This window comes from Salmo trutta, chromosome 2 (assembly GCF_901001165.1).
Source record: "Salmo trutta chromosome 2, fSalTru1.1, whole genome shotgun sequence".
NCBI lineage: Eukaryota > Metazoa > Chordata > Actinopteri > Salmoniformes > Salmonidae > Salmo > Salmo trutta.
The window spans coordinates 6,426,134-6,540,886 of NC_042958.1; the positions used below are offsets into that span (position 1 = coordinate 6,426,134).

The 114,753-nt window shown below is 43.5% G+C and overlaps 1 protein-coding gene across 1 annotated transcript; it reads right to left on the reverse strand.

Annotated features, from left to right (window-relative positions):
* Positions 1-611: 611 nt before the first annotated feature.
* On the reverse strand, positions 612-114,531 carry LOC115149450 (collagen alpha-1(XVIII) chain-like). Its single transcript, XM_029692321.1, has 42 exons — positions 114,034-114,531; positions 113,856-113,932; positions 72,833-73,380; positions 67,497-67,571; positions 66,291-66,383; positions 54,171-54,285; positions 53,953-53,993; positions 53,118-53,306; positions 50,079-50,105; positions 32,511-32,573; positions 31,699-31,776; positions 31,513-31,569; positions 31,208-31,336; positions 27,927-27,980; positions 27,773-27,808; positions 27,270-27,395; positions 23,732-23,791; positions 23,567-23,602; positions 20,818-20,859; positions 20,273-20,335; positions 20,052-20,087; positions 19,840-19,923; positions 19,640-19,705; positions 16,865-16,927; positions 15,389-15,478; positions 15,276-15,311; positions 12,666-12,719; positions 12,407-12,463; positions 10,904-10,963; positions 10,054-10,095; positions 9,007-9,034; positions 8,675-8,752; positions 8,487-8,512; positions 8,024-8,122; positions 6,856-6,991; positions 6,682-6,746; positions 6,224-6,355; positions 5,124-5,171; positions 4,904-4,933; positions 3,487-3,687; positions 3,292-3,407; positions 612-1,623 (listed from the first exon to the last, which is right to left on the reverse strand). Exons 1-42 carry the CDS (start codon positions 114,042-114,044, stop codon positions 1,422-1,424), a joined length of 3,669 nt encoding a protein of 1,222 aa, XP_029548181.1. The 5' UTR covers positions 114,045-114,531; the 3' UTR covers positions 612-1,421.
* Positions 114,532-114,753: the final 222 nt, after the last annotated feature.

Genomic DNA, 114,753 nt, shown 5'->3' on the forward strand with positions numbered 1-114,753 from the left:
ACTTCAACCCCATGAAACACCTTTAGGATGAATTAGAACACCGACTGCAAGCCAGGCTTAATCACCCAACATCAGTGCCTTACCTCACTAACGTTCTTGTGGCTGAATGGAAGCAAGTCCCCGCAGCAATGTTCCAACATCTAGTGGAAAGCTTTCCCAGAAGAGAAGAGGCTGTTTTCGTAACAAAGGGGAGACCAACTCCATATCAATGCCTATGATTTTGGAATAAGATGTTCGAAGAACAGGTGTCCACATACTTTTGCAATTGTTATAGATTACAATTGGATAACTGTTACAGTGCCATTTTGGTTGTTAATTGGCTTCGTTACGACAATTTCTTGCTTTCTGTTTTATATATATATATATATATATATATATGAAAAAGTGTACTTGTTTGACATTTAACTGCATTATTAGGAGCTAGTAACATAAGCATTTCGCTGAACCCGTTATAACATCTGCTAAACTGTGTACGCGACCAATAAAGTTTGATTTGATCTACTACACACGGCTGATTGGTTGATGATCCGTATTGGTCTGTCTTGTCCTTTAACGACAGTACAGCCTCAACGTAACTGGACCAGGCTTTCAAAACAGATATCAGACTCAGATTATTAAGAAAAGGAAAAACATTTTTAATCAATAAGCACCAATGATTGTATAAAATATACTCACTTATACTGATCAAATCTTTTATGAATTTCATAAGTTCTAACTTTTTTTTGTGGTGAATTTCTATGTGATTGGTGGAATTTATGCTGAATGAAGTCACATCTAACTAGCTATTTATCAAATCCAAATTCTAGCACCATAAAACGAATGCTGTACAACAAAATTACAAAAAACTAAAACAGTCCCTGACAAACAAACTATAAATTACATACTTAACCTTAATCATTTGATTCATTCACGTTATGTGCAGTTACGGTATAAATAAAACGTTGAATTGAAATGAAATACTGAGAGAAATTGTTGCTCAAATGAGAAATCACTAGACGTAGAAACACAGCTAATATAGTGCATCAGCATTTCTTTACTGATTGTTCCCTTTGTAGAATATGGGTGTTATGCATATGAAATGTGCTATTGGTCGAACAAACATCTCTTAAAGAATGACCTAATAGGACAAACAATAAACATGGCCAATCACTGGAAGACGAAAGGTGACATCTTGACTAGGAGAAACATCTGTAGTGAGAAATAATCTTGAACGTTGACTTGAAAAACTCTGCAAAGCCATGATTTGGAGCTGGTATCGACAGACAGTATCCGCTGTCTCATCTCAGGCAATCAACCAACCAATCAGAGGATGGGAGAGGAGGAATATGTTGATGACAATGATGAAATGTTCACAAAGGAATGTACATATATTTACACCTTTCCAGAGTGATAAGATGAGAGCAGATGGACGGAGCGGTCTGTTAAACATGCTTTCTGGTCTCGATGCAAAGGACAATGAACTGGTTGTTACAGCTTTGTGCTTGCTGTCCCAGGAGGAAGCCTGAAGCTAGATTGGACGACTGGCCCATGATGGACATGTTGTCAGACTGCCATGAATTGCAGGACCGGTCTACCAACAGGTTACCAAATGTATTGGAGCCATGCCAGATGCTCTTCTTAGGCCTGCGGGAGAGAGAGATATATATATAATGGGAGAGTGTATGGATACAGCATATACAGAGGCACATGTACACATCTACACACACCCCAACACATTAAAGTCATACTGGCATACATAACAGATATTCACGCAAACACCAATAAATAGTTGAAATACCCTACCATGAAAAAATCTGTAAAAAACATAATGGGACTTGAACTAATGTAGCCCCAAACTGAACAGAGATCCCCACCAATGTATGGACCGTTTTAACTCAATCTGTTCTCTTCTACCTTTCCTTCTCTGGAAAAGTACCAGGATGTTCACGTTTTATTTTTCACATGCACAAGTACAATGCCTTAGAGTGTTGGGCCAGTAATGAAAGGTCGCTGGGTTGAATATCCAAGCCGACAATGTGTGCAAGGCACTTAACCCTAATTTGCGCCAGGGTATCGCCGGATGGCTGACCCTGTAAAACAAGACATTTCAGTGCACCTATCCGGTGTGTGACAACAAACATTATTTTTGCAAGCGCTACCCAACAGTACAGTAATCAATATCAAAATAGTATAACTGATTTAAACATATATATATAAAAACAAAACAGGAAGCTATATACAGGGTCAGTGTAGTACCAAATCTACAATGCACAGGATCTGAATTTAGAAAACTGAACTAGAAAAATGAATTTGAATGGATGTTATAAATTGAATATATCAAACTTTGGTAAACTTGAAATTATAATTTGTAAACTTGATACACAGACAATGAATGCAATGCCTACTATATTGAAACTTAATATATAAATGTTGAATTTAAAATATTAAATTACATTTAAATGGTATTTGAAAACTGAATGCAATATGAATTAATTCAAATCATGAAATTCAAGTTCTATTTATGAATTCAATGATTCAATTTGTGCAAACTCAATGATATTGAATTAAAATGCAGTGTCTTAATACAAATGTAAAAATATTGAATTAAAATACAGTTTCCGTTGGCACTGAAATCTCTTCATACAGATGCGACCTCAACATAACAGATGACATCAATAGCCATATCCCTTTTTTGTGCCCAGGCTATATCTATTCATACACGTTCTCAAAGAGACCTCGCCACAAAGTAGGAAAGCGTCTGTTTGAAAAACATCTATAAAAAAGCCACTTTGGAGCCACAATTGCCAGCCTCTAGTCTCTGGTTTGTTGGGGCTGATAAATTCAACGCGGCGGTATATAAATAGAAGCAATAGAACGAGGGTGGACACAGCTGGCTCGCATGGGCCCGGGCTGAAACACACATCGGTACAACCCTCTGTGTCTGGATTGCGGGTTGTGCTATCCTGCACTTTGTGGAAACAGCCATGTGTGTTCCCTCCATCCCTCATGCCCACGTTCTTACAAACCCATTTGTCATTTGGTGAAGCAGCTTTTGGGTCAGGAGGGAAGATGAGTTGTGGAGGAGAATGTTTATGTAGTCTTTACTATTCAGACAGAGATATAGGATGTTTACCTAGTCTTTACTATTCAGACAGAGATATAGGACATTTATAGTATGAGGTCAGCCCCCACCACTCAGACCCCCTACAGACAGACACACACACACACACACACACACACACACACACACACACACACACACACACACACACACACACACACACACACACACACACACACACACACACAGACCAGAAGGGGTCTGCCATTACGTCCCGTCCGTCGAAGGAGTAGATTGGGATGTTTGATGGGAATTTGCCTCCACCCCCAGTGAAGATGGACTTGTAGTTACTGAACAAAATGTCCCCCTGTGGATACAGAACGAGCTGAGTTGACCGACACTTCATTTTGTTTAACACTGATCTTAGATGAGAGAGGTTGGCTTACCCTGAGGTTGGTTATGGGGTAGCTCTGTCTGAACCTCTGGGGGACCAGGTCTTTATTAATCGTCTGGATTTTTGAGGATACGAAGCCTCGGTAGTTGGCAGGCAGACCCATGGCCACGGCTTGTTCATGGCACCGCTTGTCTGTCATGTCGTCGCCACCAAAGTTCCCTGTGTAGGGTTGGTTCAGGGCCACCAGGTTGAGCTGAGGAAGAGACCGAGGATTAGAGATCCTCATGTGGTGTGTATTCTAAACCGCCACCTCATTCAGAGTGATCCTTCCACTACTCCAGGTGGTCAACGTAACCAAACAAAACGTCATAACTGACATGTGGCAGCAGGTAGCCTAGCGATTAAAGTACATTTTTTATGCTTGATCTGAAAATGTGGTCGGAGTATGGATGGTGTGACGCAAATGCGGAGCCTTTTGGAGGCATGCAGAGGCCAAATTGAGACCACTTAGCTGTGCGCCTCTCAAATTTTGTAACAATGCTGAGGGCTCCGCATTGACATGATTGGTTGACGGTAGGTGAGAGCGGGAGGTCCTGTATTAACACGAACTCACTTCCTTGATAACTTCCTTCACAATAGCTCTGCTCCACGAAGCACAAGAAGTATGAATGTCCTGCACGGCCAATGCCGACATCGGATTGACCTTGCAGCGCCCTTTAAGAGCGTTGAGCCAGTAACCCGAACGGACGCTGGTTCGAATTCCTGAGCAGACTAGGTGAAAAACCTCCTGACGTGCCCTTGAGCAAGGCACTTCTCCCTAATTGCTCTGAATAACAACGTCTGCCAAATGACTAAAATGTTTAAAAAAATAAACAAATATGTCCACATTCACTAACACACACTGTAGTAAAGAAATGTTAAGTCATCAACAGTATCATTCTCATCTCGCTTAGGTGATGGTCTTGGTACAGAATGGACTGTCTGCTACTGTGAAATGGGAATCTAAATCTCTAAAACTTGAACCTGGGCTGTCCTTCAACGACAGCACACAGACAGTAATTTCATCTAAAAGTAGAATACTCAAACCACTGCTAAATCACATTTTGACACCAGTTCATTTTGTGGCCAGACTTGAGCCAAACCAATGACTTGTTTTCACGAACAATAACAAAGGTTCAACTTTTTCCGCTCTGTTTTTCTCCTTTTTGTATCTAGAAGTTTTCTAACTACTAACTAGGAAGCAGAAAGTTTAAATAATGTATGTTGATTGACTGTTTCTTGGCTCCAGTGCAAAGTTTCATAAAACAACCGGGTGAAACAAAAGTTAAAGTAAAGATGTGAGTAAGAATACAGAAGTGTAAATAAAGACTGTTTTAAAAAACTTTATCGATCCTCTATGAAATAACAACAGCTAACTTTGCACAGGTGCAAACGCTTAGCCAATCTTGTCTCTTTGTCAACAAACTTACCCCATATCTTCTGGCGGTGCCTGGCTGAGCCTACGGGGGCAAACGTGTATTACTAACTGGATTATAAACAGAAAAAGCAGCAATCACACATCATATTCTGCTACAAGCATCCCTTATATGGAGGTCTACAATGCACTTTCACGTAAACAATCCATTGATGACAATGAGCAGAAAATTCATGCAGTTGAACATGTCCCATCCTCATCTCTACTGTCCTTACCGTGTCAGGTAGAGGGATATTGACTGGGCGGTAGATCAAGTTACCAAGCTGTGGAGACAGAGACACAGGGAAACACCAAACATATCAGATATATTCACGGCTTACAGAGCCACTATTGACACATGGAGGACAGGGACCAGAGACACACGGAGGACAGGGACCTGAGACACATGGAGGACAGGGACCAGAAACACACGGAGGACAGGGACCAGAGACACATGGAGGACAGGGACCAGAGACACAAGGAGGACAGGGACCAGAGACACATGGAGGACAGGGACCAGAGACACACGGAGGACAGGGACCAGAGACACACGGAGGACAGGGACCAGAGACACACGGAGGACAGGGACCAGAGACACACGGAGGACAGGGACTAGAGACACACGGAGGACAGGGACCAGAGACACACGGAGGACAGGGACCAGAGACACACGGAGGACAGGGACCAGAGACACATGGAGGAGAGGGACCAGAGACACATGGAGGACAGGGACCAGAGACACAAGGAGGACAGGGACCAGAGACACATGGAGGACAGGGACCAGAGACACATGGAGGACAGGGACCAGAGACACAAGGAGGACAGGGACCAGAGACACATGGAGGACAGGGACCAGAGACACAAGGAGGACAGGGACCAGAGACACAAGGAGGACAGGGACCAGAGACACACGGAGGACAGGGACCTGAGACACACGGAGACAGGGACCAGAGACACATGGAGGACAGGCACCAGAGACACATGGAGGACAGGGACCAGAGACACAAGGAGGACAGGGACTAGAGACACATGGAGGACAGGGACCAGAGACACATGGAGGACAGGGACATGAGACACATGGAGGACAGGGACCAGAGACACAAGGAGGACAGGGACCAGAGACACATGGAGGACAGGGACCAGAGACACAAGGAGGACAGGGACCAGAGACACATGGAGGACAGGGACCAGAGAGATATGGAGGACAGGGACCAGAGACACAAGGAGGACAGGGACCAGAGACACAAGGAGGACAGGGACCAGAGACACATGGAGGACAGGGACCTGAGACACAGGGAGGACACGTGGAGGACATGAACCAGAGATGCTACTGTACCAGGACCTCCTTCCATCCCTCTTGAACCCGGATGTAGAGTTTGCCTGTCCCCGTGGTGATGAAGCTCAGGGTCCCCTCTCTGCTGTTCATCGTCCTTTGCATCATAACCTCGCTGGAAGGAAACGTCTCCATCTAAAGGAAAAACACAGGAGAGAAGCACCTTTTGAGACTGGAAGGAAATATCTGACTGTTTATAACACTGTAATTGTTGGGGAGACAGTGGCCAGAGTGATCGAGGAGACGACAGTCATTTTATCTCTAGACACTGGTCAGGGCAATTGAAGAGGACAGACATTTCATCTGTAGTGTGTCTGGGGTTATTTGATGATGGACGTGTGATTATGTAACAAGGATTACATGATGTTACAGGATTGACAATTGATGGTATGACGGGATGACATTATGATGTGATGGGGACGGATAAGTGATGGAATAACGTAGGGGACAGACTGACTCACCACGGCAGAGGCCCCAGGAGGTCCAGCCGGGCCAGCGGGGCCTTGAGGTCCAGGGATGGTCACAGCTGGAATTACAAAAATGGGAGACAAACAACGGTAACGTTTTATTATGCGAAGCTAATCAGCATATTACACAATACAGCAAATTTCACAAAGGGTGACCACACATCTTACCTGGAGAGGGTGCTCCGGGGTGCCCGGGATTCCCTTGGGGGCCTTGAGGGCCAGGTCTCCCATACCCTGGAGTACCTGGAGACCCCGGAACGCCTGGATGGCCAGGGGGCCCCATAACAGTTTCTCCTTGAGGACCCTGAAACAGACCCAGTGCTTTAGCAGATATCTCCAGTCATTTTACCTTGAATGAATGTTCATAGAACATGATGACTCTCTGAGGTTATTTAAACCCCGTGACTCTCTGAGGTTATTTAAACCCCGTGACTCTGCGAGGTTATTTAAGCCCCGTGACTCTGTGAGGTTATTTAAACCCCGTGACTCTGTGAGGTTATTTAAACCCCGTGACTCTGTGAGGTTATTTAAACCCCGTGACTCTGTGAGGTTATTTAAACCCCGTGACTCTGTGAGGTTATTTAAACCCCGTGACTCTGTGAGGTTATTTAAGCCCCGTGACTCTGTGAGGTTATTTAAACCTTGTGACTCTGTGAGGTTATTTAAGCCCCGTGACTCTGTGAGGTTATTTAAACCTTGTGACTCTGTGAGGTTATTTAAGCCCCGTGACTCTGTGAGGTTATTTAAGCCCCGTGACTCTGTGAGGTTATTTAAACCTTGTGACTCTGTGAGGTTATTTAAGCCCCATGACTCTGTGAGGTTATTTAAGCCCCGTGACTCTGTGAGGTTATTTAAACCTTGTGACTCTGTGAGGTTATTTAAACCCCATGACTGTGAGGTTATTTAAATCTCATAACTCTGTACGTTTTTTTAAATGCAGCCAGTAGGACAAATCCTCTTTTGTTGCATGCAGCATCTGAATTTGAAAGAATTTGAAAATATTTGTATTCCCTTTAATGTAAATCCAGCATTTTGCCACTGCGGCCAAATTCAAAACCCTCACAACAAAAACAACTAAAACGGCTCATTTCAGACAGAAATCATCTCGTGCAGCAATTAAGCTCAACTGAAACTCACCAAACATTCTTTAGCTATCTAGCACACCATCAAAAGAGGTCATAGACTGTAATAACGCCCTCAAATGAAGATGACACCGATGATGTACAATCTCATGTGTCTGTCGCATGCTGCTCTTCTCAGTAAGTGTAATTGGTCAAAGCTGTGGTGGGTGGGCGTGGCTTTCGGAGTGTGTGGTCTCCTTGGAAACGAGACTCACCACCATTCCAGATGTCCCACGCGTACCAGGTGGGCCCGGTAACCCGGCCTCCCCCTTCTCCCCCTTCTCCCCCGTGAAGCCCTTGTCCCCTTTATTCCCCTGTGGACAGACAGACACACAAACTGAGAAGTAAGCACACACGCACACACACACGCACACACACACACACACACACACGTGCACACACACACGCGCGCACACACACACACGCACACACACACACGCACACACACACACGCGCACACACACACACGTGCACACACACACACGTGCACACACACACGTGCACACACACACGTACACACACGTACACACACACGTGCACACACACACGTGCACACACACACATACACACACGTACACACGTGCACACGCACACGTGCACACGCACACACACGTGCACACGCACACACACGTGCACACGCACACGCGCACACGCTCACACGCACACAACTCAACTTACCATAGTTACTTTGGGAAGCATTGTGACTGTAGAAAAAAAACAACATCCATTGGTTATTAAAGATAATAACATGTCTACATGAATAATGACAGAGGCATTATGACACATTAGAATATGTGTTGTTTATATCAAAAGTAGAACTGAAATAATCCTGTTAGGTAAACAGTGATCCATCCAATGTGACTCACGTGGTGGAGCAGGCATCCCAGGGAAACCCCTCTCCCCCTTGTCCCCTTTGGTCCCAGATGAAAGACAGTCCGACCCCCCTACAGGTCAGATGAGGAACAACAGCATTAGGCTGTCGCATAAAAGAGAAGAGAACAACAAAGTAATGACAGACAATGTTGGAACGTATGCCGTGTTTTTTTTGTTGCTATTTAATATGTTGTATTGGATGCAGCAGGTCGCAGAAGTCTCGTGTTGTATGTGTAATAATAGTACATATCATAAGTTACCTTTGATGCTTTCCATATCAACAAACAAATAACAGGTCCTGTGATGTCATGTTCTTCTTACTCACCATTTGTTGAATTCTCAGAACCATTTATCTGCAAAAGTGAAACAAATATGTTTAAAAGACATGAGTAATATTGGACTTTCCTGAACAGAAACGAGAACAGGGCATATGAAAGGAACAGTGAAGTGACAGTATGGAAACTTCCCATCATGCATTTCAGACAAACTAAAACAAGATGGCTATTATATGTGTATAATATTTGATATTATATATTGTGATGATACATCCACAGATTCAGAGGTCACATCAGGATGTATCTTTAAATCTATCTGTAACAAAATGGAGGGTTAGAAGGATGAAACAATGTGGTAACCACCACCACCACCGTGGAAGAAAGGTGATTTTTTCCAAGATGGCCCCCATGAAAGACAGGAAACACCAATCACATTTGGCTCATCTCACTTCTGAAAGACCTTACATAGTAAGTACATTCTTTAGGTTATGTTGTATTTGAGAACACAATTAACCTGGTATTTACAAAACAATGACATGGTTATCCAATCTGAATGGAATTATTGGAAATTACAATGTCTTAAACAGACTTCATATAGAAACTGTTAACATGAATTGCTTTTGACACTAGTAAATCTGCTCTCAGGAAGTCAGAATAAAATAGTATATAATTTGAATTAATGTTTAATATTCAATCTTGGGGACCATCCTGAATTGTGTTAGTGTCTTCCCCATGGAAGACTAACCAACCAATGGAAGAACAACCCCCTACCACATGACCACCGTGCCCATATGACATGCAGCATGCTGGGAGAGATCCTCTATTCACACCCGGAGTAGGTTAGGGACCATGGATGCAACATGCACATTCCCCTTTTATGATGAAAATGTGAGGAATACATCACAGAGTGAATGAGTGACTACGAGAGAGAATACGACAGACAGACAGACAGACACACACAGACACACACAGACACACACAGACACACACACACACACACACACACACACACACACACACACACACACACACACACACACACACGCGCGCGCCTGAGATCAGCCTGCCCAGCTCTGTGCTGTCTGCCAGTCACTTACGGCCTTTTTGCAGTGCGGTCTGGGAGGGATGGGAAAAACTGTCTTCAAAAAACAAAAGAAGGGGACAGTGAGCAGAACAGCTACAGTACTTTTTTTTATTTTTTATGTATTTCACCTTTATTTAACCAGGTAGGCAAGTTGAGAACAAGTTCTCATTTACAATTGCGACCTGGCCAAGATAAAGCAAAGCAGTTTGACACATATAACAACACAGAGTTACACATGGAGTAAAACAAACATACAGTCAATAATACAGTAGAAAAATAAGTCTATATACAATGTGAGCAAATGAGGTGAGATAAGGGAAGTAAAACTAATAAATAGGCCATGGTGGCGAAGTAAATACAATATAGCAATTAAAACAATGGAATGGTAGATTTGACAGTAGATGAGTGTGCAAAGTAGAAATACTGGGGTGCAAAGGAGCAAAATAAATAAATAAATACAGTAGGGGAAGAGGTAGTAGTTTGGGCTAAATTATAGATGGGCTATGTACAGGTGCAGTGATCTGTGAGCTGCTCTGATAGCTGGTGCTTAAAGCTAGTGAGGGAGATAAGTGTTTCCAGTTTCAGAGATTTTTGTAGTTCGTTCCAGTCATTGGCAGCAGAGAACTGGAAGGAGAGGTGGCCAAAGGAGGAATTGGCTTTGGGGGTGATAATGATACCTGATAATGACATGAACAGCTACAGTACCTGATAATGACATGGACAAACATGGATATAGGAAGGGTCCCCGACTGGCGGGTCGTTGGCCCATTTTGGCCAGCAGGTGATTTTATTTGGCCTCCCAAGACACAATCATGTCACAAGACCTGGATTTGAACCTTTATAAGAGGTTACTTTAAACTTACTCCTTTGGGGCAGTTGAACATTCCGGGACGTCCCGGGGGTCCGGGGGGGCCAGGGGATCCCTGAGAACAGAGAGGGAGAAGAAGAAAGTGACAGAGGAAGAGGAAAATATTAAAATCACCATTAGAGTTGAATGGGCAACATACTGGTTCAGAATCACCATTAGAGTTGAATGGGCAACATACTGGTTCAGAATCACCATTAGAGTTGAATGGGCAACATACTGGTTCAGAATCACCATTAGAGTTGAATGGGCAACATACCGGTTCAGAATCACCATTAGAGTTGAATGGGCAACATACCGGTTCAGAATCACCATTAGAGTTGAATGGGCAACATACTGGTTCAGAATCACCATTAGAGTTGAATGGGCAACATACGGGTTCAGAAGTCCATTTCACATCATTCATCCACAAACCTTCATAGGGAAACAACCCTTGATCTGCACAAGTGGACTTCAGATATGACCACAAGTATACTAAGTCTGGTTAAAAAAGTGATGTCACAGACAGACCTTAAACTAGCAAAATATTGCTGCTTCACTGAAAGTAATCGTCACACTGAGGTAGGGCCAGGGCAGTTATCATCACACTGAGGTAGGGCCAGGGCAGTAATCATCACACTGAGGTAGGGCCAGGGCAGTAATCATCCCACTGAGGTAGGGCCAGGGCAGTAATCATCATGGAACACTGAGGTAGGGCCAGGGCAGTAATCATCACACTGAGGTAGGGCCAGGGCAGTAATCATCATGGAACACTGAGGTAGGGCCAGGGCAGTAATCATCACACTGAGGTAGGGCCAGGGCAGTAATCATCATGGAACACTGAGGTAGGGCCAGGGAAGTAATCATCATGGAACACTGAGGTAGGGCCAGGGAAGTAATCATCATGGCACAGTGAGGAAGGGCCAGGGAAGTAATCGTCATGGAACACTGAGGTAGGGCCAGGGAAGTAATCGTCATGGAACACTGAGGTACTGTAGGACCAGGGAAGTAATCATCATGGAACACTGAGGTAGGGCCAGGGAAGTAATAATCATGGAACACTGAGGTAGGGCCAGGGAAGTAATAATCATGGAACACTGAGGTAGGGCCAGGGAAGCAATAATCATGGAACACAGGTAGGGCCAGGGAAGTAATCGTCATGGAACACTGAGGTAGGGCCAGGGAAGTAATAATCATGGAACACAGGTAGGGCCAGGGAAGTAATCATCATGGAACACTGAGGTAGGGCCAGGGAAGTAATAAGCATGGAACACAGGTAGGGCCGGGGAAGTAATCATCATGGAACACTGAGGTAGGGCCAAGTACCTCTGACACGTGTTGAGGAAAGCTGTCGTATTGAACGCAGTGCCGTTCTTCTCTGGCTAGGGGGCGCCACCTTCAGATAACTGCAGTACCGTTCGGCTCTGGCTAAGGGGCCCTAGTGAAGTGGTTGGCCCGAGTGCTGTGGTTCTCAAACCTTTGTGACCATGACCAATCTAAAGAGGGAGGGAGTTCAACTCACCGACACACCCACAGCGTCTCCCCTGTCTCCTTTATGCCCCATTATTCCAGGACGACCCTGTAGCGAGAGGCAAACCACATCATTAATGGAATGATGGCAATATGATCACATTCTGTAGTGTTCTGCATTTGTGTAACCCAAAAGAGTGCTCTTGGGTTTAGGCACTATATGTCAATAAAACATATTCGCACTGCCATTGTTATCATTTGTAGACTATAATGTTAAAAGAACGTCTCAAATCATAATGTGTGGTACTTACCGGACGACCAGGATAGCCATATTCTCCTTTGAGTCCTTCCGGCCCAATTGGACCCTGTAAAAAACAACAAAGCAGCAGTGTTTCCCTTTGTACTTCAACCCTCAGCAGGTGCACATGCTGACGAAGATACAGTTGAAGGCAGAAGTTTACATACACTTAGGTTGGAGTCATTAAAACTCGTTTTTCAACCACTCCACAAATTTCTTGTAAACAAACTATAGTTTTGGCAAGTCAGTTAGGACATCTACTTTGTGCATGACACGCAATTTTTTCAACAACTATTTACAGACAGATTATTTCACTTATAATTCACTGTATCACAATTCCAGGGGGTCAGAAGTTTACATACACTAAGTTGACTGTGCCTTTAAACAGCCTGGAAAATTCCAGAAAATTATGTCATGGTTTTAGAAGCTTCTGATAGGTTAATCGACATCATTTGAGTCAAGTGGAGGTGTACCTGTGGATGTATTTCAGGGCCTACCTTCAAACTCAGTGCCTCTTTGCTTGACATCATAAGAAAATCTAAAGAAATCAGCCAAGACCTCAGAAAGAAAATTGTAGACCTCCACAAATCTGGCTCACCCTTGGGAGCAATTTCCAAATGCCTGAAGGTACCACGTTTATCTGTACAAAAAATAGTACGCAAGTATAAACACCATGGGACCACGCAGCTGTTATACCGCTCAGGAAGGAGACGTGTTCTTTCTCCTAGAGATGAACGTATTTTGGCGCGAAAAGTGCAAATCAATCTCAGAACAACGCAAAGGACCTTGTGAAGATGCTGGAGGAAACAGGTAGAAAAGCATCTATATCCACAGTAAAACGAGTCCTATATCGACATAACCTAAAAGGCCGCTCAGCAAGGACGAAGCCACTGCTCCAAAACCGCCATAAAAAAAGTCAAACTACGGTTTGCAACTGCACATGGGGACAAAGACTTTTTGGAGAAATGTCCTCTGGTCTGATGAAACAAAAATAGAACTGTTTGGCCATAATGACCATCGTTATGTTTGGAGGAAAAAGGGGGAGGCTTGCAAGCCAAATAACACCATCCCAACCATGAAGCATGGGGGCGGCAGCATCATGTTGTGGGGGTGCTTTGCTGCACGAGGGGCTGGTGGACTTCACAAAATAGATGGCATCATGAGGGAGGAAAATTATGTGGATATATTGAAGCAACATCTCAAGACATCAGTCAGGAAGTTAAAGCTTGGTCGCAAATGGGTCTTCCAAATGGACAATGACCCAAAGCATACTTCCAAAGTTGTGGCAAAACGGCTTAAGGACAACAAAGTCAAGGTATTGGAGTGGCCATCACAAAGCCCTGACCTCAATCCTGTAGAAAATTTGTGGGCAGAAATGAAAAAGCGTGTTCGAGCAAGGAGGCCTACAAACCTGACTCAGTTACACCTGCTCTGTCAGGAGGAATGGGCCAAAATTCACCGAACTTATTGTGGGAAGCTTGTGGAAGGCTACCCAAAACGTTTGACCCAAGTTAAACAATTTAAAGGCAATGCTACCAAATACTAATTGAGTGTATGTAAACTTCTGGCCCACTGGGAATGTGATGAAATAAAAATAATTCTCTCTACTCTTATTCTGACATTTCACATTCTAAAAATAAAGTGGTGATCCTAACTGACCTAAGATATGGAATTTTTTGTAGAATTAAATGTCAGGAATTGTGAAAAACTGAGTTTAAGTCGCTCTGGATAAGAGCGTCTGCTAAATGACTAAAATATAAAAATATATATTATATAAATATTTGGCTAAGATGTATGTAAACTTCCGATTTCAACTGTACATCCTGATAAAGATACATCCTGATAAAGATACATCCTGATAAAGATACATCCTGATAAAGATACATCCTGATAAAGATACATCCCGATAAAGATACATCCCGATAAAGATACATCCCGATAAAGATACATCCCGATAAAGATACATCCCGATAAAGATACACCCTGCTAAAGATACACCCTGCTAAAGATACACCCTGATAAAGATACACCCTGATGCAGATACACCCTGATGCAGATACACCCTGATGCAGATACACCCTGATGCAGATACATCCTGATGCAGATACATCCTGATGCAGATACATCCTGATGCAGATACACCCTGATAAAGATACACCCTGATAAAGATACACCCTGATAAAGATACACCCTGATGAAGATACACCCTGATGAAGATACATCCTGATGAAGATACATCCTGATAAAGATACATCCTGATAAAGATACACCCTGATAAAGATACACCCTGATAAAGATACACCCTGATAAAGATACATCCTGATAAAGATACATCCTGATAAAGATACACCCTGATAAAGATACACCCTGATAAAGATTCACCCTGATAAAGATACATCCTGATAAAGATACATCCTGATGAAGATACATCGCAGGTCCGTAATATTCCCGAAAAAATGCATTGTCTGGATAGGGGGCCTAGAGGCAGGCCTGTATGTGCATATGCAAAAAAAGTTCCAAAACACATTGAATGAAAGCAGCTGCTGCAACACGACAAGAGAAGATGTAGTGGGGAAGTTACTACAAAGGGTAGTGTCAGATTAAGAAGCCAATAAAGTCTTACCATAACTCCAGCTGGCCCAGGAACACCACAATCGCCCTGCAAAAGAGTGAAGAAACAAAGTGGATCGTCTGACACAAGTATCGAACTTTGACCAAGGAAATAGTAAGACTAACCTTGATCCCTTTGGGCCCCTGTGGCCCTGTGAGTTCAGACATCATAGACCTGTCTGCTGCAACCATGACCCCTGGTTCACCCTTCTTGCCCTGCAAACACACGTGACCAATAACACGATATGCATACAGACACACGCTTGCAGTCAAATTACAATAAGATGATATACATACAATCAAATGACAATCATACATACTGTAGACACATGAGCACAACCCCCCCCTCCATACACACACCCAGGGGTAATGTGCAGCACATGCATGTTGAAGCACCAGGAGCACCTCTCAGAGAAAGGAAAACATTGGATAATAATCTCATTCATGTTGTTCCACAGACCTTGGGACTGAAGCATATTGTCTATGGTTGCTCAGTCTGGAAGCCATTATCAGGCTTTTGCACATCAATGCCCTGAGTGCAGCAACCGGGGTCCTAGCTTTAATCATAAGCACTGGTGTTCAGTTTCACACTTTTAATTGATTGAAACCCAAAGGGCTTTGAGCCTGTATATTAGATGTTCATTCAGTCCAGTGCAGAAAAGGTCACAAAGTGGTTATTTAGCAGAAGCTCTTATCCAGAGGGACTTACACTAGTGAGTGCATACATTTTCGTGCTAGTCCCCCATGGCCTGGAGGCCCATGGGAATCGAGCCCACAACCATGGCGTTGCAAGTGCCATGTGCTACCAACTGAGCCACACGGGACACAATAGGAAATCCTGGGCTCTTCAGTGGTTTCCTTTTCAAATGGTGACCCTAGCGGAATTCTGGCCTTAGTGGAATTCTGACCCTAGCGGAATTCTGACCCTAGCGGAATTCTGACCCTAGCGCAATTCTGACCCTAGCGGAATTCTGGCCTTAGCGGAATTCTGACCCTAGCGGAATTCTGGCCCTAGCGGAATTCTGGCCTTAGCAAAATTCTGACTCTAGCGGAATTCTGGCGGAATTCTGACTCTAGCGGAATTCTGACTCTAGCGGAATTCTGACCCTAGCAAAATTCTGACCCTAGCAAAATTCTGACTCTAGCGGAATTCTGCCCCAAGTGGAATTCTGACCCTAGTGGAATTCTTACCCTAGTGGAATTCTGACCCTAACGGAATTCTGACCCTAACAGAATTCTGACACTAGTGGAATTTTGACCAGAATTCTGATCATAGCGGAATTCTTAAAGGGATAGTGCGCAATTATTTCAACTTCCCCAGAGTCAGATGAACTCATGGATACCATTTGTATGTCTCTGCATGCAATTTGAAGGAAGTTGAAGGTAGTTTCACGAGCCATTGCTAACTAGCGTTAGAGCTGTTCCTCTAGAATTTGTCATTGCGCTAACGCTACTGTTCATAGCAACTTCTTTCAAACTGCATGCAGAGACATAAAACATGTATCCATTAGTTCATCTGATTCTGGTAAGTAGAAAAAGTTCTTAGTTGCCAAAATGTGGAACTATCCTGTTAAAATGAAAACACATAAGACACACACTTACCTTTAAGCCTGGAGGCCCTATGGTCCCTGGAATCCCCAAGTCCCCCTTTGGACCCCGTGGCCCCTGGGAATTATCATAGTAAATGTAGGTAAATAACCAAATTAAATCCATCAACTAGAACAGAGACATCTACAACAGCCATACTCATAGGCAGACAGCGGACCGGATCCGGACCCAGAACAGGGTCAATACAAACCGATCAATATTTTTAATTTTTAGGAATTCGGTCGGGATTCGACTCCTGGTGTCATATGAACACACATAAGACACGGAACATTTGTAGAATTGCAAGAAATTAGCTTTAAAACTGCTACAGTTTCCCTTCGCTCGATGGCATAATGGGGCGAATATCCATACCGACCTTTGCCACCTAGGAAATTTGTGTGACCGGACTTTCTCCAATAGTATGAGAACCCTGATCAACTACAACAGTATCTCTCTCCTATCAGTAAGTATCTGTCCAATTGCACAGTATAAAGTCTGCACTGTCAAGTTCATCCCAAAAGTGTGTGCCGCATACTGTATATTTTGCAATAGAGAAATGACAGACACAATACCATGGTAATCCTACCAACAGATCCTCTGAGCAGTAAAAGATTTGTTTTACTGTCGTATGAATTATGGACCCATACAAAAATAAAGTTGTCTGTTTCAAGGCAATGTCAAGCGGTCATGTTCCAATGAATCCAACAAAATGACCTACACACTGTTGAATCAACCTCCAGTCACAGATAAATACTTTAAACATGCATCTCTTATGGCCTGGACCTAATTGTTGTTAGGGACACAAAAACCGCTTGCACCAATTTTATGACCATACATTACAGATATCATTATAGCTATTTGAAACAAATCTTTGATATGATTGCAGCCATTTCTCAACATAATTGCTCTCGGGGAGCGAGTACGTCAAACCCAAAACAGTGTTCTGTCATGTAATCTTGTTAAGGCAAATAAAAGAGAGATCACAGAGGCCATTTAAAGAGTACCAAGAGGGTAACCTGAAAATATACTGCTCAAAAAAATAAAGGGAACACTTAAACAACACATCCTAGATCTGAATGAAAGAAATAATCTTATTAAATACTTTTTTCTTTACATAGTTGAATGTGCTGACAACAAAATCACACAAAAAGAATCAATGGAAATCCAATTTATCAACCCATGGAGGTCTGGATTTGGAGTCACACTCAAAATTAAAGTGGAAAACCACACTACAGGCTGATCCAACTTTGATGTAATGTCCTTAAAACAAGTCAAAATGAGGCTCAGTAGTGTGTGTGGCCTCCACGTGCCTGTATGACCTCCCTACAACGCCTGGGCATGCTCCTGATGAGGTGGCTGATGGTCTCCTGAGGGATCTCCTCCCAGACCTGGACTAAAGCATCCGCCAACTCCTGGACAGTCTGTGGTGCAACGTGGCGTTGGTGGATGGAGCGAGACATGATGTCCCAGATGTGCTCAATTGGATTCAGGTCTGGGGAATGGCCTTCCATCAATGCCTTCCTCTTGCAGGAACTGCTGACACACTCCAGCCACATGAGGTCTAGCATTGTCTTGCATTAGGAGGAACCCAGGGCCAACCGCACCAGCATATGGTCTCACAAGGGGTCTGAGGATCTCATCCTGGTACCTAATGGCAGTCAGGCTACCTCTGGCGAGCACATGGAGGGCTGTGCAGCCCCCCAAAGAAATGCCACCCCACACCATGACTGACCCACCGCCAAACCGGTCATGCTGGAGGATGTTGCAGGCAGCAGAACGTTCTCCACGGCGTCTCCAGACTCTGTCACGTCTGTCACGTGCTCAGTGTGAACCTGCTTTCATCTGTGAAGAGCACAGGGCGCCAGTGGTAAATTTGCCAATCTTGATGTTCTCTGGCAAATGCCAAACGTCCTGCACGGTGTTGGGCTGTAAGCACAACCCCCATCTGTGGACGTCGGGCCCTCATACCACCCTCATGGAGTCTGTTTCTGACCGTTTGAGCAGACACATGCACATTTGTGGCCTGCTGGAGGTCATTTTGCAGGGCTCTGGCAGTGCTTCTCCTGCTCCTCCTTGCACAAAGGCGGAGGTAGCAGTCCTGCTGCTGGGTTGTTGCCCTCCAACGGCCTCCTCCACATCTCCTGATGTACTGGCCTGTCTCCTGGTAGCGCCTCCATGCTCTGGACACTACGCTGACAGACACAGCAAACCTTCTTGCCACAGCTCGCATTGATGTGCCATCCTGGATGAGCTGCACTACCTGAGCCACTTGTGTGGGTTGTAGACTCCGTCTCATGCTACCACTAGAGTGAAAGCACCGCCAGCATTCAAAAGTGACCAAAACATCAGCCAGGAAGCATAGGAACGGAGAAGTGGTCTGTGGTCCCCATCTGCAGAACCACTCCTTTATTGGGGGTGTCTTGCTAATTGCCTATAATTTCCCCCTTTTGTCTATTCCATTTGCACAACAGCATGTGAAATTTATTGTCAATCAGTGTTGCTTCCTAAGTGGACAGTTTGATTTCACAGAAGTGTGATTGACTTGGAGTTACATTGTGTTGTTTAAGTGTTCCCTTTATTTTTTTGAGCAGTGTATATTAACATTTACATTTTACATTTTTACATTTTAGTCATTTAGCAGACGCTCTTATCCAGAGCGACTTACAGTAGTGAATGCATACATTTCATTTCATACTTTTTTTTCCTGTGCTATTAACACAAACACGAATGCACTGACACACACACACACACACATGGACACACACACACCTCAAGAATAAGTCTACTCACCCTGATCCCCTGAGATTTCAGCAGCCCTGAGAAGTTAAACACACCCTCTGAATCATTGAGCAGGACCTGAGGTAGGACAGAGAGGAGAGGCAGTGAGATTACTATCAACATCCATATTAGAACTATCCTATCAGAGAGCATTAGTAGGGGTGATAACAATGACTTTAATAACACCTAATTACTTTCTAACATCCTCTTACTTCCTGGAGGTTGATAACCGGTCCCGAAGACCCAGGAGGTCCTGGAGGGCCGGGGAAACTGAAGCCGTCCCGACCTCTCTCTCCCTGACAACAGAACACAGGGTTAGATAAACCAAGAACAGGGCCGGCCTGGTTGGCTCCAGAAGGCCAGTAAAAATAGACAGTCTCATAAAAGATGAACATGAATGGAGTCAGGAGGAGTGATAGTGTACCTTTGGTCCCATGTCACCTTGGTCCCCCTTCGCTCCCTGCATGGAAGAAATGGCAAACACTATCATGACAAAAGAGAACTGAGACCTGAGACCGTTTTATGATGAACCTACAAGTACAACTGTAAAGAGGATAAAGACAGATTGGAATACTATAAAAATCAGGAAAGGAAACAAAGGAGAGAGATTGAATTGGACAGTAAAAAGCAGGTTGATGTACTGACCGTATGCCCTGGCAGTCCATCTAGCCCAGAGGCCCCGGCTGCTCCTGGAGCACCAGGCTCCCCCTAGAGGAACACAGAGGAAATGGTTGAGGGGAAGGTTTTAGACCTTTAGATGCCTGTAAGTGACCCACCCACATAACATAGCCCTAAATTGGCCCAAAATCTACCTCGTCTGAGTAATCAATGAGTGAGACTTCTGAAAACCTCTTTATCTCAATGAGGAGATTGTAGATGAATTACTCTTTCCTTTATGAATCACATCTACAGTTGGGAATTGTACTAGGGCATAGATGCTTAGTGCTTTGGGAATTGTACTAGGGCATAGATGCTTAGTGCTTTGGGAATTGCTGGTGGTGGGTATGCAGATGATGTACAGTCCCTGAGAGGGTTAAAAAGCAAGATGGCCATCTCTGGCCCTGCCTGTGCACATATGTGTCAGAGAGGAATTCATTGGAAATTAGAAGAATAATAGGAACCACATGGTGGGGAAGTCGGCACTTCCTCTCTGAGGATAAATGGGAACCAGTTGAGTAGGGAGGACGCACCTTTACCGCTACACCAGGAAGCCCGTCCTGCCCGTCTTTGCCCTATGAAGGAGAAACAAAATGGCCGTCAGTATGGGAACCTTTTACAGGTATGTGGAACCACATATTCTAACACACAGAGAGAGGAATACAGAGATAGAGACAGAGAGAGAGAGAGAGAGAGAGAGAGAGTGAGAGAGAGAGATACAGTACAGTGCATTCAGAAAGTATTCAGACCTCTTCACTTTTTCCACAATTTGTTATGTTACAGTCTTATTCTAAAATGAATGCAAAAAAAATATTTTTATTCTCATTCCACACTCTCGATTCAATACCCTATAATGACAAAGCAAACACAAGGTTTTTAAAAATACTTTCCGAATGCACTGTATGCCACAGATTATTTAATTATTAGCGAAGTCCACTTGAAGCCCATCATAAGTATTGTAAGATTTCGATCCTATGATCTTATACACCCTCAGAAATGCCACCAGGGGTCTTTTCATAGTCCCCAAATCCAGAACAAATTCAAGAAAGTGTACAGTATTATATAGAGCCCTTATTGCATGGAACTTCCTTCCATCTCATTTTGCTCAAATAAACAGCAAACCTGGTTTCAAAAAAGAGATAAAGCAACACTTCGCGGCACAACGCCTTTTCCGTATTTGACCTAGATAGTTTGTGTGTATGCACTGATATGTAGGCTACGTGTGCCTTTTTAAAAATGTATGTAGTTCTGTCCTTGAGCTGTTCTTGTCTAATGATGTGCTGTATTATGTTTCATGTTTTGTGTGGACCCCAGGAAGAGGAGCTGCTGCTTTTGCAACAGCTAATGGGGATCCTAATAAAATACCAAATATTGGCGTGCAGTAGGATATGAACAAGGGGCCTTCTAGATAACGAGTGGCGTGCAGTAGGATATGAACAAGGGGCCTTCTAGATAAGCGGTGATGTGCAGTAGGACTGAACAAGGGCCTTCTAGATAACGAGTGGCGTGCAGTAGGATATGAACAAGGGGCCTTCTAGATAAGCGGTGATGTGCAGTAGGACTGAACAAGGGCCTTCTAGATAACGAGTGGCGTGCAGTAGGATATGAACAAGGGGCCTTCTAGATAAGCGGTGATGTGCAGTAGGACTGAACAAGGGCCTTCTAGATAACGAGTGGCGTGCAGTAGGACTGAACAAGGGCCTTCTAGATAACGAGTGGCGTGCAAGTGACTCACACTTCACACCAACGATCTAATACACGTTCACATTTTAACACAAACTAATGTTTGTATATACTAATGTCTAGTATATACAGACTACTGTGTCTAGTATATACAGACTACTGTGTCTAGTATATACAGACTACTGTGTCTAGTATATACAGACTACTGTGTCTAGTATATACAGACTACTGTGTCTAGTATATACAGACTACTGTGTCTAGTATATACAGACTACTGTGTCTAGTATACATGAGAACATCCAAGAGTCACGAAAATACTGCCGATGGCAAGTATATGTTGACCCCCCGATGGCAAGTATACGTTGACCCCCCCGATGGCAAGTATATGTTGACCCCCCGATGGCAAGTATACGATGACCCCCCCGATGGCAAGTATACGATGACCCCCCCCCGATGGCAAGTATACGTTAACCCCCCCTGATGGCAAGTATACGTTGACCCCCCCCGATGGCAAGTATACGTTGACCCCCCCCGATGGCAAGTATACGTTGACCCCCCCGATGGCAAGTATACGTTGACCCCCCCGATGGCAAGTATACGTTGACCCCCGATGGCAAGTATACATTGACCCCCCAATGGCAAGTATACGATGACCCCCGATGGCAAGTATACGTTGACCCCCCGATGGCAAGTATATGTTGACCCCCCGATGGCAAGTATACGTTGACCCCCGATGGCTAGTATACGTTGACCCCCGATGGCAAGTATACGTTGACCCCCCCCCGATGGCAAGTATACGTTGACCCCCCCCCCGATGGCTAGTATACGTTGACCCCCCCCCGATGGCAAGTATACGTTGACCCCCGATGGCAAGTATACGTTGACCCCCGATGGCAAGTATACGTTGACCCCCCCGATGGCAAGTATACGTTGACCCCCCCCCCCCCCGATGGCAAGTATACGTTGACCCCCGATGGCTAGTATACGTTGACCCCCCCCCCGATGGCAAGTATACGTTGACCCCCGATGGCAAGTATACGTTGACCCCCGATGGCAAGTATACGTTGACCCCCCCCCCCCGATGGCAAGTATACGTTGACCCCCGATGGCAAGTATACGTTGACCCCCGCTGGCAAGTATACGTTGACCCCCCCCCCCCGATGGCAAGTATACGTTGCCCCCCGATGGCAAGTATACGTTGACCCCCGATGGCAAGTATACGTTGACCCCCCCCCCGATGGCAAGTATACGTTGACCCCCGATGGCTAGTATACGTTGACCCCCCCGATGTCAAGTATACGTTGACCCCCCGATGGCAAGTATACGTTGACCCCCCGATGGCAAGTACACGTTGACCCCCCCGATGGCAAGTATACGTTGACCCCCGATGGCAAGTATACGTTGACCACCCCGATGGCAAGTATACGTTGACTTTGATGTCAGGTTGAAGTGTGTTTTTTGAGAGTAGCTCCCTTCCATAGTTAGCTTTTACCACAGTCGATGGATATCAATGATGGGACAGGATATTGTATTGAAACATGCCTGATAGGTACATTGAGTAAAGCCACTACGTCAGTGGTAGAAGACGTGAGGGACTACCTTAGGTCCTGGACGGCCAGGTTTGTCAATAGGACCCTGTGGAAAGCACCAGAAAAAAATGATTGTCAGTATTAATCATACTTATTTTCATATTAATATCATACTTATGAGCGAAAGGTTTGAAGTCCCAGCAGCACCATAAGAAACCACTCTTTGTGTTCGAACCTGAATACTTCTGGCCATCACTGCCCCAAAGCCACCCAGTTTCCTAGATCCTTTCATGTCCTGCAAACAACATACAGTCAATGACAACTGATCTGTGCTAATGAACCATCTGGCACAAAATGGCTGCCGGGCATCACTAAGGTGGGTGCTACACATTGGCAGAGAAGTAGAGGTGAAACGAGATGATTTACTATGCCCCAAAATCTGTCCGCATGAGATAAGAATGCAACATACGTCAAATCAAATAAAATGTTATTAGTCACATGCACTGAATACAGTAAATTGCTTACTTACAAACCCCTAACAAACAATGCAGTTAAAAAAAATACGGATAAAAATAAGAAATAAAAGTAACAAGTAATTAAAGAGCAGCAGTAAAATAACAATAGCGAGACTGTATACAGGGGGGTACCGGTACAGAGTCAATGTGTGGGGAACCGGTTAGGTGAGGTAATATGTACATCTAGGTAGAGTTATTAAAGTGACTATGCATAGATGGTAACAATAGAGAGTATCAGCAGTGCAAAAGGGGGGGGGGCAATGCAAATAGTCTGGGAAGCCATTTGATTAGATGTTCAGGAGTCTTATGGCTTGGGGGTAGAAACTGTTTAGAAGCCTCTTGGACCTAGACTTGGCACTCCAGTACCACTTGCCATGCGGTAGCAGAGATAACAGTCTATGACTAGGGTGGCTGGAGTCTGACAATTTTTAGGGCCTTCCTCTGACACCGCCTGGTATAGAGGTCCTGGATTGATGTACTGGGCTGTGCGCACTACCCTCTGTAGTGCCTTGCGGTCGAAGGCCGAGCAGTTGCCATACCAGGCAGTGATGCAACCAGTCAGGATGCTCTTGATGTGGCAGCTGTAGAACCTTTTGAGGATCTGAAGAGCCGTGCCAAATCTTTTCAGTCTCCTGAGGGAGGATAGGTTTGTCGTGCCCTCTTCACGACTGTCTTAGTGTGCTTGGACCACGTTAGTTTGTTGGTGATGTGGACACCAAGGAACTTGAAGCTGTCAACCTGCTCCACTGCAGCCCCGTGGATGAGAATGGGGGTGTGCTTTTCCTGAAGTCCACGATCATCTCCTTTGTCTTGATCACGTTGAGGGAGAGGTTGTTGTCCTGGCACCATATGGCCAGGTCTCTGACCTCTTCCCTATAGGCTGTCTCGTCGTTGTCGGTGATCAGGCCTACCACTGTTGTGTCATCAGCAAACTTAATAACGGTGTTGGAGTCGTGCCTGGCCATGCAGTCATGAGTAAACAGGGAGTACAAGAGGGGACTAGGCACGCACCCATGAGGGGCCCCTGTGTTGAGGATCAGCGTGGCGGATGTGTTGTTACCTACCCTTACCCCCTGGGGGCAGCCTGTCAGGAAGTCCAGGATCCAGTTGCAGAGGGAGGTGTTTAGTCCCAGGGTCCTTAGTTTATTGATGAGCTTTGAGGGCGCTATGGTGTTGAACGCTGAGCTGTAGTCAATGAATAGCATTCTCACATAGGTGTTTCTTTTATCCAGGTTTGAAAGGGCAGTGTGGAGTGCAATAGAGATGGCATCATCTGTGGATCTGTTGGGGCGGTATGCAAATTTGGAGTGGGTCTAGGGTTTCTGGGATAACGGTGTTGATGTGAGCCATGACCAGCCTTTCAAAGCACCTCATGGCTACAGATGTGAGTGCTACGGGTCGGTCGTCATTTAGGCAGGTTACCTTAGTGTTCTTGGGCACAGGCACTATGGTGGTCTGCTTAAAACATGTTGGTATTACAGACTCAGACAGGGAGAGGTTGAAAATGTCAGTGAAGACACTTGCCAGTTGGTCAGCGCATGCTTGCAGTACATGTCCTGGTAATCCGTCTGGCCCCGCGGCCTTGTGAATGTTGACCTGTTTAAAGGTTTTACTCACATCGGCTGCAGAGAGCTTGATCACACAGTCTTCCGGAACAGCTGGTGCTCTCATGCATGTTTTAGTGTTATTTGCCTCGAAGCGAGCATAGAAGTAGTTTAGCTTGTATGGTAGGCTCGTGTCACTGGGCAGCTCTCGGCTGTGTTTCCCTTTATAGTCTGTAATGGTTTGCAAGCCCTGCTACATGCGACGAGCGTCAGAGCCGGTGTATTACGATTCGATCTTAGTCCTGTATTGATGCTTTGCCTGTTAGATGGTTTGTCGGAGGGCATAGCGGGATTTCTTATAAGCTTCCGGGTCAGAGTCCCGCTCCTTGAAAGCGACAGCTCTAGCCTTTAGCTCAGTGCAGATGTTGCCTGTAATCCATGGCTTCTGGTTGGGGTATGTACGCACGGTCCCTGTGGGAACGACGTCATCGATGCACTTATTGATGAAGCCAATGACTGATGTGGTGTACTCCTCAATGCCATCGGAGGAATCCCGGAACATATTCCAGTCTGTGTTAGCAAAACAGTCCTGTAGCTTAGCATCTGCTTCATCTGACCACTTTTTTATTGATCTAGTCACTAGTGCTTCCTGCTTTAATTTTTGCTTGTAAGCAGGAATCAGGAGGATAGAATTATGGTCAGATTTGCCAAATGGAAGGCGAGGGAGAGCTTTGTATGCGTCTCTGTGTGTGGAGTATAGGTGGTTCAGAGTTCTTTTCCCTCTGGTTGCACAATTAACATGCTGATAGAAATTTGGTAAAACTGATTTAAGTTTCCCTGCATTAAAGTCCCCGGCTACTAGGAGCGCCACCTCTAGAGGAGCGTTTTCTTGTTTGCTTATGGTGGAATACAGCTCATTCAATGCTGTCTTAGTTCCAGCCTCAGTCTGTGGTGGTATGTAAACAGCTACGAAATATACAGATGAAAACTCTCTAGGTGGATAGTGTGGTCTATAGCTTATCATGAGATACTCGACCTCAGGCGAGCAATAGCTCGAGACTTGCTTAGAAATCATACACCAGCTGTTATTTACAAAAATACAGTCTGCCGCACCTTGTCATACCAGACGCCGGTGCAGCGTATAACCAGCCAGCTGTATGTGAATAGTGTCGTTGTTCAGCCACGATTCCGTGAAGCATAAGATATTACAGTTTTGAATGTCCTGATGGTAGTTTAATCTTCCACGTAGTTCATCAATTTTATTCTCCAAAGATTGCACGTTTGCTAGCAGAATGGAAGGAAGTGGAGGTTTATTTGATCGCCTACGAATTCTCAGAAAGCAGCCCCGCCCTCCGGCCCCTTTTTCTCTGCCTCCTCTTCATGCAAATCACAGAGATCGGGGCCTGTTCCCGAGAAAGCAGTATATCGTTCGCATCAGACTCGTTAAAGGAAAAAAAAGATTCTGCCAGTCCGTGGTGAGTAATCACAGTTCTGATGTCCAGAAGTTATTTTCGGTCATAAGAGACGGTAGCTGCAATATTATGTACAAAATAAGTAAAAAATAATAAGTTACAAACAACGCAAATAAACAAACAAACAAAAACACAATCGGTTGGGGAAACGTCAGCCTTCTTCTCTGGTGCCATTGTTACATCATGTACAGTATGTTGTTGACCCTCTGACAGACAGGAGAGCTGAGTGAGTGAAATCATACCTCCAGGTCCAAGCTGAAGCCCCGTCCTGGGGGTCCCGGTAGCCCAGGGGGCCCCCTCAGACCCGGCTTCCCCTCTGGTCCCTCTGAGCCGGGCAGACCTGGGAACCCTGCAGCACCTGGCTCCCCCTAGGAGAGAAACACAATGGTTCAGTCCAATAACCTCCTCAAGCAACATTTTTTTGCATATGTGAAGGAACAGGATGGGTCTAAGTATTATGAAGGAGACTCCCACTAAGCCCATTGGAAGGCTAGGTGAAGGCATCACAGTAGCTTAGACCAATCTTTTCCTTCAGATCTGCATCCACTGATTGAGAAGGGACTAGAGGTTGATTTTGGAGCATACAGTCTTCTATTTATTTGGTTCTGGTTATTAGCAGTAATTATCCCTGGCTTCATATGTGGGGACCAGCTGTGTTTGGGATGATTAGTGGTTAAAAGCAGTTGTGGTTTTTAGGGTCACTTCTAGGTTGGGGAGTAATAGATTTCCATGACTCAAACTGTACCTTTGGTCCATGTGTTCCGCTCAGACCCGGCTCACCCTGTCAAAGAAAATCTTTCAATCAAATGAAATCCAATGTTCTTCAAGAAGCCCTATTTCTTTTCTTTATTTAACAATCACTACACAGGATATCAGAGGTCTACATCCATCGGTCGTACCTTCTCTCCTCTCTCGCCAGCTGGACCAGGGTACCCATCATTCCCATCAACCCCCTGGGAAATAGAACAATCACTTAGATCAGATGTGTTTGGGCGTAATGAATTTCTGTCTAGTACGGGATCACAAAGAGGTTCTATTTGGCTGAGAAGTGTCTGATTGGACAGCACAGCAAGACTGTAGATTTATTACACCTGCTAATTTACAAATAATTATCTATTCAGAAGAGCCAGAACTCAATTCATAGTTTCAACGATGACAACTAAGATTAGATCAATGTCCTGTATGTAATCCTTTCACACAGTTAGTGAAAGCCTCATGCATTCCCATGTCAAAAGGCAAGATTTTCCCCAACGATGCAGCTATGGGAGAGACCACGTGAGGATTTTTGTCCAGCTGCAGTCAGAAAGCCATTAGCTCACTGAGTGAAGATTACATTGCTGATTCATGGCTTCTTAACCTTTCCATATGAGACTCTAAAGATCTTTGTCTCCATTGGTCCATTGTTAATGGTCTTATTGTACTTTGTGAATCGTATCGTGAAACAAACTTAAAATGGTTTCTCAACAGATTAGGCGAGAGATCATTGACCTCAGCAATAACATTCTGTAATCTGTCATTCAGGCTGTTAAGCAATACCTCACCCCTGGGAAAGTAGGCATGAACACTGTCAAATCCCATGAAATAGATTGTGACGTGTTGTGAAATCCCTGTCGTTCACGAAAGAGGAGGTTGATTGGAGTACATGTTGGGGTGGATTTGACACACAACAGCCGTATAGTTTGATGAAACAGTCAAACAATCTGTAGCTACAGTATGACAGGCTGTCTGGAGCCAAGCCAAGTAATTAAGTCTCTGTGGGAAGTTAGGAACTGGGAATGCATTATAACAGGGGCAACTGTCAACACTGTCTCGGTACACAAATCCCCTTTAACCACAGATCTAGGATCAGATTAACCAATCAGCTACCTCCGATCCGGGGCTGAAAAAAAGACCTGACTCTGTATCATTGGATAACACCGACTTTGACCTGATCTGTCAAACACGGAGGGTTGGAATTCCCATAGTGCTCTGTGAATCAAGGTCCCTGGCTTTGAGCAGGTGAGATGTCAGAGCTGTGCACATGTTCTAAGGAGGGGAAGGCTAGGCAGCTTCTATTGTGTGGTGCAGGCTCGACCACAGAGAGAGAGAGGGACGAGGGACGCTGGCTGGGATTCTGGTTACCGTTGCAAAGGGGAGCAGACTTGCTTATAAACACAGAGCTCCTTTTACAGCTTGGTTAAAAGGCTGGGTGACACACAGCGCTCCAAAAGAGAACTTCAAAGAGCTGGTATCTAAGTGATGTCACTCCTGTGTTCCTTCTAGATTGAGTAACAAATATGCAACACTAATAAAACGTCCCTTCTTTTTCACATTTACAAACGTGCTTAAGACAGGGTTTTAACCTTCAGTATAGGGGTTATATAATGGTTATATAACCACATCGGTCGTTAACAAAAATTTCAATGCACTTTTTGAAACAGTTAAAAATAAAGCTGTAATATTTAGGCACACGTCATGCCTCCATGCCTCTGTCTACAGCCCTCCTCCCCCAAATCACCACAGGGCATCATCAAAAGCAATACACGTTGTCAAGGCAGCCAGATCGATGTCACCAGGGTCCAGCTCCGTGGTGACCTCACCATGGTGACAGCTACTCTGGGTGCCTCAGTCGTCCGTTCAATCACTCACAAAACATTGGGCCTTCAGAACCTTCTGGGTTTAAGCAAGCAGAAGAAATTGCTGGGTTGTGGGGGAAATATGGGATATTCAAATGGTTTCCAGGAATTTCTTGGTAGAGCTGTGCTAAAAGGTTGCATGAAGGTTGCTACTGGGCTTGACAAACCTTTGGCAGACACCTGGGGGTTTAATTATTTTGATTATCTGGCAGACACCTGGGGGTTTAATTATTTTGATTATCTGGCAGACACCTGGGGGTTTAATTAATTTGATTATCTGGCAGACACCTGGGGGTTTAATTATTTTGATTATCTGGCAGACACCTGGGGGTTTAATTATTTTGATTATCTGGCAGACACCTGGGGGTTTAATTAATTTGATTATCTGGCAGACACCTGGGGGTTTAATTAATTTCATTATCCGGCAGACACCTGGGGGTTTAATTAATTTCATTATCCGGCAGACACCTGGGGGTTTAATTAATTTGATTATTCGGCAGACACCTGGGGGTTTAATTAATTTGATTATCCGGCAGACACCTGGGGGTTTAATTAATTTGATTATCAGGCAGACACCTGGGGGTTTAATTAATTTGATTAACTGGCAGACACCTGGGGTTTAATTAATTTGATTATCAGGCAGACACCTGGGGGTTTAATTAATTTGATTATCCGGCAGACACCTGGGGGTTTATATAATTTGATTATCAGGCAGACACCTGGGGGTTTATATAATTTGATTATCAGGCAGACACCTGGGGGTTTAATTAATTTGATTATCAGGCAGACACCTGGGGGTTTAATTAATTTGATTATCAGGCAGACACCTGGGGGTTTAATTAATTTGATTAACTGGCAGACACCTGGGGTTTAATTCATTTGATTAACTGGCAGACACCTGGGGGTTTAATTAATTTCATTATCAGGCAGACACCTGGGGGTTTAATTAATTTGATTATCTGGCAGACACCTGGGGGTTGAATTAATTTGATTAACTGGCAGACACCTGGGGGTTGAATTAATTTGATTATCTGGCAGACACCTGGGGGTTGAATTAATTTGATTATCTGGCAGACACCTGGGGGTTTAATTAATTTGATTACCTGGCAGACACCTGGGGGTTGAATTAATTTGATTATCAGGCAGACACCTGGGGGTTGAATTAATTTGATTATCTGGCAGACACCTGGGGGTTTAATTAATTTGATTACCTGGCAGACACCTGGGGGTTTAATTAATTTGATTATCTGGCAGACACCTGGGGGTTTAATTATTTTGATTATCTGGACAACGCTTTGTTCTAAGAAATGAATTTGCAAAGCTCACGCACGCACGCACGCACGCACGCACGCACGCACGCACGCAGACACACACACACACATCACAAGACCCAGAACCATCTGCCTTATAGGCCTCTGACAGGACCAGAATATAATACCTATAATACCTAATACCTTGTAAGTAAGCATTTCACTGTAACGTCTACACCTGTTGTATTCGGCCCTTGTGACTAATAAAATTGGATTTGATTTGATGGAGTTTCAGTGATGTGTTTGGTGACTCACAGGCAGTCCAGGTTTACCCATCTCTCCATCCTTCCCATTTTTCCCGGGAGCCCCAGGGGATGCAGAGAGGCCCTCAGATGAACCTGGGGCCCCAGGAAGCCCTGGAGGACCAGGTGGACCAGGAGGACCCTGGATGAAGAAAATAAATCAATAACATTCACGCTAACAAAATAACACGATACATCTGTCATAATGCATAAATGCTAATGCTAACTTATGTGTACCCAAATGGTGTTTGTGGCTATAGTCAGAGAGCAGAACAACAGCAGGTGGATTCTAGAGTTTTGAAAAGGATGACCACTCACTGTCATAATCTCTGTGTCTCCGTCAAAGTACTCAAAGCCTGAGCCGTCCACACCATCCTGCAAACCACAAACGCTTACAATGAATGAATGAACTGATGAATCAACGAAAACAACCAAATCAATCGTCCAACTAATTCTACCATCCATCTATTCACATCCACGTGTGGTTCATTCCACACTACATACCGGGGATCTGGATGAATTGGGTCGACCCGGTGGCCCAGCAGGTCCGGGAGGACCAGGTTTGCCCACTCCAGGATCACCCTTCAGGGGTCAACAACACACACACACAATCCAGGGTCAAGGGTCAAACACAACAACCAAGTACAACAGTGTTTCTCAATCCAATCCTGGGGGACCCTTGTTGGATAATGCACATTTTAGTTCTGGCCCAGCACTAACACACCGGATGTAATTCATCGCCAGCCCTTGATGTAATTCATCGCCAGCCCTTGATGTAATTCATCGCCAGCCCTTGATGTAATTAATCGCCAGTCCTTGATGTAATTAATCGCCAGTCCTTGATGTAATTAATCGCCAGCCCTTGATGTAATTCATCGCCAGTCCTTGATGTAATTAATCGCCAGCCCTTGATGTAATTAATCGTCAGCCCTTGATGTAATTCATCGCCAGCCCTTGATGTAATTCATCGCCAGCCCTTGATGTAATTAATCGCCAGTCCTTGATGTAATTAATCGTCAGCCCTTGATGTAATTAATCGTCAGCCCTTGATGTAATTCATCACCAGTCCTTGATGTAATTCATCACCAGCCCTTGATGTAATTCATCACCAGCCCTTGATGTAATTCATCGCCAGCCCTTGATGTAATTCATCGCCAGCCCTTGATGTTGGTGTTTGGGCCAGAGCAAAACATTTGCAATAAAGTAGAGTACCGCTGAACTATTCATCGATAGTGGAGCTAAAACCTGTAGGCCACTAGAACGTCATATACCGTCTGCAGCAGTGAAAGGAGGTTAGACAGTATGTGATGTTGCACCTTGTCTCCTTTGGGACCAGGATCTCCTGGCAAGCCTGGGAATCCCTGAACTCCAGTTTCTCCCTGTGGTAGGAAACACAGCAAGTGAGGATTATCAACATGAGAAATGGCTGACGGGTTAAAACATATGAAGATATCCACATGGGTCGTGTACAGTTACAGTAGACTGTCTAACAATGATTGGTGGACTGACAGGAGTTGAAGACTGGATTGATGTGTGGCCCTTCCTTCCAGAGTTATATCACTCCATAAAACACAATGTTCAAAAAGATCATCCACCCGGTTCTCACTATAACAGTTATCTAATCCCTCTCTGAAGCACCTTTATGACACACACACACACACACACACGCACACACAGGCACGCGCGCACGCACACACACACGCACAGACACAGGCACGCGCGCACGCACACGCACACGCACACACACAGACACACACACAAAGACACACACACGCACACGCACACACACACACAGACAGACACAGACACGTACACGCACACACACAGAACCCCATACAGATGTATCCCACATGTGTGAGCAGCACCACATATCTCTTCACACAGAGGTCAGGACCTGGGCTTCAGAGTTGATCAAGCCCACAGGTGGGCAGGTGCTCTCGTTTCACCAATCGAAACGCACAGAAGCAGATCAAAGACCCCTAGAGGGACCACCGTAGAAGATCCCCTCTCCATCGCTCATCTCTGACGTCCAGGGACGTGAGTTGTAAATAAACAATGACTCAACTTTCCTCATTTTTGTAAAACATTTCCAAATGACTGCATCCCACTTTCCTCCATAGCTAGCTTAGGGACTGGGTCTGGTGTACACATGTGAGGTATCGGTTGTGTGCGCCTAAAAAGCTGTGGTGTGTTTACAGTGGAATGAGCATATTTGTGTTCTTGAGATAGAGAGAGAGTGTGGGAGTTATTGTATATAGCAGAACAACAGAGTCAAGTCTCTGTTATGTAGTGTGTACTGTAGGGCCTATTGGTTGGAGATTCAGAATAAAACACAATACTGGAACTACTCTGTACATTATTGTATAGAAAAATTGTTTACAGTTTTTTTCAATTGCTAACATGCATTGGTCAAAACTGAAGTCACATTGTCAAAACTCTTCAAAGAGTCAGCGAAACAGAAGTGTATGTGAACCAAACTGTGAATCATTTTAATTCCTTTCACACAAAATGCATTCAATGACCACATTCTCTGAAATCCACAAACAATTTTTTCATTCATACTCCACCACCTGCAAAACTCTGTATTTGCAGCACATGTTTTCAAACGCTAACACAATGTTTCCAAAACTGTTAAAAACACATTCAAAACAGAACGATGGCAAATGTCGTGCATTTCTGCAGTAACCAGATTGAAACATATAGAAAATCTCAGCAGAATGTTTAATCATTCCAAACACAGCTGATTGCCTACCCAAGCGTCCTGTTTTTAGTCTCTTTACCAAACAGACAAAAGAGGACGGCTTCGGAATGATTTAGTTTGGAAACATGGATCAAGGAAGACAGGTTGGTGGGGAAAGAGTGGCAGGGAGAGGGAGAAAGCGTGGAGGACATAGGAGAGGAAGACCAAGAGCGGTGGTCTCTGATGATGATGATGATGTAAACCAGGGTCTCTCTTTGAGAGAGGCCGGTTTAAGGGTGCAACCAAACCTGCAACAGTTGCATCAATAGTACAAATCTTCCGGCAAAACAGCAGGTGAAATAATTGAACTACATATTACAGTACAATACAGTATGTTCACATTTTTACATGTACTGACACTTTGAAATATATTGGTTGTTTAGTTTTTTTCAGTAGGATCCAAAAGGTTGCCTCCCACAGGAGGGAGAGGCAGAATATTATCAGATCTGCAGGAAATTGACATTGTTGACATGGTAATTGGCAAAAATGCTATAAAACTGTGGTAAATTCTGGACAGAGTGCTGGCAGACAATATCACTTTTGGGAATGTGAATACGGTCAGCACAACAACAATTGCCAGAGTCTTAGAGAAACATAAAATAAGGATGAAGCAGTTGTACCCTTTGAGAGAAACAGTGAACGTGTGAAAGAACTCCGGTATCAGTATGTCCAGGTAAGATGTCTGTTCAATAACCAAACAGGATACATACACAGCTATGCATAATGTAAGGTACTGTAAAACTGTGGATTTACTGTATTTTAGAGAGTAATGGAGATGGAAGCCATGCAAACTGTACATACATTCATCTTTGTGGATGAAGCTGGATTCAACCTGGCAAAAACACGCCACAGGAGAAGAAATGTGATTGGACAGAGAGCAACCGTGGATGTCCCAGGCCAGAGAGGAGCTAACATCAATGTGTGCATCACTGTCCAATGATGGTTTGCTGTTACACAAAACACTCATTGGCCCCTACAATACAGAGAGGCTCATTTATTTTCTGGATGACCTGCATAATGGACTTGTGCCAGCGGAGGAGAGCGGGGCAAGAAACTCCCCTACCTTCGTTGTTGTGTGGGATAATGTGGCATTCCACCACTCTGCTGCAGTCACAGACTGGTTTACTGCACATCCCAGGATGTCAGTACTATTCCTGCCTCCATACTCCCCCTTCCTAAACCCCATAGAGGAGTTTTTCTCTGCGTGGAGGTGGAAGGTTTATGACCACCATCCACATGACCAGATGACCTTACTGGATGCCATGAATGTGGGGTGTGGAGACACTTCTCCTGAAGACTGCCAGGGTGTGGAGACACTTCTCCTGAAGACTGCCAGGGTGTGGAGACACTTCTCCTGAAGACTGTCAGGGTGTGTAGACACTTCTCCTGAAGACTGTCAGGGTGTGGAGACACTTCTCCTGAAGACTGCCAGGGTGTGGAGACACTTCTCCTGAAGACTGCCAGGGTGTGGAGACACTTCTCCTGAAGACTGTCAGGGTGTGGAGACACTTCTCCTGGAGACTGCCAGGGTGTGGAGACACTTCTCCTGAAGACTGCCAGGGTGTGGAGACACTTCTCCTGAAGACTGCCAGGGTGTGGAGACACTTCTCCTGAAGACTGCCAGGGTGTGGAGACACTTCTCCTGAAGACTGCCAGGGTTGGATTAGACATTCCACAAGATACTTTACAAGATGCATCGCCAGAGAAGACATAAGATATGATGTTGATGAGAACTTGTGGCCAAATGCAGGAGAGAGGGAGAACTAGAACCCTCACAGTGCTGTTCAGTATGAGTGATTTTACTAGACATGTTGATGAGATCTAGAACCCTCACAGTACTGTACAGTATGAGTGATTATACTATACATGTTGATGAGAACCCTCACAGTACTGTACAGTATGAGTGATTATACTAGACATGTTGATGAGAACCCTCACAGTACTGTACAGTATGAGTGATTATACTAGACATGTTGTTGAGAACTAGAACCCTCACAGTACTGTACAGTATGAGTGATTATACTATACATGTTGATGAGAACTAGAACCCTCACAGTACTGTACAGTATGAGTGATTATACTAGACATGTTGTTGAGAACTAGAACCCTCACAGTACTGTACAGTATGAGTGGTTATACTATACATGTTGATGAGAACCAGAACCCTCACAGTACTGTACAGTATGAGTGATTATACTATACATGTTGATGAGAACCCTCACAGTACTGTACAGTATGAGTGATTATACTATACATGTTGATGAGATCTAGAACCTTCACAGTACTGTACAGTATGAGTGATTATACTATACATGTTGATGAGAACTAGAACCCTCACAGTACTGTACAGTATGAGTGATTATACTATACATGTTGATGAGATCTAGAACCCTCACAGTACTGTACAGTATGAGTGATTATACTATACATGTTGATGAGATCTAGAACCCTCACAGTACTGTACAGTATGAGTGATTATACTATACATGTTGATGAGAACCAGAACCCTCACAGTACTGTACAGTATGAGTGATTATACTAGACATGTTGATGAGAACCAGAACCCTCACAGTACTGTACAGTATGAGTGATTATACTATACATGTTGATGAGAACCCTGACAGTACTGTACAGTATGAGTGATTATACTATACATGTTGATGAGAACTAGAACCCTCACAGTACTGTACAGTATGAGTGATTATACTATACATGTTGATGAGAACCCTGACAGTACTGTACAGTATGAGTGATTATACTATACATGTTGATGAGAACTAGAACCCTCACAGTACTGTACAGTATGAGTGATTATACTATACATGTTGATGAGAGCTAGAACCCTCACAGTACTCTACAGTATGAGTGATTATACTATACATGTTGATGAGAACTAGAACCCTCACAGTACTGTACAGTATGAGTGATTATACTATACATGTTGATGAGAACTAGAACACTCACAGTACTGTACAGTATGAGTGATTATACTGTACATGTTGATTAGTACTAGAACCCTCACAGTACTGTACAGTATGAGTGATTATACTATACATGTTGATGAGAACTAGAACCCTCACAGTACTGTACAGTATGAGTGATTATACTATACATGTTGATGAGAACCCTCACAGTACTGTACAGTATGAGTGATTATACTAGACATGTTGATGAGAACCCTCACAGTACTGTACAGTATGAGTGATTATACTATACATGTTGATGAGAACCCTCACAGTACTGTACAGTATGAGTGATTATACTAGACATGTTGATGAGAACTAGAACCCTCACAGTACTGTACAGTATGAGTGATTATACTATACATGTTGATGAGAACCCTCACAGTACTGTACAGTATGAGTGATTATACTAGACATGTTGATGAGAACCCTCACAGTACTGTACAGTATGAGTGATTATACTATACATGTTGATGAGAACCCTCACAGTACTGTACAGTATGAGTGATTATACTAGACATGTTGATGAGAACTAGAACCCTCACAGTACTGTACAGTATGAGTGATTATACTATACATGTTGATGAGAACCCTCACAGTACTGTACAGTATGAGTGATTATACTATACATGTTGATGAGAACCCTCACAGTACTGTACAGTATGAGTGATTATACTATACATGTTGATGAGAACCCTCACAGTACTGTACAGTATGAGTGATTATACTATACATGTTGATGAGAACCCTCACAGTACTGTACAGTATGAGTGATTATACTATACATGTTGATGAGAACCCTCACAGTACTGTACAGTATGAGTGATTATACTATACATGTTGATGAGAACTAGAACCCTCACAGTACTGTACAGTATGAGTGATTATACTATACATGTTGATGAGAACTAGAACCCTCACAGTACTGTACAGTATGAGTGATTATACTATACATGTTGATGAGATCTAGAACCCTCACAGTACTGTACAGTATGAGTGATTATACTATACATGTTGATGAGAACTAGAACCTTCACAGTACTGTACAGTATGAGTGATTATACTATACATGTTGATGAGATCTAGAACCTTCACAGTACTGTACAGTATGAGTGATTATACTATACATGTTGATGAGAACTAGAACCCTCACAGTACTGTACAGTATGAGTGATTATATTATACATGTTGATGAGAACCAGAACCCTCACAGTACTGTACAGTATGAGTGATTATACTATACATGTTGATGAGAACCAGAACCCTCACAGTACTGTACAGTATGAGTGATTATACTAGACATATTGATGAGAACCAGAACCCTCACAGTACTGTACAGTATGAGTGATTATACTATACATGTTGATGAGAACCCTGACAGTACTGTACAGTATGAGTGAATATACTAGACATGTTGATGAGAACTAGAACCCTCACAGTACTGTACAGTATGAGTGATTATACTAGACATGTTGATGAGAACTAGAACCCTCACAGTACTGTACAGTATGAGTGATTATACTATACATGTTGATGAGAACCCTGACAGTACTGTACAGTATGAGTGATTATACTATACATGTTGATGAGAACCCTCACAGTACTGTACAGTATGAGTGATTATACTAGACATGTTGATGAGAACTAGAACCCTCACAGTACTGTACAGTATGAGTGATTATACTATACATGTTGATGAGAACCCTGACAGTACTGTACAGTATGAGTGATTATACTATACATGTTGATGAGAACTAGAACCCTCACAGTACTCTACAGTATGAGTGATTATACTATACATGTTGATGAGAACTAGAACCCTCACAGTACTGTACAGTATGAGTGATTATACTATACATGTTGATGAGAACTAGAACACTCACAGTACTGTACAGTATGAGTGATTATACTGTACATGTTGATTAGAACTAGAACCCTCACAGTACTGTACAGTATGAGTGATTATACTATACATGTTGATGAGAACTAGAACCCTCACAGTACTGTACAGTATGAGTGATTATACTATACATGTTGATGAGAACCCTCACAGTACTGTACAGTATGAGTGATTATACTAGACATGTTGATGAGAACCCTCACAGTACTGTACAGTATGAGTGATTATACTATACATGTTGATGAGAACCCTCACAGTACTGTACAGTATGAGTGATTATACTAGACATGTTGATGAGAACTAGAACCCTCACAGTACTGTACAGTATGAGTGATTATACTATACATGTTGATGAGAACCAGAACCCTCACAGTACTGTAGAGTATGAGTGATTATACTATACATGTTGATGAGAACCCTCACAGTACTGTACAGTATGAGTGATTATACTACACATGTTGATGAGAACTAGAACCCTCACAGTACTGTACAGTATGAGTGATTATACTAGACATGTTGATGAGGACTAGAACCCTCACAGCACTGTACAGTATGAGTGATTATACTATACATGTTGATGAGAACTAGAACCCTCACAGTACTGTACAGTATGAGTGATTATACTATACATGTTGATGAGAACCCTCACAGTACTGTACAGTATGAGTGATTATACTATACATGATGAGAACTAGAACCTTCACAGTACTGTACAGTATGAGTGATTATACTATACATGTTGATGAGAACCCTCACAGTACTGTACAGTATGAGTGATTATATTATACATGTTGATGAGAACCAGAACCCTCACAGTACTGTACAGTATGAGTGATTATACTATACATGTTGATGAGAACCAGAACCCTCACAGTACTGTACAGTATGAGTGATTATACTAGACATATTGATGAGAACCAGAACCCTCACAGTACTGTACAGTATGAGTGATTATACTATACATGTTGATGAGAACCCTGACAGTACTGTACAGTATGAGTGATTATACTAGACATGTTGATGAGAACTAGAACCCTCACAGTACTGTACAGTATGAGTGATTATACTAGACATGTTGATGAGAACTAGAACCCTCACAGTACTGTACAGTATGAGTGATTATACTATACATGTTGATGAGAACCCTGACAGTACTGTACAGTATGAGTGATTATACTATACATGTTGATGAGAACCCTCACAGTACTGTACAGTATGAGTGATTATACTAGACATGTTGATGAGAACTAGAACCCTCACAGTACTGTACAGTATGAGTGATTATACTATACATGTTGATGAGAACCCTGACAGTACTGTACAGTATGAGTGATTATACTATACATGTTGATGAGAACTAGAACCCTCACAGTACTCTACAGTATGAGTGATTATACTATACATGTTGATGAGAACTAGAACCCTCACAGTACTGTACAGTATGAGTGATTATACTATACATGTTGATGAGAACTAGAACACTCACAGTACTGTACAGTATGAGTGATTATACTGTACATGTTGATTAGAACTAGAACCCTCACAGTACTGTACAGTATGAGTGATTATACTATACATGTTGATGAGAACTAGAACCCTCACAGTACTGTACAGTATGAGTGATTATACTATACATGTTGATGAGAACCAGAACCCTCACAGTACTGTAGAGTATGAGTGATTATACTATACATGTTGATGAGAACCCTCACAGTACTGTACAGTATGAGTGATTATACTACACATGTTGATGAGAACTAGAACCCTCACAGTACTGTACAGTATGAGTGATTATACTAGACATGTTGATGAGGACTAGAACCCTCACAGCACTGTACAGTATGAGTGATTATACTATACATGTTGATGAGAACTAGAACCCTCACAGTACTGTACAGTATGAGTGATTATACTATACATGTTGATGAGAACCCTCACAGTACTGTACAGTATGAGTGATTATACTATACATGATGAGAACTAGAACCTTCACAGTACTGTACAGTATGAGTGATTATACTATACATGTTGATGAGAACCCTCACAGTACTGTACAGTATGAGTGATTATATTATACATGTTGATGAGAACCAGAACCCTCACAGTACTGTACAGTATGAGTGATTATACTATACATGTTGATGAGAACCAGAACCCTCACAGTACTGTACAGTATGAGTGATTATACTAGACATATTGATGAGAACCAGAACCCTCACAGTACTGTACAGTATGAGTGATTATACTATACATGTTGATGAGAACCCTGACAGTACTGTACAGTATGAGTGATTATACTAGACATGTTGATGAGAACTAGAACCCTCACAGTACTGTACAGTATGAGTGATTATACTAGACATGTTGATGAGAACTAGAACCCTCACAGTACTGTACAGTATGAGTGATTATACTATACATGTTGATGAGAACCCTGACAGTACTGTACAGTATGAGTGATTATACTATACATGTTGATGAGAACCCTCACAGTACTGTACAGTATGAGTGATTATACTAGACATGTTGATGAGAACTAGAACCCTCACAGTACTGTACAGTATGAGTGATTATACTATACATGTTGATGAGAACCCTGACAGTACTGTACAGTATGAGTGATTATACTATACATGTTGATGAGAACTAGAACCCTCACAGTACTCTACAGTATGAGTGATTATACTATACATGTTGATGAGAACTAGAACCCTCACAGTACTGTACAGTATGAGTGATTATACTAGACATGTTGTTGAGAACTAGAACCCTCACAGTACTGTACAGTATGAGTGATTATACTATACATGTTGATGAGAACTAGAACCCTCACAGTACTGTACAGTATGAGTGATTATACTAGACATGTTGTTGAGAACTAGAACCCTCACAGTACTGTACAGTATGAGTGGTTATACTATACATGTTGATGAGAACCAGAACCCTCACAGTACTGTACAGTATGAGTGATTATACTATACATGTTGATGAGAACCCTCACAGTACTGTACAGTATGAGTGATTATACTATACATGTTGATGAGATCTAGAACCTTCACAGTACTGTACAGTATGAGTGATTATACTATACATGTTGATGAGAACTAGAACCCTCACAGTACTGTACAGTATGAGTGATTATACTATACATGTTGATGAGATCTAGAACCCTCACAGTACTGTACAGTATGAGTGATTATACTATACATGTTGATGAGATCTAGAACCCTCACAGTACTGTACAGTATGAGTGATTATACTATACATGTTGATGAGAACCAGAACCCTCACAGTACTGTACAGTATGAGTGATTATACTAGACATGTTGATGAGAACCAGAACCCTCACAGTACTGTACAGTATGAGTGATTATACTATACATGTTGATGAGAACCCTGACAGTACTGTACAGTATGAGTGATTATACTATACATGTTGATGAGAACTAGAACCCTCACAGTACTGTACAGTATGAGTGATTATACTATACATGTTGATGAGAACCCTGACAGTACTGTACAGTATGAGTGATTATACTATACATGTTGATGAGAACTAGAACCCTCACAGTACTGTACAGTATGAGTGATTATACTATACATGTTGATGAGAGCTAGAACCCTCACAGTACTCTACAGTATGAGTGATTATACTATACATGTTGATGAGAACTAGAACCCTCACAGTACTGTACAGTATGAGTGATTATACTATACATGTTGATGAGAACTAGAACACTCACAGTACTGTACAGTATGAGTGATTATACTGTACATGTTGATTAGAACTAGAACCCTCACAGTACTGTACAGTATGAGTGATTATACTATACATGTTGATGAGAACTAGAACCCTCACAGTACTGTACAGTATGAGTGATTATACTATACATGTTGATGAGAACCCTCACAGTACTGTACAGTATGAGTGATTATACTAGACATGTTGATGAGAACCCTCACAGTACTGTACAGTATGAGTGATTATACTATACATGTTGATGAGAACCCTCACAGTACTGTACAGTATGAGTGATTATACTAGACATGTTGATGAGAACTAGAACCCTCACAGTACTGTACAGTATGAGTGATTATACTATACATGTTGATGAGAACCCTCACAGTACTGTACAGTATGAGTGATTATACTATACATGTTGATGAGAACCCTCACAGTACTGTACAGTATGAGTGATTATACTATACATGTTGATGAGAACCCTCACAGTACTGTACAGTATGAGTGATTATACTATACATGTTGATGAGAACCCTCACAGTACTGTACAGTATGAGTGATTATACTATACATGTTGATGAGAACCCTCACAGTACTGTACAGTATGAGTGATTATACTATACATGTTGATGAGAACTAGAACCCTCACAGTACTGTACAGTATGAGTGATTATACTATACATGTTGATGAGAACTAGAACCCTCACAGTACTGTACAGTATGAGTGATTATACTATACATGTTGATGAGATCTAGAACCCTCACAGTACTGTACAGTATGAGTGATTATACTATACATGTTGATGAGAACTAGAACCTTCACAGTACTGTACAGTATGAGTGATTATACTATACATGTTGATGAGATCTAGAACCTTCACAGTACTGTACAGTATGAGTGATTATACTATACATGTTGATGAGAACTAGAACCCTCACAGTACTGTACAGTATGAGTGATTATATTATACATGTTGATGAGAACCAGAACCCTCACAGTACTGTACAGTATGAGTGATTATACTATACATGTTGATGAGAACCAGAACCCTCACAGTACTGTACAGTATGAGTGATTATACTAGACATATTGATGAGAACCAGAACCCTCACAGTACTGTACAGTATGAGTGATTATACTATACATGTTGATGAGAACCCTGACAGTACTGTACAGTATGAGTGAATATACTAGACATGTTGATGAGAACTAGAACCCTCACAGTACTGTACAGTATGAGTGATTATACTAGACATGTTGATGAGAACTAGAACCCTCACAGTACTGTACAGTATGAGTGATTATACTATACATGTTGATGAGAACCCTGACAGTACTGTACAGTATGAGTGATTATACTATACATGTTGATGAGAACCCTCACAGTACTGTACAGTATGAGTGATTATACTAGACATGTTGATGAGAACTAGAACCCTCACAGTACTGTACAGTATGAGTGATTATACTATACATGTTGATGAGAACCCTGACAGTACTGTACAGTATGAGTGATTATACTATACATGTTGATGAGAACTAGAACCCTCACAGTACTCTACAGTATGAGTGATTATACTATACATGTTGATGAGAACTAGAACCCTCACAGTACTGTACAGTATGAGTGATTATACTATACATGTTGATGAGAACTAGAACACTCACAGTACTGTACAGTATGAGTGATTATACTGTACATGTTGATTAGAACTAGAACCCTCACAGTACTGTACAGTATGAGTGATTATACTATACATGTTGATGAGAACTAGAACCCTCACAGTACTGTACAGTATGAGTGATTATACTATACATGTTGATGAGAACCCTCACAGTACTGTACAGTATGAGTGATTATACTAGACATGTTGATGAGAACCCTCACAGTACTGTACAGTATGAGTGATTATACTATACATGTTGATGAGAACCCTCACAGTACTGTACAGTATGAGTGATTATACTAGACATGTTGATGAGAACTAGAACCCTCACAGTACTGTACAGTATGAGTGATTATACTATACATGTTGATGAGAACCCTCACAGTACTGTACAGTATGAGTGATTATACTATACATGTTGATGAGAACCAGAACCCTCACAGTACTGTAGAGTATGAGTGATTATACTATACATGTTGATGAGAACCCTCACAGTACTGTACAGTATGAGTGATTATACTACACATGTTGATGAGAACTAGAACCCTCACAGTACTGTACAGTATGAGTGATTATACTAGACATGTTGATGAGGACTAGAACCCTCACAGCACTGTACAGTATGAGTGATTATACTATACATGTTGATGAGAACTAGAACCCTCACAGTACTGTACAGTATGAGTGATTATACTATACATGTTGATGAGAACCCTCACAGTACTGTACAGTATGAGTGATTATACTATACATGATGAGAACTAGAACCTTCACAGTACTGTACAGTATGAGTGATTATACTATACATGTTGATGAGAACCCTCACAGTACTGTACAGTATGAGTGATTATATTATACATGTTGATGAGAACCAGAACCCTCACAGTACTGTACAGTATGAGTGATTATACTATACATGTTGATGAGAACCAGAACCCTCACAGTACTGTACAGTATGAGTGATTATACTAGACATATTGATGAGAACCAGAACCCTCACAGTACTGTACAGTATGAGTGATTATACTATACATGTTGATGAGAACCCTGACAGTACTGTACAGTATGAGTGATTATACTAGACATGTTGATGAGAACTAGAACCCTCACAGTACTGTACAGTATGAGTGATTATACTAGACATGTTGATGAGAACTAGAACCCTCACAGTACTGTACAGTATGAGTGATTATACTATACATGTTGATGAGAACCCTGACAGTACTGTACAGTATGAGTGATTATACTATACATGTTGATGAGAACCCTCACAGTACTGTACAGTATGAGTGATTATACTAGACATGTTGATGAGAACTAGAACCCTCACAGTACTGTACAGTATGAGTGATTATACTATACATGTTGATGAGAACCCTGACAGTACTGTACAGTATGAGTGATTATACTATACATGTTGATGAGAACTAGAACCCTCACAGTACTCTACAGTATGAGTGATTATACTATACATGTTGATGAGAACTAGAACCCTCACAGTACTGTACAGTATGAGTGATTATACTATACATGTTGATGAGAACTAGAACACTCACAGTACTGTACAGTATGAGTGATTATACTGTACATGTTGATTAGAACTAGAACCCTCACAGTACTGTACAGTATGAGTGATTATACTATACATGTTGATGAGAACTAGAACCCTCACAGTACTGTACAGTATGAGTGATTATACTATACATGTTGATGAGAACCCTCACAGTACTGTACAGTATGAGTGATTATACTAGACATGTTGATGAGAACCCTCACAGTACTGTACAGTATGAGTGATTATACTATACATGTTGATGAGAACCCTCACAGTACTGTACAGTATGAGTGATTATACTAGACATGTTGATGAGAACTAGAACCCTCACAGTACTGTACAGTATGAGTGATTATACTATACATGTTGATGAGAACCCTCACAGTACTGTACAGTATGAGTGATTATACTATACATGTTGATGAGAACCAGAACCCTCACAGTACTGTAGAGTATGAGTGATTATACTATACATGTTGATGAGAACCCTCACAGTACTGTACAGTATGAGTGATTATACTACACATGTTGATGAGAACTAGAACCCTCACAGTACTGTACAGTATGAGTGATTATACTAGACATGTTGATGAGGACTAGAACCCTCACAGCACTGTACAGTATGAGTGATTATACTATACATGTTGATGAGAACTAGAACCCTCACAGTACTGTACAGTATGAGTGATTATACTATACATGTTGATGAGAACCCTCACAGTACTGTACAGTATGAGTGATTATACTATACATGATGAGAACTAGAACCTTCACAGTACTGTACAGTATGAGTGATTATACTATACATGTTGATGAGAACCCTCACAGTACTGTACAGTATGAGTGATTATATTATACATGTTGATGAGAACCAGAACCCTCACAGTACTGTACAGTATGAGTGATTATACTATACATGTTGATGAGAACCAGAACCCTCACAGTACTGTACAGTATGAGTGATTATACTAGACATATTGATGAGAACCAGAACCCTCACAGTACTGTACAGTATGAGTGATTATACTATACATGTTGATGAGAACCCTGACAGTACTGTACAGTATGAGTGATTATACTAGACATGTTGATGAGAACTAGAACCCTCACAGTACTGTACAGTATGAGTGATTATACTAGACATGTTGATGAGAACTAGAACCCTCACAGTACTGTACAGTATGAGTGATTATACTATACATGTTGATGAGAACCCTGACAGTACTGTACAGTATGAGTGATTATACTATACATGTTGATGAGAACCCTCACAGTACTGTACAGTATGAGTGATTATACTAGACATGTTGATGAGAACTAGAACCCTCACAGTACTGTACAGTATGAGTGATTATACTATACATGTTGATGAGAACCCTGACAGTACTGTACAGTATGAGTGATTATACTATACATGTTGATGAGAACTAGAACCCTCACAGTACTCTACAGTATGAGTGATTATACTATACATGTTGATGAGAACTAGAACCCTCACAGTACTGTACAGTATGAGTGATTATACTATACATGTTGATGAGAACTCGAACACTCACAGTACTGTACAGTATGAGTGATTATACTGTACATGTTGATTAGAACTAGAACCCTCACAGTACTGTACAGTATGAGTGATTATACTATACATGTTGATGAGAACTAGAACCCTCACAGTACTGTACAGTATGAGTGATTATACTATACATGTTGATGAGAACCCTCACAGTACTGTACAGTATGAGTGATTATACTAGACATGTTGATGAGAACCCTCACAGTACTGTACAGTATGAGTGATTATACTATACATGTTGATGAGAACCCTCACAGTACTGTACAGTATGAGTGATTATACTAGACATGTTGATGAGAACTAGAACCCTCACAGTACTGTACAGTATGAGTGATTATACTATACATGTTGATGAGAACCCTCACAGTACTGTACAGTATGAGTGATTATACTATACATGTTGATGAGAACCAGAACCCTCACAGTACTGTAGAGTATGAGTGATTATACTATACATGTTGATGAGAACCCTCACAGTACTGTACAGTATGAGTGATTATACTACACATGTTGATGAGAACTAGAACCCTCACAGTACTGTACAGTATGAGTGATTATACTAGACATGTTGATGAGGACTAGAACCCTCACAGCACTGTACAGTATGAGTGATTATACTATACATGTTGATGAGAACTAGAACCCTCACAGTACTGTACAGTATGAGTGATTATACTATACATGTTGATGAGAACCCTCACAGTACTGTACAGTATGAGTGATTATACTATACATGATGAGAACTAGAACCTTCACAGTACTGTACAGTATGAGTGATTATACTATACATGTTGATGAGAACCCTCACAGTACTGTACAGTATGAGTGATTATACTATACATGTTGATGAGAACCCTCACAGTACTGTACAGTATGAGTGATTATACTAGACATGATGAGAACTAGAACCCTGACAGTACTGTACAGTATGAGTGATTATACTATACATGTTGATGAGAACTAGAACCATCACAGTACTGTACAGTATGAGTGATTATACTATACATGTTGATGTTTGTTTTTCATTATTATTATTGGAATTTCAGGAATTATTTTTTTTGTTTCAACTTTACAATTTTCACAAGTAAAATAAAGGCTTTAGCTGCATTTCTGATTCATTCTGATACATATACTTTAGTACAGTCAATAAAGTGAAAAGGTATTATTCTTAGTCCACAGTTATCTTCTGGGTGACTCTCAAAAAACTTGGCTTGGCCACAAACCCAAGGGCTCTTTTAAATGTAACCAGTGCAACCATTGCAGAAATACTGCACAGAAAAAATATTTTGTTGATACAGCTTCCAAAATGGAGTATTACGTCAAGCATTTCATTAACTGCAAAACCACTCATGTCATCTATAGATTGGAATGTCCACAGTGCAAGGTGTTCTACATTGGACGGACAAAGAGACGCCTTCAAGATCGCCTAGCGGAACACAAGTACGCCATACAGGTAGACAATGACGACTACCCCATGGCAAGGCACTACACGTCCTTACACCATGGCAACCCTGCCTCCCTACAACCTATGGGTATTGATCATATTCCGGCCTCTATTAGAAAAGGGGACCGTCTTAAACAGTTATAACCAAAGGCACAGTTTTTGGATTTACGAACTACAGGCCACTAAATACCCGGGTTTAAATGAAGATATGGATTTCTCACCCTTCCTGTGGGGTTGTGATGGGTCCATTTGCTGTCATCTAGTGGATTTTTGCTCAATTGCCATCAGCTATGTTTAGACTCTTGTTGTTCATGTTTTGCTGTGTTCTAGTGTACTATGGAATATATTGCTTTCTTATTCTTGACACTTCTCCCAGCCATATTTAAGGTTAGAACTACCTTTCGAAGTGTTCTGATACTTCTAGCTTGGAGTTGTATTTGTATGATAACATAGCTACAGCATTTCACTTTAAAGTGTGTATAGTATTGCTTACTAGGTGTGTCCAATCAATCTTGTAACCACTCCCTCTTCAAATTAGGGCTAATTGGAAAAGCTGTTAAAAAGAGAACATTGTATTATTTCTTTGAACTCCCTGACGAAGGCCATGCAGCCGAAACGCGTCGGATTTTTAAAAACATTGTTTCTATTGAACATGCCATACTAATAAAGACATTTTAAGTAATTATATGAAGAGTGCCTTGGTCCTCCTCTCTTTTTGATGACCAACTCACCCCTTTTACCAAAGAGCACCTTCTTGTCTACCAACATTTACTATTGTGTACCTTAGTAGCGCTTCCCTTCCTCCTCTTTCTACTAGGTATAATTCTTATTCTATAATGAAATACGGATTTATGTGAAAAAATCATTCAAACTTCAAAGAGAAAAGTTAATAATGTATGTAATGCTCAGTGTTAGTGTTTTTTAGGTCAGTGCGTTATGAGTGACAATGTATGCTTTCTGAGTGAGAATTGTTGCCAGTGTTATGGTCGAACGAGCTTACTTTGAGATATGTAGGAAGTGTTTTGGTTGTTTGAGTGAGTTTTGGAGGTGAGATGAACTGTTTGGCCAAGATGCATGTTGGTAATGCAGACTATGTGACGAGTAAAAAAAAGAAAGAAAGTGGCTTCAATACTGACCGATGCTTGTTAGCAATTGAATAAAACTATAATTCCCACAATGCAGTAGTCCTATAGTGATCTCAGCTCAGAGATGTTTAAGTCTAGTAATGATGAATATTTGAAGTCCTAAGGAATGAAAGATAAGTCACAATGAACAATGACACGTATGAAGAATACTCACAGGGTTTCCGTCTATCCCTCCACTGCCCTAGAGAACACAAAACCACATGTGTACAGTATTTTCATTTGTTTAACCAGGTAGGCTAGATGAGAACAACTTCTCATTTACAACTGCGACCTGGCCAAGATAAAGCAAAGCAGTTCGACACATACAACAACACGGAGTTACACATGGAGTAAAACAAACATACAGTCAATAATACAGTAGAAAAAAGTCTATATACAGTGTGTGCAAATGAGGTAGGATAAGGGAGGTAAGACAATAAATAGGCCATGGTGACGAAATAATTACAATATAGCAGTTAAACACTGTACAGTACCGGTCAAAGGTTTGGACACACCTACTCATTCAAGGGTTTTTCTTTATTTTTACTATTTTCTACATTATAGAATAATAGTGAAGACATCAAAACTATGAAATAACTCATATAGTATCCAAAAAAGTTTTTTAGATTTGAGATTCTTTAAAGTAGCCACCCTTTGCCTTGATGACAGCTTTTCATACTCTTGGCATTCTCTCAACCAGCTTCATGAGGTAGTCACCTGGAATGCATTTCAAATAACAGGTGTGCCTTGTTAAAAGTACATTTCCTTAATTTGTTTGAGCCAATCAGTTGTGTTGTGACAAGGTAGGGGTGGTATACAGAAGATAGCCCGATTTGGTAAAAGACCAAGTCCGTATTATGGCAAGAACGGCTCAAACAAGCAAAAACATGAAGGTCAGTCAATCCGGAACATTTCAAGAACTTTGAAAGTTTCTTCAAGTGCAGTTGCAAAAACCATCAAGCACTATGATGAAACTGGCTCTCATGAGGACCACCACAGGAAAGGAAGACCCAGAGTTACCTCTGATGCAGAGGATAAGTTCATTAGAGTTAACTGCACCTCAGATTCCAGCCCAATTAAATGCTTCACAGAGTTCAAGTAGCAGACACATCTCAACATCAACTGTTCAGAGGGGACTATGTGAATCAGGTCTTCATGGTCGAATTGCTGCAAAGAAACCACTACTAAAGGATACCAATAAGAAGAAGAGACTTGCTTGGGCCAAGACCCTGCCTCACACAGGAAGCGGCGCAGGTCCTAATCCAGGCACTTGTCATCTCCCGTCTGGATTACTGCAACTCGCTGTTGGCGGGGCTCCCTGCCTGTGCCATTAAACCCCTACAACTCATCCAGAACGCCGCAGCCCGTCTGGTGTTCAACCTTCCCAAGTTCTCTCACGTCACCCCGCTCCTCCGCACACTCCACTGGCTTCCAGTTGAAGCTCGCATCTGCTACAAGACCATGGTGCTTGCCTACGGAGCTGTGAGGGGAACGGCACCTCCGTACCTTCAGGCTCTGATCAGTCCCTACACCCAAAGAAGAGCACTGCGTTCATCCACCTCTGGCCTGCTCGCCTCCCTACCTCTGCGGAAGCACAGTTCCCGCTCAGCCCAGTCAAAACTGTTCGCTGCTCTGCCACCCCAATGGTGGAACAAGCTCCCTCACGACGCCAGGACAGCGGAGTCAATCACCACCTTCCGGAGACACCTGAAACCCCACCTCTTTAAGGAATACCTGGGATAGGATTAAGTAATCCTTCCATCCCATCAGGTTTGCGCTTAGTGGGACAATCATTTGTTTTTCAACACCTTCAGGCTGTGTAAGGGCTATTTGACTAAGAAGAAGAGTGATGGAGTGCTGCATCAGATGACCTTGCCTCCGCAATCACCCAACTTCAATCCAATTGAGATGGTTTGGGATGAGTTGGACCGCAGAGTGAAGGAAAAGCAGCCAACAAGTGCTCAGCATATGTGGTACTCCTTCAAGACTGTTGGAAAAGCATTCCAAGTGAAGCTGGTTGAGAGAATGCCAAGAGTGTGCAGAGCTGTCATCAAGGCCAAGGGTCGCTACTTTGAAGAATCTCAAATATATTTTGATTTGTTTAGCACTTTTTTGGTTACTACATGACTCTATATGTGTTATTTCATAGTTTTGACGTCTTCACTATTGTTCTACAATGTAGAAAATAATAAAAAATAAAGAAAAACCCTTGAATAAGTAGGTGTATCCAAACTTTTGACTGGTACTCTACGCTTTTTCTACAACAGGTTACTGTCAATAATATCAAAGGCTGCACAGAAATCTAACAGTACAGCTCCCACAATCTACTTATTATCCATTTTTGCAACAGTCATTTGTGTCAGTGCAGTACATGTTGAGTGCCCTTCACTATAATCATGCTGAAAGTCTTGTTCATTTGTTTTCAGAGAAATAGAATTGTATCTGGTCAAACAATTTTTTTTGCAAAACTTTGCTATGCGTCGCCACAAGCTGATTGGTTGGCTGTTAGATCCAGTAAAGGGCGCTTTACCATTCTTGGGTAGCGGAATGACTTTGGCTTCACTCCAGGTCAGAAGAAAAACATTTTTCTCCAGACTCTGATTAAAATTATGACAAATAGGAGTGGCAATATATTCTGCTACCATCCTCATTAGCTTTCCATTTAAGTTGTCAATACCAGGTGGTTTATCTTCATTGAACATTTTCATTTGTTTAACTCTTTTTTGGTTTCTACATGATTCCATATGTGTTATTTCATAGTTTTAATGTCTTCACTATTATTATACAATGTAGAAAATAGTAAAAAATAAAGAAAAACCCTTGAATGAGTAAGCGTGTCCAAACTTTTGACTGGTATTGTATAAAAACTATTTCTGACCTCAAAAAACATACATAAAAAACTGTTATTCTAAACCACTGAATGGCCACTGCCTGTGGGCATGCAACCACCTAAATGGGCCATTAAATGGGCCATTAAAAGGAGTCAATAGCAGAATTAAAGAGAGAAAACACCAATGGAACTGAACTATTGGTGAAAAATACGCCTGCCGGGCCAAACCACACAAATGTCTAGGAGTGAGAGAGAACGAATGAATCGTCCGTAACCAGATACAACTGTGATTTGCAATTACGCCCAATTACAATACAGTGCTGATCAACATGACCAATAGGGGGTGAAGGGGAGGGGATGTTGTGGTAACAAACAAGTTCTTACTGGCTGGCCGTCGTTACCGGGTGTTCCGGGTGTTCCTGCTGGTCCTGGGGGCCCCTGGGGGCCCCTGGGTCCTGGCACTCCCCCAGAAAAGCCATTGCTTGACGGACTGTGTAGGCCTGGGGGCCCGGGGGAGCCAGGGGGGCCGGCTGGCCCTGGATCTCCTTGCTCTCCTTTCTGACTGGAAGTCCCCTGGAGAGAGAGAGAGAGAGACACACCATGAGAACATTAAGTGTGTTAGTGTGGTATATATTGGCAACCAATGATTTGTTTGATGGCTGTTCAGGTATTATCAATGATATGTATTAACCCTAGATGACTGACAGAGGCCTCTGTTTGGAAGCCACCACACAGCCATCTTGTTACTCCTTCTCCAGTGTAAAACAGATGTTGGAAGCTATAGAAATGCATTTATTAATGTCTACATTCGTTTTTGACAAGTATATTCTATTACAGACACCTTAATGCATACTTTAAAATTATATTTTGTGAACTGAACATAAAACAAATAATGTAAAAACATATTGCTTGAATATATATATTTTTTTTTTAGAGAGGACTAATGTTACTGTCCCCACTACAACAAATCAATACATGTAATTTTGTCCTTGAAACATTTTATTGAAATACTGTAAAAATTCCATTCATTCCTATGGAGCACTGCTTCTTCTGGGCAGTACCAATATGGAGGCTGGTGGCTTCTAAGCCTCTCATTGGTCATTGCATACTGTAGTAGCATCATCAATCCAGGGTTTATACACATCATTACTATAGAGCAGGTAACACATTACAGGTCTTCAGTTGCATTCTCTTAAATCTGTCAACAACTCATACTTACACTGCTTGGTCTATAGTCTGCATCCGCAGTCCGACTTGGTCCTGTGGCCAAAGATACAACATTCTCAATACACATGTATACGGCTCTGTGTCTTACCATGTTTTATCGCCCCCTGGTGGTTCTTCATTTCAACACCACAAGGGATTATAATAATAATAATAATAATAATAATATATTCGTGCAGTGTTATGTCTCTCGCTCTCCCTCACATCTCTCACCTCTCTCTGCAGTCAGGTCCACATCCTGACCCGAGATCTCATCAGCATCCTCATCGTCACTGGGCGATGCCTCTGTGGGAGGGGCGCGCACAGGGGTGCTCCATGGTACCTCTGGCTGAGAGGGTAGGCGGAGGTAGGGGGAGGTAGCAGAAAGAGAGGAAGAGGGGGGGATGGGGGTCAGATTTAAAAGTATGCATCCTTTGAACATAGAGCTATAGCCAGGTTTGCCAAGTTCTGCAAGATGGGCTTTGTTGCCGCCCTGTGGTTATATGCAGCTGAGCGTGAGTCAAGAAAGCTCAACTAGGTCATCCAATGGAATTCAATTAAATGTGCACTACGCAGAAATCGCTCTTTCATTTCCTGGTTGCTAAAATTCTAATAGTTTGCCTAATTTCAAATAATGTGACAAAACGCACAAGTACAGTGTGAAGAATCATTGTACCATCTAAACCACTGTGAAATATATTTTCCATAACCAGAAATATTGTATTTTCAGCTTTTTGAATCTGGTGTACAAAACCGAAAGTAAAAGATGCAAAAATGTAACTTAAGAATGAGAAGCATAGAAACAGAGATAATCGAACAGCTCATTGAACTTGCATTCAATGAGAATGACAGATCTATAACACACATTTCTATGTGAAGTTGGTCGGGTCGCCCCAAAAAAGTGACATATTGCAATTTTAAATTCAAAATGCATATTATTTTCCTGAGAGGGAACCTTGTGAGGTGACGGATTGTCACAAAAAAACATAGAAGTCAGAACATGTATAGTATAAAAGTTAAAATTCTAACTGTACAATCATAGATTAAAAAAACGACTTCTATAAGTTACTACATAGTATGGTTGCTAAGGCTTTTACATGTTTTTCCTTGAAAAGCCTTATTATGGAATAGCGTGAATTTTTAATATAATTTATAAAGCACTGTTGCTAAGGATTTGCATTTCGTATCTAAGCAACCCTAGAATTTGTAATGTTTGGTTAATTTGTTGCCATGATTACTTCTCGCCATATTCTGAATGTACTTTCAGTCCTCACTGGGTAAGCTTCAGATGGTTCAGATGTCTTTTCGCTCTCTCTGGCGGATTGTTACAGAATGTATTTTGAACAACCTTCATCAACTCTTGAGATTCTGAACCAAAGGCTTGATAATGTTTGCCATTGACACAATTGGAAAGTTTGAGCATGTGATTCTTCACCATTAGCGGAGATAAGAGCGAAAGTGAATATGGTTTTGATGTAGTTATCTCTCCCATGTCTCTGCAGGAGTTTTACAGATCTGTTGCGGATTCATTCCCATTAAGATTAACGTCACTTTATTGGTCAATTGCACAAGGTCCAACGAAAAGTTTACTTCCACTTTTTAACCCAACCCCTCCGAAAGACACACATACAGGACATACATATAGAGGTTTTGGAGAGGTGCCCCGGGAGATGTTGTTTTGCGGGATTAAGTGCCATGCTCAAGAGCACAACGGCAGGCAATGGCATCTAGGCTTTGATTCCAGCAACCCTCCGGTTGCTAGCTTCCCACCAGATTTTTCCCATTGGACCCGGGATTCGAAGTGGCTCGCCTCTCTAACTGCTAGGCTACCTGATATCATGAGAGAGAATTACAGGAGTATGGCTGGAAAGAGGGAAGCTCTGAATGTGGATATTTGTGAAAAGAAGTGCAATCGTAATGAGTTTCAGGACAGAAAGAAGCACTGGGAAAACATGAGACAAGCTGGTGCAAATGTTCAGGTGTGTGGATAGAAAGGTGGTCCATGAATACAATGCCACTTTGAAAAGGATGGAAGTCCTCAAGAAGAAACTGGCTCACAAGAATATCCTGAAGCACATGCAGATGGATATCCTGAAGCACATGCAGATGGATATCCTGAAGCACATGCAGATGGATATCCTGAAGCTCATGCAGATGGATATCCTGAAGCACATGCAGATGGATATCCTGAAGCACATGCAGATGGATATCCTGAAGCTCATGCAGATGGATATCCTGAAGCACATGCAGATGGATATCCTGAATTACATGCAGATGGATATCCTGAATTACATGCAGATGGATATCCTGAAGAACATGCAGATGGATATCCTGAAGCACATGCAGATGGATATCCTGAATCACATGCAGATGGATATCCTGAATCACATGCAGATGGATATCCTGAAGAACATGCAGATGGATAACCTGAAGCACATGCAGATGGATATCCTGAATCACATGCAGATGCAGACCCAGAGGATGGAAGCTGAGGAGCAGTTGGCCAGCAAACTGGAGGTAATTTACACTATTTAGCTAAGTATATTATGTATGTCATGTATGTACAAGTATATACTCAGGTATGTCAAGGTAAGTATTCAGGGAAATACTGTATGTTCAGATAAGTATGTCCAGATAAGTACGTTCAGATAAGTATGTCCAGGTAAGCGTGTCCAGGTAAGTGTGTTCAGGTAATTATGTTCAGGTAAGTATTCAAATACGTATTCAGGAAGGTTTTCAGATAAGTATGTCCAGGTAAGTATTCAGGTGAGTTGGTCAATGTACTGTAAGTATTCACGTTAGTATTCAGGTATGTTCAGGTACGTATGTCCAGGTAACTATGTTCAGGTAAGTATGTCAAGGTAAGTAATCAGGTACAGTAAGTATTCAGGTAATTATGTTCAGGTAAGTATTCAGATAAGTATCAGTAAGTATGTTCATGTACGAATGTCAAGGTAAATATTCAGGTCAGTATTCAGGTAAGTATTCAGGTCAGTATTCAGGTAAGTATGTCCAAGTACAGTGAGGGAAAAAAGTATTTGATCCCCTGCTGATTTTGTACGCTTGCCCACTGACAAAGAAATGATCAGTCTATAATTTTAATGGTAGGTTTATTTGAACAGTGAGAGACAGAATAACAACCAAAAAATCCAGAAAAACGCATGTCAAAAATGTTATAAATTGATTTGCACTTTAATGAGGGAAATACGTATTTGACCCCCTCTCATTCAGACAGATTTCTGGCTCCCAGGTGTCTTTTATACAGGTAACGAGCTGAGATTATGAGCACACTCTTAAAGGGAGTGCTTCTAATCTCAGCTTGTTACCTGTAAAAAAGACACCTGTCCACAGAAGCAATCAATCAATCAGATTCCAAACTCTCCAACATGGCCACGACCAAAGAGCTCTCCAAGGATGTCAGGGACAAGATTGTAGACCTGCACAAGGCTGGAATGGGCTACAAAACCATTGCCAAGCAGCTTGGTGAGAAGGTGACAACAGTTGATGCGATTATTCGCAAATGGAAGAAACACAAAAGAACTGTCAATCTCCCTCGGCCTGGGGCTCCATGCAAGATCTCACCTCGTGGAGTTGCAATGATCATGAGAACGGTGAGGAATCAGCCCAGAACTACACGGGAGGATCTTGTCAATGATCTCAAGGCAGCTGGGACCATAGTCACCAAGAAAACAATTGGTAACACACTACGCCGTGAAGGACTGAAATCCTGCAGCGCCCGCACGGTCCCCCTGCTCAAGAAAGCACATATACATGCCCATCTGAAGTTTGCCAATGAACATCTGAATGATTCAGAGGACAACAGGGTGAAAGTGTTGTGGTCAGATGAGACCAAAATGGAGCTCTTTAGCTTCAACTCAACTCGCCGTGTTTGGAGGAGGAGGAATGCTGCCTATGACCCCAAGAACACCATCTCCACCGTCAAACATGGAGGTGGAAACATTATGCTTTGGGGGTGTTTTTCTGCTAAGGGGACAGGACAACTTCACCGCATCAAAGGGACGATGGACGGGGCCATATACCGTCAAATCTTGGGTGAGAACCTCCTTCCCTCAACCAGGGCATTGAAAATGGGTCGTGGATGGGTATTCCAGCATGACAATGACCCAAAACACACGGCCAAGGCAACAAAGGAGTGGCTCAAGAAGAAGCACATTAAAGTCCTGGAGTGGCCTAGCCAGTCTCCAGACCTTAATCCCATAGAAAATCTGTGGAGGGAGCTGAAGGTTTGAGTTGCCAAACGTCAGCCTCGAAACCTTAATGACTTGGAGAAGATCTGCAAAGAGGAGTGGGACAAAATCCCTCCTGAGATGTGTGCAAACCTGGTGACCAACTACAAGAAACATCGGACCTCTGTGATTGCCAACAAGGGTTTTGCCACCAAGTACTAAGTCATGTTTTGCAGAGGGGTCAAATACTTATTTCCCTCATTAAAATGCTAATCATTTTATAACATTTTTGGCATGTGTTTTTCTGGATTTTTTTGTTGTTATTCTGTCTCTCACTGTTCAAATAATCCTACCATTAAAATTATAGACTGATCATTTCTTTGTCTGTGGGCAAACGTACAAAATCAGCAGGGGATCAAATACTTTTCCCCCCCACTGTAAGTATGTCCAGGTAAGTATTCAGGTAAGTATGTCTAGGTAAGTATGTCTGGGTAAGTACGTTCAGGTAATTATTCAGGTAAGTATGTTAGGGTAAGTTTTCATGTACAGTGCATTCAGAAAGTATTCAGACCCCATGTCTATTTCCACATTTTGTTACATTACAGCCAAATTCTAAAATGGATTACATAGTTTTTTCCCCTCATCAATCTACACACAATGCCCAAAAATGACAAAGCAAAGATAGGTTTTTAGAAATTTTTGCCAATAAAAAACTTAAATATCACATTTACATAAGTATTCAGACCCTTTACTCAGTACTTTGTTGAAGCACCTTTGGCAGTGATTACAGCCTTGGGTGTGACCCTGGTTCAATTCCAGGCTGTATCCCAACCGGCCGTGATTGGGAGTCTCATAGAGCGGCGCACAATTGGCCCAGTGTCATCTGGGTTAGGGTTTGACCGGGGTAGGCCGTCATTGTAAATAATATTTTTTAATTAACTGACTTGCCTAGTTAAATAAAGGTCCAATAAATATTTATTTTTTTAAAGATCCTCTCCAGCTCTGACAGGTTGGATGGGGAGTGTCACTGCACAGCTATTTTCAGGTCTCTCCAGAGATGTTTGATTGGGTTCAAATCCGGGCTCTGGCCAAATCCGGGCTCAAGGCCACTCCTGCATTCTCTTGGCTGTGTGCTTAGGGTTGTTGTCCTGTTGGAAGATTAATCTTTGCCCCAGTCTGAGGTCCTGAGCTCTCTGAAGCAGGTTTCATCAAGGATCTCTCTGTACTTTGCTCCGTTCATCTTTCCCTCAATCCTGACTAGTCTCCCAGTCCCTGCCGCTGAAAAACATCCCTACAGCATGATGCTGCCACCACCATGCTTCACGGTGGTGCCAGGTTAACCTCCAGACATGACGCTTGGCATTCAGGCCAAGGAGTTCAATCTTGGTTTCATCAGACCAGAGAATCTTGTTTCTCATGGTCTGAAAGTCTTTTAGGTGCCTTTTGGCAAACTCCAAGCGGGCTGTCATGTGCTTTTTACTGAGGAGTGGCCTCCGTCTGGCCACTCTACCATAAAGGCCTGATTGATGGAGTGCTGCAGAGATGTTTGTCCTTCTGGAAGGTTCTCCCATCTCCACAAAAGAACTCTGGAGCTCTGTCAGAGTGACCATCGGGTTCTTGGTCACCTCCCTGACCAAGGCCCTTCCCCACCGATTGTTCAGTTTGGCCGGGTGGCCAGCTCTAAGAATAGTCTTGGTGGTTCCAAACTTCTTCCATTTAAGAATGATGCAGGCCACTGTGTTCTTGGGGACCTTCAATGCTGCAGAAATGTTTTGGTACCCTTCCCCAGATCTGTGTCTCGACACAATCCTGTCTCGGAGCTCTTCGGAGAATTCCTTCGACGGCCTGGCTTGGTTTTTGCTCTGACATGCACTGTCAACTGTGGGACCTTATATAGACAGGTGTGTGCCTTTCCAAATCATGTCCAATCAATTGAATTTACCACAGGTGGACTCCAATCAAGTTGTAGAAACATTTGAAGGATGATTCATGGAAACAGGATGTACCTGAGCTCAATTTTGAGTGTTATAGCAAAGGGTCTGAATACTTATGTAATTAATGTATTTCTGTTTAAAAATATATATACATTTGCAAACATTTCTAAAAACCTGTTTAAGGTTTGTCATTATGGGGTATTGTGATGTCATTATGGGTTATTGTGTGTAGATTGATGAGGGAAAAAAATAATTTAATACATTTTAGAATAAGGCTGTAACATAACAAAATGTGGAAAAAGGGAAGGGGTCTGAATACTTTCCGAATGCACTGTTAGTATGTCCAGGTAAGTTTTCAGATCAGTGTTCAGGTAAGTATTAATGTGTGAGCAAATGTGTGTGTGTGGTGTGTGTGTGTGTGTGTGTGTGTGTGTGTGTGTGTGTGTGTGTGTGTGTGTGTGTGTGGGCTGACAGACTAGCAGAAGTGCCAAACCAGCTACGCAGGAAGAGGCTGGGACCATATCCACCAACACACTGGGAATGGCTCTAAATCACCCCCCGCCTCAGCACATCCCCTGCTCCCAGATGAAGCTTCCCTGGTATACAAATCTAGGATCCGTTTTCCCTCCCCAAATCCTAGCTTTCACCATTAGGGAGAAAACAAAACAGACCCTAAATCAGTGATTTGGACAACTTCATCCTACTCCACAACCCACACACCCACACTCATTAGCCAGGATGTGTGGGTTGTGGAGTAGTGGTCCAAATCACTGATTTAGGGTCTGTTTGTTTTCTGTCTCCCTAATGGATGACAGTGGAAGCCATCCTGGAACAGACAGGTTTAGCAGTCAAATCGCCCTTCCTGAGTCTACCCCAACGCCAGCTACAACAGAGGAGGACACAAACAAGCTGGGAGTAGGAACAGCCTCAAGGAGAAGTAAGGATCACGACAGAGTAGACCACGATCATATAATTAGGCTAACGGGCACAGATATTATCAGAACAGATAGAAAAAAAACACAGATCTCAGAGTTTTCACGGTTGTTGAACTTTTACTATTCATTAAAAATGACATTAGTCACCTTGAACAACAGAAAACAGTATGTCCTGCCTTTTTATCAAATTCACAAAACAGAGCTTTTAGAGAAAGAGGCTTCCTTTGAGGGTTCAGCTTTGATTCGGAGCACCTGCATTAAATCTGAGCAGTAGCAGTCAAACGATCACACAGCTGGAGACTGAGCGAGAGAGAGGGTGAGAGAGAAGGTGAGAGAGAGCGAGAGAGAGGGTGAGAGAGAGAGAGCAAGACAGAGTGGAAAAGAGAGAGCAAGAGAAAGTGGAAGAGAGAGTGCGAGAGAGAGAGAGAGAGTGGAAGAGAGAGAGGGCGAGAGAGAGCAAGAGAGAATGGAAGAGAGAGGGTGAGAGAGCAAGAGAGAGCGAGAGAGAGTGGAAGAGAGAGATAGGGAGAGAGTGGAAGAGAGAGAGGGCGAGAGAGAGCAAGAGAGAATGGAAGAGAGAGGGTGAGAGAGCAAGAGAGAGCGAGAGAGAGTGGAAGAGAGAGATAGGGAGAGAGTGGAAGAGAGAGATAGGGAGAGAGTGGAAGAGAGAGAGGGCATTAGAGATCGAGAGAGAGGGTGAGAGAGAGAGGGTGAGAGAGAGGAATAGAGAGAGGGTGAGAGGGAGAGGGTGAGAGAGAGGAATAGAGAGAGGGTGAGAGGGAGAGGGTGAGAGAGAGAGTGGAAGAGAGAAAGGGCGAGAGAGAGCGAGAGAGAGTGGAAGAGAGATAAAGAGACAAGTAGTAACCCTGAGTGTGTAGCCTAACTCAGCATTTCCCAAACTCGGTCCTGGGTCCCCCCCCCCTCCTGGGCGCACGTTTTGTGTTTTGGCCCTAGCACTACACAGCTGACTAAAATAACCAACTCAGCAACAAGCTTTGATTATTTTAATCAGCTGTCATGACGTTGGCCTGTTGGTGAGGTTTATGACCCCCATAAATACCATCCCCCTCCCTCTCTCTCTCTCTCTCTACTCTACAGATGTGACTCTTGGAAAGCCCTTTGTTAACATAGAGAGTCTGGTAACATCAAAAGGGTGGTGAACAGAACCATATTTCGGTAATCCAACCAGTTGAAAATATGTGTTGGTACTTAAAGAATATGATGTCAGATCAGTTGTCATCTGAGACATTATTCCTGATGACAGGACGACATAAACTGTATCTGGGAAAGTCTACACATTCTAGTTATCAGATTCACATGGAATTGTTGTGCAATTTAAATGTTTAAATATCAATCTATTTCTGAAAAGATTAAATGTAATTTTAGCTTCTAAATGAGAGAATTGGTTTCCATAAGTGAACTAGGCTCAACTCAGTGGCCCCGCCCAAGTGAACAGACATTGGTGGTAAACTACACTGCTCAAAAAAATAAAGGGAACACTTAAACAACACAATGTAACTCCAAGTCAATCACACTTCTGTGAAATCAAACTGTCCACTTAGGAAGCAACACTGATTGACAATACATTTCACATGCTGTTGTGCAAATGGAATAGACAACAGGTGGAAATTATAGGCAATTAGCAAGACACCCCCAATAAAGGAGTGGTTCTGCAGGTGGTAACCACAGACCACTTCTCAGTTCCTATGCTTCCTGGCTGATGTTTTGGTCACTTTTGAATGCTGGCGGTGCTTTCACTCTAGTGGTAGCATGAGACGGAGTCTACAACCCACACAAGTGGCTCAGGTAGTGCAGCTCATCCAGGATGGCACATCAATGCGAGCTGTGGCAAGAAGGTTTGCTGTGTCTGTCAGCATAGTGTCCAGAGCATGGAGGCGCTACCAGGAGACAGGCCAGCACATCAGGAGACGTGGAGGAGGCCGTAGGAGGGCAACAACCCAGCAGCAGGACTGCTACCTCCGCCTTTGTGCAAGGAGGAGCAGGGGGAGCACTGCCAGAGCCCTGCAAAATGACCTCCAGCAGGCCACAAATGTACATGTGTCTCCTCAAACGGTCAGAAACAGACTCCATGAGGGTGGTATGAGGGCCCGACGTCCACAGGTCGGGGTTGTGCTTACAGCCCAACACGTGCAAGTCGTTTGGCATTTGCCAGAGAACACCAAGATTGGCAAATTCGCCACTGGCGCCCTGTGCTCTTCACAGATGAAAGCAGGTTAACACTGAGCACATGTGACAGACGTGACAGAGTCTGGAGATGCCGTGGAGAATGTTCTGCTGCCTGCAACATCCTCCAGCATGACCGGTTTGGCGGTGGGTCAGTCATGGTGTCGGGTGGCATTTCTTTGGGGGGCCGCACAGCCCTCCATGTGCTCGCCAGAGGTAGCCTGACTGCCATTAGGTACCGAGATTAGATCCTCAGACCCCTTGTGAAACCATATGCTGGTGCGGTTGGCCCTGGGTTCCTCCTAATGCAAGACAATGCTAGACCTCATGTGGCTGGAGTGTGTCAGCAGTTCCTGCAAGAGGAAGGCATTGATGCTATGGACTGGCCCGCCCGTTCCCCAGACCTGAATCCAATTGAGCACATCTGGGACATCATGTCTCGCTCCATCCACCAACGCCACGTTGCACCACAGACTGTCCAGGAGTTGGCGGATGCTTTAGTCCAGGTCTGGGAGGAGATCCCTCAGGAGACCATCCGCCACCTCATCAGGAGCATGCCCAGGCGTTGTAGGGAGGTCATACAGGCACGTGGAGGCCATACACACTACTGAGCCTAATTTTGACTTGTTTTAAGGACATTACATCAAAGTTGGATCAGCCTGTAGTGTGGTTTTCCACTTTAATTTTGAGTGTGACTCCAAATCCAGACCTCCATGGGTTGATAAATTGGATTTCCATTGATTATTTTTGTGTGATTTTGTTGTCAGCACATTCAACTATGTAAAGAAAAAAGTATTTAATTAGATTATTTCATTCATTCAGATCTAGGATGTGTTATTTTAGTGTTACCTTTATTTTTTTGAGCAGTGTATGAAACACACCCTTCTCTCCCCACTACATAAGCCCCTGTTAACGAAATTAACATTTGTGTTCCCGAGGACGTGAGGACGACGGTCCATACGTTAAAAGGGCTAATGTCAAACTACAGAACTAAGCCAACTTCAGCGTGAGCTTAAAGTACGGCAACTTGGTATGAACTTTGAACTCTTATTCACTGAAGAAGTGATACCTCCTAGCCGTTGAGTTAGCAGCAGCAGCTGTAAACGTGGGCTAGGGAAGGACGGACAAAGTATATTTTCTAGCAAACACACGACGTTACTACAACACATCCGTTCCACCAGACATTCTTCAGAGGACAGGAACATCTCTGTTGGGCAACATGGCCTTCCATCTACGACCAACCTATTGAAGCACAGCACAGAGTAAATATTTCTTGCCTTTTCCTTTTCCAAATGGGCGTTTATTTAGAATGCATAAGATTCTGTATTTACGACAGCATAGCTTCACAAGGTCCGATCAGAGACCCTTATCCTTTTGTTCCTCAGTCTTCCCACACTTTCATTCAAAACTCAACCCCCTTTCTTTGTGTAACCAGCCGTCATATCGGTTCCGTCCACCAGGGACGTTTTCTTTTATGACATGATTAGTAATCAATGTGATCCATCCTGTGTATGTGTAATTCTGTGTGATTGTTTAGGTATTTAGTAAATAAATAATTAAACCAAATTTTGTGTTGCTGATTCAACTTGTTAGCCAGGGTTTGTGAAGATAACCAAGAATTCTAAGACTTCAGATGAGACTGAATAAGGTGACTGTCACGTCCTGGCCATAGAGTGCTCTTATTTTCTATGGTAGAGTAGGTCAGGGCGTGACTGGGGGGTTTATCCAGTTTATTTTTTCTATGTTGTGCTCTTGTTTCTTTTTTCTATGTTGGGGTTTTGTATGATTCCCAATTAGAGGCAGCTGGTCATCGTTGTCTCTAATTGGGGATCATATTTAAGTAGTTGTTTTTCACACCTGTGTTTGTGGGAGATCATTTTGAGTTAGTGCATGTTGCACCTCTGTCCTCACGGTTTGTGTTTTGTTGATAGTTTATTGTTTGTTTGGCTAAGTTTCACAATATAATAAAGATGTGGAACGATACTCACGCTGTGCCTTGGTCCGTTCCTACACACAGTCGTGACAGTGACGATTAAGAATTGACCGCTATTGATGTAGAAGATTACCAGGTCTTCAAGAGTTTATTCGGAAGATAACAGCTCTATAAACATTCTTTCGTGGTGCCCCGACTTTCTAGTCAATTACATTTACATGATTAGTTCAACCAGGTAATATTAATTACAGAGAAATTATTTTATAGAATAGCATGTCATATCACTTAATCCGGCATAGCAAAGACACGACACAGCTGTGTAGTGTTAGGGCAAAACACCAAATGTGCACACTGTGTGATCTCTCCCACTGAAACACTTTATCTTATCACAGTCTTTCAGATGATATCCAATCCCTGGTAATGGGAGAGAAAAGCTCATGGGAAACTGGAAGGGAAACTCAGCCAAGCATCAGCAGCTGTTTTAATGTTAAGCAGTGTGCTTGGTGTCCATGTGACAGTTGAAGGAAGATGGAAGGCAGTGTTCAAGGGAAAGTTATGGTGCCAACCTTGTTTATACAGTGAGGGGAAAAAAGTATTTGATCCCTTGCTGATTTTGTACGTTTGCCCACTGACAAAGAAATGATCAGTCTATAATTTTAATGGTAGGTTTATTTGAACAGTGAGAGACAGAAATACAACAAAAAAATCCAGAAAAACGCATGTCAAAAATGTTATAAATTGATTTGCATTTTAATGAGGGAAATAAGTATTTGCATTTCTCAGATAAGAGAACCTGGCTGGAGGGAGGAACGGCATCTCCCACCTAACTGGTCCCAATAAGATGAATTGGGTTCTGGATGTGCAGAAGGTGTACATATTGATGACGTATTGATGACGTATGGGGGCGGCAGGTAGCCTAGAGCATTGGGCCAGTAACCGAAAGGTTGCTAGATCAAATCCCAGAGCTGACAAGGTAAAAAATCTGTCGTTCTGCCCCTGAACAAAGCAGTTAACCCACTGTTCCCCAGTAGGCCGTCATTGTAATTTGTTTTTAACTGACTTGCCTAATGAAATAAAAAAAAATCACATTTTAAATGTTGTAAAACTATCCTTGTGGGTTTCTGCCAGTGTGGTAGAATGTGTGTGTACAGGGTTGGGTCTGAGTGTTTCCTGTCACTCACCACAGTGTACTCTCTCTCCTCCACTACCTTCTTCACTTCATCCACAGTTTGCGTGTCATCGAAGGAGTCGTCTCCACTCCCATAGCCGGATGCCTGAAAGAGCATAACAACGGAATCGCTATAGTAACAACCTTGTATTTTCATTACATAACGCTTAAGTTATGACTTTGGAATCTCATGAATTGTTTTACATATTCAATAGGCTGTGAGGAAGAATAGTCTAGATGCTTCTATCACAAGCAAATTGTCTAATGCTTGCTAATGCTTGCTCTAATCCAAGTATTTTAAAAAATATATCTATTTAACCTTTATTTAACTAGGCAAGTCAGTTAAGATCAAATTCTTATTTTACAAGTAGCAATAATTCAGGCTTATGCATATGAAAATACTTAAAAACAGAGAAAAAAAGATAAAGAAACTAAATCATGAATAAAACAACTGGAGTTAAGTGCTGTTTTCACCACAAGCTAATGAATCCTTCAACACAACCCTGCAATATCCTCTAACCACCACTAGAGGGGCTGATGGTCCCATTCATCATGAGCATGTCAGGTTTTAGGATGGAGTAGGTAGAATTCAGCACATTACCACTGATACAGGGTCAGATTTTACATTTTCATCATCCTAATGGTGTTAGTATTGGGGGTGGTTGAAATCTGATCTTAGATCAGCGGTTAGAGGTCCATGTACAGTGTCTGCTGTTAACCAATGCTAGATAGTCTCTCCCGGCATCCATTCCTTTATGATAACTAATCTGAAAATACTTGATAGTTGATAGCTGTCTGGTGGAAAACTAGCGAGTCCCACTCAGTCCCAACCAGTCATACCCAGTCCCACCCTGACCTTCCCATTCCACCCAGTCCTACCCTGACCTACCCAGTCCTACCTTGTCCCACCCTGACCTACCCATTCCACCCAGTCTGATCCCAGTTCTACCCTGTCCTACCCAGTCCCACCCTGACCTTCCCATTCCACCCAGTCCTACCCTGTCCTACCCAGTCCTACCCCTCTCCACCCAGTCCTACCCTGACATACCCCTCTCCACCCAGTCCTACCCTGACATACCCCTCTCCATCCAGTCCTACCCATTCCACCCAGTCCTACCCTGACTTACCCCTCTCCATCCAGTCCTAACCTGCCTTACCCAATTCTACCTATTAGGGCTCAAGTGAAAGAAGGTCAGATGTAGTATTGGGAAACACTCACATAGGGATCGTCCTCTTCACACAGGTCATCTTGGGCTGTGGGGTATCCCTTCAGAACCAGCTGCTGGATACAACCCTGGGGGGAGAGAAGTTAAGGAACATTAACACTAGTACACACTAACAGTACCCTGGGGGGGAGAGAGAGAGAGAGAGAGAGGTTAGGGAACATTAACACTTGTATACACACTCACAGTAAATGCCTGATTTGATTTGCCAGCTCTCAAATCAAATCAACACAACCTCAATCTGGTAACAGGTAGCTCAATCTGACAAAAACTCTTCAAGACAGCTGCCTTTAAACTGCTATAACAGAACATAGATCCCACTAACCACATAGATCTCACTAACAATGACTGTCAGGAGGGTCGCAAATGGCACATGGCATGTTTGACTAATCTGTTTATGGGTCTATCCAGAGGACAAACACCTGTTTTCAATCCAACAAATCCTTCATGAAACAAGTGGAGAGGAGAGGAGGGGAGAGGAGGGAGAAGACAGAAGGGGAGAGGAGGGAGAAGAGAGGCTGAGTAAACTAAATCAAGTCCATCTGATGCTGTAAAGAGAGGTTGAAGGTAAACAGCAAATGTTTCCATGCAACAGCTCTGATTCCATCAAAGTTCTATGAGCTTTGCTTAGATCAAAATTATTATTATTTGGTCATTTTAACCCCCTTTTTCTCCCCAATTGGTAGTTACAGTCTTGTCCCATCGCTGCAACTCCCGTACGGACTCGGGAGAGGCTGCTTCTTGACACACTGCTCGCTTAACCCGGAAGCCAGCCACACCAATGTGTCGGATGAAACACAGTACAGCTGGCGACCGAAGTCAGCGTGCATGCGCCTGGCCCGCCACAAGGAGTCGCTAGAGCGCGTTGGGACAAGGATATCCCGGGAGAACCTGGGCCAATTGTGGGATCGAACCCGGGTCTGTAGTGACACCTCTAGCACTGCTTTGAGGACGCTGAGATCAATACTGATCATCCAATAGGAAGAGACTTGTGAAGAAAAAATGTATTTGATTTGAAGAAGAGTATTTTGTTGAATTAAACTTCAGGCTCATTGTGATCGGTAAACCTTCCAAACAGGAAACTCTACCACTGCTAAAATACCCATTGTAAATATCAATGCAATCCACAGTAGGCAGGTTTGCATTAACACAGGTTTATTCGACAAAAGCAATGTCGCCCAAACATGTATAATGGAAACGACAGTTATAAGAGACATTTTCTTAAGATCGACAAAAATTTTATCAGGTCGACAAGGGTGGATTTTTCGTTTGTAAAACTTTATTGTGACAAATGGTGATGGAAACAACTTGTTTCGAATAAACAAATCATTTTGAAGGTCAGTGATGTCATCACATAACTATAAAGCTCCACTCCACATTTAAAAAAAATATATATATTTTTTTTTTCAACTATAAAAATAATGTTTCTTTACAGCATTGCTTCGCTTTGCTTATCTGGTTGGCTAGCAAGCTTCACCATCCAATTACCTCAGATCTACAGGAGTGTAAGTTTCACCATGGCGACCACGGACCGTGGCGATACGTTGGCACGTTAGAATTATTAGAATATGGCAAATATTTGTCAATTGTTGCATTCTACCCATTCTGGCTTTTGCGGGCTACCTGAGACATGAAACAGATAGGTGGGAGGGAATACAGGCTGTCACCAATTTATTAATGTGCAATTTGCCTTCAACCACTTCATTTTTATTCAACACTGTAGGTTTCTGGGAAAACATAGTCCAATGGAAGGGCACCGTAGCAGGCAGTTGGGGCATCTATTTTCTATGCAAGCTTTCTAAATGTGGAGAAACAAAATTACTGGACAAGTTAATGGAAACACAGCTACTGATGCAGAAACAAAAAGCCACAAGAACACAACATGATCTCTGTACAATAACAATGTTAGCTACGTTGGAACAGGCAAGCTGACCAATGCCTCCAACATGAGGCAGACATACGGTACAGCTCTGAGCCAGACGGGGTCTGAAATGATTGACACCCTTGATAAAGATGAGCAAAAATTACTGTATAAAATAAATAATTCAAATACTGAGCTTAAATACTCAATTTGTTTAGGAACTTATAGTATTTTCTCAGAATAAAATTGTCAGAGAAAGATATCTTGTTTATCAAGTGATATTTTTTTTCTCAACTACTGTAGGTAAGGGTCAACATGATTGACACCTTGTTTTCAATACCTTTCCCTTGTGAGGATAACATCACTGAGCCTTTTTCTAAAACAAATTGGGAGGGATCTTAAACCATTCCATACAGAATCCTTCCAGATCTGTGATATCCTTCAGTCTGCGCTTATGGACTGCCCCTCTTCAGTTCAAACCACAGATTTTCAATGGGTTTCAAGTCTGGAGACCATTTATTTGTTCTTTAATGTGTGCTTGGGGTTATTGTGTTGCTGGAAGATCCACTTGCAGCCAAAGTTTCAGGCAATCCGATTTTTGGCAAAAATGTCCTGGTACTGGGTAAAGTTCATGATGCGGTTGACCTTAACAAGGACCCCAGGACCAGTGGAAGCAAAATAGCCCCATAAAATCAAAAGATTCACCACCATTTTACAGTAGGTATGGGGTTCTTCTTTGCTTATGTATAGTTATAGTTTCTTATGTTCTTTCTCAGTTCGATGGCAAACCCACCACTGGTGTGCGTTGCCAAAAAACTGACCAAACCACCGGTTCCAATCCAAGTGCCAATGCCATTTAGAAAACTCCAGGCTTTTACATTTGTTGGATGACGTGAAAATAACCAGAGCTATTTTCTGCACACTGTTTGGCAGGACAACAAGAAGCTGGCTACAGCAGACTGACTAGCACCCAGCTAGAAGAGTGTTTTCCTCAAAGCACATGACATCATATGGTGTAGAGTATCATGTCTGCTGCACCAAGTGACCGTTGCCAAGACAGCTGACATGTAAGTGTTGTGATGATAAGTGATGTAACTAATGGTTCTATGAAGAGGTACATATGCTGCGTACGTTAGGGTTACACAAAGTCTCTTAGCAAGAGTTTATACTCTGCTTATATATACAACAACAAAAAACGAAAGGAAATGAACATGGGACTCAGAGCCGGTCGTTCTCTGAAGTCTACTGGTCCTAAACCAGCATGGGTTTTTATCCAAATCAGCTGCGGTCGACTGCCACACACACACACACAGCCATTTTTCCATAACGCAGTGTGAGGTGCTTTCAGGAGCACCACTGCTGCTGCGTCTGTTTATTAGTGTTCCTCACAGGGGAAGAAACAGGATATCAGATTCCAACACAAACACACTATCAGCTGGAGGCCTCACTGCCATGCCTCCAACACACATTGATAGAGAGAGAGAGAAAGAAAGAGACAGAGAGAGAGAGAGAGAGGGGAGGGGATGAGAGGGGGAGAGAGAGAAAAAGAGATACAGACAGAGACAAAAACAAAGTCAAACAGACATTAATGAGAGAGAGAGGAGGGAGACAGGAGAAAGAGAGTGGCAGAGGAAAGAAAGAGGGGCAATGAACATAAAGAGTGACATTTTGATTTTCCCCTGGCCAGTGAGAGGTCTGTTTTGATCCCGGGTGGTAAGTGAGAAGAGAAAGGTTGGTACTGGTTGAAACTGGCAGGGAGAACAGAGAGTTTCCTACTCCTCCACACTAAGTTAACTGTATTTCACTGAATCTACCAACCCATTGCTCCAATGAAACTTTATGAGAGGGAAATAGCTGCTTGGCAATAGCTTTTTGGTGCACTTAAAAACTGAGGCAGGCAATACTTTATTAGTTAATCCATTCTGTTTAGATTAGTACAACATCTAAGTAGCAGTGGTAGGGTGTAGAGCTCTGCTACTTGCTCGACTGGGTTAAGGGCCGGGTAGGGGCCGTTTTTTTCATCAATAACTAGAGTACGGGCAGGGCTCAGGCTTCACTAAATTGATCAGTAACATTTTGAGCTGAGCCATTTGCTCGTCCTCTGCTGCGCATTACAGTCATATCTGACTAAAATAATAACATGGTATCAGAAGCGCTTCAACCTCGTCAAATATAGAGACAGGAGAGATTATTTCAAAGAAAATAATGTTCCTTGAGTTTCGAGTGACAAAAGTAGCTAACTGCTCTCTCACATCTCTCCGTTGATATGGACACTCACAGATTCAGAGCGCATGCAGAGCGAACAGCGCACAGGGAGCGAGTGACAGAGAGAGAGGAGCAGCTAATGGATTTACTAATGGAGGAAGTTATTTCTGATTTCGGGCAGTGCAGGGCAGGGCCTTAAATTTGGCAGAAGCAATCGGGCCTGGGTTGGGTAGGGCCTGAACGTAACGGTCACGGGTAGGGCTCGGGCTTAAAATTCATGCCCATGCAGGGCTCTAGTAGGGTGGAGTGGAAGTAGCATTTGATATCTATGGGTGAAATATACTGCATCGTAATGCCTAGGCTTTAGGTCAATAGGATAACACAGCCTTGTGGCTCGCAGAAAACCTGGGTTCAAACCCCAGTGAGTCACACATACACAGTATGACTGATAACTAGTTAAAGCAAAATTCCACCCAAAGATGCTCTTTTAGTATTTGTTTCATTAGTCCATTGTTGACATAGTTCCAAAATGTTTTGCTTGTCAGGAGAGGATGAAAACCAGAAGTTCTATCGGCCCTCCAGGACAATGACTGGGTCGCCCTGGGACACCAGGTGAGTGCAATTAAGTACCAGGTAGAAAACAAAAAACTGAAGTGTTTAGGCCCTCCAGGACCAGGACTGGTTTAAATGAAGAGAAAATGGACAAATACATGATGCACCTCTCGGGCTGAGGTGAGGGTGCGAAGGCGGGGTTCTGTGGGATTATTTAAGATACTCTTTGAAGAGGTAGGGTTTCAGATGTTTACAAAAGATGGGCAGGGACTCTGCTGTCCGAGCTTCAGGGGGAAGATGGACAGGGACTCTGCTGTCCGAGCTTCAGGGGGAAGATAGACAGGGACTCTGCTGTCCGAGCTTCAGGGGGAAGATGGACAGGGACTCTGCTGTCCGAGCTTCAGGGGGGAAGATGGGCAGGGACTCTGCTGTCCTAGCTTCAGGGGGAAGATGGGCAGGGACTCTGCTGCCCTAGCTTCAGGGGGAAGATGGACAGGGACTCTGCTGTCCGAGCTTCAGGGGGGAAGATGGGCAGGGACTCTGCTGTCCTAGCTTCAGGGGGAAGATGGGCAGGGACTCTGCTGCCCTAGCTTCAGGGGGAAGCTGGTTCTACCATTGGGGTGCCAGGACTGGGCTGAGCGGAACCTGCACCCCCCCCCCCCCACACACACACACACAACACAAGCAGATAAAAAGAAAAACCCGTCAACTCACCACAAACCTGTCCAGCCCCGTACCACCTGCGTTGCCCACGAAGACGCCCGAGCTGGCCTCGAAGGTGAGGGGCTCCGGGCTCCTCTGGAAGGCCACGCGGTGGTACTCCTCACAGTCCATGTAGAGACGCACCTCTGTCCCCTGCACCGTCAGCGTGAAGCGGGCCCACCTCCCTGTCAGGTCAGCCAGTTTGAAGCTCGCAGCCTCCTGGGTGCTCCCGACCCCCGGGTCAGTGTAGTAGAGGAGCACCTGCTGAGACCCGTCCTCCACGGGGCTCAACGCCACGCCCAGGTGCACCACCCGTTGGTAGGCATCGGTGATGGCGAAGAGGACCCCGCCGTGCCGCGTGGTGGGCTTGGCGGTGACGATAACGGTGAAGTCACGGTAGAAGGGGTCAGGGATGAAGGACTTGGTGAGGCGGCCCACGTTTGCATCGGGCCCGAAACTGTAGGCCGGGTAGCCCTCAAAGCCCGTGACGAAGGAGACGGATGGGGGGAGGGGAACGCCGATCAGCTCCGTCAGGTCCATCTGGCCCTGGGAACCCCCCTCTGAAACACAAAGAAATACCATCAGATCACATAAATACTGCATTAATACATAGGAAGACTTGATGAAGTGTCTATTCATGATTCATTCATCATGAATGTTTTTATTGATTATAAACTGGTCTGAAAATTCAATGCAGACAATTTTTTATTTTTTTATTATTTAACTAGGCAAGCCAGTGAAGAACAAATATCTTATTTACAATGACAGCCTACCAGGGAACAGTGGGGTAACTGCCTTGTTCAGGGGTATAATGACAGATTTTTACCTTGTCAGCTCTGGGATTCAATACAACAACCTTTCGGTTACTGACCCAAAGCTTTAACCACTAGACTACCTGCCACCCAACCTTCTCCCTTATCTCTGGCAAGTCATGCATGCTTTTATTTCCCACAATTACTTTCCCCTTTAATGGACTCACGTTAAAGAAAAATGATTACAATTCTACCCCAGTTTCAAGAAGATGACTACACTCACACACACTCACCACCACCACACATGGTCCCCGTTAGGAGGGAGAACCCGTGGAACAATCGTTCGTTTTGTTAGACGGTATAGCAGGATAAGGCCTGTTCATCTGGAAGGCATTAGCATAGACAAATACATACACCGGGCCCAGGCTGCTCCTGTAAAATTGCCTTAGCAAGCTAGGCTATCCCACACCGCTAGGCTAGCCCACACCGCTAGGCTAGCCCACACCGCTAGGCTAGCCCACACCGCTAGGTTAGCCCACACCGCTAGGTTAGCTCACACCGCTAGGCTAGCCCACACCGCTAGGCTAGCCCACCCTGCTAGGCTAGCCCACACTGCTACCGTTAGGCTAGCCCACACTGCTACCGTTAGGCTAGCCCACACTGCTACCGCTAGTTCCCCATAGAGAGACACAGATAGATAGTCTGTCTTTACTGGCCACCACCTCTCAGGCAGCTTCAAGACAGTGTCTCTAGTTAACCTTAACCCTTGGTCTGAGTGCCTGTTTTACTGGTGTCATGGAACAGAGGCCTGATAGAGCTATCACCTGTTTACTGGTGTCATGGAACAGAGGTCTGATAGAGCCATCACCTGTTTACTGGTGTCATGGAACAGAGGCCTGATAGAGCTATCACCTGTTTACTGGTGTCATGGAACAGAGGTCTGATAGAGCTATCACCTGTTTACTGGTGTCATGGAACAGAGGCCAATGACCTGATAGAGCTATCACCTGTTTACTGGTGTCATGGAACAGAGGCCAACGACCTGACAGAGCTATCACCTGTTTACTGGTGTCATGGAACAGAGGTCTGATAGAGCTATCACCTGTTTTACTGGTGTCATGGAACAGAGGTCTGATAGAGCTATCACCTGTTTACTGGTGTCATGGAACAGAGGTCTGATAGAGCTATCACCTGTTTACTGGTGTCATGGAACAGAGGCCAATGACCTGACAGAGCTATCACCTGTTTACTGGTGTCATGGAACAGAGGCCAACGACCTGACAGAGCTATCACCTGTTTACTGGTGTCATGGAACAGAGGTCTGATAGAGCTATCACCTGTTTACTGGTGTCATGGAACAGAGGTCTGATAGAGCTATCACCTGTTTACTGGTGTCATGGAACAGAGGTCTGATAGAGCTATCACCTGTTTACTGGTGTCATGGAACAGAGGCCAACGACCTGACAGAGCTATCACCTGTTTACTGGTGTCATGGAACAGAGGCCAACGACCTGACAGAGCTATCACCTGTTTACTGGTGTCATGGAACAGAGGTCTGATAGAGCTATCACCTGTTTTACTGGTGTCATGGAACAGAGGTCTGATAGAGCTATCACCTGTTTACTGGTGTCATGGAACAGAGGTCTGATAGAGCTATCACCTGTTTACTGGTGTCATGGAACAGAGGCCAACGACCTGACAGAGCTATCACCTGTTTACTGGTGTCATGGAACAGAGGCCTGATAGAGCTATCACCTGTTTACTGGTGTCATGGAACAGAGGCCAACGACCTGACAGAGCTATCACCTGTTTACTGGTGTCATGGAACAGAGGCCAACGACCTGACAGAGCTATCACCTGTTTACTGGTGTCATGGAACAGAGGCCAACGACCTGACAGAGCTATCACCTGTTTACTGGTGTCATGGAACAGAGGCCTGATAGAGCTATCACCTGTTTACTGGTGTCATGGAACAGAGGTCTGATAGAGCTATCACCTGTTTACTGGTGTCATGGAACAGAGGTCTGATAGAGCTATCACCTGTTTACTGGTGTCATGGAACAGAGGTCTGATAGAGCTATCACCTGTTTACTGGTGTCATGGAACAGAGGCCTGATAGAGCTATCACCTGTTTACTGGTGTCATGGAACAGAGGCCAATGACCTGATAGAGCTATCACCTGTTTTACTGGTGTCATGGAACAGAGGCCTGATAGAGCTATCACCTGTTTACTGGTGTCATGGAACAGAGGCCAATGACCTGATAGAGCTATCACCTGTTTTACTGGTGTCATGGAACAGAGGCCTGATAGAGCTATCACCTGGAATTCCTCGCCCACCCAGTGACATCACAGCAGATGCTTCTGGACCGGCCCAAAGGGGGAGCAGCTGGGGACATCACACCGCACTCTCTGGCAGATGCAGGTTTCCATGATGCAGTACAAGACAACATACTGTGTAGGACCAGGATGTGACAGGACTAACACTACCTGGACCAAGACATCTCCATAAAAGTGATTTCTTGGTCCAGCTCGACAAATATTTCACTTCGGGTAGGATCCACTTCAGTTTAAAGTTGACTCATTTCAAGGTGCATAAAGTTCTGTATGTCTCAATCTACAATATAATACATGCGCATCGTGTGTGTGCATCTGTATTAATGTGTGTGTTAATCCATGAGTGTTTTCTCTCTAAGTGGTCATCAGTCCACTTAAGAAACTCTCTCTGGGTCATTTCATTTAAGTCATTTAGCAGACGCTCTTATCCAGAGCGACTTACAGTAGTGAATGCATACATTTCTTTCCCGTACTGGTCCCCCGTGAGAATCGAACCCACAACCCTGGCGTTGCAAACACCATGCTCTACCAACTGAGCCACACGGGACCATTTCCTAAGAGGGTCGTTGCGTTTCGAGGAGTGTGTAATGTGGCCTGCACTGCATTGTTTTGGCAGGAACTACACTGTTGCCATCTGTACACATAGCCCAGTTAAACAGCCTCTGCACTACTTCGTTATGTACACATTGCAGCTTATTCGTCTCAGTCGGGTTATGCAATTCAAATAAATTATCATACTTGAGTCCAATTGTAATTTGGCTACCGGAGCAACCTCAGACGCTGAGGGAAATGGGCCTTGTGTGCCACCCACCTCAGAGAACTTTGGAGTGAGATGGCAGACAGTTGAATTTAGAACACATTCTATCCTGAGCCATACCAGGCTTTATTACTGTAAGAATCAGTTCTGTGTGTGTGTGTGTACAGTATGTGTGCGAGTGTGTGTGTGTATAAGTGTGTGTGTGTGTCTGTGTATATATGTGTGTGTTTACGTGTGTGTGTGTACGTGTGTGTCGGTGTGTATATATGTGTGTGTGTGTATATGTGTGTATATTTTTTAATTTATTTAACCGTTATTTAACCAGGTAAGTTGACTGAGAACACATTCTCATTTACAGCAACGACCTGGGGAATAGTTTCAGGGGAGAGGAGGGGGATGAATGAGCCAATTGTAAGCTGGGGATGCTTAGACAGCCGTGATGGTATGAGTGCCAGATTGGGAATTTAGCCAGGACACCGGGGTTAACACCCCTACTCTATGATAAGTGCAATGGGATCTTTAATGACCTCAGAGAGTCAGGACACCCGTTTAACGTCCCATCCGAAAGACGGCACCCTACACAGGGCAGTGTCCCCAATCACTGCCCTGGGGCATTGGGATATTTTTTAGACCAGAGGAAAGAGTGCCTCCTACTGGCCCTCCAATACCACTTCCAGCAGCATCTGGTCTCCCATCCAGGGACTGACCAGGACCAACCCTGCTTAGCATCAGAAGCAAGCCAGCAGTTGGATGCAGGGTGGTATGCTGCTGGCTATATATGTGTGTGTGTGTGTGTATGTATGTATGTGTGTGTATATATGTGTGTGTGTATGTGTGTGTATATATGTGTGTGTGTGTGTGTGTGTGTGTGTGTATGTATGTATGTATGTATGTATGTATGTATGTGTGTGTGTGTGTGTGTGTATATATATGTGTGTCGGTGTGTGTGTGTGTGTGTATATATGTGTGTGTGTGTATATGTGTGTGTGTATATATATGTGTGTGTGTGTGTATATATGTGTATGTGTGTGTGTATATGTGTGTGTGTGTGTGTGTGTGTGTGTGTGTGTGTGTGTGTGTGTGTGTGTGTGTATGTATGTATGTATGTATGTATGTATGTATGTATGTATGTATGTATGTGTGTATGTGTGTGTGTGAGTAAATATATGTGTGTGTGTGTTACAGTAACTCCCTATTCCCCTCCTGTTGAGCGACGTTTCCCAATCGGTCAAACATCAACTACTAATCCCATTACAGTAGTATCATGAGGTTGACGTTGGACACGGCTGCAGGAAACCACAGACTCCTTTCTACATCAAACAATCCCTGGACTTCTGGCAGCAACGGTCTGACGGAGAAAGTAGCATAATACTGTAAAACACTGGTATGTACAGTAACTTACAGTACACACACACACACACACACACACACACACACACACACACACACACACACACACACACAGTCATATAACCTAAACTCTTCAACTCTAAGACCATCAGACTCAAGACAGTTCAACCAGCTCATAAGTCGCTGACGATGCAACGATGTAGAATGGGTGTGTGTCTGTCATCATCATTTACTCCCTTGTGTCCCTCTTAACCCCGCCTCTCTCCTCTCCCTTCCCCTGGGGATGGAAATGAGATACAGAACAAGCTGGCCAGAGGAAGCTGCCTCGTTTTTTTTGTTGGTGTAAAACCACAGCATTTACTGGACTGTAGCTAGCTAATGGAGTGATGTTAAACCATGGATCCACTTCAATACTGGACTGTTTACACTCTGAAGCCTGATCCAGATAGTTCAGGACTTAAAAAAAGGTTCATTGTGTAAAATGTCTGATGGTGTTAGCTCTGCTAGTACTTTAGCACAACTCTTCGGACTATCGTTGTCGAGCCATACATGGAGGTGAATGAAATCTGTCGGATTAATCGTCCGAGTTAGAATACCTCACGATAAACTGCAGACCATACTATTTACCAGGAGAATTTTCATCTATATTTTTCATAGCTGTCTATTTACCACCACAAACTGATGCTGTCACTGAGACCGCACTCAACGAGCTGTATAGGGCCATAAGCAAGGAAGAAAATGTACATTCAGAGGTGGTGTTTCTCGCGCCAGGTGATTTTAATGCAAGGAAACTGAAATGTGCTTTACCTCATGTTTACCAGCATTTCACCTGTGCAACTAGAGGTGAAAAAAAATCTAGATCACCTTTATTCCACACACAGAAACACATACAAGGCCCTCCCAGTGTTTTGTGAGACGCAGAGTAGGTGAATGGATGATCTCCGCATGTGTGGTTCCCACCATAAAGCATGGAGGAGGAGGTGTGATGGTGCTTTGCTGGTGACACTGTCTGTGATTTATTTAGAATTCAAGGCACACTTAACCAGCATGGCTACCACAGCATTTTATAGCGATACGTCATCATATCTGGTTTGCGTTATCATTTGTTTTTTCAACAGGACAATGACCCAACACACACCTCAAGGCTGTGTAAGGGATATTTGACCAAGAAGAGTGATGGAGTGCTGCATCAGATGATCTGGCCTCCACAATCACCCGACCTTAACCCAATTGAGATTGTTTGAGATGAGTTGGACCGCAGAGTGAAGTAAAAACAGCCAACAACTGCTCAGCATATGTGGGAACTCCTTCAAGACTGTTGGAAAAGTATTCCTCATGAAGCTGGTTGCGAGAATGCCAAAGTGTGTAAAGCTGTCATCAAGGCAAAAGGTGGCTACTTTGAAGAATCTCAAATATAAAATAAATTTTGATTTGTTTAACACTTTTTTTGGTTACTACATGACTCCATCCATGTGTGTTATTTCATAGTTTTGATGTATTCACTATTATTCTACAATGGCAGCTGCTAATGGGGATCCCTAATAAATACAAATATCATTGCAGCCCTAGCTGACGTCATCCACTGAAACAGTGGAGCTAGAGCAGTCATTATAGCTTCCATGTGACTCCATTCAGCCTGGAATAAACCGGTGGAGGGAGAGGGAATTGGTCATCTTTAATTCACCTCTAAAGAGGTGGGCTAAATTATCAAAATATCACACTATTCGGAAGGAAGTTTCTAACTAGCGTTAGTGCAATAACTGGTGAAGCTACCTTACATTTAATTCATTTCGCAGACTCTCTTATCCAGAGTGACATTATTTAACTAGGCAAGTCAGAACAAATTCTTATTTACAATGACGGCCTACACCTGCCAAACCCATGTCGACACAGGCCAAATGTGCACCGCCCTATGGGACTCCCAATCACAGTCGGTTGTGTTACAGCCTGGAATTGAACCAGGGTGTCTGTAGAGACTCATCAACCACTGAGATGCAGTGCTTTAGACCACCGAGATGCAGTGCCTTAGAACACCGAGATGCAGTGCCTTAGAACACCGAGGTGCAGTGCCTTAGAACACCGAGGTGCAGTGCCTTAGAACACCGAGGTGCAGTGCCTTAGAACCCCGAGGTGCAGTGCCTTAGACCACCGAGGTGCAGTGCCTTAGACCACCGAGATGCAGTGCCTTAGACCACTGAGATGCAGTGCCTTAGACCACTGAGATGCAGTGCCTTAGAACGCCGAGATGCAGTGCCTTAGACCACTGCGCCACTAGGGAGCCCAGTTACAATTAGTGCATTCATCTTAAGATAGCTAGGTGAGACAACCACATATCATAGTCGTAGTGAAGGACATTTTTCCTCAATAAAGAAGTTAGCATCAAAGTTGCTAGTAGTAAGAAAAGACAAGTGCAAGCCTTATTTGATTATTTTATGTTATTTTTATGCGGGGGAGAGGATAAGACAGATTTCTTGTTTAAGATACTTTTTGAATAGATAGGGCTACAGATGTTTTTGGGAAGATGGGCAGGGACTTTGCTGTCCTAGTATCAGGGAGAAGATCGTTCCACCATTGGGTTGCCAGGACAGAGAATTGGTTTGACTGGGCTGAGCGGGAGCTGACAGTCAAGAGACCAGATGTGGCAGAGTTCTCTGTGTGTAGGCTATGATCAAACCCTCGGAGTAGGGTTTGAGCATAGCCTGAACTCTTGGGCTATCCCTTTAATCCCAGTCTGATATGAGATTCTTTGTAGGGTACAGGTAGGGCCAGTACAGGTAGGACCAGATGGAATCTGTGGTAGGGTACAGGTGGGGCCAGATTTAATCTGTGGTAGGGTACAGGTGGGGCCAGATGAAATCTGCGGTAGGGTACAGGTGGGGCCAGATTTAATCTGCGGTAGGGGTACAGGTAGGGCCCGACGGAATCTGTGGTAGAGTACAGGTAGGACCAGATGGAATCTGTGGTAGGGTACAGGTGGGACCAGATGGAATCTGTGGTAGGGGTTCAGGTGGGGCCAGATGGAATCTGTGGTAGGGCCAGTACAGGTAGGGCCAGATGGAATCTGCGGTAGGGGTACAGGTGGGGCCATATGGAATCTGCGGTAGGGGTACAGGTGGGGTCAGATGGAATCTGCGGTAGGGGTACAGGTGGGCCAGATGGAATCAGTGGTAGGGGTACATGTAGGGCCAGATGGAATCTGTGGTAGGGCCAGTACAGGTAGGGCCAGATGGAATCTGTGGTAGGGGTACAGGTGGGGCCAGATGGAATCTGCAGTAGGGCCAGTACAGGTAGAGCCAGATGGAATCTGCGGTATGGTACGGGTAGGGCCAGTACAGGTAGGGCCAGATGGAATCTGTGGTAGGGCCAGTACAGGTAGGGCCAGATGGAATCTGTGGTAGGGGTACAGGTTGGGCCAGATGGAATCTGTGGTAGGGCCAGTACAGGTAGGGCCAGATGGAATCTGTGGTAGGGGTACAGGTGGGGCCAGATGGAATATGTGGTAGGGGTACAGGTGGGGCCAGATGGAATCTGCAGTAGGGCCAGTACAGGTAGGGCCACATGGAATCTGTGGTAGGGCCAGTACAGGTACAGCCAGATGGAATATGTGGTAGGGGTACAGGTGGGGCCAGATGGACTCTGCCTGCGGTAGAGGTACAGGTAGGGCCAGATGTAATGTCTGGTAGGGCCAGTACAGGTGGGGCCAGATAGAATCTGCGGTGGGGGTACAGGTAGGGTCAGATGGAATCTGCGGTAGGGCCAGTACAGGTAGGGCCAGATGGAATCTGTGTTAGGGCCAGTACAGGTAGGGCCAGGTGCGGTTGGGTACAGGTGGGGCCAGATTTAATCTGTGGTAGGGTACAGGTAGGGCCAGATGGAATCTGTGGTAGGGGTACAGCTGAGAACAGATGGAATCTGTGGTAGGGGTACAGGTGGGGCCAGATGGAATCTGTGGTAGGGGTACAGGTGGGGCCAGATGGATCTGTGGTAAGGCCAGTACAGGTAGGGCCAGATTAAATCTGCAGTATGGATACGGGTAGGGCCAGATGAAATCTGCGGTCGGGGTACAGGTAGGGCCAGATGGGTCTGTGGTAGGGCCAGTACAGGTAGGGCCAGATGGAATCTGTGGTAGGGGTACAGGTGGGGCCAGATGGAATCTGTGGTAGGGGTACAGGTAGGGCCAGATGGAATCTGAGGTAGGGGTACAGGTGCAGCCAGATGGAATCTGCGGTAGGGGTACAGGTAGGGCCAGATGGAATCAGTGGTAGGTGTACAGCTGGGGCCAGATGGAATCTGTGGTAGGGCCAGTACAGGTAGGGCCAGATGGAATCTGTGGTAGGGATACAGATAGGGCCAGATGGAATCTGTCGTAGGGTCAGTACAGATAGGGCCAGATGGAATCTGTGGTAGGGATACAGCTGGGGCCAGATGGAATCTGTGGTAGGGCTACAGGTAGGGCCAGATGGAATCTGCGGTAGGGGTACGGGTCAGGCTAGATGGAATCTGCGGTAGGGGTACAGGTAGGGCCAGATGGAATCTGTTGTAGGGTACAGGTGGGGCCAGATGGAATCTGTCGTAGGGCCAGTACAGGTAGGGCCAGATGGAATCTGTGGTAGGGGTACAGCTGGGGCCAGATGGAATCTGCGGTAGGGCCATTACAGGTAGGGCCAGATGGAATCTGTGGTAGGGGTACAGCTGGCGCCAGATGAAATCTGCTGTAGGGTACAGGTAGGGCCAGATGGAATCTGTTGTAGGGTACAGGTGGGGCCAGATGGAATCTGCGGTAGGGCCAGTACAGGTGGGGCCAGATGGAATCTGTGGTAGAGGTACAGGTGGGGCCAGATGAATCTGCAGTAGGGCCAATACAGGTAGGGCCAGATGGAATCTGTGGTAGGGGTACAGGTGGGGCCAGATGGAATCTGTGGTAGGGTACAGGTAGGGCCAGATGGAATCTGTGGTAGGGGTACAGCTGGGGCCAGATGGAATCTGTGGTAGGGGTACGGGTAGGGCCAGATGGAATCTGAGGTAGGGGTACAGGTGGGGCCAGATGGATCTGTGGTAAGGCCAGTACAGGTAGGGCCAGATTAAAGCTGCAGTATGGATACGGGTAGGGCCAGATGAAATCTGCGGTCGGGGTACAGGTAGGGCCAGATGGGTCTGTGGTAGGGCCAGTACAGGTAGGGCCAGATGGAATCTGTGGTAGGGGTACAGGTGGGGCCAGATGGAATCTGTGGTAGGGGTACAGGTAGGGCCAGATGGAATCTGAGGTAGGGGTACAGGTGCAGCCAGATGGAATCTGCGGTAGGGGTACAGGTAGGGCCAGATGGAATCAGTGGTAGGTGTACAGCTGGGGCCAGATGGAATCTGTGGTAGGGCCAGTACAGGTAGGGCCAGATGGAATCTGTGGTAGGGATACAGATAGGGCCAGATGGAATCTGTCGTAGGGTCAGTACAGATAGGGCCAGATGGAATCTGTGGTAGGGATACAGCTGGGGCCAGATGGAATCTGTGGTAGGGCTACAGGTAGGGCCAGATGGAATCTGCGGTAGGGGTACGGGTCAGGCTAGATGGAATCTGCGGTAGGGGTACAGGTAGGGCCAGATGGAATCTGTTGTAGGGTACAGGTGGGGCCAGATGGAATCTGTCGTAGGGCCAGTACAGGTAGGGCCAGATGGAATCTGTGGTAGGGGTACAGCTGGGGCCAGATGGAATCTGCGGTAGGGCCATTACAGGTAGGGCCAGATGGAATCTGTGGTAGGGGTACAGCTGGCGCCAGATGAAATCTGCTGTAGGGTACAGGTAGGGCCAGATGGAATCTGTTGTAGGGTACAGGTGGGGCCAGATGGAATCTGCGGTAGGGCCAGTACAGGTGGGGCCAGATGGAATCTGTGGTAGAGGTACAGGTGGGGCCAGATGAATCTGCAGTAGGGCCAATACAGGTAGGGCCAGATGGAATCTGTGGTAGGGGTACAGGTGGGGCCAGATGGAATCTGTGGTAGGGTACAGGTAGGGCCAGATGGAATCTGTGGTAGGGGTACAGCTGGGGCCAGATGGAATCTGTGGTAGGGGTACGGGTAGGGCCAGATGGAATCTGAGGTAGGGGTACAGGTGCGGCCAGATGGAATCTGTGGTAGGGGTACGGGTTGGGCTAGATGGAAACTGCGGTAGGGGTACAGGTGGGGCCAGATGGAATCTGTGGTAGAGGTACAGGTGGGGCCAGATGAATCTGCAGTAGGGACAATACAGGTAGGGCCAGATGGAATCTGTCGTAGGGCCAGTACAGGTAGGGCCAGATGGAATCTGTGGTAGGGGTACAGATGGGGCCAGATGGAATCTGTGGTAGGGGTACAGATGGGGCCAGATGAAATCTGCGGTAGGGGTACAGGTAGGGCCAGATGGAATCTGTTGTAGGGTACAGGTGGGACCAGATGGAATCTGTCGTAGGGCCAGTACAGGTAGGGCCAGATGGAATCTGTGGTAGGGGTACAGCTGGGGCCAGATGGAATCTGCGGTAGGGCCATTACAGGTAGGGCCAGATGGAATCTGTGGTAGGGGTACAGCTGGCGCCAGATGAAATCTGCTGTAGGGTACAGGTAGGGCCAGATGGAATCTGTTGTAGGGTACAGGTGGGACCAGATGGAATCTGCGGTAGGGCCAGTACAGGTGGGGCCAGATGGAATCTGTGGTAGAGGTACAGGTGGGGCCAGATGAATCTGCAGTAGGGCCAATTCAGGTAGGGCCAGATGGAATCTGTGGTAGGGGTACAGGTGGGGCCAGATGGAATCTGTGGTAGGGTACAGGTAGGGCCAGATGGAATCTGTGGTAGGGGTACAGCTGGGGCCAGATGGAATCTGTGGTAGGGGTACGGGTAGGGCCAGATGGAATCTGAGGTAGGGGTACAGGTGCGGCCAGATGGAATCTGTGGTAGGGGTACGGGTCGGGCTAGATGGAAACTGCGGTAGGGGTACAGGTGGGGCCAGATGGAATCTGTGGTAGAGGTACAGGTGGGGCCAGATGAATCTGCAGTAGGGACAATACAGGTAGGGCCAGATGGAATCTGTCGTAGGGCCAGTACAGGTAGGGCCAGATGGAATCTGTGGTAGGGGTACAGATGGGGCCAGATGGAATCTGTGGTAGGGGTACAGATGGGGCCAGATGGAATCTGTGGTAGGGGTACGGGTAGGGCCATATGGAATCTGCGGTAGGGGTACAGGTAGGGCCAGATGGAATCTGTGGTAGGGGTACAGCTGGGGCCAGATGGAATCTGTTATAGGGTACAGGTAGGGCCAGATGGAATCTGTTGTAGGGTAAAGGTGGGGCCAGATGAAATCTGCGGTAGGGGTACAGGTGGGAACTGATGGAATCTGTGGTAGAGGTACAGGTGGGGGCAGATGGAATCTGTGGTAGGGGTACAGGTAGGCCCGATGAATCTGCAGTAGGGCCAATACAGGTAGGGCCAGATGGAATCTGTGGTAGGGGTACAGGTGGGGCCATATGGAATCTGCAGTAGGGTACAGGTGGGGCCAGATGGAATCTGTGGTAGGGGTACAGGTAGGGCCAGATGGAATCTGTGGTAGGGGTACAGCTGGGGCCGGATGGAATCTGTGGTAGGGGTACAGCTGGGGCCAGATGGAATCTGTGGTAGGGGTACAGCTGGGGCCAGATGGAATCTGTGGTAGGGGTACAGCTGGGGCCAGATGGAATCTGTGGTAGGGGTACAGGTAGGGCCAGATGGAATCTGTGGTAGGGGTACAGCTGGGGCCGGATGGAATCTGTGGTAGGGGTACAGCTGGGGCCAGATGGAATCTGTGGTAGGGGTACGTGTCGGGCCAGGAACAGCTCTTAATCCCATCAGAGATAGTTGCTATCATTGGTCTCACACACAGGAAATTCAACAAAGCTAGTCACTCTAAGCCTCATTGTACTGTATCCTCTATGGTTTTGTGGTTTGGCTACACCATGTTACACAAAGCTTCTTCTTAAGGAGTATGTGAAATCAAATCAAATCTAATGTTATTGGTCACATACACATATTTAGCCGATGTTATTGTGGGTGTAGCGACATGCTTGTCACACTTCAACGACGTTAGCATCGGTCTATGACGGGACTTTGTTTTGTGTTCACTTTGAAAAGAGCGTAATTTCCCTAGAAGTAATTCACGAGATCGAAAGGTTTTTCGCCAGTGACTTCAGCGTCCCGCTTTTTGAGTGACAGACATGTTTTGGGGGTGATGTCAGCCACGGGAGGTTTGAAAAACATGAAAAAAAGGAGCAAGCTGGCTAGGTAAACGTTAGCGTATTCAGCTGAGTGAGGACACACAAGCAGGTGAGCGATGGCCTCCTGTAAGCACAAAGCCTGTCTGTTAGCAGCAGGCTTAGAGGTGAGTCAACACGGGCATTAGCCTAGAGCCCAGCAAAGCGCCTAGCCTTTGCCTTAATCAAAGGCCGACAGCACTTAAGTGGGAATGAATGAGGAACATTCATAGAGACTCAGCCCTGAGTTAGCATACATGCTAATGCAACTACAAGAGAGGTTTGCTGAGACGACACCGAGATGCTGCTTTCTACCACACACACACACACACACACACACACACACACACACACACACATACACACACACACACACACACACACACACACACACACACACACACACACACACACACACACACACACACACACACACACACACACAGCATTCAGTCATTACCTACAGTACTAGGGAGGGGAACCTCAAGAATTTTAATCTCACCAGAAGTGGGTCATGTTCACAAATGAAAATTAGACTTAAAACTGTACTCTGGGGAGGTGTCGCCCCCCGAACGCCAAGGAGTGTTTTTAATTAACTACTGCGGTAATGCCTCTATTTTCACACTACTAGTCCCTGCTTTTCAGGCTCTATGGAACGGAGTGGTATTAGTGCCAATGAAATTTCTGAAAATACATTTACAAATTATTTGAATTCTGTTGCCCTTAATATCACTCCATATTATTTCACTACATATTATTTCACCATTTAGATAGGACTATCACGGAAACAGAAGCTTTACAATGTTACAATGCAAAAACAGCAAGCCAAGCTAAATCTGGCAAAATCCTTAAGAGCCTTGAATCTGTTATCACTCCCATGGGCCTTCATCTTTGACACCATACATGTGGCTTACTTCAGCCATGTTTCAAGAAGAGGACATTTTTCACCATAAACTCAGTACGAACACTCCTCGCTCTAATAACACTGACAGTGACGAAGCAGATTGATACAATTTTTTTTTTACAGGAATTAAAGTTCAAATGGTATGAAAAGAGCCAGATGTATTTATTTTTATTTAACTAGGCAAGTCAGCTAAGAAAAAAGTCATATTTACAATGATGTCTTAACTGCCTTGTTCAGGGGCAGAATGACACATTTTTACCTTGTCAGGTCGGGGATATGATCTAGCAACCTTTCGGTTACTAGCCCAACGCTCTAATCACTAGGCTACCTGCCGCCCCGAATGGATGGGGCGGCAGGTAGCCACGTTCATCTGAAATAAGACATTTCTACCCTCTCTGTGCCGTAGTCCTCTATTGGAGCAAAAACAGAAATACTTTCCTGGGCTGCATAATTCATATTTGGAGAAATGCCCAGAAGGCTCAGAATACAGAGCCTTCAGAATACAGAGCCTTCAGAATACAGAGCCTTCAGAATACAGAGCCTTCAGAATACAGAGCCTTCAGAATACAGAGCCTTCAGAAAGTATTCACATCTCTTTTCTTTTTCCAAATTTTGTGGTGTTACAGCCTCAATTCAAAATGGATTACATTTTCACTTTGTGCAATACGCCATTATTAAGTAGAATTTTGTTTATAGACAATTTTCAAAATTAATATAAAATGTAGCTGAAATTTCTAGAGTCAATAAATATTCAACCTATTTGTTACAACAAGCCTAAATAAGTTCAGGTGTAAAAATTTGCTTAACAAGTCACATAAGTTGCATGGACTACTGTGTGCAATGATAGTGTTTAACATGATTTTTGAATGACTAACTTATCTCTGTACCCCTCACATACAATTATCTTTAAGGTCACACAGTCGAGCACTGGATTTCAAACACAGATTCAACCACAAAGATCAGGGAGGTTTTCCAATGCCTCACCAAGAAGGGCACCCCTTAATTACACTTTGGATGGTGTATCAATACACCCAATAACTACAAAGATACAGGCGTCCTTCCTAACTCCGTTTCCGGAGAGGAAGGAAACCGCTCAGGGATTTCACCATGACGCCAATGGTGACTTTAAAACATCGGCAAGGACAAGGGAGTTTTTTAGGATAAAAATAAATGGAATAGAGCTAAGCATAGGCAAAATATTAGAGGTAAACCTGGTTCAGTCTACTTTCCAATAGACACTAGGAGACAAATTCACCTTTCAGCAGGATAATAATAAGTTGGTTACCAAGACGGCATTGAATGTTCCTGAGTGGCTTAGTTACAGTGTTGACTTAAATCAGCTTGAAAATCCATGGCAAGACTTGAAAATGGCTGTCTAGCAATGATCAACAACCAACTTGACAGAGCTTGAAGAATTGTTTTTAAGAATAATATGCAAATATTGTACAATCCAGGTGTGCAAAGATCTTAGACTTACCCGGAAAGACTCACAGCTGTAATCACTGTTAAATGTGATTCTAACATGTATTGACTCAGGGCTGTGATTACTTATGCAAATGAGATATTGCTGTATTTCATTTGCAAAATGTTTTTTTTATTTTTTATGTTTTGACTTTGTCATTATGGGGTATTGTGTGTCGATGGGTGAGGGAAAAAAATATTACATACATTTTCAATGCAACAAAACGTAGAATAATTCAAGGGGTATGAACATTTTCTGAAGGCACTGTAGATATGGGGATGTGCTACTGAAATCAATAAATAGTGGAAAACAACGCAATCGTGTATTTTTTTCATCTAGTAGAATTTGCTGTAAACTTTTCGGGAATTTCACATCCACAATGCATTGGAAGAGGGGGGCTGCAAGGTTTGATAGCTAGATCTCTTCAAGTAAACAACAAAACAACATAGAAGATGGCAAATAGCAAAGCTTTTGTGATGGTGTTTAAATGTACATACTTTTTGTTCTCCTTAAAACAATCACTACTATTTAACCGTAACGTTACATCATTGAAAGGAGATTTGAAGCCTGCTACCTGCCGTGCCTTTAGCTAGCTGTGTGCTTTAGTAGGACTAGAAGTTCTAACTGTTCGGACAGTAACAGGGTTAGTTACTTGCTTGTTGAGCGACAAATTCATATTTAACATTAGCCTAGTTGGCTAGAGAGTAAATACCAAGGCTTGTGTTCAAACTGTTACAGGATCTGATGACAATACCAGGCATTTAATTCAGTGGCTGTCACGTGCGTTGTAGTGATTGGACCAAAATGCAGCGGGAATGTGTATGCTCATTTTCTTCTTTATTAAATAAATGAACACTGAACAAAAAGAACGACGAAAACAGTCCTGTCAGGCACACAGCTAAACAAGAAACAACTACCCACAAAAACCCCATGAAAAACACCCCTACTAAATAGGACCTTCAATTAGAGGCAACGAGGAACAGCTGCCTCCAATTGAAGGTCAAAACAATAAACTAAACATAGAAATAGAATAACTAGAAAATAGAACATAGAACTACAAAACATAGAACACTACCCAAAAACCCCGACAACACAAAACAAACACACAAACAAATAACCCCTTATACTGGTCAGGACGTGACAGTGGCGAACACTGCAGGAGAAAATGGCACAGAAAAAAAGTTGAGTAAGTTATATGGCCATAGTTAGCTCTCTTGCTACTGCACTATGCACTGCCACAAGCTATAGCTAACGTTAGTAACGCGGTAGTCTACATTCCTATCGTTGGTATAATAATACTAATTGATTACATTTATATAGTGCTTTTCATAACAATCTCAAAGTGCATCAAACAAGCAATACATCACCATGAGTAGCCTAGCTATAGTTGGCTAGGTCAACCAATACATCATCAACTGACTTGTCTAGTTAATTAAAGGTTAACGGACCCTTTTTTTCAATTTTCGCCTAAAATGAATTTGCGCCTATGCATATTCTTAATACCATTTGAAAGGAAACACTTTGAAGTTTGTGGAAATGTGAAATTAATGTAGGAGAATATATATATCTGGTAAAAGATAATACAAACCCAAAAAAATGCATATTTTTTTTTGTACCATCATCTTTGAAATGCAAGAGAAAGGCCAAAATGTATTATTAAAGCCCAGGCACAATTTAGATTTTGGCCACTAGATGGCAACAATGTATGTGCAAAGTTTTAGACTGATCCAATAAACCATTGCATATCTGTTCAAAATGTATCAAGACTGCCCAAATGTGCCTAATTGGTTTATTAATACATTTTCAAGTTCATAATTGTGCACTCTCCTCAAACAATAGCATGGTATTCTTTCACTGTAATAACTACTGTAAATTGGACAGTGCAGTTAGATTACAAGAATTTAAGCTTTCTGACCATATCAGATATGTCTACGTCCTGGGATTTTTTTTTTGTTACTTATGTAACCGATGTGAAATGGCTAGCTAGTTAGCGGTGGTGCGCGCTAATAGCGTTTCAATCGGTGACGTCACTCACTCTGAGACCTTGAAGTAGTTGTTCCCCTTGCTCTGCAAGGGCTGCGGCTTTTGTGGCGCGATGGGTAACGATGCATCGTGGGTGTCAGTTGTTGATGTGTGCAGAGGGTCCCTGGTTCAAGCCCAGGTAGGGGCAAGGAGAGGGACGGAAGCTATACTGTTACACTTACAACCTCATGCTAATCACATTAGCCTACGTTAGCTCAACCGTCCCACGGAGGTTAGGATGCGCATGGCTACTGTAAACCATCTGTAACATGTGACTGCAGCTACCAAAGTGAGGACAAGGAAGTTGTTTCTTTCTGGAATCGCCAGCTCTCATGTGCCCAGCTGATAGGTCAGTACAGAGAGAGAGGAACTTCTGTCAGTAGGGCTACAATTTCACATAAAGCAGAGGACTATTTTCTAGGGGGGTGCAAGGGTTTTTAATATCCGGTCACCTGGAATGTCTGGTGGTTTTTGCCCAATGCCTTTACAGACAGACAGACAGACAGACAGACAGACAGACAGACACGACCGACGGACGATTATGAAAAAGCTGTGGTAGGACACCATATATTTAACAGTCCTACCACCTAGTGTACAAAGCCTCATTTAGACCCTTTCTTACTGTATCTTTGTAACCTAATCACCCCCATTCTGCTTAGTGTTGTACTTGGATAGGAGTGCAAATTACGGAGTGAGGTGTGGAACTTATATTATGAATGCAGGAGCTGTTGCGGCACAGGGAAGCACATTAAACAGCATGCAGACAGACTGAGACAAGACATTTTTTTATGAACATCTGCATTCAACTGCGCTCATTACCCATTGACTTGGCCCGACCATCTGTGGTTTGGTTCCTGCCCGACAGGCTCCATCTTAAATTCCAGCCAGAGTCAGGAGAATCTAACAACACTAGGGTAGCTGAGGTCAACCAGTCTACAGTAGCTAGTCTCTGATCACAGAGTCCAGAATGAATGACTGACTGGCTGTTCATTATGTAGTTTGTTATGGAAACAAGATGGTGCCTGCCGGTGAGAGCTATGGGTAACTGCTCTGCTGTGTGGTCTACTGAGGCTTCGTACTGTAGCTAGTCAGACATCTTGGTTCACCACAGAGATGCTGAGATCAGCTAACGATCCGCAAACTTTGTGGGAGGATCTAATGTAATGTGCTCTGGGAATAATCTGGCAACCCGGGAAAAGAGAGTTCTGCAATGCAAAGGCCTTATGTAAACCTGTGTAAATGAAAATGGCGCCGACGGATATGGCTGCCGTGCTTCTAGCTCTTAGGAAACGTTGCAGTATTTTTTTATGTGTTATTTCTTACATTATTAGCCCAGGATTTTTTTGTGTTATTACATACAAATATCCGGAAGAACTTTTGGATATCAGAGCGGCGGTAACTCACCAGCATTACCAGTATTACAACCAGGAATACGACTTTCCCGAATCAGATCCTTTGTTCGTTCCATAAAAAAAGCCATTCCTTGAAGAAAATAATAAGCAAACACGTTTGGTGATCACCAAAAGGCATGTAGGAGACTCCCCAAACATATGGAAGAAGGTACTCTGGTCAGATGAGACTAAAATTGAGCTTTTTGGCCATCAAGGAAAACGCTATGTCTGGCGCAAACCCGACACCTCGCATCACCCCAAAAAGACCATCCCCACAGTGAAGCATGGTGGTGGCAGCATTATGCTGTGGGGATGTTTTTCATTGCCAGGGACTGAATTGAAGGAATGATGGATGCCGCTAAATACAGGGAAATTCTTGAGGGAAACATGTTTCAGTCTTACAGAGATTTGAGACTGGGACGGAGGTTCATCTTCCAGCAGGAAATGACTCTAAGCATACTGCTAAAGCAACACTTGAGTGGTTTAAGGGGAAACATTTAAATGTCTTGGAATGGCCTAGTCAAAGCCCAGACCTCAATCCAATTGAGAATCTTTAGTATGACTTAAAGATTGCTGTACACCAGCAGAACGCATTCAACTTGAAGGAGCTGGAGCAGTTTTGCCTTGAAGAATGGGCAAAAATTCCAGTGGCTAGATGCCAAGCTTATAGAGACATACCCTAAGAGACTTCAGCTGTAATTGGTGGCTCTGCAAAGTATTGAATTAGGAGGGAGGGGGGGTGAATAGTTATGCACGTACAAGTTTTCAGTTTTTTTAATCTTATTTCTTGTTTGTTTCACCAAAAAATATATTTTGCATCTTCAAAGTGGTAGACATGTTGTGTAAATAAAATGATACAAACCTGCAAAAAATCGATTTTAATTCCAGGTTGTAAGGCAACAAAATAGGAAAAATGCCAAGGGGGATGAATACTTTTGCAAGCCATTGTATTACTGTACTGTTGGAGCTAGAAACACAAGCAGTTTGCTACACCCGCAATAACATCTGCTAAACACGTGTATGTGACAAATACATTTTTATTTCATTTTGATTTGAAATGTTCTCTATTTCCATCATCACTACCATGGTATTGGGAAGCTAGAGTCCCGAGACGCAAGGCTGTCAGACCACAAGGAGAAAGTCTTACCACACCTTCTGTCTGGTGGATCCAATAGTTTGGTTACAGTGAGTCTAACTAGGAGATAACCGCCAGCCAGCCAAGAGACAAGAAGGGTCAGTGTCTAGCAGAGTTAGCTTAGCCCATCTTTACAGCAGTGGAGGCTGCTGAGGGGAGGACAGCTCATAATAATGGCTGGAACAGAGCAAATGGAATGGAATCAAACACATGGAAACCATGGAAACCATGTGTTGGATGTATTTGATACCATTCTACCTATTTCTCGCATTACCACAAGTCCTCCCCAATTAAGGTGCCACCAACCTCCTGTGCTTTACAGCGTGCAGGATCATCTAGGCTAGAGTGACAGATCACAGGGACTACAGAGGACTGAGCTGGGAGGCCTATCTGTCTGTCTCCATATCTCTGCCTCTCTGTCTGTCTCCATATCTCTGCTTCTCTGCCTGTCTCCAGTCTGTATGACCTCAGGTGGTCTGTAAAGACAGTCTGTATGACCTCAGGTGGTCTGTGAAGAAAGTCTGTATGACCTCAGGTGGTCTGTGAAGACAGTCTGAGGACACAGAGAGAGAGAGAGAATGAGATTCTCCACTGATGGAGAATGTTAATGTATAGCCCGAGAGTGTTACAGTGAGGGGAAAAAAGTATTTGATCCCCTGCTGATTTTGTACGTTTGCCCACTGACAAAGAAATGATCAGTCTATAATTTTAATGGTAGGTTTATTTGAACAGTGAGAGACAGAATAACAATAAAAAATCCAGAAAAACACATGTCAAAAATTTTATAAATTGATTTGCATTTTAATGAGGGAAATAAGTATTTGACCCCTCTGCAAAACATGACTTAGTACTTGGTGGCAAAACCCTTGTTGGCAATCACAGAGGTCAGACGTTTCTTGTAGTTGGCCACCAGGTTTGCACACATCTCAGGAGGGATTTTGTCTCACTCCTCTTTGCAGATCTTCTCCAAGTCATTAAGGTTTCGAGGCTGATGTTTGGCAACTCAAACCTTCAGCTCCCTCCACAGATTTTCTACGGGATTAAGGTCTGGAGACTGGCTAGGCCACTCCAGGACCTTAATGTGCTTCTTCTTGAGCCACTCCTTTGTTGCCTTGGCCGTGTGTTTTGAGTCATTGTCATGCTGGAATACTCATCCACGACCCATTTTCAATGCCCTGGCTGAGGGAAGGAGGTTCTCACCCAAGATTTGACGGTACATGGCCCCATCCATCGTCCCTTTGATGTGGTGAAGTTCTCCTGTCCCCTTAGTAGAAAAACACCCCCAAAGCATAATGTTTCCACCTCCATGTTTGACGGTGGGGATGGTGTTCTTGGGGTCATAGGCAGCACTCCTCCTCCTCCAAACACGGCGAATTGAGTTGATGCCAAAGAGCTTCATTTTGGTCTCATCTGACCACAACAATTTCACCCAGTTGTCCTCTGAATCATTCAGATGTTCATTGGCAAACTTCAGACGGGTATGTATATGTGCTTTCTTGAGCAGGGGGACCATGCGGGCGCTGCAGGATTTCAGTCCTTCACGACGTAGTGTCTTACCAATTGTTTTCTTGGTGACTATGGTCCCAGCTGCCTTGAGATCATTGACAAGATCCTCCCATGTAGGTCTGGGCTGATTCCTCACCGTTCTCATGATCATTGCAACTCCACGAGGTGAGAACTTGCATGGAGCCCCAGGCCGAGGGAGATTGACAGCTCTTTTGTGTTTCTTCCATTTGTGAATAATCGCACCAACTGTTGTCACCTTCTCACCAAGCTGCTTGGTGATGGTCTTGTAGCCCTTTCCAGCCTTGTATAGGTCTACAATCTTGTCCCTGACATCCTTGGAGAGCTCTTTGGTCTTGGCCATGGTAGAGAGTTTGGAATCGGATTGATTAATTGCTTCTGTGGACAGGTGTCTTTTTTACAGGTAACAAACTGAGATTAGGAGCACTCCCTTTAAGAATGTTTGGGGGGGCTGCCTCTCAGGCTTCCATGCCAGCCGTGTTCCAGCATAACACTCCCGGTCCTCTCCAGCCTTCCTCCATGGTCCCTCTCCGGCTAGGATCTCCTCCCAAGTCCACGACTCCAGATAGCTCCTCTCCAGCTCCTTACCCCGCTGCTTGGTCCGTTTGTGGTGGGAAGTGTTTGGCCAGTGTTTGGCCAGTGTTTGGGTAGATCATGGCTGTTGTAGTGTATGGCTGGAGGGAGCATGAGGCTCCTGTCATGTAAATGTTACGTCGTTTCAGAGGCCTTCCTGTGTGTTTAACCAGCTGTACTGCCGCCTCTCTGACCAAAGTGTCCAAGAAAAATGGTACTCCGGTTTCAATTGCTGCTCTCTTTGGCAGCTTGCCTCCAAAATGTCCACCAGCGGTTAAAGGCCTTTTCAACAGAGTGTGAAAGCTTCCAGCCTCTCAGGGGAGGAGAGAGGGAACAATGACTGATGGAGTGCTTTGTAAAGGGAGGTCTGCAGTATACCGTGACCCCTTGAAGACTAGAGAGCCATCCATAAGGGCCTTTTCTTAGGAGTGCAGTGATCGTTCCAGAGTCATAAAGAAGCCTCCTCAGAAAAACCCCTAATATGCTATTTTCTCTTCTTTTCTTATTTATAAAGAGTCTTCCTGGCCTAAGCTAAGTGGGGTTTCTGTGTCTGTATACAACACTTGGAAGTTTTGGAGATCCCAGTTTAGAAAAAAAATATTCCTGTGGGGTGGCTGGAGTAATGTACACTAAAGCCCAGAGCGATACCATCTGTCTTGACATGTTGTATTACAGTGGGAGTCTGTAAAGTCTGAAGAGGGCCACTTCCAGTCCACTCGCCTTCCATTGAATCCGTGTATCGCCATCTTTTCCATGGCGCCAGCTGATTGTGGCTGTTTGACGAACAGTCGATGGAGCTGATCTCCTGACCAGACTCCCACTTATCTTCTCCTACTGAGAAAATAAAAGACCCTACACGCTCCAACCCGAACTGTAGCTTCAACACCCACCCCCCACCCCCAAAAAAACGCTCCAACCCGAACCATCGCATCAACACCCCCCACCAAAAAAAACCGCTTCAACACCATCGCTTCAACACCCTGTCAAGAGAGTTTTCTATCCCAATGATAATAACTAACAATCAATAAGCTTTGACTAATCCCCAAGGTTTGTAAGACACTGGGTTAATAATAATTTGTCAAAGACTCAGCTTCTGCAAAACGTCTGTACAGTTTATTCAGAGAACGTTCTGAAGTCCATAATACAAAGACATTCATTTAAAAGTTCACTCCTTAATTACGCACATACCTCCACACAAACAGTAGATATCCTACGCACATACATACACACGAACAGTAGGTGGGTTGTATCCCTCCTCAGAGTTCTCACCACTGTTTATCACTACCCAGCGCTGTCCGTTCCTTTCCCCCGAGATTAGAGGAACCTTGAAAATGACTCCCTGTCCTATCATAGGTTTCTCAGAGTTCTAGCCAGGTCGGGTCATTGTTCGCGGTATTCACATTTATCTCCCTCCCAGTCCAACCTAGTTGGACTTATGTTTAGTACTTTAATTATTCCTTATACATGCTACATAAACTATAATCCCTAATAGCTAGGTTTCAGGGTAGAATTATTTAATCATTATCTTTAAACATATAAATTATTTTATCACACCCCCCTACCAAAAAAAACACGCTCCAAACCAAACCATCGCTTCAACCCCCCCCCCAAAAAACACGCTCCAACCCGAACCATCGCTTCAACCCCCCCCAAAAAACACGCTCCAAACGAACCATCGCTTCAACCCCCCACAAAAAACACGCTCCAACCCGAACCATCGCTTCAACCCCCCCACCAAAAAAACACGCTCCAAACGAACCATCGCTTCAACCTCCCCCCCCAAAAAACACGCTCCAACCCGAACCATCGCTTCAACTCCCCCCAAGAAACACGCTCCAAACAAGCCATCGCTTCAACCCCCCCACAAAAAAACACGCTCCAACCCGAACCATCGCTTCAACCCCCCCACCAAAAAAACACGCTCCAAACGAACCATCGCTTCACCCCCCCCCCCAAAAAAACACGCACCAACCTGAACCATCGCTTCAACCCCCCCCCCCCCCAAAAACACGCTCCAACCTGAACCATTGCTTCAACTCCCATAACACGGTCACTGATACTCAGGTTCTAGTCCTCCCAGAACATTAAACTTCTATTTTCCAATGGACAGTAATCCTCTAACAAAGTGCTTCCCAGATGGTGGGTCGACTCAAGACCCTGTGACCCACTTCTTCGGAGTAGAAGAATTCCTTCAGGGTCACAGTTTCAGACCGCTAGAAACACTGGGCTTGTTTTCTTGGACGGCCACAAGACAACTCCAAAAGCACATTTGGGAACCACTGTCTAGCCTAACGGGCAAAACTGGTTGATATGACATCATAATTAATGTTCAAATAGTTGTAATGACATCATTTCAACCTGTTTTCCCACTGGGAACTAACTCAGTTTTCTATGCTACTGGAACAACCCAATGCATGATGTTACCAACGAAACAGGCAAAGCAGCTGTGTGGTCATACATTTCAACTGTATAGTTTCAGCCTCTGCTGTACTTGGCCTACAGAGCAGGTTCAGCTTGACATCCAGAGAAGCTGAAAGTTTGATTCTTCGTTCTCATTAGAGGGATTTCTTAATTTTTTTTTTTTTTTTAAATGTTACCTTTATTTAACTAGGCAAGTCAGTTAACCCTCCTGTTGTGTTCGTTTCATGTTAATTAATTCTGTGTTCACGGTCCAAAATGACCGCCCCTTTATAGCTGATTATAAATCCATAATAATACATATATTATCACCTAATGTTGTGTTACGATATTTTTAACCAACTCTTGTTCTTGTGATCATTACAAGTTTTGAACTTCTATTTGCTATTTATGGCCTGTAGGCCTCATTGACCTGAGCTCATACAACTTGTGTTTGAGTAAAAAAAGAAAGCATAATGTATGGATTATTTTGACTATAACAAATACTCAGATGAAACATATTGTGCTATTTATCACAGACTACTTTGTGTCAAAGTTTAACAAGGACTCTCTCCTCACCAGTGTCATGATCAAAGATATGATCAAGAGCCTCACATACAGTATATCGTTTGGTCATTGTGCTGCCACAGAATGAATTGTGAGCAAGGCCTCAAAAAAGCTTTATATACCAGAGCTGCGAGAAAAGTTCTATATATTATTGAAACAATGTTGCGATTGTTTGTGAGAATGCCAACAGGTGTGGTTCCTGTGGGGGAAGGATTCTATTGGGGAAAGATTCCGTGGGGGTTACCATGGAAGCCAAGAAGGGGAGTGAGGTGTGTGTGTGTGTGTGTGTGTGTGTGTGTGTGTGTGTGTGTGTGTGTGTGTGTGTGTGTTCAAATACACATGCATGTGGGGGTCTGGGAGAGGAAGTGTGTCCATCTGATGAATGGGCATGTGCCTGAACTCAATTTTATACACTAATTGTAGTTTCACCCATTCATTTCTAATGACCGGTCATTTTTAACCGGGAACACCACAGGTGTACAAAAGTTAAATAAAACACCCAAAATGTAATGAAAATCATCACAATGTATTTTGTGTGTTCAGATGCCCTGTGTGGACAAGGTCATGGAATCTTATCACAATCAGATTAAATTAACTACATTTTTCAGAGAGAAAAAACTTGTAAATCGGTCCAATTTGACCGGAACACAGCAGGAGGGTTAAGAACAAATTCTTATTTACAATGACAGCCTACCCCGGGCCAAACCCTAACCTGGACGACGCTGGGCCACTTGTGAGCCGCCCTATAGTTAAAGGATCAGAGCCCTGAAGAACCAACCACCTGGACAGGCACGTCACAACCCATACACTGAACAGTAATTCTGTCTTGCAATTACCATTAATCTTCCCTTTATGTGTTTGTACCCACAGAAGCACATCTAAATCAACAAGAGGTTATAAAAGTGATTTTCTAACGCTTCCACCAAAATAGTTCCAAATGAGATTCATGCCAACACAGTCCAGGTAATGGGGTCCTGAGGCAAACGTTACAACTCAAGCCCTCTTCACCTGATCTTAGACTGTCCAGATTGAGAATTTGGCCTCTTGGCTGCCAGGGCCTGTATAACAGAGGAGAGAGCTGTTACTTTCTCGACTCTTTGATGCCAAACAGCACTAAACATCTGAACTCTGATTCACTTCCACTAGTTGTAAATTGCTGAAATATAGATCCACAAAATGTTATGAAAGATGAGAGCATCTGAGGAGCGCCATGCCAGCTTTATGGTCAGCTGTCTTCAAATGACGGACAACCTTCTACTGAAGAGACTTCTTAGAAACTTCTAAGACATTTCTTGTTTATTTGCAAGAGGAAAATGTTGTATACTGTTACCAGGCCAATATAGAGTGCTCTGCATGTGCCAAATAGGAGTAATTGGAATTTTTACATTCAGGTTATCTTGTAAATTTCCTTCTTTGCCTCCGGTCTTTCTCTCTCCTTTGACCGTCTGTTTCTACTTATGTCACCCCCTCTCTCTTTTCAAGTTTAGAATGAGGGATCACCTTGACGGGGAAGGTAAACATCCAACAACTCAGAGTTGAAAGGTTTTTGTTTTCAAATCTAGTCATGGCGGAGGACACCCCACTCCCTTCTCTAAAAACGTTACAAGACCGACCCGAAAAAGCTACGACTACAATAATCAACCGTTCCCTTCGCATGCCCCTGTTACACACCAAGTAGTGGAGTAGAGAGATTGCATCATCCGATGGAAAATTCAATGGAAATTTGCTTCACACAAGTCAAAACTAACTGAGAGAAGGGGAGTGTTGGGAAAATGAAAAGCAGTCGGCCAGCCATTGAAAACATGACCCTGGGAGAGAGAGAGAGAGAGAGAGAGAGAGAGAGAGAGAGAGAGGAGAGAGAGAGAGAGAGAGAGAGAGAGAGAGAGAGAGAGAGAGAGAGAGAGAGAGAGAGAGAGACGAGGAAGAAGAAGGTTTGATACACTGCCTGAGGATGTTGAATAACTTCACATGAAGTTTACTGAGAATATCTAGTTGCCATGGGAACAATTAAACACGAAGTAAGGTTAAAAAAAGAAGCAGATGCATTCAGAACAAAGTGTATTGTTTGTGTGAGGTCTGTGACTATAAACTAAAGTGAGGATCACAACCGCAGTTTATTGTGAAACAAATGCTGTTTCAACAGATCTATTTAGACCGGTGTGGTCATCTTACAGACATTTCAACTGACTAGCTAGTCTTAGGAAATAAATTGTTATTTCTTCTTTCTTTCAGTCAAATACACATGACTGGCCATTTAAAAGTGGCATGCGAACGTCTACGAACATCCTGTCAGCAATAAAGGGCCCCACTTTGTAGAAGGTCTCCCCAAGACATGTCCCTCTTCACAAACAATAAGGATTTCTCCCCACATTTAGCTAAATGGGTGCTAGGGTCTGTTCGTTGCCATGGTACTCCCTCATTGCATTCCTCCCCTTGTGCCAAACTCCCGTTTCTTATCCCTCCCCATCACCATGACCACAAGATCCTCCGAGACATGTGACACTGGATTATGGGTATGTTTATGGTTACCCACAAAGCAGCAGGGGAGGACTGGCATCCTTGCCCGCCCGCAGTTGCTGACAAGTGGCTCCTCTAACCCAGAAGTCTCTGCTCTAACCATTAACATTAGGTAAAACGCTGGCCCCGGACACCGCTAGGGTAAACCCTGGCCCTGGACACCACTTCCACTTGCTCCCGAGTGACGCAGCGGTCTGACGCATCTCAGTGCTTGAGGCATCACTACAAACCTTGGTTTGATTCCAGGCTGTATCACAACCGGCTATGATTGGGAGTCCCATAGGGCAGCGCATAATTGGCCCAGTATTGTCCGGTTAAATAAGAATTTGTTCTTAACCTGTCTGAGCCAGTGGGACGCTTGCGTCCCACCCTAATCAACAGCCAGTGGAATTGCGTCGCGCTAAATGCAAAACCTCATAAATGCTATAACTTCAATTTCTCAAACATATGACTATTTTACACCGTTTTATAGATACACCTCTCCTGAATCGAACCACGTTGTCCGATTTCAAAAAGGCTTTACAGCAAAAGCAAAACATTAGATTATGTCAGCAGAGTACCCAGCCAGAAATAATCACACAGCCATTTTCAAAGCAACTAGCATGCATCACAAATACCCAAAACACAGCTAAATGCAGCACTAACCTTTGGCAACCTTCATCAGATGACACTCCTAGGACATCATGTTACACAACACATGCATTTTTTGTTCGATAAAGTTCATATTTATATATAAAAACAGCATTTTACATCGGCGCATGACGTTCAGAAAATCTTTTCCCTCAAATGCTTCTGATGAATCAGCGCTACAATTTACAAAATTACTATTCGAAAACATTGTTAAAATGTAATATTGTCATTCAAAGACTTATAGATTAACATGTCTTGAATGCCATCTCTTTGCCAGATTTAAAAATAACTTTACTGGGAAATCACACTTTGCAATAAACGACGTGGTATGCCCAGAAAAAAAGTCTAGGCTATAAATGTTGGAGCCATCTTGGAACGATCAACCATCAAAAATACTATTGTAAATAATCCCTTACCTTTGATTATCTTTATCAGAAGGCACTTCTAGGAATCCCAGGTCCATAACAAATGTAGTTTTGTTCAAAAAAGTTAATAATTTATGTCCCAATAGTGTTAGCGCGCTCCGAAGGCTAGTGAAAATGTACCGTGTGAGTCTGACTTGTCGTCAGGAATGAGCAAAAAATATATATTTAAGTTCGTTCAAACATGTCAAACGTTGTATAACATAAATCTTTAGGGGCTTTTTCAACCAGGGCTTCATTAATATTCCATTGGGACGGTTGCATTGTCTTTCAAAACGTTTCGAAAAGGGAGAGTACGCATGGGCGCCGACGTCACAATGGTAATGGCCCATCCCCTGTGACCAAGATAAACATCCTCTCTTTCCGTCAATTTTAATAGTAGGAGACTCAAACCACTTTGTAAAGACTGGGGACATCTAGTGGAAGCCATAGGAAGTGCTAAATTAATCACAAGCCCCTGTGTGTTTCAATGGCAAATGTTTGAAGTGATATCCACACATCAGATTTCAGTTTCCTGTCAGGATTTGTCTCAGGGTTTTGACTGCCATATGAGTTCTGTTATACTCACAGACACCATTCAAACAGTTTTAGAAACTTTAGGGTGTTTTCTATCCAAATCAAACAATTATATGCATATTCTAGTTACTGGGCAGGAGTAGTAACCAGATTAAATCGGGTACGTTTTTTTATCCGGCCGTGCAAATACTGCCCCCTAGCCCTAATTAACTGACTTACCTAGTTAAATAGAGGTTAAATAAAACATTCTAAAACCCATAGGTATTGTGTTCATTCAAAACACATTGGCAGAAAAGCACCCACCCTTCCCTTAGCCAAGAATTCAACATAATACTCTCCATACATTATACTGTGTCAACACACTCGCTCTGTGCCCAAAACGAACTCCTACATTGACGGCACACTTAAAGTTATGCTCAATACACCCACAATGGAAGGATTTCACAGTCAATGATATCTCAAGAACGGTGAATGGAGAGGGAAGCGGAGCGGAGTTTATATTTCATTCTCAGGGTTTTTCAGAGCATTTTATATCACGGGTTGCCAGGTATGCTCCGCCTGCATTGTGTTTCCCGTTAAAACCGCAGCGTGCAGAATCCCCTTGACTTCGCATGGATGCCAGGTCTGACTGAGCTGTTACAGTATGCCAGTATCTATAGGAAAACAACACACTTTATATCCAAACAACTTTACCACCAAGTACAGAAAACACTCTAGTATTTGCTTGTGGACTTTGGCTTTAGATTGTCATCTGTGGCCTAACACTAACGGGTCATTACCATCTTGACTAGGGAGGGGAAATTGACAGTGGGCCATGCAGGGAAGCGTGTAACCTCCATGACATCTTACTCTGAAAAACACACGCTTCGTTTCCATTCAAAGTAAAATGGCTGATTGTTTTAGAAGAAGAAATGTGGGAGAAAACATTGTTGAATCAAGATAACAGATGGTTAACTCAAGACACAAAGCTGAGTGATGGAGATACAGGTACATATTTAAAAGTACCGTAAGGGCCTCCCGAGTGGCGCAGTGGTCTAAGGCGTCACTACAGACCTGGGTTCGATCCCAGGCTGTATCACAAACGGCCGTGATCGGGAGTCCCATAGGGTGGCGCACAATTGTCTCAGCGTCGTCTGTGTTAGGGGAGGGTTTGGCCGGGGAGGTTTTACTTGGCTCATGCAGGCTGACCTCGGTCATCAGTTGAACAGTCTTTCCTCTGACACATTGGTGCGGCTGGCTTCCGGGGATAAGTGGGCGGGTGTTAGAAGAAGTTCAGTTTGGCAGGTCATGTTTCGGAGGACACATGACTCGACCTTTGCCTCTCGAGCCCGTTGGGGGAGTTGCAGAGATGAGCCAAAATCAAAAAATGGGGGAAAACATAAATAAAAAGTCATATTGAGCATTGAATGATACAATAATCATGACAATTACATCTGCATTTAAACGAGATCAACACAGTCAAAGTCATTTGTGTCAATATTTATCATGGATGTGTTTTTGGAAGAGTCCCATGGGACATAATAATAGCTTGTTTCTGACGATCCCCATAACATTATGTCAGATCCATCACAATAGAATGACTGTGGGCAGCCCATCATTACAGAGCATAACAGACAGCTCCACCTCTCTCAGGACATATAATACATACAATACAATCATAATATTTACTGTTCAGCGAGGGCAGTCTTTAGTTATACAGCTGTACCATTGAGAGCATCTTGACCGGTTGTATCACCGCTTGGTATGGCAACTACTTGGCATCCGACTAACAAGGCGCTACAGAGTATAGTGCGTACGGCCCAGCACATCATTGGGACTGAGCATCCTGCCATCCAGGACCTCTATACCAGGCGGTGTCAGAGGAAGGCCCAAAAAATTGCCAAAGACTCCAGCCACCCAAGTCATAGACTGTTCTCTTTGCTACTTTAGGCAAGCGGTACCGATGCACCAAGTCTGGAACCAACAGGACCCTGAACAGCTTCTACCCCCCAATCCATAAGACTGCTAACTAGCTAGTTAAATAGTTAACCAATAGCTACCCGGACTATCTGCATTGACCCTTTTGACACTAACTCTTTAGACTCATCACATACGCTGCTGTTACTGTGTATTATTTATCCTGTTGACTAGTCCCTTTATCCCTACCTATATGTACAGTACATACAGTATCTACCTCAATGACCTCGTACCCCTGCACATCCACTCGGTACTGGTACCCCGTGTACATAGACAAGTTATCATTACTCATTGTGTATTTATTACTTGTGTTATTATTTTTCAATGAATTCAACAACAACAAAAAATCTCTGCATTGTTGAGAAGGGCCCGTAAATCAGTATTTCACTGTTAGTCTACACCTGTTGTTTACAAAGCATGTGACAAATAACATTTGATTTGATAAAGATTCCAAACAAACAAAAGGCATTATGGCCACCAAAACCAGCTGCCTCTCCGAGCTGGCACTCTACTTGACAGCCACTGATGTGCTTATCACCCAGGCTCAGCACCTAGACACAGCGTTTCATATAATCAATGCGGTGCCTGTTAATTTCTCATCGAATCACAGCCTACTTCGCCAAACAGGTGATGATTTAACAAGCGCATTCGCGAAAAAAAGCACTGTCGTTGCACCAATGTGCACCTAACCATTAACATCAATGCCTTTCTTAAAATCAATACTCAAGTACATTTTTTGAAACCTGCATATTTAGTTAATATTGCCTGCTAACATTAATTTATTTTAACTAGGGAAATTGTGTCACCTCTCTTGCGTTCAGTGCAAGCAGAGTCAGGGTATATGCAGCAGTTTGGGCCGCCTGGCTCGTAGCAAACTGTGTGAAGACCATTTCTTCCTAACAAAGACCGTAATTAATTTCCCAGAATTTTACATAATTGTGACATAACATTGGAGGTTATGCAATGTAACAGCAATATTTAGACTTAGGGATGCCACCCGTTAGATAAAATACAGTTCCGTATTTCACTGAAAGAATAAATGTTCAGTTTTCTGTGTGATTATTATATTATAATTAAGTCTATGATTTGATATTTGATAGAGCAGTCTGACTGAGCGGTGGTAGGCAGCAGCAGGCTCGTAAGCATTCATTCAAACAGCACTTTCCTGCGTTTGCCAGCAGCTCTAAGCTGTGGTTCAGGCATTGTGCTGTTTATGACTTCAAGCCTATCAACTCCCGAGATTAGGCTGGCAATACTTAAGTGCCTATAAGAACATCCAATAGTCAAAGGTATATGAAATACAAATGGTATAGAGAGAAATAATCCTCTCTCTCTCTCTCTCTCTCTCTCTCTCTCTCTCTCATTGAAACAGCATCCTTGGAAAGGTTCTAACTGAACCTCACCCAAAAAGTATGCACACACTACTGTATAAGTAGTGAGTGCATAAGAGTGTCTGATAGAATGTAAATAGTACATTCTGAAATGTTGTGAGACCTTGGATTTGTTTCTGATAAGGATGTTCATTAACCATGCTGGGAGGCACAGCTGGTCAGTGACCAGAGCATTGAGAGGTCAAGGCTAGAACAACAACAGTGACCACAGGGAATCCCCCTAGCCGAGTGACCTCAAATGACCTTACACGTGGACTGCCTGTGCATACGCAGAGTGCTGATATGTTATCTCCAACCAAAAACCGTTTAAAGTTGATGATGAAAGCTTCTTAAACAGCAACAGCTGAGGCGCTAATCATACAAGCAGCGTTTGAAGGATGCGCCACCCACTGGAGTCCCAAAGCAACTTGATAAATCTGTAGGCTGCAGACGGCTGCTCTGTCATTAAGGGAACCCCTCTCTATAGTCTCATCACATCTGGTAAGAGAGAGAGAGAGAGAGAGAGAACAAACACAGCGACGTGCAGCAGTACCGACTTCTATCAACAACCAGACGGGACGCCTGCTGCCTGTACTTCTAAAGGCTTCTCAGGGCTCAGATGAGAAGAAAGACTCTCTCTCTCTCTGGTACGGTTAGAGCGGTATCCAGATGTTCATACCGTTTCTGTACCATATTACTGGAAGTGCACACAAGGTGACAACGACGCATAAAACAATTTAGGCAACAGGGATCTTGATCCAGGAGGGGATTGAATGTCTCTTCTGTAACCAAGCTTTGTTCACATTGGGAGTTGGAAGTGACTCAAATCCAATTTTTTTGCATTTCATATTCAAATCTGTTCTTTTTCCTGCAGTCTGAACAGCCAAAAAGCACATCGAATCGGATATGTCAAGCCACATTTCAAACCTTCATCGGTGGTTCGAAGTCTGATACAAATCTGATTCCTGGCCATGTGACTTGTTTCTGAATGGTCAAATCTGATTTGATGTCAAATATGATGTCTGAACAGTTAAATCTGATTAATTTGCCCTCAAATGTGTCAAATATGATGTCTGAACGGTTAAATCTGATTAATTTGCCCTCAAATGTGTGGAAAATTATCCCGTTGGCATTTCTAAATACCCCAGTATACGGTATAAACGGTATATCACCAAGATTATCTCTGGTCTCATAGAAACAGACACCTGCTTGTTTTCCACCACATCTTTCTAGTCTGACAGTGACTCTCCAGATCGGGATAAATCTCCCATCAGGCCTCTGTCTGATGGCGCCAAGGCATTCCATGGGCGCTCCCAGACAAACTTAAACATTTCATACAGGTTTCACCAATTAATTAATGGATTTGAGGCACTTCTAAAACCTTTGGAATGTGACCTAATGCAGGAACGTTTTCTTTCTTAGTTTAAGGCAACATTCAGCTCTCTTTGGAAGGAGAGGCTCAAAGCCAAGGTTCTTTCCTGGTGAATAAAGGTTAGATAAGTAAATGCCAGCCTGATAAAAATAAAAGGGGGAGAGGGAGGGGGGCATGTTGCATTTGATTCAAGACCTCTAGGCACGAGGCTCTGATGAACAAAGCTGTGATTTCAACAGACAGATTAATGCAACAATAGGAGAATTAATGAGAGATGAATGTAAAGAGAGCAGGAGTTAGATATCAACACCAGTCACCACAGTAAATTGCAGTCCCTCCAGGATTTTGCAGGGATTTTTTGTGATATTTGTGGGGGGGATTACTGTGGCAATTCTAACACTTTGCATTGCAATGTGCAATGATTTGGTCTAATTTGTCGGAAAATCGCGCTGACAAGGGAAAAGGTTTGTTGATCTGTGGCTTGATAGCAATAGTACTCTTACAATAGCTTACATAAAGGTCCCACCTTCTCCCCTTCCCCTGCCTGCCTGGCCATTTCTCCCACACATGTTCACACACACACTGTCCGTTTGGGGAGAGGAGAGAGGACTAAACTGAGCTGCCCAGTTTGATGAATATCCATCTTCATCCTCCTCTGCTTAATATTGTCCAGAGTTTGGGAGGGTTTGGAACTTGGAATGCAGACATTGTTTCACATTTCAAGTCAAATACAGCCGTGGCGTCCAAAGTCTGTTATTCAATCAGGAAGAGACAGAGGGAGCAAAGATTTACATATAACAAAAATAAATGTTTATAATGTGTGGCCTGGGCCCCACTTGTATGTCTCTTTTACTGAAAGGAAGCGCTAAATCATCTTTATTACATGTCTAAGTACAGGACATCAGATACAAAAATCCCCTCTCTGCTTTTCACTCAAATTCTAGACAGGAATATGGGAGTGACGCAAATCAGGGATTTATGGCAAGGTAGCCTAGCAACATCACCACAGTCTCATCAGCAATGGACGATGGCTTACTTAAAGGGATAGTTCAGCCCAAAAAGAAAGCTCATCTGTATAAACTCAGCTCGTCTTTGGACCACATAAAGGGAAAGTCAACTCAAAAAACTATATTTTGGTATTTGTTTCATTAGTCCACTGTTGATAGAGTCCCAAAATGTTTGCATGTCAGCAGTCGAGATAAGATATTCAACCTTCAAGAAGTATAGTGTCACCGGCCACATCATCATATGATGCAAACTGAGGTGTTGAGTCTGTTGACATTCAGTATTGGCCATGCCACTGTGAGGGGTGATGCAGTCTGATTTCTGGGCCTACTACTTCCTCACAGCCAGGACAGAGCTGCCACTCATCCTTTATTACAGCTAACCTTAGCAGCCTGGTGGGAGGCCTCTCTCCCTCTCTGTTGTCCCGACATGGGAGCAGCCATGGGTGGACAAACGAACCATCCGGTCCAGAAGTAAGAGTATACAGGTACACACACACATTTTTAGCATGCTTCTAAGTGATACATCTTATCTGTGTAGAATATATGTGCAGTATCATGAGACACTGTGCAGACGTTTACATTAATTTCAGGAAAGCAACTCTTTGAAAGCGTACATTTCCTAAAAATACATACAGCATCAGCAACAGCCCTCAGCTCCCCTCCTGAGGAGAATCAATTGTTGGTCCTCACACGGAATAAGCATGTCAGTACAGAATAATGAACAAATCTAGGAACGCCAAGCGAGGCGGCCATCTCTGTCGGCGCCGGAAGTAAATCTATGGTATAGTAAGGTGCTGTTAGGCTCCAGGTGACGCGACTGAAAACCAGCTGCGCCACCTCATAGTCATCATCATTACAGCCACTAGTGAAACACATGGGATTACTTTTCCTGCCTGCAACGGTTCTCTCTTAGAAGAGATATATAGGCTACTACATACAGTACAGACTAGGTTACAGGAATATAGTTATGTCAGCACTATTTGGAGATGAATCATTGTGCTCCTCTTTTGAATAACGTCCATTGTCTCTGTGTTTATTAAAATAGTCCCATAAACATCTTTAAGAGAGTCTTTTGCATGTGTGGACCAGATGCAAGGCGCCAACACTAAGCAGATTGCCAAATTCCACCCACCTTCCCATTAACATGAGTAGGCCGCCTTCACAAGCACTGTAGGACCTAAGCATCTAAAATGTTAAGGTCCTGGCTCCATTGTATAAAGACATTCGACATAATCCCTTTAAATGGTGCATTTTTGAGGCTCTAATTAGCCTATTGAAGGATTTAACGGTAGATAAACAGATCATTAGTACATCAACAGATTTAGGTTTAAGAGGCATCAGTCTTCAACCTTAATCTGAATTGGAAATGCTTAATCATACATTTAGACTTGGGGTAGCACTAAGGCCGGAATGGCACATTGTGCCTGCTGGCTGATCAAATCCACATTAACAAGCATTAAGAGAGACAAACCACCATGAGTGAATTCCCACAAACTCATTTTACGATGTCTCCACAAGAAAAACAACCTAACTTCTACAGCTGCATTGCTTGCTGTTTGGGGTTTTAGGCTGGGTTTCTGTACAGCACTATGTGACATCATTTTTATTTATTTATTTTTTATTTCACCTTTATTTAACCAGGTAGGCAAGTTGAGAACAAGTTCTCATTTACAATTGCTGTGACGATCGTCGTAATGAGGAGACCAAGGTAAGTGCTCATGATTAATATTTATTATAACTCAGAACACTAAATCAAAACAACAAACAAAGGAAAACGAACGTCACGTTCTGCAGGCTTTACTGAGCTGTACAAAAACAAGATCCCACACAGAAGGAGGGGAAAAAAAGGGCTGCCTAAGTATGATTCCCAATCAGAGACAACGATAGACAGCTGCCTCTGATTGGAAACCATACTCAGCCAAAACAAAGAAATACAATGACATAGAATGCCCACCCCATATCACACCCTGACCTAACCAAACAGAGAAAAACGGCTCTCTCAGGTCAGGGCGTGACAATTGCGACCTGGCCAAGATAAAGCAAGCGGTTTGACACATACAACAACACAGAGTTACACATGGAGTAAAACAAACATACAGTCAATAATATAATAGATAAATAAGTCTATATACAAAGTGAGCAAATGAGGTGAGATAAGGTAGGTAAAGGCAAAAAAGGCCCTGGTGGCAAAGTAAATACAATATACCAAGTAAAACCCTGGAATGGTAGATTTGCAGTGGAAGAAAGTGCAAAGTAGAAATAGAAATAATGGGGTGCAAAGGAGCAAAATAAGTAAATAAATACAGTAGAGGAAGAGGTAGTTGTTTGGGCTAAATTATAGATGGGCTATGTACAGGTGCAGTAATCTGTGAGCTGCTCTGACAGCTGGTGCTTAAAGCTAGTGAGGGAGATAAGTGTTTCCAGTTTTAGAGATTTTTGTAGTTCGTTCCAGTCATTGGCAGCAGAGAACTGGAAGGAGAGGCGGCCAAAGGAGGAATTGGCTTTGGGGGTGACCAGAGAGATATACCTGCTGGAGCGCGTGCTACAGGTGGGTGCTGCTATGGTGACCAGCGAGCTGAGATAAGGGGGAACTTTACCTAGCAGGGTCTTGTAGATGACCTGGAGCCAGTGGGTTTGGCGACGAGTATGAAGCGAGCATTTAGCATGCATTTAGTTTTACTTGTATTTAAGAGCAGTTGGAGGCCACGGAAGGAGAGTTGCATGGCATTGAAGCTCGTCTGGAGGGTAGTTAACACAGTGTCCAAAGAAGGGCCAGAAGTATACAGAATGGTGTCGTCTGATGTAAAGAGGGCTTTAATAAATACATTTTTATTGATTGATTAATTAACTAGCTATGCCAGTACCTCTTGGTATGTGTAAGGGCTCATTACGATGACACACACTTAATCAGGTATTTGTCTAGGACTAGGCTGATAAGGAAACCATTAGGGCTAATCCTTATCACTACACATGGAGCCTACAACAGCTGCGTTTAGACAGGCAGCCCAATTTTGATATTTTTTCAAATAATTGTTCTTTTGACCAATCACATCAAGATCCTTTCATATCAGATCTTTTTCAGAGCTGATCTGATTGGTCGAAAGACCAATTAGGGAGAAAAAAAGATCAAATTCGGGCTGCCTGTGTAAACACAGCCATACTTCAGGGAACAAGAGATGGTTAAAAAGTATAGGTGGTGGGTAGGCTACAGCAAAAAACTCCAAAATGGGTAATACCAGCTCGATTTCAACAAATACACAAAGATGGAACCTTTTCTAGGCGACAGCTTTGTTTGTGCCAGTATTTACTGCGTACATGTGCCTAGAAATAATTGTCCCTTACGGTCTCGTCTGGCAAAAGCAGCGCATACGGGATAATTTTTTATTCCTAAAAGTGAATAATCTTTGAACAGCTTATGAGTAATGGCACGGCCACGAACCGAACAGCTGATATCCCCTGCGCCGTGATCCATAACAAATACAGTTGAGGAAACTGTCAAATGTCATGCGAAAACAACTATAGTTGTTTAATTAGCTAGTACTCGCAAAACATCAGTTTCAACGTCAACAGTGAAGAGGCGACTCCGGGATGCTGGCCTTTAAAGCAGAATTTGTCCAGTGTCTGTGTTCGTTTGCCCATCTTAATCTTTTATTTTTATTGGCCAGTCTGAGATATGGCTTTTTCTTTGCAACTCTGCCTAGAAGGCCAGTATCCCGGAGTCGCCTCTTCACTGTTGACATTGAGACTGGTGTTTTGCGGGTACTATTTAATGAAGCTGCCAGTTGAGGCGTCTGTTTCTCAAACTAGACACTCTAATGTACTTGTCCTCTTGCTCAGTTGTGCACCGGGGCCTCAGACTCCTCTTTCTATTCTGGTTAGAGCCAGTTTGCACTGTTCTGTGAAGCGTTGTACGAGATCTTCAGTTTCTTGGCAATTTCTCGCATGGAATAGCCATAATTTCTCAGAACAAGAATAGACTGACGAGTTTCAGAAGAAAGTACTTTGTTTCTGGCCATTTTGAGCATGTAATCGAATCCACAAATGCTGATGCTCCAGATACTCAACTAGTCTAATGAAGGACAGTTTTATTGCTTCTTTAATCAGAACAACAGTTTTCAGCTGTACTAACATAATTGCAAAAGTGTTTTCTAAAGATCAATTAGCCTTATAAAATGATAAACTTGGATTATCTAACACAATGTGCCATTGGAACACAGGAGTGATGGTTGCTGATAATGGGCCTCTGTACCCCTATGTAGATATTCCATAAAAAATGTCTACACTGTATTTCTGATCAATTTGATATTATTTTAATGGTCAAAAAATGTGTTTTTCTTTCAAAAACAAGGACATTTCTAAGTGACCCCAAACTTTTGAATGGTAGTGTATACAATCCATGTCTCAATTGTCTCGTCTTAAAAATGATTATTTAACCTGTCTCCACCCCTTCATCTACACTGACTGAAGTGGATTTAACAAGTCACATCAACAAGGCATAATAGCTTTCACCTGGATTCACCTGGTCAGTCCATGTCACGGAAAGACCAGATGTTCATAATGTTTTGTACACTCAGCGTATATGATCTCCAGAGCTTGTCAAAACGGCATTCTGCGTGCGTTTCTACTGATGAAGAGTGACAGTAATTATCTGTCAGTCGGCACGTGGTCCTTTATCATGACGAGCCGTATATAACATTAATAAAATAAAGAAGACTCATATCAACCCATGCATTGATCTTGAGTTGAAGTTTAAGCCAAGTCAGGGACCTGTCATTAGACAGATGCATACATGCTGGCACGCGCGCGCGCACACACACACACACACACACACACACACACACACCCCAACACCATTTGGAAGTGTAAGGCACAGAATCAGTCCTAACTGTCCATACAATTCTAAATTCAATGATTTCTAGTGTTATATGCGGAAATGTATAGTAATAGAGTGCTCCCTCTAATGCTCCAACTCAATTGGTTAGCTACTGATGCAACAGGTAGCCTGTGCGCTCCGTCAGAAAAAACACTTAGCCATCTGAAGATGACCCGTCTGCGTCCATGATTACACTGCAACACTAGTCTGTCTGTGTCAATTGCTTTCAGAGGCCAATGCATTAGCCTAGTCCGCTCACATCATGCATCACTTTGCTCTGTAGCAGGACCATTAATCACGGAGCAGTCGGCGACAGGTCATTGAATTGTCTCGGTAGACATAGAACGCACGGCACGCGCATCAGTTTAAGCTCTCCAGTTTGTTCCACACTACGGACATTTTCCGGCTGCGCATTTTGTTATTAAGTGTCGCACTGTCAAGATATGAGATAAAGCTTTTCCAGAATTACACGTTACGCAAATAATAATGGCATTACTTTGTTTTACGCTTGGTTGTTGATGGTGTCAAAGACATGCGCTGCGTATTTACACAAGGTTCATCCAACTCAGCAGTATCATGCATCAGTCTGTATGACTTAAAAAGTAATCATGTTACAAACATTCTTAAATCCCAACACTAGACCCACAAAGAAAGCGTTTATGGACACATCACTCAGTTTCATAACGCTATAATAATTGCACAGGACCAATGTCCAAAAAAAGTGAAACTTTATGCAAAGGCATTGCACCAATGAATGTTAGAAAAGGATATGCATGATCACAAAATCGTATCACTAAACATGCACTGACTATGTGACTTCAAGCTATTAGGCAAAACATGCATGAATGAATGGACGCATATTTGCTAAGCTATACTTTCTCACAGTTGCACAATAGCAAACCACTTGAGCCAAATGACAGAGAACAGAACAAAATATGATGAGAGTGACATACCGTCCAGAAGGCGATATGCAGTCGACAGTTGGCAGTACCACAGTGTGAGGTGTATTCCAACGGACCACAGGGAGAGGCTGATGATAAAGATGGGGGAAAAGTTAAGTATTTAGCTGAGTAAAATAAAAAGTGGTTTGTCAAAACACTTTCAATACGCGTAAAATATGCGTGAATTTACCGGGAAGTCATTTTCAGTGTTGGTAAGTCCACACAAAAGTCCTCTTGTTCCAATGTGATAGTGGTAAGAGTTGAAGCCCCGCTCTATGCTTCACTCACTCACTCACTCTCTATTTAAAATGTCTCGATCTCCACTCACTCACTCTCGGTTTCCTTGGACTGCCCGCAGTTCCAAATGAAACAAAGGCTCCTTTAGTCCTCCAGGACTAAAACACTGAAATCTGACTCCTCACAGTCGCTCCTCGTGGACTCTCCCCTCATATAGCGCTACTCCAGATTCAAATTAACGCACACCAAACTTCCCTTCCTCCCTATTAAGGAGTGATCTCTCTCTCCTACCTTTCTCCCGTTTTAAAATGGTTGTTATCTGGCCTTGAAATGAGAAAATATGCAACAGGCACAGACGCATACATTTTTTGTATAAAAAAAAAAAGTGTCAGTTATCACTTGTAGATATTACATTTTTTGTGTGATGAATATTCACATCACCGTTACCAAACCAGTTGAGGTCAGTGTTTATGGGGCTTTGGTTCGAGTGGGAAACCTGTCTACTACTTAAACACTTCTGTTGACTTCTAATGTGGCTATAACCAAACCAAGTATTTATAAAAGAGTCATCATCAAAACATTTCGCTTTTTAAGAGAATATCTCCATTGGAAATGCAGTATATGGCGGCTCAACATTTTTAAAAGACTTCTTCCATCAACAGTAAGCAGTAAC

Bases quoted from the DNA above. Each gene is read 5' to 3' on its own strand.
- LOC115149450 (XM_029692321.1), bottom strand. The intron at 31,570-31,698 runs GTATGTAGTGTG...TGTGGTTTGCAG, and splicing joins CCAATTCATCCAGATCCCCG to GATGGTGTGGACGGCTCAGG. The intron at 1,624-3,291 runs GTCTGTGTGTGT...TCTCTCCCGCAG, and splicing joins GTAATGGCAGACCCCTTCTG to GCCTAAGAAGAGCATCTGGC.